The 121,896-nt window shown below is 50.3% G+C and overlaps 1 protein-coding gene across 1 annotated transcript; it reads right to left on the reverse strand.

Annotated features, from left to right (window-relative positions):
- Positions 1 to 78,519: 78,519 nt before the first annotated feature.
- Positions 78,520 to 102,713, reverse strand: RHCG (Rh family C glycoprotein). The gene is made up of 10 exons (XM_060095315.1): positions 102,527 to 102,713; positions 92,665 to 92,851; positions 89,510 to 89,660; positions 85,413 to 85,560; positions 84,517 to 84,683; positions 82,916 to 83,053; positions 82,581 to 82,717; positions 82,128 to 82,252; positions 81,865 to 81,938; positions 78,520 to 78,588 (listed from the first exon to the last, which is right to left on the reverse strand). Exons 1-10 carry the CDS (start codon positions 102,711 to 102,713, stop codon positions 78,520 to 78,522), a joined length of 1,383 nt encoding a protein of 460 aa, XP_059951298.1.
- Positions 102,714 to 121,896: the final 19,183 nt, after the last annotated feature.

A 121,896-nucleotide genomic window follows, 5' to 3' on the forward strand; every position in this document is an offset into this window, starting at 1 on the left:
TGCATTTGAGTGGTAAGGAACGTCTTAAATGCAATCAAATGATAAATTACCTCTGGGTGAATTCATATACAGTAGGTTTCTCCTCAGAAGAAATCCAACACTGTTGGGGGCCTCAAGGCCAGAATTCCCTCCTGGTTCTGCTCAGACTGGTTGGGAGGTGAGCCTGCATGTAAGTTAGCAACGGTGGGCGCCCAGATGCCTTCTCTCAACACATCTGGCATTTGAAAGAGTCATCCATTTAGCCGCTAGGTTGGAGCCCACCCTGTAAATGCATCCACCAGCTCTAAAGCCCAGACTATAGGATCTCATTCTCTCACTTGCCTCCCAGGAGGGGAAAGGCCAAACAGGTTTCATCTTATTGTTGTTATTACTGTTTTGGTGATTTTCTTGTTGAGGTCAATGCGTGTATGTGTTTAGAAAGATAAAACGCTAGGAGTTACATGGCATTTGTGGTCAAAGTACTTGTCAGAGATGTAGGAGGGACCATGCCACTTCCCACTGCATGGAAGGTGGTTCCAGATCTTTGAATGGAGTCCCAGGTCAGTTGGAGACTCTCAGGGAAGTATCCTCCCCCCAGCTTCTGTATGGACAGGCCAACTGTTGCTGGTGGGCAAGATGAGCATATGTGAGACAGGCTTTCCTCTGTGGACAAGTAAGAGGCAGGTAGTGGGATGCGGAGCAGTGCTGGACTCCACTTCTGAAACCTTCCATCTTCCCTTCCTTGAGAAACTCCAGAGAGGTTGGTGAGAGTGATTTCTCGGGAAGATGCAGTATGTTCTGCCTTCTGTGAGGGACAGGACAGTGGATGTCCAGCTGCTGACAAGGAGTGGGCCTTCCCCACACTGGGTGGCCTCTCGCCCTTCTAGCTTCCTGTGCATGGCTCTCTTAGAGGCAGTTTGAATGAGTCTCATATGCACAGAAACTGGCCTTGGGTTTAAATTTGGTAGCCAGTTGACAGCACACACTTTAGTCTCGAAGTCACATGGTTGATGTTTCCTCCAGGACAAAGTACATGCACAGACCCCCATGCTAGTCTCTGACGCCTCTCCAGAGAAGAAGCCAGGAGCACGGCTGTCCCATTTCCCATTCTCTTCTAGTCTCATGTTCCTTCTGTCCTCTCCAGGACGTGCTCCAAAGTCAGAAGACAGGGAAAGGAGAAGCAGGAGCCCTGGTGGAAGAGTCTGAAGGTGGGTCCTGGCCTGATACAAGCCACAGGCCATGTGTGTGTGTGTGTGTGTTCACAGGTCATTCCAGCGGCTACTTTGACCTGTCTACACAATGAGCTCTCCAGTTTGGAGAGGAAATTTAAAAAGGGAAAGTACATCCAATAGTTCTTGGAGCCAGTTGCCTATTAGGTTGGCTCATATGAAATTTCTTTTTTATAGATCAAAACCAGTCAAATATTGGTGATTTTGTATGGTTCAACCTAATACATTTCCACTGCTCTGGGCCAGCGGAGAGGGAGCCATTCATTCTCCTTTAGTCTCAGAAGCACATTTTAAAGAGTCTCTGAGATTTTTACCATTTGTATTCCTCTTCATCCTGCATACCCTTCTCAAAATTATTTTAACTGCAGGAAGAAATCACCCCAACCTGTGGATTCTACTGTAAGAGAAAACTACCCCAGCAAGGCTCCACTTTGCCCCAGCTTCAAGACATGTCTCAAAATGCAGGACAATCGAGATGACTTTCAAACACCTTTTCTTTCTGTATTAAAAAAATCCTTCAGGGCAGCTCAGATAACCCTGACTAAGGGCTAAGACCAGTTCCAAACCTTTCTGTCTCAGGAGGCATTTGCTTCCATCTGGACGCCTGGAATGGTGTTGTACTTCACCTCCCGCATAGCTGATAGCTGTCCTGGGAGAGAGCGGGGGAGGAGGTTGTTGGGGAGCTGGCGTGCAGCCTCTCCATAACCTTTCAGCCACCCTGGTGCTGGGCGACCAGCGGCGTGGGCTTTTGACTGAATGCACTCGCAGTCCTGCATTCATTATGCCATTGTCAGCGTGTGTGTCTGGGGCTGCCTCTGGGTGTGTGTGTTTCTTTTTGTGTCTGCGTGTCAGTGTCAGGCTGTGCGTGTCTGTTTACGTCGGCCTGTCTAGGCGGGCTCAGTGCGACAAGGAGCTGGGGGCTGTTGGTAGGAGGGAGGGCATTTCAAAGCCCCGTATCTCCCCCTCAGGAATCTCAAGGGATTTATATATTGTATATATATTTACATGTGTGTTATAGATAGATAGATAGATGATAGATAGATAGATATAGATGTCTATCTATCTATCTATCTATCTATATAGATAGGGTTTTTGTGTGCGTGCTGCTCATTGTGTAGGGCTACACGCGAGTGTCTGACCAGGTGTGGTGTAAGCAGCCAAGGGCCGGGTGAGCCCCATCTGCCAAGAGCTTACAGACTTGCCTTCCCACCTGCCCACCCGCCGTCCATGGGGAGCCTGTCCCTTCGAAGCTCACGGTCTCCTCTCTAATTTATTAGCTAGGAAGGAGGAGAAAATGAAATGTTGCCTGAAGACAATGGCCGAGACAGCAGGTCCCACCCTGCACAGCCGCCAGCACCTCTCCCCTCAGCCCTGTCTCCTCCTCTGCAGTCAGGATCTGTACACTACATTGCTCAGTCAGCAGTAAGAGGAGAAAGAACCCCCAAACCAAGCTATAAAAAACACATTGGCCGTGGACATGCAGGGGTAGCTATAGGCTGTTGAAGGTAGGAGAGGGCAATAAGGCAAAGATTTGAGCCAGACTTTGTATCTGCTGGCCCAGTGGATACAAGGCCCCTCATCCACTCTGGGGTCCCCCACCTCTGAGTCCCGGGACTTCTCCCCGCTGCCAGACAGTCAGGGGAGGGGAGAGGGGCCCAAGGCAGCTGCAGGGGCTGTGTTAGTAAACACTTTGCTGGGTTCCCATTTTCTTCATCACCCCACCCTTCTCCACTCCTGATGCCCCATTACACACACTGCCCCCCCCCCGCAGCATCCCTTTTTCTGTGGCCTGCACAATGAGCTCATTGTCCTGGGTGTGATTTGAATAAGGGATCGGCAGGCCTGTTCCCAGCATTGTCCGAGGGGCTGGGAAAAACCCCAGCGCAGGCAGGAGGACCAGACCAGACAGAGACAGATGCCTAAATTAGCAACAAAGCTTTGTGCACGTCCCCCGGACAAGGGCTCGCCTTGTTTGCGTGGACTCGAGGGTGTGGAGCTGGCCGGCTGCTCGCATGTCTCCCCATGTTAATTAGTTTTGCATGCATGTCTGAGAAGGTGCCAGGGGAGATGTGTTTGCCTTTCCCCGGGAGGGGGACCTGTTTGTGGCTGTGGAGCTGAGCTGGGCTGGGCCTACCTGGGGAGCCAGGCTCTGAGCCTGGGTGGGAATCTTGGCTCCCCCATCCTGCTCTTCTGTCTCTCTGTCTTTTTAGGGGGGCTTGGCTTTGCTCCCCATGCCTTCTCTACTGCTACCCCACCACGTCTGAAAGTTGGTTAGCTCTGACTACAGGGAACTCACTGGCTTCCACCCAGACCCGGGCCAGTGCCTGTCCATCTGGCAGTCTGTCTCCCACGACACAGGGCCCCCCGGGACCAGGCAGCAGAAGCGGCCAGTCTGGGCTCTCCTCCGTCCCCAAGCCAGATGGCCAGTCTGCTTATCGAATTACGGCCTCCCCTGGCCCCAGACCCCCGCCGCCCACAGTTGGGCCAGGATCTTGTCTGGGATATGACGGAGAAGCCCTCTTTTAGGCTCTCGAAGGGGCCTGGTCCTGAGCAGGAAAGAGGTCTGGTAGACAGGTCATGAGCATGTCCTTGTCACTGGCTTGCTGCCTGACCTCAGGGAGGCCAGTTCATCGAACACCTGAGTCTCAATGTTCTCACTGGCAAAACAAGTGAGTGGCACTTCAGGAATCTCCTGGTTCCTTCCAACTCGAAGAGTCTGTGATGGTCGTGGTCATTTTAAACCTGTGTTGGTTTAGCACTCACTGATTGAGCATAATGACGAGAATGGGACCAGTGAATTCTGGCCAGGGGTGGAGCAGGGGTTAGAGGAAGGATTTTATCGCTGTTGGCACTGGAGTGTGGGCCTCTGTTTTCGGAGCCGGTAGAGGATTAGGAGCTGGCAGAGCCCCTCTTCCCAGGTCCTCACAGAACCCAGCCCCAGCGGCCCAAGCCCTCCTCCTCCTGCCCCTACCCTGCAGTGGTGGGAGGCAGGCCCTGGCTCGGCAGAAGGGAGCTTGGCAGTGGCGGCAAGTGGGAAGCTGGAGTGAGAGCAGCTGCTGGACAAGGCCCTGGGTGTGTCCCGGTCGCCCCCTGCAGGCCCTGGCATGGGGGACAGGGCTGCGAAGGGGCTGGATGCCTGCCGAACTGGGCCTCCGGATAGCTTTCTGGGTCATGCCTTCAGAGTTTCCAGCTCTGTACAGCCCCTCACAGTAATGCGGGAAGGCCAGGGAGTAGGGGTATGGAGCATGGCCCCTCCTGTTCAGGTACAGGAGTCTTAGGATCCAGCGACCAGGGGGTCTGGCTTCATGGCCCTTCCCTAGCCTTTCCCCCACCCTGCCCCACTGGCCCTGCCCTCTCATCACAGCTTCTTAGTAACTGAAAGTCTAAGCCTGGGACACTCACAGTCCAAAAAGCCCTGTGCCAAAACCTCCAGTTCCTTCCCGTTGGGTCTTTATGGACCTATTCATATCATTGCTTACAGACCTGGTGAGTCTATGCAGACAGAAGGGAACTTCTTTTCCTGTGTTTGTGTTTTAAATATTTTGGGATGGCTTTGGTTCAGGAAGTGCTGGGGTTTTAGGGAAGAGCTTTGAGCACCCAAATTCCTTCTCTTATCCCTTCTTTGCCAGCCTCCCCCATCCCTGGTGCTCCCTTCTGCTCTCTCTTATGTTGTGTGGGATGCATCTTGCTCTGGAATTGGGCAGCTGATTAGAGGGACCCACAGAGAGCCTCTGGGATTACCCTCAGCAGGCGCTCAGTCCTGGCAGGGGAGGCCCTGGGCTCCAGCCCGTCCCCACCCCCAGTGCACTCACTCACTTCCTACCCCTCTCCCTGTCTCCTAGGCTGCTCCATCTGGGGATCTGGAGGGGAAGTCAGAAGCTAAATGAGGAAGAGTGTAGAGGTTAGAGCTCATGGTGGGAACAGAGAGTAGGGTCCACAGTACGGGTGGGGAGAGAGAAGCAAGGCAGGCAGGGCCTTGGGAGAGCTGCCCACTGCCCTCCCTGCCCCTCCCCATCCTCCCTCCTGGATTTTAGCTGCCTCAGCTGTAGCCCTGAGCTCCTTAATCTGGTGAGCAGTGTGGTGCTCCGGGGAGGGCTGGCAGAGGCTTTAGGAGGTGACAGGGGATCTTGGGAGTCGCACTCTGCTAACCAAGCATCGCACAAAGCCAGGGAATCACATTCCAAGCATGGCTCCCCATTCCAAGGCTGGACCAGCATGGGTGGTACCCAGTGGAGGGCTGGGGCATGGGCCCTGCGTGCAGCTGGAGTGACCTTGTTCTTTGTTCCTCAGGAGGAAAGCTCCCAAGATTTAGGCTCTCAAGCCCACTCTGCATGGTGAAGGTTTTATTGTTTGGTAGCTGTCCCCACCCTCACCCCAGCCCCCAAATCCTCTGGCTTCCTATCCCAGTTAGGAGAAGCCATGTATACATTGCAGGTATTCCTTCCCCTGGTTAGCCAGGAAAATGCTGTCAGGGCTGGTCAGGGGGTAGGGAATTTGTTCTAGAACTAATCAAATGTGCTGGGCAGTATGCCTCCCTGCTTACACTGAGCCCTGAGAGAACCCTGGGGAGGTAAGAAAATGAGGTGCGGATGCTAGGCACAAGCCCAGGTGCTTCAGAGCCTTCCAGCCCACCGGGATGGGGATGTCCCAGACCTGGGACCTCCGCTGGAGAGGAGGGACAAGGCAGAGGCCCAGATCGGAGTTCTGCTTCTGACATCACCATACAACAGACCCCTGAATGTCTGAGAGCCTTCTAACCCTCATCTGTAAAATGGGAACAATAATCCCTACCTCCCTATGGAGTTGCTAAACACTAAATAGGGTTCATTTTCCTTCTCCTTTTCCCTTAGGTATGGGGCAGGTATGAAGGAGTTGAGCTTCTCAAGGTCGGTTGACATAGCTGTGATTTGGAGGATGAGGACAGCAGTGACATGCAGAATATTTAACCATGGGCACCAGCCAGTCAAATGGCAGCTGGCCCAAATCAGCAGCCCAGGGAGGAGGGCACAGCTGGGCTGAAAGGAGTTCATTTGTCTTTGTGTCTTTCTGTTCCATCACGTGTCTGTTCATCAGCGAGCGCACAGACTTCCCTCGAGGGCAGTTCCTGACGAGATTGCAGGACGCAGGATCCCTGATCTCCTTTGCAGTTTGAGCAGGTCAGGTCTGCCTGGCATGGGGCACCCTGCTCCACCTGGCAGAGGACCCAGCAGCAAAGGGCAGTGAGCTGAAGTCCTTCCTCGCTCCAGGCCCTGCCCTGGCTACAGCTCTGCCATCAGGCTCTGTGGGGACAAGCTTCTCCTGGGGGCTTTCACCCTCCTTATACCCACACAAGCTGCTCCTCCTCCCTGGCCCTTCTTAAAAGCACTGGGGGTGAGGATTAGGGACCTGTCCATGTTCTGATCCATCTCCTCATGCCTCTGTTTCCTTATCAGCCAGGGGAGGTTCGTGGTCCCTACCGTCTGGCTGTGGAGGATTGGGAGTGTGGTGGTGGCGTTGGTGTGGAGCCCCGTTCTGTCATCAAGGAAGGCTTCTGGCCCCATGGCGGCGTCTACCCCAGCGCCAGGCTTCCCGAAGCCACTGCTTGACACATGGTGTGCTCTGCCAACAGTAGCTTCTTCTACCTGGTCCTTCTGTGTGCCTCGCTGGGTGAAATCCCTGCCTTTTGAGGGCTCAGAATAGCCCGGTAGAGTGACAAATTGCATAGGAAGACACAGCCCTACCTAGCTGGAAGTCAGAGACTTGGACTTCCTTCTGGTCTTGAGTGAACCCCCTCCCTTTCTGGACCTGGAAAAGGAGCATTGGCTAGGATGGCATCTAAGGTCCCTTTTAGCTGTGACATTTTGTCATCTGGAAGTTTTTCCTGCTTTTTCTCTTCTGCTACCTACCACTAACCCTCACCCCCAGCCCTCTGGCTCACAGGAAACCCAACCAGCATGGTCTCCTTCAAGTTGCCCTGGGATGCAGGGAGGCATTTCTGCACCCAGAGGCTACAGAAATGAAAACCCAGCTCACTGCTGGCAAGTGACGTGAGGCTGGGACGTGACCTGGCCTGGGGCGAGACTTTGGCCAGAGAGCACAAGTCTTAGCTGAGTTTGTTCCCGGCTTCTGATCTGGAGCCTTCTCTTCTGTGTCCATATGCTCTGGCTAGTCTTTGTCCTGTGGCTCGGTTTGCCACCAGGTGACCCTCACCATGGGTTTGCATTGTTCGCCTTGGGACTTGCCCTCTCCTCCTTCCCTTGGCCAGGCTCTTCGGACTCAGAAGATCCAGGCCCCGAGAAGCAATCCATAGGGGAAATGCTACTTCTCAGTGCCTAGCCCCCCTCGCCAGGACCCCCAGCCAGGTGGCTCTGCCACCAGTACAGCTGACACAAGTGCAGGCCACAGAATCAGGTGGACATGGGCTCAGGTCCTTATTAAACCAGAGCTAGCCCTTAACCTCTCCGAGCCTCTGTTTTCCCATTTCTAAAATGAGGATTCCTCATATGCATATATTTCTCATGAAGTTGCAGTGAGGCCTAGCAATGATATAGGTAAAGTTCCTTGCAAATGTAAGGTCGGTCTATGTTACCTTCTCATCCAAGCTGAGCCTTCAAAGGCCACAGACATAAACCATTGTCTTTCCTGACCTCTCGCTTTTGAGTTTCAGCCTGCTCTGCTGAGGAGGTTCGGAGACAACCTCAAGCAAGCTCCTCCCCTCTAGCCCCAGGGAGCAGAAATACCTACTTTTCCGCCCTAATAATACCTGAATGAGATTTATAGGACATCTTCCTCCCCAGAGTGTAAAACTCCCTCTCACATATTATTTCTCTTATCTTTAGATTGTCCTGTGATGGGACAGCCTCTTTTCACCTTCTCTGAAAATGGAGACAGGAGGAACTGTGGGTCTTGCCAAGGTCACAGGATTGGAATACAGAGCCATGCCGCTCCAGGACACTCAAGATCATCAAAAGGGGAAGAGCCAGGCAGAAAGGGAAGACGCAGTAGACACTGACCTGAGGCTGCAGCAGTCAGGGGCCAGGACGGAGGAAGAGGACTGGGGCAGAGGGCATGGTGCAGGCTCCGCTCCCATTCCTGCTCCCGTGGGGCTTGGCAGGGGACCTGGGGAAACACGCCCCCACCCATCCTGCGGAGGTCTTTGCCTTTGACCTGTTGGCCGCCATTTTGGGCCTTGTCACATCATGCGCCTGTTCTGTCCAAGCTGCTCTAACCTGGCCTCCAACAAACAGAAGCTCTTCGCCATCCAGTTCCCACCCCAGAGGACCGAGGGCTGCACGCTGGGAGGTTGCCAAAGCAAGGGGCTCCAGCCTTCCAGGAGTTAACGACTCGCTCTCCGAAGCTGTCCTCCCCTTGGTGCTCCTCCTTCTCCCTCCTCCTGCTCGCGGCAGGCAGGGCCCGGACCTGGGAGCCATGCCGCTGTGCTGTTGCCAGGGGAGCCGGGAGCCAGATCTGAGCTATGCAGGGAAAAGGCCCAGCCTGTCAAATTGTCTGAGATGAACCGCCGCCGTCCCCATGCAGCTGGGCTCAGACGTGTCTCAGCTCTTGTTCTGTGCCTGAGAATGGCGAAGCCCAGTGAGGTTCAAGGGCAAACTCACTATTCATTAGTCAGGGGTTCTTGACGTCCGTCTCTCCCGGGATGGGTCCCCCCACCCCGCCTCCCTTTTTCTCTCCCTCCTGTAATACATTCCTGGGTGCCTTTGGTGAGGACTGCACACCCTCCTGCTCCTGCCCCACTCTTCTCCAAAAGCCCCTGAATAAACTCCCCCCAAGGGGACCAGGCAGGGCAGAGACAACGGCCGCAGGAAACCATTCAGGCGGGACTCCAGCCATGCTGGCCCGCCCTCCACTCCCAGTGCCCCTGTGGGCCCTGCTCCCCTCTGACTCAGGGCACCCCTGGACTACTAGCCCACATAGGCCTGGATAGGACAGAGCCACTGGGCACTGCCCTCAGGACTACAGGTCAGTCCATTGCTACTCTGTGGGCCCCTTGGATGCCTCCATGGCCTGTATCTCACATAGCTGGCTATCTTGGTGCCTTTCTCTGCCATCATGTGTCTATTCTAAGACACTCTCAAACACGGTTGGGAAGTGTGGAGTGTAAAGGATACACATACTTGGTTACAAACAAATTGCACTGCTAGAAACTTACTATATGGTTAACATGCAAAAGTTCCCAAAGAAGAATGTACAAGAATGTTCATCAGAGCATTTCTTTTTTAAGAATGTAAAGAAATTGAAATGAACCTATGGTCCATTCATACTGTGAAATACCATGCAGCTCCAAAAATTCATGAGGTAGGTCTCTATATATTAGCTGATATGGAAGGCTGGCCAGTATATATTGTCGGGTAAATAGAATAAATCGTAGAACAGGCAATAGAATATGATCTTATTTGTGTGTATTTAAAAGTCTTAAGTATGCTTATATATGAAGAGATTCTGGAAGTATGTATTAAAAGGCTACCTCTGGGGAGTGGGAAGGGATGAATGCACTCTTCCATTTTCTTTCCACTTTTATTGAGAAATGTAAAGAGGCTATTTAATATAGTAAGCTTAACTTCTATTAACCAACTTGGAGTAGGAGCTCCAAGAGAATGGTGGTGAGGTTGTAAGAAAAAACATCCCAGAAACTATGCCATTGGCCATTTTCAGGCCAAACAATCACTTGTCATCATCATGGCTGTTATTGTTGTTAATTAAAAGCCTACCAAGTGCCAGGCTTAGTACTTTGGGGTCTGGCTTAGGTGGGTATCATTATTCCAGTTTCCCCATGCTGAAGAGTAGTTGACTGGCTTGTCCAAGTTCCTCAGCAGGGATTGGGTTGTTGGGGGGATCCCAGTTCCACTGAGAGTAGACACGTTGCCCCTTCGCCTTCAAGAGCTGCCTGTTTGAGGGGGGCCTTGGAAGCCCCAGTCATGCAGACCCCCGACATCCACCTGGTCATGCGGTGGAGAGGGGGCATTGCCCCCTTCTGCCACTGCCCAATAGAGGTCTCATTGTGTTGGGGGCCATTGGACTTGGGCCAGCAGGAGGAGTGGGCAGGGCTGTGAAAGGCCTTATTTGCATCAGCAGCATGTGTCCTGAGAGAGATATCACCACACGGAATGTAGAGCGCTTTGCCTTCCCTGTTTACTTCACCCCAGGAAAAGTAAATGGCCTAGCAAGTGTCTCTGAGGAACAAAACGAGGCTCTAGGGGTGGGAGGCATGGGTCTGGCTACACAGGAGGCAGGCCAGGACCTTGCCACTGCCACCAGTGGAGCTCTCCATTGGGCCCCTGATGGGCCTGGCTGGGGTGGGGGGAAAGGTGCCATGGATCTGGATCAAGCAGCCACCCAGAGGGCCCTGGGAAATCTGTGGGGTAGCAGGGTGGTCCCTGGGGCCTGAGCGGCACCTACAGTCAACCCAAATCAGCTGTGGAGCCTGCAGAGAGAGCAGGAAAGAAAAGTGGACCACATGCAGAGGGCTGCAGTGACTCCTCATAACTTTATAGGCTGTCGATATTATCGTTATACCCATTTTACAGATGACACTGAGGCCCAGAAAAGTTAAGTTATAGGTCCCAAGTCACACAGCTAGTAAGTGCCAGAACTGAGAACCACATCTCTTGGACCTCAAGTCTGTTACTCCAAACCCCAAAGAGCTCCTGTTTGGCTTGGCCACTTAGAGGAGGTCCCCAAAGCTGCAACCCCTTCTTGCCTACCCTCATACATAGAGTTATTAACCCCTCCTCTGCAAGGTCACCTCCTCAAATGGTTCCTTGCCTGGGGTCCTCCCCCAATTTTACCTAATGCCATCTATCTCCTGCAGTATGCCTGGCCCTGGACTGGGCAGTGGAGTGGTGGGGAGGAAGATTGTAGAGACTTTGGTTAGTATAGCCTCTCCTCGGAGTTGTCCAGGGTCAGTAGGGTGGTCCAGATGGACTTCCTGGGGGTGGTGGCCTTGAGGCAAAGATATAGCCCAGCTGGTCAAGACAAGTGTGAGTGAGCATTGGAGAGTGGGGGCTGGGGAAGGCCCAGGGCTTCCACCTGGTGGGAAATGGGAAGTGGGAGTGGGTGGGGTCAGAGGGTCTAAATGCTGCAGCTTCCCAGTCCCCTGGCTGCAGGTCACCTACAGTTCTGCAGATTCTGCTTCTCCCCCGACCTGAAGGGGCCTTACAGGAAGATGAGGAAACTCCTGGGCTTGCCCCAGTGCTTCCCAGAGTCTGGCCTGATGAGGACCTCAGGGAAGGCTGAAGCTGCAGAAGCAGAAGTGGGAGAGCAGAGATCTCACTCAGGCAGCTGGAATCATTGGGACTTTTCCAAGGCCAGTGGGTCCCCCTGGATGGTTCTGCGGCAGGACATGGGCAAGTTCTGAGAGAGAGGCCTCTTCCCATCCTGTTAGCCTCACCTCCCTGTTCCCAGCCCACAACAAATAAAGTTTCTTTGTAAAGCCTTCCATGTCTCTGGTCAGTTTTCTGGGGCGGGGGGGACAAAGGTGAGGAAAGTAAGATTTATCCACTAGCAAAGACAATTGATGGTGTGTCAGGTGTGGTGGATCCCTGGTATGGATGGGAAGAGTGGAACAAGAAGCCTCCCAAGGCCTTGGAAAGTCTGTCTCCCTGACCTGGGCTAGGGTCCTTTGGGATGAAGACCATTGGCTGGTCCAAGGCCTACCTCTAGCCTTGAGGATGGCAATCTTAGGTGTACTGCCCTGAGAAGAGGGCCTCTGGAGGTTCTGGATTTTGAGACAGCTCCCAAGCTCTTCCTAAACCTCCATCAGTGTCTTCTCATTTGATCCTCACAATGACACACACCGTGCCCCCACCATAAGACTTAATCCCATTTTACAGACTAGGAAACAGAGGTTTCAGAGAGGCTAAGAAATATACAAAGACACGCAGCTAGGAAGCAAGGGAGCTGAGCTCCAGATCTCATTTCTGTAACCAGAATGGGATGCAGGGGTTCGTAAATGTGAAAGCCCTTGACAAGGTTCTCCATGTATGTGCAAAATCACAGCATTCCTTTACACAAGGCCCTTGGACTTTCTTGTGCCAGGCACTGTTCTGAGTGCTTGTTCATGTCCTCAGTCATGGTTTAAGCCCCAGACATCCCTATGCAAAACTGGGCATTACCTTAATTCCTATTTAACCAACGGGGAGAGTGAGGCAGAGGTAGCTGGTGGGTGCGGGTGTGGGTGCAGCCAGGATGCCGGCACAACCACACCTGTCCAGATGCCAGGCATTCACCCACTGCCCACGCTGCCTCCCTAAAGGCCTGGTGCCCCACCAGCCTCGCCCGGCAGCACACCCCCAGTGAAACGTCTCTCATCCCCACACCACAGCGGCTGGGGCTGCGTACGGCCCCTGGCGGCGCGGCGGGGTCTGCATCGCCGTCCGGCAGGCGGCGCTGCCTGGGGCGCCCGGCTCCCCCCGCGGGCCGCGCTCCGCCGGGCAGCAGGCTCGGGCCCCAGGGCCCCGGGAGGAGCCAGGACCCCGGGCGGGAGGGAGAAGACTGAGGGGCGCGCGGCACAAAGAGCTTTTTATTTAAATTTGTTTAGAGTTTCGCGAATTTGCATGAAAAATGTGTGAGAAAAGCCAGCTCCGGTGACCTCATCCGCACCTGCCATTAACGTTCAATTAGCTGCTGAATAGCGGCCGCCGACGCGACGTGCAGAGAATCCGGTCGGCCCCGCGCAGCTACGGCTGCGGGCCGGGTCCAGGATGGGGTGGGAGTGGAGGGCGGGGGCGCCGGGCCCCGGCCTACTCCTGCGGGCGGGAGACCCACGGCCTGGTTCGCGCCCCTCCTCTCTGAGGGGACGCGGGGACCCCACAACCCTTGAGTCCGAGGCCGTTTGGGGAGCACCTGGGCCCAAGGGCACCTGCAGATGCCAGGCTCCCTCCCGGCGCCGAGGAGGGCGGGCTCGCCACCTCCCCAGAACGAGAGGTGGACGGATGAGCCCCCGTCCGAGCTCAGATGGGTTCCCTCGCCACCTTCCGGACAAAGTGTCAAGTACAAGTTCAAGTTCAGGGCCGGGCCCGGGGGGCGCCAAGTCTTCCCCGGTCGCCTTTGTTCTTCGAGATAATCGCTCCCAAGTCCCCTCCGGGCGGGACCCGGCAGACGCCCCCGCCCCGCCCCGCCCCACCGTGCCCCGCAGGAGCCGCCTCCTCCCGCCCGCGCGGCGCCTGTCCCCTGGTCCCGGCGCCCCCGCTCGGGGCCACCGAAGGGTCTGGGGGCTCGGGGAGGGGGGAGGCGCGATCCGAGTCCGTGGGAGCCTCCCCAGCCCCGCAGTCCCAGCAGCACACCGAGCTTGGTCGGACGGATGCTCGCGCTGAGGTAAGAAGCCTTGGCGGGGTTCGCCTGCATCCCTTGTGCCCCGCCCCCGCCCCGGACTCTGCGACCCACAGGAACAGGGCAGGGCAGCCTCGCCGGGCCTCGGGGGTGGGGGCGCTGCCCCTCCAGGGCTCTGAGGGGTGCCAGGCCTGGGGCGGGGGGCACAGAGGGCAAGGGCGCCCTGTGTCTGCCCGGTGAAGTCGCCGGCCTTTCCCAAGGGCGTCTAGCTTATCCATCTCTCATCGGGTTAGCCTCTTGGTCTCCACTTCTGCGCCGCTAGTTCTGGCTCTGGCTCTTCCTTGCTTTCTCTCAGATTCTGCTGGAGGGGCCCCCAGTTAGAATCTAGTTTCCCAGGCCCTGAAGCTCGGTCTGGAGAGCTGGAGGGGTGTGTGTGTGTAGCTCAGCTCTAGAGAGAATCAGCTGTGGACATTCCCTCCCCCATCTCCAGCACCTAAATTAAGGTCCTGGGCCAAATGGTGGTTGCTGGGGTGGGGTGGAGTGGGCTGTGATTTAGTGGCAGTGCAGGGGCCATCAGGTATCCTCCTTATTGCAGGTAGAACCTCTTGCTGTTCCTGCTGTGCCCGGTTCCTGGATTCTGTGTGGGGGCAGGTATTAGCTTGTACCTCACCCCACCAGCACACTGCCAGGCTGAAAGGGTACAGAAGGCTTCTTCTGAGTGGCCTAAACCTTGTCCCCCATTCCTGCCTTTCACTGTCAGATAGATGCTCATTCTGAGGTTGTTTACGTACTCGTGCTTTACACACAGTTCTAACGTCCATGATATTTGGTTTCTAAATTCACAGCATCTTAGAAGTAGCAAAACAAAAAGGGGGAGATGGGCTTTTTCCTGAAGCCACACTGCTCCCCTTTTGTGTTCCTTCCCTTCTTCTTCTGTGTACTCCCCAGAGTTCTTACTTCTGGAATTTTAGTCATGATGAAGTTTCTGCCTCTGAGTACACTGCTTCCCATCTTCACTTGGCCAAACTTTAGCAAGTGTTTCCTCCTCTAGGAGATCTGCCCAGATTTCCCCCCCATCTCTCCCTCTCTTAACATCTTCAGCTGCACTGCCAAGTGCTTAGTACATGATAAATGAAATAGTTTCTGGATGGATTAATAAAAAAATCAAATACACATAAATTTAGAAAGCATTGAGGATTGAGGGTCTTTTTTTGTTTTTTGTTTTCTTTTTAATAAACATTGGTTCAAACTGAGATATCTCCTAGGGACTCCTTCCCTCTGTTCTATTACATACAAGGTCTCATTCACAAGCAAGAATTAACAGGAAAAGGCTAGGTCCATGTACTCTGTTAAAAAGAAAGGAGAAAAATTCTACGCAAATTGCTTTAAAATTTTAAAAAGAAGAAATACCAGAAGGGAGCCCCTCAGCCTCTGTAAGCCTTTCCCTCTCCATCTGACTGGGTCCTCTGAGGGCCTGGAGGGGCTGAGGTTTCATGTGCTGCATCAAATCCCAGGCCTTCCTGCAAGGCCTCAGCGGGGCCACCAGGAAGTTGACTAAAAATGGAGACTGTGACCTACCTAGTGCATGTCTTTATGCTCCGGATGATTCATCACTGACATGCTGATGTCAGAGGAGCCTAGGAAGATGTTTACATCTTTTTAAAAAGGGAAATTGAAATGTTTTTCCTGCAAAACCATCTGCAAAGGCTGCTCTAGACCCTTCCTCTTCCTCATAAGAACTTCTGACCTGAGTCTAATCTGATTCTCCCTGGGTTATTGTGACATCTTGGATAAACCGTTTTTTTTTTTTTTTTTTTTTTTTTTTTGTCCCAGTAGCCAAGATTCCCGACTCATGGTTGGGTAGAATGAGGAACTTTAAGGCAGAAGTTTGCAAAGGGCAGGGTAAATACTACTCTGATACAGAGTGAGAAAATAAGAATTTATAATTTATGTATATGAACTCATTTAGTCCTCCCAACTAAAGGAGACGGGTCTTGTTATAAGCCCCCTTTTATATAAGAGGAAACTGAGATGCGAAGTAAACTGTCTTCAGTGTCGCATCTAGAAAGCAGTCCAGGTGGGCTTAGAACTTAGGCGGGCTGTTTTAGATCCACTGTGCTTGACTACCAACATTTGAGCTTTATTTCTGAGCTAGTCACTGAAAAGTCCTCCCAAATCACATTTCACATGGATTCTCTTGCTTTCCCTATCACACCGAGACAGAAAGTAGGTCTTAGAGGGTGGGGATGAACAGCTCAAACTTTGGAATCTTGTGTTCAAACCCTGGCTCTCTCTCTTACAAACTATTGATATGTGACTTTTGCCAATTCTCCATTTCCTCATCTGTAAAATGGGCTTGTAAATCGATCTCAAGGGCTTGTTGTAAGGATAAAATAAGACGTTGTGCTTAGTCCAGTGCCTGAGACGTTATAAATTTATCCAAGAGTGAAAGCCATGATTATTTTAACAGCAGTCATCTTTAATGACAATGTTACTGTCACTTTGCAGTTTCGAAAAACAACACTCCCGCCCCTCAGAAAACACTGTTAACAATTGGTCTCCACATGCTTTAACCAAGCATCTGAGGAGGTGCCCAGACTGTGGTAGGACAGCTGGTCCATTCTGTACAGATAACCCAGACCCCCAGATGGTCACATGGATCCCTGATGTCTTTGAAGGTGATGAAGTAAACACAGACCCTTAAAATCTTGTCCCTCCTGGAGCCTAACCCCGTACAGGTGTGTGTGTGTGTGTGTGTGTGTGTGTGTGTGTGTGTGTGTGTGTCGGGGGGTGTTGGAAGAAGGACCTTGTAGATAATTGAGAGAATTAAAGGCTAAGACAGAAGACTACTAAGGAGAGAAATCTGAGATGAACAGTTCTGTTTTCTCTTTCTTAACTTTAAAATCTGGCCATTGCCTCTCCATGAGGAAAATAAGACTAGACCCTGCTACAGAAGCGGATCTGATCAGTGGGACACTTCTTCCTCTTTTCATTGAGTTAATAGTTATTTATTGAGTGCTTGTTCTGCACCAGGCATTGTTTTTAGGCACTAGGGATACAGAACAAAACAGAATAACCCCTGCCCTTGGGGAGCTGACGTGTGTGTGTATGTGTATGTGTGTGTGCGTGTGTGTATGTAGAGAGAGAGAGAGAGAGGGAGGGAGAAAATGTCAATAGTTTTGTGCAGTACAGTCCTGATTGCCTCTGAGCAGGATCCCTCTTGGTGGGGATAGATCAACTGGGCCTCCCTCCCTCCCTCACCCTTTAAAGCCAAGGGTACATGTTTTCACACAGCTGTTTCTGCCTATGGGTGGAACTGAGGAGAGAGAAAGCGAGAGAGAGATGACTCAACTTCCATATCAGAAAATGAGTAACGGACTGAGGCAGAGATTCCTCGGGAAAAGTGCTCATCAAGCAGGCAATACACGGGTGTTCTGCCCTCCTCCATCCCATTCCTGGGCTTCTGGGACCCAGGGAATGCTAAGATCCTGACAGTGGTGCAGGGACAGAAATGGTGACAATCAGTGGAGGAAACCAAGAGGACTGGGAAGGTGTGAGGCTGCATCCAGGGTCTGGGCAGATCATATGAACAGCTTGCCCGCGCCAGCATGCTTCTAAATGCATTACATATATGAAGATTAGCTCAGTTACCCTTCACCAAGAGCCTCTGAGATAGGTATCATTATTAATCTCTGTTTCAGAGATGAGGATATTGAGGCACAGAGAGACTAAGTAAAGTAGCCCAAGGCCACATAGCTGATAAATAGCAGATCTGCATCAGATTTAAACCCAGGCAGCTTGGATCCACCAACGCCACTACCAAACTGGTGTGTTTTTTTTTTTTTTTTGGTAGGAATGTAAATTGGAATACTTTTTTCCCATTTTAATTAATTTATTTATTTATTTTAATTAATTTTTGTTGGAGTATAGTTGCTTTACAATGTTGTGTTAGTTTCTACTGTACAGCAAAATGAACCAGCTATACATATACATATATCCCCTCTTTTTTGGATTTCCTTCCCCTTTAGGCCCACAGTGCATTAAGTAGAGTTCCCTGTGCTATACAATATGTTCTCATTAGTTATCTATTTTTACCAAATTGTTTATCAAAGGACCATGTTTCAGAAAGAAATGTTCATTCCCTTAGGGTGAAAGCATGTGTCCTCAGAAGTCTGCAGGAATTTCTTTCTCACATTTCTTGGAGCCTCAGGTTAGAGATGTTAGGAGTCTTTTTTATAACCCTCCTCTCTTGGCAGATGAGGAAACTGAAGATGCGGAGGGACCTCCTCCCCCAAGATCATCGTCAAAGTGGACATCAGAACTGTAGTCTCTTTGTACAGCTCAGCCCACTCACTGCCTTGCTGGCGCTGCATGTCAAGGTCTTGGGGTGAAGAGCTGCTTCCCTCACTGCAGCCTCTTCAAGGTCAGAGAAACCTAAGTCCTTTCATCACAAGCCCAGAGAGAGGATGAGAGATGATCAGGAAGGGGTGGGATTCCCCCACAGCAGGCTCCATCTGGAGTGCTGCCTTGTCCTACTCCACAGTGAGCCTTGCCGCTGTTAGGAGGAAGCTGAGGTAGGGTGTGGGCCCTTGGAAGAGCCAACATACACCAAGGCCAGCAGGTAAAGGAGTCTGTCTTCTAGCCTGAAGCCTTCTGGTCAGAACTTGACATTCAGTAGCCTTCACTTTACATCAGTCACTGGGATGGTGATGAGGGGGATGCCAGGCTACTGAGATATTCCTAGCTTTTCCAGGAGGTAGAGATTCTATGAACAACCAACGAAAATATGTCATTTGTTTTTTGTGGTTATTTATTTATTTATTTATGGCTGTGTTGGGTCTTCGTTGCTGTGTGCGGTCTCCTCATTGTGGTGGCTTCTCTTGTTGTGGAGCATCAGCTTCAGTAGTTGTGGCACATGAGCTCAGTAGTTGTGGTTCACGGGCTCTAGAGCGCAGGCTCAGTAACTGTGGCTCACGGGCTTAGTTGCTCCGCGGCATGTGGGATCTTCCCGGACCAGGGCTCAAATCCGTGTCCCCTGCATTGGCAGGGGGATTCTTAACCACTGCGCCACCAGGGAAGCCCCAAGTCATTTGTGATATAATAGTCGGAGTAACAAAAATCCATAGGAGGTTCCTGCCCCAACTTACTCCACAACTTGATAAAGCTCTTCATGGGTGAAAGGGTTCCGGCGCTGGGGAGGGCTGAGGTCGGACTTAGGGGGCACCCTGTCAAGCAACTCTGCCCAGGGCTCCAGCTTAGCATGCCTCATGGCCTAACTCACTAGAGCGCCTGAGGGGTGGTCCCCCCAGTCAGTGGGGTTTTGCTAGGGTGAGAGGCGCCACGCCCACGTGAACACAGACTGCACTTGCCCAAATGGCTTCCTTAGAAAAATAAAACAAACTTTCAGCTGGGGGAAGCGGACCTGAGGAGGCCGGGGCCGACGATTACATACCGGCTTATCTACTTTTCCGGGAAGCGTATTCACTATATTTTTATGATTTATTCTAAATCTGTAATGCTAAGAAAGTCAATCGTGGGAGTTAGTATTGCTGGCCCTCCTCCCGGTCACACCTGCATCTTTTGGGTGCGCCTTAAAGGTCTTGAGAATAGAAAATATAAAAACTGCTTTGCGATGCGTCACCTTAAGTTTCCACCACCTCCCGGACCCGTTCCAATCTTTCACTTCTGCCTAAATTTGGGGCCCCATGCCGGGGCCGGCAGCCATTTTGCGGTGGGGACAGAGGAGGCCGCACCGCGCTGGGTCCGTCCCAGGCCCACGAGCGGTTCGCCTCCAGCGTCCTGCGGTCGCCGCTCCGCGCCTTTCGGGCGTAAGGAGTGGCGCGGCTATGCCCGGCGCTCCTCAACTGACCCGTACCTTTTACTCCAGGCCGTCGTGCAACGAGGCTATTTACATGGCCTTGGAAACGCTGCGACTCGCGGGAGGGGGCCGCATCTGGCGTCTCGGGCTCTCCGCGGCTAGCCGGCTGTCCCGCAATCCCCTCCTGTCTCCCTGGAGCAGGGAACGCAGGCTATAACCGGGAGAACGCTTCGCCCTCGAACCCTAACTCAGGTCCTGGCAGAAGACGCGAGGGGAAGCCTGGCTTCTCTAGTGATCCCTTTTAACTAACCGCGGCCGCCCGCGCCTCTGGCTCTGGGTCCGGCCCTGCTGGGGGCTGGCTGGTGGCACCGCGCTCCAGTCCCTGGCCAGTGGGCTGGTCTCCGCCCCCCTCCCTGCCTCGCCTGAGTTACCACTTCTGGTTTGCGCTCACACCCCGGATGTCGGATTTCCCTGGGAATCGGGATTATATCTGCAATTTATTCTAACTGCAAGGTTCCAAGAAAAATCTATAATGCACGTTAATATGTACAATCTCCTGGTCAGTCTGCATCGAGCTGGAGAGCCGTCGCGATCTTCGTGGTGGAAAATGAAAAACCTGTCTTGTGATGGGTCAGGTTAGTTTCCTGCCCGTTATTTATGGTCAAAAGAATTTTCTCCTCACGGGGAAGTCAACTTATTTGAAATAGATTTCTCCTCTCTGATCCTCCGGACTGGAGAGAAATTATCTGTTTTCGAAACAATTATTTTTTAGAAAGAGGCAACCGGACAAGCCCGAGGAATCAGTCCGAGAGTGCCCACCCTACGAGTGCCTCAGACCCCTGGACATGGCTTATACGAAGCACCCTAGCTGCCTGGGGTAGGGTGGGGTAAGCAGGGTGCAGGAGGATGAGAGACACTGGTTGCCCCGCTGGGCTCCAAAGGAAACACTCGGCCGCTCCACGTCCAAACACGCAGAGGACCGGGCTCTCGGTCCCCCAAGGCCCGCGCACCAGCTGCGCTCTCTCCCCGCGCACTAAGGCCGCCGATCGTGGGCAAAAGCTGGAGGTTCTTAGGGATTCCGGAGCCACTCTGAGGGCGAGATCGGGTCTGTCCCACCACCTTGGCGCCAGGAAGCTGTGGAAAGAGACAGACACCAATTTTCTCCCCCTGGAGTTGAAACAAAACCTGAAAAGCCCGAGGTTACTCGCACGGCCAGAGGTGGCGCCTCGGCGGCGGGGGCGGCTAGAGCCGCGTGTCCGTGCTGTTCCCAGGCCTGGGTTCTGTTGCTTTCCTAGCTGTTGAGTTATTTAGCTGGTTAGCTAATAGCCAGTTTACAGGCAGCATTTTCGCAAATGTCCCGCCTGGTCTCACGCTGAGTCCCCGCGTCCGCCAGACCGAGAGTTGCCCGGCTGGGCTCCGGGAGGAGGGACGAAGGGGGAATTCTTGGTAATTAGAGGGGAGGTTTTCCCGGGACGCCCCTCGGTGAAGTGTCCTTGGCTTCGGATGAGGAACAAAGGGCTAAGGTGCCTGCGCGCTGCGCGCCCTCGGGGCCCGGCGCGGCCCTCATTCACGCCCCTCCCCACGTCTCTGCGGCCGAAGGCTTTGTGCGCTCGGGCCGCGCGCAGCGCTGCACCTGCCCGGCTTTAAGTACCTTGGCTAAGCAGCGCGGGCGGCTGTTCTAATCGCCATCTCCAAAGTACCTGCTCATGAATAAACACCAGCCCCATTTATCAGGTACTTAGCGCTCATTGTGAAGGGGAAATTGGCCCTTTTCTGAAAGTGTCTATCCTCAACCCATCTGCACAGTCGTGGCTGCAGAACTTCCCCCACCCTTTAGTCACACACACACACACACTCGCAACACGAGGCTCCTCCAGGCTAAGATAAACTCGCTTTTCTTCCGGTAAGTACGTGATTGAGCTGCAACAATGGATGGAGAGGAGGAGGCCGCTAGGTCAAAAAACCTACGTCTCTCCCATTGATAGGAAAAGTCAGCCCGCGGAACGCACGGTCTTCGGAAAGGCTAGTCCTGTGTTCTGGCTACAGGGGCCTATGGACACACTTGAACAAAGCCCCCTGAGTCCCTAAACGTTGGGCAAAATATTGGAAACGGTGGCCCAAGGTGTCCGTGGTGCCTGTCAATCTTGGCTGGGTGGGCCCCAGCTGCACCCTCCTTCCCAGCCCTTCCTATCTTCAGCTCCCCTCTCTCTCCAGGAGGGCCCCACACCTGGGTCTGTTAAGGCGTGAGCACGAAAGGCAGGATGTAAGGATCTGCACAACCTCAATTTGCAAAACCTGCTGGCCAGGACAAGGAAAAGTGGCTTTTTCTGGACCGGCTGGGCCGAATGGTAGCTTCCGGCAGAGGCAACTAAGGTTTCTGCCTGCGCAAAGGTTGGTCGGCTAGGCCCGCACAACCGTGGCAGCCCCACGGAGGGTATAAAAACAGGGTAAACAGGCATAAAAATGTAGATGCCCACAAAGTCGCACCAGTGAGTTTATAAACGTGTTTCATCCTGGCGGCTCGCTTGTTACCCACTCATCCATTCCTTCCAGCATGTGTACACGGGCGTGTGTTCCCAGGGCTCTGTTCCCTGGGTGGAATTCACCAGGAAACACGATCGATTTTCTGGACCTGACTGCGGCCACAGGCAGCTCTGAAAATGAAAGTGTTTGCTAAGTGTGTAGATTTCGCCAATCGAACGTTTTAAAACGGCTTTGTCTTCATTCGGCTCTCTCGATTTCATTCTGTTTAACAAATAAAAGCCCGTAGCCACTGCCGACAGCGCGGCTTTGCCTCCCAGCCCCTGCATGGCTCCTGGCGGTGATCACGCCGGGGTTCAGGAATCCGGGATGTTTAGAAAATCGCTGCTTATTGGGGTCTCCTAGCCTGTCCCCTTTACACTGAACTCAGGCAGCCTCTGAAAACCCAAGCTCCAGTCTCTTGCCAAAGATTGGGTAGGACCCTTGGGGTCTTGCTGTCCTGCTGGTGGGTGTGACTGGCTCGGTTCAGGAGAGGCCTGCGGTGGGGACTGGGTTCTCCTCGAAAGGCGGCGGAGAACGCCGGGTCTGAGCACGAGAACCAGAGACTGCAGCGGTGCGAGCTGAAGGGACTCTGGCTTGCGCTTCTCAGCAGAAAGAAGCCAGTGGCCCCGAGTCCCTAGCCCCTCCTGGTGCTGGGCCCACGGAGATCCTTCCCGAGCCCTGGCAGCGCCATCACGCCGAAGAAAACAAGCTCGGCCCCGCTGGAATTCACCCAAATACAGCCGCTCATTTTTGGAATATTCTAGAAAAAAAAAAAAGATCCCGCATCTCTTTATGGTTAAAGGGGTTAAAGGGAGGTAATTGATGGGGTGAGCCATCTTCATGAGGGCAGACAGGGAACGATGAGGGTGACTTCGGGAGATATGCTTTAAACAAGGAATGGCTCGAAATTTCCTTGTCTCCAGTTTCTGGCTACACATTGGACTCTGGTGGCTCCTGTGTTGGGAGAACCCAGGCGTTTCTGTCTCGGCTTGTGGGCCGCCTCCAGCCCACTCAGGCCCCTTTTGTGGCCGCGGAGTCTGGCGGGCGCCTTCCTCGCCCTGAGAACCAGGGCACCAGGCCGCGGGCCGCGGGGCGCCTCCAGGAGAGCCAGGTGGAAGGGGTTCCCTCTCGCCCCACAGGGCATCAAACAAACCCCTTCTCCTCCTGCGAGAGACAACCGCACCTCACGTTCTAGAGGCTGAATGTTGCCTCCTGAAGTTTTATTTTATTTGGAGAAAATTCTGGAATTCGAATTCGTTGTTTCCGTAGGTTTGCATTGAATAAACTACACGGCGTGCTACATGGCGTGGCTGTGTGCGCTTCCACAGGGATCTATGGATTTCCGGGCAGCTGACTGTGGCGAAGGGCTTCGGGGACCGGGAGGAGAGGACGATATCGGGACTGATCACCAAGGCGCGGCTGAAGCATGGTTGGGGCAATAAGGGCTTCAATCCTCTCCTGTCGGCGCCCCCATTTTCAGCCTTCTCAGCCACGCCCTTGGTTCAATACCAGCTGTCCCTCTGGGCTCCGACCCGGCTTCCCCAAGACACCAGGGAGGAGCGGAGTCGAACCGGATCAGGGCCCGGCGGGTCTCAAGCTGGTTCGCTTACCCGCAGGCGCAGCCAGGCCCGAGGCCTGGGCAGCCGTTTGGGAAACGCTGGGGTCCCAAGAGAGGCCCTCCAGGTTAGACTCTGGCCTCGGTGAAGGTGGTGAGCCAGGTCCTCTCCAAACAGCTTGGTTTGTCCTCAAACAGCCTCTCCAACTCCCCCCACCCCCACCCCTCCACCCCACTGCATTTCATTTTGGCTCTTCCGGAGGAGTGGCCCCGCTGGAGTTCCTCTGTCCCTAATATAGGAGTGCGCGGGGCCACCTGGCCCGAAGCTGGGAAGCCTGGAGAAGGCTTGTGGGGTTCGGCCTAGATAAATCCCCAGAGCAGAGCTCTGGCGAACCATACTTGGGGAGGGAGCCGTGCAAATGCGTAGGGCCGAGAATAGAGTGCTGAGGTAGCCCGAAGCCTGTTATTTGACCTCACAACTAGGCTTAGCAGACCCTTGCGTTCTAACTTCACCTCGGAGGTACGTGTGGCCCCTGAAAATTTCACGCTGCAGATATCGTGGACCCCTTGGAGGGGATGGGGAGGGATCTGCGGTCCCTGTACCGTCTGGTTTTCTGAAACCCCTCGGTTCATTGAAACAATCCTGCCCGTATCTTAAACCCGCGCCTCTTTGGTCCCCCAGCCCTCTGCTCTACCCCATTGATGCCCGGCCACCACGTAGTGCGTCTGGGTGCCCAAGCCTGGAGGATCTCGTTTGCACTCCCTGCCCCCACTGCATCCAGGGGTCGTGCCCCTATTGTCATCCACTAGCCTTGGTGCCGCCCTCCAGGGAGGAGGGGCGACAGCGGCCCCGGCTGACGCCCAGAGGTGGGGGGCGAGGGTAGTCTTCTGAGGGTTCGGGATCCCCGCCTTCTCTTCGTGGGGTGGATGGGAGGGAAATTCTTTCCCTTTCTGGGGCTTCTTCCTGGCTTCTTTGGCTGCCCAGAGCCCTCCTTTGCCCACAGCTCAGATGGAAACGCTGAGGCCGATTGGTTCAGGTTGGCCAGCAGCCGGCGGCGGACCCTGGGTGTGCCCGCCCACCCTGGCCCCTGGGCCCTCCGCTCGCTCGTACCCGCGGGCTCATTGCGAGGCGCTGGAAGGAGAGGGGTGTTCCTAGAGACCGCGAGAGGAAAGGGGCGGCGAGGCCTTGCGGTTGCCACGCTCCCTCTGCGGAGTTTACTTTCGCAGTCTCCGTTCCAGTCTGGCCAGCGCTTCCCTGGCTTATCTCAGCTGAGCGGAGTACTCGGGGGAGTAGGTTTCAGGGCTCTGACTGTTCGGGTCAGCCCTGATGGTCACGTGCCTTCGTACGGCCTCCTCCGGGCGCGCCTGTTCCAGATCCGCCGGCAGAGGGCGTCCTGGGCCGGCGAGGAACGCGTTTGGATGCCTCTCCTGGGTTCCGGGCGCCACACTGTGGGGCTCTGTGGTTCAGATCCACACCTGACTCCCCCGCGTCCCAAACCGGCAAAGTCGCACGGACGGAGCCACAGACAGGCGCGGCTGATGGTAGGTAGGTAGGTAGGTGGGTGGGCGGGGCGGCAGCGCCACCTGCAGCGGGACTTGCGCGGACGCAGGCCACTGGACTCGCAGGCCTCCCTCTAGTCTGTAACCCTGGGAAACCGAGAAAATCGTTAGTATGTGCATTGTGGAGTGTGTGTGTTTGCACACATAAATGCAGAGGCAGGGAAGGGGCAGGAGGAGTAACCCCTAACACCTGGCCCCTCCTAGCCAATTTCTAGGCTGGGGTTTTCTAGAACATTTAGTCCAAACACCTCCTTTTAATAGTAGCAAACTGAGGCCCATGTAGGGAATAGACCAACCCAAGGTCCTGCAGCAGTTAGATAGGGTGACACAGTCCCTTGGCTGTGTTCTAAGCCTCAGTTTCTTCTGCTGTAAGCATTGAAATTATACTAAGTCTGTGGTTTGAGGGGCATATCTGGAGGGATATGTTCATGTCTAAGAAGCAGCATTTGGCCACCGAGGAGGAGTGTGTGTCCATGCATGGGTGCCTGTGAAAGTATGTTGGGGCCTGTGTGTATTCACCCATGAAGGGGTACATGTGTCTGCAAATTGTGTGGAGTTGTATTTGTGCCTACAGAAGTGTGTGTGTGAAGGGGTGTGTTTGGAGAATGAACGGGGTATTTGTGTCTGTGCATGGCATGTGGATGTGGAAAGGGATGATTGTGAATAATTGCACCCTCAAAAGGAGGGAGTGTGAGTGTGTGTGCACACTCATGCACATGCACACCGGCACTACCCCCCCCCCCACACACACACCATGCTCTGATCCACTGCCAGGCCCTGAGCCTGACCTACAGGAAAAAGGAGTGAGGGGTGAGAAGGCCGAGAGGCCCAGGTTCCAGGGTGTGGCCCTGCCCCAATGCCCAGCACCTCTAAGGGGCTGCAATTAGGCAACGCTTCTCCTGGGCTTGGGAGGAGGAGGAGGATTATGGCAATTTCATTTCTATTTTCCAGCCCACTAAGCCTGTAGTGTGTCCCTGGTGTTAGCATGAGAATGGGCCTGGGCTCTGTGAACCCCTCCCGACCTACTGACCCCTCCCCCCAAAGTGAATAGCAGGACTCGAAGCCTCCCCAGCCTCTCCAACCAGCTCCTGCAAAGCCGCAACTCCTGATCAGGGTAATTTAATATATTTTAAGCCCCCGGCGGCTTTATTTTCCCTCCTTTTCGAGTTTGTTTTAGGCATTCACAGCTCTCACCCTGTCATTAGACAGCCTTATTTGACGGATGGAAGGAGCTGCTATGAGACCACAGCCCTTTGTGTCCCCCACATAAGCTAGGCTTCCCTGTAATTAGAATGGTATTCCCAGCCATTGAGGCCTTTCATGAGACCGAACAAAAACCGCCCGAGATGAATATCCCCCAACTCTCAGCCTCCTGGCCTGGAAAGGGGCTGCAAGTTAAAGGGACTCCTTGGGGAAGGCAGTCTGGGAGCAAGGACAGCCTAGGTTCTGCCAGGGTGAGGAATTTAGAGGCCATGGGGAGTGGGCATCAGACAAAGGCTCGGCGAGGTTGCCCGTAAACACGTCACCCATACATACTCCTCTACATGCTCAGCCAGCCTGGGGATCTACCTGGGCTCAGCCTCTGTAGTCAGAGCACCCACATGTGTCCATGGGATTGGGCACTATGCATGCTGGGGTGTGCAGGAAAAACACACACACAGACAGAGTCATCCAGACTCTGACTCAGATTTGGCTTTGCATCTAAACACACAAACACACCTAGTCATTCATGTATAGTCTTGGGATTACATTGTAGACACACATATGCACATGCATACATGCATGCATACATGCTCAGCTACAAGATCACAGTGTCACAGAACCAGGTTAGAAATGCTTGTAAATATACACGCATACCACATGCACTGTCACCCAGATGTAGAACCGGTTTGTTTGTTTGTTTTTATAAATTTATTTATTTATTTATTTTTATTTTTGGCTGCGTTGGGTCTTTGTTGCTGCGCGCAGGCTTCCTCTAGTTGCAGCGAGTGGGAGCTACTCTTGGTTGCAGTGCGCGGGCTTCTCATTGCGGTGGCTTCTCTTGTTGTGGAGCATTGGCTCTAGGCATGCAGGCTTCAGTAGTTGTGACACGTGGGCTCAGTAGTTGTGGCTCATGGGCTCTAGAGCACAGGCTCAGTAGTTGTGGTGCATGGACTTAGTTGCTCCGCAACATGTGGGATCTTCCTGGACCAGGGCTCGAACCCATGTCTCCTGCATTGGCAGGCGGATTCTTAACCACTACACCAACAGGGAAGTCCAAAACCAGTTTGTTTTTGTTTTTGTGCCTACACACACACACAAACCACCCAGACTGGGGTTTGTAGTGAACACACACATACTCATATATACATACGTATACACCCCTAGGGTTATCCAGACCCCATTTCTTCTGTGGCTCTAGGACATTCACCAGCTTGTGCACAGTGTGGTGATGCCACACCCCTCTCCCTCCCCAGGATATAGGCTTGCTCTGGTCATGTTCTTCGATCCATGCCTAGTCTATGTTCAAATACAGAGACTGTCATGCACACTCATGCATGGACACATGCACATCTGATAACTAACATGTGAAAACTCAGGAAAATACTCTGGAACCGAAATGCCATTACAGTATTTTAGCATTTCCTGGCCAGCCTCTCCCAGACACTCATGGCCAGACATGCAAGGGAGTTTCCAGAGTAAACCTCCAACCAACTACACACTGTGTGTGAATTCAACCTCCAGATGGGCTGAATTCTCCATTGGGGCTCAGGTGGGTCTCCTCATGCCCTTTGGGAAGAGAAATCTCCCTTTCCCACTTTTCCCCTTCCAACTGGGCTCCAAAGACAGAAGGCTCTCTGGTACAATCTGTAGCTTTTCCTAGGTCTCAGGAAAGGCTCAGTGGGTGCTACTAGGTCTGGGAGGCTACAGAAGGAAGAACCCACCCAACCAACTGACTCACAGGGGAAGCCATCCAATGGAGAAGTAGTAAGTGCCCCATTTCTGGGAGGATTCAAATAGGAGCAAGATGATCACCAGTCAGGGATGCTTTGGGGGAATTTGTTTAGTTCAGCCCCTCCTGTGCTCCTGGTCAGATCCTGTGCTCAGAGCTTAGAATACAATGATGAATAACATATAAACCTGTCTTCAAAAAAAACTTAAGAGTCTTAAAAGGGGCAACCACGCACAATATACGGGTCTGGGACAGGGTACAGTGATGACGCTGGGACTGAGTGGAAAGTGATGAAATGAGTTTCTAGTTTCCACATTGGAATATTGGAATCAGGGACTGGAGTGGTCCATTTAATGTCCTGTGCCTGAGGTACAGTTGTGGCACCTTGGAAGTCCCCGTGTTGTATAAATGATAGGCTCGCTGGTATTCAAGGCCTCTTTCTACTCTAAGATTCTTGGACTCCCATCTGGGTCCATGGCTGTCTCACTGTGACACTCTTTCCAGGGTGAATGGTTGTTCCCTAACTCACTCTGCACAGTGTAATTTTATCACAGCACTTATCACCTCGCACCAAAGCTGTCCCCAGGCCCATGGTGAGGGCAGGGCTGGGGCCAACTCCAAGTCCCCAGGAGCAAAGGAGAGGCTCAGAAAGAGTGTGATGGATCCACTTTGAGGTGGTGATGGTTCCTGGGGTTCCTTCATGTTTCCTGGCTTCTTAGGCTTCTTTATTAAGCCTCATTCTCTTCCCTCCTGGAAGGAAAGGAGGTGGGGATCTCAAACTGCTAGTGATTTGCATGTTTTTAATTTTTTTAACCTTACCTCTCCTTTGAAATGTGGGGAAACCATCTTATTCTGGTGCCACAAGGAAATGCATACCCAGGAAGTGACCAGGAAAACCCTTACATCTCTCTCTAGATGAAACATTCATCTGTTTCTCTTTCTAGGAGAAATTCCCCAGGAAAATTAGAGAACAAGAGATCCTTTGAAGCCAATTCCTCTTTCTTTCTTTCTCTTTTTAACCACAGTGTTCCAGGGTATAATGTAGTGGTTGGTGGCCTGGGCACTGGGGACAGCCCAGGTTCAAAGCCACTTACCAGCTATGTGTGACCTTGGACACAACTCTTGGAGCCTGAGTGTCTTCAATTATAAAGTGGAGATAATAGCAGTACCACCCTGCTAGGGTTGTTGTGAGGGTTTAATGAACTAAATTCATGTAGAAGAGCCCAACAATGTCTTGCATGCAGTACTTGCTCAGTTAGTGTTAGCCAAGGTGATTTTTTAAAGGGTTTTTTAAATTTTTTTATTTATTTTAATTTATTTTTTTTTGGCTGTGTTGGGTCTTCATTGCTGTGTGCGGACTTTCTCTAGTTGTGGCGAGCGGGGGCTACTCTTCGTTGTGGTGCGTGGGGTTCTCATTGTGGTGGCTTCTCGTTGCGGAGCACGGGCTCTAGGCGCGTGGGCTTCATCAGTTGTGGCTCGCCGGCTCTAGAGCGCAGGCCCAGCAGTTGTGGTGCTCGGGCTTAGTTGCTCGGCGGCATGTGGGATCTTCCCGGACCAGGACTGGAACCCATGTCCCCTGTATTGGCAGGCAGATTCTTAACCACCGCACCACCAGGTAAGTCCCAGCAGAAGTGAATAATATTAGAGTGCCCCGAACATATTTGTTGGTAGATGAGTGCATTTTTCATTTTGTTTGCATTTAGAATAAAGTTATAGGAACATAAGATCTTCCCGGAATCTTCTCGCGTGTAACTTTGGCGGGAAGAGGGGTCGGGGTCGGGGTTGGCAGACAGTGATGGTTAGAGGGTCCCCTATAGCTTAAAAAAAATAAGCTTTCCAGTTTTCGCAGCTGGTCCGGGCTCAGGTCGTTACCGGGGAAGCCAGCAGGGGGAGCCCGAGTCGCCACAACGTGGCCGGCTCCTTCAAGCCGAGCTAGCGGAAATTACCCTCGACAGAGTACCCACTGTGTGCGGTGCACCCGCCAGTGCTTACCCGCAGGATAGCTGGAAAGTTGGGGGTTCGGGTGGAGCAGTGAGGTGCCCTGCCTGGAACGAACGCTGTCGAGGAGGCCGACTTCTTGAGCGCGAGGGGCCCCGGTTTGGGTCCTGCACGGGCCTGGGCTAGGGAAGCCCAGTTGGTGGTGACCTGCGCTGGTGGAGGGCCGCGGTGCGCTCTGCTTCTCTGCTGCGCCCTCAGCACCCAGCTCAGAGTAGGCATCCAGTACTTCTCGCTTAGAGTCGCTGGGAGACTTTGTGGCCTGGAGGCGTAGGCGCAAGGGCCTCCTTCACGGCAGTTTGGAAGTGAAAACCGTATCCTTCCCCCAGCCCTTCACGCCACCCCTGAGGAGACCCGGGAAGAGGTAAAACCTGAGCCCCTTTGGCACAAGGTGGGGGTGCCACGTGGGATCTGGCCTTGACCGTGACGTTCTTGATTCCACTTCCTGCCGCGCTGTTTTCTCCGCCACTACCCTGCGGTGGCGGGTCCTAAGCTGAGAGAAGAGCTAATTTGGGAGCCCTGGTATGTATATATGTATATGTATGTACGTAATAGTTGTTCACAGATATTTTAAAATATCAGAGCTGCTGACAATCCATCATCGTGGCTAATTAGAAAACAGTTTTAGTCTCGGCTTGAAAATGCAGGCATCAGAAAGACATTGAGAAACGGAATGACCTAAGATGGTTTTCTCCTCGCCCCACCGCAGGAGGGTTCCTCACCTCTAGCACTCCCCGCCCCGAGGGTGAGGATGAGGTCTGGCGGTGGGATGTGGAGAGTGGGGGGGGGGGAGTGAGGGGACCTGCCTGGGATGCGTCTGCTCAGCTCCCTGCCCGCCCAAGGGGCCCAAAGAACCGGTCGGAGCCAGCGACTCTAGCACAGCTGCGGGCAGCCTTGTTGGCCCTGCCAGTGCCTCACCCACACCTTTTGCCACAGCAGACTCGTCTGGAGCCTGGCTCCTGCTCTCTCAGGCGCTCCGAGAGAACTTGGGTTAGAGTCGTGGAGCTACACGTTTCCATTTGTGTGACCCTGGTCGGTCAGTTAACCCCTATGAACCATCTGGAGCCAAACTACTAGCCCCTTAGGGGGATATGGGCTCCTTTGGGGAGACTGTAAATCCCCCACTCAGGACTGAGTGCTGGATATACTGCTGAATTTTTATCTTATTTCATCCTCATGCTCATCTGAGGAGTCTTATTCTCCTCATTTAAAGATGGAGGAGCAGCCATTGTTCCCAAGGCCCCTTTAGAAGTTCCTGAAATGGGATGCTGAAGCCCCTGGGAGGGAGGAGAGACACTTAAGGTAACTCTGGCTGAGGGTAGATGTCCCCTTCACCTGGAGTCTTGGTCAGAGGAACCAAAGTTGGACCCTGGACATGGTAGGTCACCTCCAGGTCCTCACTTTTCCCATCTGTACAATGAGTGTGAACATGTCTGCCCAGTCCTCAGTGGAGGTCACAGAGTTCTAGAGAGTTACCAGGAAATGAACTAGTTGGGGTGGGGGAAGTCTCCCTTAATTCTGAGAATCTCCTCGGGCACTTCCCTTCCTGGAGGGCACCCACATTTTAATGCGTCATTGGGGTTGTAGTAAGAGGTTTACTTTTATCTCAGTGACTCCTGATAGCAGCCCCCTGGGAGGAACTATGTTCATCCCATTTCACAGGTGAAGAAACTGAGGCTGAGAGCAGTAAAATGAAAAGGGACTTGCCCAAGGTCACCCAGTGAGTGAGGAAAAAAAGAAGGAGCTGGGGTTTGAATGAGGTCTGGATCTGGCCACCTTTTCACACCAAGAAACCTACTTCTGGCCACCGCCCCACTTCTGTATCCACCTCATTATCCCTTGGGGGCAGGGTGGTTCTGAGGTTGGGGCACCTGAGCCCTAGTCCTTTTGGAGCCTGGCAGGCCTAAAGACTGAGCCCCGGGCTTCCCTGGTGGCGCAGTGGTTAAGAATCCACCTGCTAGTGCTGGAGACAAGGGTTCAAGCCCTGGTCCGGGAAGTTCCCACATGCCGCGGAGCAACAAAGCCCATGCGCCACAACTACTGAGCCTGCGCTCTAGAGCCCGTGAGCCACAACTACTGAAGCCCACGCACCTAGAGCCCGTGCTCCGCAACAAGAGAAGCCAACGCAATGAGAAACCCACGCACCGCAACGAAGAGTAGCCCCCACTCGCCGCAACTAGAGAAAGCATGCACACAACAAGGAAGACCCAATGCAGCCAAAAATAAATAAATAAATAAAATTTTAAAAATAAATAAATAAAAGGCCGAGCCCCCTCACAGTGTGGGAAGGCTCCCAGAGGACTCCTGGGCCTCCACTCTGGAGGGAAGGGAAGGAGAGAGGGCCAAATGGCTAGCCGGATGACTGTGTGGACTTGGGCAGTTGCACAGAGTGCTGGAAAGCCAGACTGATGCAGGATTTAGCAGTGGGGCCATTCCGGATGCCCAGGTTGGCTCCCGCTGTGGTTTGCCAGTATCCCTAAGGCCAGAGTCTGACTCTCCACTCCCTTTCCCTCAGGGAAGCTGAGAGGAAGCTCCTCTCTGGGGACCCAAAACCCAGAAGTCATTTCAGACAGAGAAATCTCCTGGTCCCTCCTGGCTTCCCTGACCTAGCAAGACTGCATCTTTGAGAGCCTGAGTTGGCACAGCAAGGTCCTTCAGTCTGCTGTTCCCAAGTGGTGCTCCCCAACTCCGAGAAAAGGAATCCTGCCAATCTCCAAACAAGAAAATCAAACCAGTTCAAACACATCAGGAGGAGCTAGATTTGGTTAGGGCCCAGCGACGGGAAGGGCAGGAATGGAGTCCTGGCTCTCGCCATTCCATCCTGGAGAAACTCTGCTGTTGGAGGGAGAAAATCTGCACTGTCTGGAACAGTTCAGACTGATTGTCCAACTCTCGGAGAAGTAGCTTAGTTCTCCAGAGCTTTGTCAACAGCAACTCCATGCACAGTGGTGCAGGAGACCAGGAAGGGCTGCGGGGGAGGCACCCCAGATTAGGTTTCAAACAGCTCCTTCCCCAAACCCGCTGAAGACTTGGCTTCATTTTAAATTCTCCAAAGTCGGGGAAATGAACTCCGGGGTCTGTAGGGAAACTCTTTTTTTTTTTTTGCCCGCACCCCACGGCATATGGCACCTTAGTTCCCCGACCAGGGATCGAACCAGCATCCCCTGCATTGGAAGCGCAGAGTCTTAACCACTGGACCAGAAGTCCAGGAAACTCTTTTAAGAGGTCTTGCTCTCAGGCAGCCCCATCCACTGGTGTCCCCAAAGTCCTTGGGTAGCTGGCTCGTCGGCGCTTGCAGCGGCCTTGTGAGGCAGAGCGACGGCGTTATTAACTCCATTTTAGAGTGTGGCAGACGGAGGTTTCCAAAGGAAGGGTGTTCGCCTAAGCCCAGGGCAGGGCCGCTTCCCCTGGACGCCAGCTTCCAGCGAGGGCACTGGGCGCGGGCTGAACGCCGAGGCTCCCAATTCTGAAAAGGGGCGGGAGCTGTCCACCCAGTGGTGCTGAAACACGGACCGCCTCTGCTGGTGTTACCGACAGAGCGAGCTGATTCAGCCACACCCCGGGCCCGCCTTCCAGCCTCTGAGACGGGCTCCTCCGATGGAACTGAGGTGGGGGATTCTTCATGGAAGGAAAGTAATGCACATCATCATCATGCTGCCTCCAAACCTCAGTAGCTACCTAACAGGCCTCACTACTTCCAGCCTTGCCCCCTCAATTCATTCCCCACTCAGCACCCAGGGTAGTTTTTTCAAGAGAGGAATCTCATCATATTTAAAGTTTTCCAATGGTCTCCCATATAATTCAGAGTAAAACTTAAATGTTTTCGCCACAGCCAAGACACCTTCTCTCCCCTTCAATGATCTAGGCCCTGCCTACTTCTCCCACCTTAAACACCTATCAGGATAGTAGTGATAGGGTGAGAACTGGCTTATTTCTCATATATTTTGAAGGCAAAACTGCTATGATTTGCTGAGGGGTTGGAGGTAGGGTGTGAGAGAAATAGTGGAATCAAGGATGATAACAGGGGTTTGATTTGAGCTTCTGGAAGGATGAAGCTTCTATTTCCTGAACTGACAAGATAGAAGTAAGAGCAGAATTTTGGGATTGAGGATATCAGCTTGGGAATTCGCTGGTGGTCCAGTGGTTAGGACTCTGCGCTTTCACTGCCGAGGGCCTGGGTTCGATCTCTGGTCAGGGAACTAAGATCCCACAACCCACAAGTGGCGTGGCCAAAAAAAAAGATAGCTTGGTTCTGGACATGTTAAGTTTGAGAGGCCTATCAGAAAGCTGGGTGGGGGGGAGGTCCCATAGGCAACTGGACTTATAGGCCTGGCATTCAGGGGAGAGGTCCAGGTTGGAGTTTTAAACCTAGGAGTTGTTACATTATAGGTCTTATTTAAAACCATGAGGCAAGTGAGATTACTAGGGAGTAAGTGTAGAAAGAAAAAAAATGTTCTAAGGGCTGAACACTGGGGTACTTTGATTTTGAGGGGAGGAAGATGAGAATCAGTAAAGGAGGCCAAGAGAGAGAGTCTTTGAGTAGGAGAACAAAGAAAGTGGTATCCTTGAGGCCAGGGGGAAAATGTCTTAAGAAGGAAGGAGAGATCAAAAGTGTCCAATATACTGGGCTTCCCTGGTGGCTCAGTGGTTGAGAGTCCGCCTGCCGATGCAGGGGACGCTGGTTCATGCCCTAGTACGGGAAGATCCCACGTGTGCGGAGCAGCTGGGCTCATGAGCCATGGCCGCTGAGCCTGCGCGTCCGGAGCCTGTGCTCCGCAACGGGAGAGGCCACAACAGTGAGAGGCCCGCGTACCGCCAAAAAAAAAAAAAAAGTGTCCGATATACTGACAGGCCAAGTAAGATGAGGACTGAGAACTGACCCTTGGATATATCCTCAAAGAGGTCCTTTTTGAGAAATGGGAGTCTGGGTTGGGTTGATTAGAGGGAAGACCAAGAGAGAGTAAGAGGAAATGGTAGCTGGCATTGACATAGCCTGGCAGGCTAAGAAAGAGAAAAATGGACTGGGAGCTGGCAGGGAGGCCAAAGGGAAGGAACCCCATGAGTTGGTAAAGCCCTGGGCTAAACATTTTCAGCCAGGTAAGTGCCCCATTGGCAGACCATGCCCTCAACCTTCCACACGCTTCTAAAATCAGAACAGAACCTTAATAAGACATTCAGGGCACACATGTTTAGCGGAGTTTTCATTTTCCTCTTCTTTTTCATTTGAACTCAAGATCCCAGCTGATGAAATGGTTTGACATTCACCCTTGTGAGATCAGAGCTTTGCAGTCCCTTAACCTCATAGGCACCAGATTGCCATGGGCACTGGGAGCATCAGGACACATTCTTGCTTCCCACCAACCAGTGAATCTGGGTGGCCTTGGGCCACATACCCTTTGGCAGGCCCCATGCCCAGGCTTGAGGCTCTCCAGAGCCACCTCCCTTGCTCAGCCTCCCTTCAGGAGTACAGTAGATAATCTCTTTTTGCCTTATTTTTCAAGCTGGGAAAGATTCAATGCCCCCAAATATAGTCTGACTCTACTTGGCCTGTCATTTAGGCAGATGGTAGCAGGTTTTTCTCCCAGGGACCCTGGGCTCAGTGAGAGTCCCCAGACCTTAGGATCACAGTGATCCCCGAGCAGCCTTGATGACCAGCCCTGAGAAGCAGAGGTGGGTTCTCTCACTCAGTGCCCACCTGTGAAACAGTGGCTGTGAGTTCACTGTCTAGTGGGGGAGCACGAAGTGCCCAGTCTCAATTACCAAGGGTGGAGACAAGGACCAACATTGTGCTCTCAGGTGCCAAGGCTGCAGAAGTGGAGCAGATGGATTCAAGTGCGTTCCCTTGGATGCTCCTTGACCTCTGTCACCTCTCTTTAGCTGCTCTGCGTCCCCTCCTGAAGTCATGGGAGAACTGCAGAGCCAGGCCACGTGCAGCTCCCAGGACCCATGGGTATGTGTGTGCTTTCCTGGAGCTGCAAAGGTTGCTGCTGAGAGACTAGGCCTCTGGGTACCCCCTGCCCATCCTGCCCCTTCATGAACCGCACCTCCTGGCATGATGCCTCCAGGACTGCCCCTTGTCCCATAAAATATCCGTATACAGGCTAAACCTAGTAATGCAAGTGTGGTGTGAGCACCAGTGGGGGACCAAGAGTCCCTACTCTGCCTCTGTGTGACCTTGGGCAAGTTACTGCCTGTCTCCAGGTCTCAGTTTTCTCATCTGTCAAATGCGGCTTGAGGAACAAATTGGAACCCATCATCTTTTCCCATCTCAAAGACTCAAGAGTAGCCCCAGCTTGCCTCCTGCTGGCACATGTAAGGCTGCTGCATCTCCAGCTCAGGCCTCTCTTTAGCCCTGGACAGCAGAACGCCTCCTCCTTCCCCAGCCCAAGTCTGAATGCATACCCTTTCCTGGTCACCTCTTTCTCTCTGACCCTGGGAAGACTCTAGGGAGGAGATAATATTTTAACTAAATGGAGAAGAGAGGAAAATGGCATTCCAAGCATGGGCAAAGACATAGAGTCATGGAAGCATGGCTGATTTAGAGAAGGCCAGTGGCCCAGAGTGGCTAGAATGAAGGGTAAGTGGCAAGCAATGGGGACAGATCCTTCAGGGCTTTATAATCCATGCTCATACATTTGGAGCTCATGCTGAAGGCAGTGGGGAGACATTGAAGGATTTAGACATGGTCAGAAGTTTCAGTTTAGAAATATTACTCAGGGGTAGTGTGGAGAAGAACTTGAAGGTTTGTGGCAAAGCCTGGATTGTCTCCCTTTCCCCATGCATGCCCAAAAGGAAGACTGCATTTCCAGCCTCTCTTGGAGTTAGGTATGGACCTGTGACTAAGTTCTGGCCAACTGGATGTAAGCAGAAGTATCTTGTGCACCTTCCAGGGAGTGTCCCTTGTGGGAGGGAAAGTGCCTATGCCTTCTGGCTGGAGTGTGCCTTGATGGCTGTCGCCTGGACCTCCTGATCTGATCTGGTTAGGCTGATGGAAGCATGTTCAATGGGCAAGGCCAGGGTGAGATGGTGGCTACCATCTTTGGTCCACAGCTATACTCTGCTCTTCCAGTGTATTCTCCCACAGCTGCCTGAGCCTTTTGCTCACCTATCCTAAAACTGGTGGCAACTGGGCCATCTCCACTGCTTCCTTTTCCCCATGTTCCCAACTGTTAGCCCCATTCTGGAGGAGGTCTTTCTCAGGGCCATCTCCACATTTGGACAGCTGAGACAATTTAATCCACTTAGTGAAAATAATAACAGCTAATATTCACTGAACACTTACTATGGGCAGGCACTGTGCTCAGGGCTTTGCATGGATGATCACATTTATTATCTCTTAACCTTCATGCCGTCTTGCTTCTGAAACCACACCAGGGTGAAGACAACAGGAAGGTTCTGATGGAGTCAGGAGTCATTATTGAATAGAATTGATGAGGCTGTTCAGGCCCCAACCCCTGACCCACTTTAATCACCCTTCCTGCTCTAGATGAGGAACCAGGCTCAGAGATGTGAACCAAGTGGCCAAAGGTCACACAGCTGGAAAGTAGTAGACAAGAAACTCCAGGTATTTATTGTGCTCAAGAGAAGCAGGTGACCCTGTGAACTTCACCTCCAGTGGAGGGATTACAAGGGTGGCTCTGGAGCCTATGTTTAAATACCAGCTCTGCCACTTACTGGCTTAGTCTCTCTGTGCCTCAGTTTCCTCATCTGAAAAAGGGTGGGTAGCAGTAGTGCAACCCTCATAGGATTACTGTGAAGATTACAAGAGATTAACGCAAATAAAGCGTTTCGCATAGTAGCTATTTTATTTCTATTATTATTAGTATTATCATGGGTCTGAACCCCTGCCCTGACCTGCCAGGGAGAATCAGGAGATAGAAAGGAAGGCTGGGGCTGAGAATTTTCTGCCCCATCACCTGTGCCGGAGGCCAAAGGACAGAGGAGGAGCCGCGTGACTGCCTGAGCTGGCGGGCAATTTACTGGAGGAGTTCATTTGGTGACTCTGACTCCGAGTTAATTAAGGATGGCCGCTAGGGGTCATTGCCATGGCGACAATTAGGCTGGGAAGGAGCCTCATTAAGGTGAGGTTTTAACAAGGCCTGTTGTTTTTAACTGGAGATCCCATGAAAGAGGTGTTCTTCAGGCTGCTTCCCTTTCTCCCTTCCTGTGTTTTGGATCCATTTCCAGAGTCTCTGAGGAAGAACAAGACAGAATTCTTGGGATCAGTCCCTCGAGAAAATCAACAGGTTTCTCTCCGTGGTGCTGCTGTGCATCTGAAAGGAGGTCTGGGTGGCAGAGGTTTAAGGAGGGAGGGGAGGGTAGAGGCAATGAGGGCAGAGCAGAAGGTGAGGAAGGAGGATTTTATTTAAAATGGAACCGGAAGCCTTTCCTGGAACTTAGAAAAGTTGGTGGTGGGGGGATGGTGTCGATGGAAATGGTGGTGGAGGAGCACCAAGCCTGTTTCTTCAGAGTTGAGGGAAGAAAGGAAGGAAGGAAGGAAGGAAGGGAGGAAGAAAGGCTTCTCTTAATTCCAAGCACTTTTAAAAAGCATGTATTTTTTTTCTTATTTCCATAGTAATATATATCTTATTGAGAAAAATTAGAAATTTCAGAAAAGTACAGAAAAGAAAATATCCCTGCAGTCCTCCACTCCGACTTAATGACTATTAATGTTTTTGGTAAGATAAGCTGGGCAGAGGCTACAGGAAGCTGAACTGAGGGAAGCAATAGGAGAATGTATATTTTTATGTTTATACCCTTTTCTACTGTTTGAATTTTCATCAGGAGAATGTCAAAACTAAGTTAAAATAGTAGGGACTTCCCTGGTGGCGCGGTGGTTAAGAATCCGCCTGCCAATGGAGGGGACACGGGTTCGATCCCTGGCCTGGGAAAATCCCACATGCAGCGAAGCAACTAAGCCCGTGCACCACAACTACTGAGCCTGCGCTCTAGAGCCCACGAGGCACAACTACTGAGCTCATGTGCCACAACTACTGACACCCATGTGACTAGAGCCCATGCTCCACAACAAGGGAAGCCACTGCAATGAAAAGACCGCACACCACAACGAAGAGTAGCCCCCACTCACTGCAACTAGAGAAAGCCTGCACACAGCAACGAAGGCCAATGCAGCCAAAAATAAATAAATTTATTAAAATAGCACACAATGCAACACTTCTATACACTGAGATGCAGTGTACATTTTTCTCTAGAAAAATAGTGGTCATATTGTATCTACGATTTTAAAATCTAAATTTATCACTTCAAGATAACAAGATATCTTGAATGCTTTACCAGGATGTTACGTTTTCTTCCTGACTTTTTTGTTTTTTAAAGCACATTGTAAAATATGCCATCTGTACAAAGGGTAGACAGAAAAGGTAAGTTTCCTACCTGGTTACCCACTCCAGAGGCAACCACTGATACCAGTTTCTTTTGTATCTGTCCAGAGACATTCTATGTACATTTTTTCCATGTATCTGTTTTGTTTAACAATGTAAGCACACTATTCACTCTGCTTTGCACCTTACTTTTTTCCCTTTCAAGTGTGTCTTGGAGATAGTCCCATAGCAGCATGCATAGAACAGTCTCATTCTTTTTTAACAGCTGCATTCGATACAATTCTGGACTCCAGTGCCTCTCACCAGTACCCTGTTGGTGGACGCTCAGGTTATTGCCACAGATAAGGCTGCCCCGCTATATCTGAGGTTGGAGTTCTAAAGGAGACTTACTATTTCAGAGTATTACCCCATTATTTTTAATGGTTTTGTAATATTCCAGAACATAAATGGCCATGACACATTTAACAGTTCCTTATGGTTGAACATTTAAATTGTTGCCATTTTTCACAATGGGCTACCCATCCTAGTCCTTGAGGAGCCCACAGTCTGCTGGGGGAGATAGACAAGTGAACAAGCCCGTGTAATAACAATACACTGCATAGCTGCTGTGATGGTGGAGTGTCCAGGAATGGCACAGCACAGCTTGCAGAAGTCAGGGAGGAACCAGGCTGCAAGTGAGAGGAGGGAGGATGTCAGGGCTTTAGGCAGAGGTCCTGAGCTATGAAGCACTTGGCTGGCTGCTGGAGCTGGGAGTCATTAGGTATGAACAAGAGGTAGTCCTGCCCCTTAAGGGACTCATAGAGGGGTCTTGGATACACTTTCATACCCAGCATTTGGCATAGTGGTCAGTACTTGGTGAATGTTTATGGACAAATGAATAAGTAGAGGATAAAAGGAGAGGAGCTGGCGAAGTGGGCAGAGGCCATGGCCTTGATGGCCAGGCTGAAGGTTTAAACTTCGTCTGGTCAGGGATGGGGTCCCCCTGAAAGCCCTCCTATGGGAATGGGAAGAGTCAGATCTGCTCTCATAGAAAGGTTCCTCTGGGAGCCCAGGTGGGATCAGGGTGGCCACACAGACTGCAAACCAGGTGTGGGAGACAGTAGTACTGTTCCCCCATATCAGTGTCCCTCCCTTCACCGACCCTCCCTGCAGGAGGATTATACGTCCCAACCCTGGTGAACACAGGCATGGCCATGTGACTTGTTCTGGCCAGTGAAACATGAATGGAAGAGATTTTTCAGGAGCAGCTTTAAGGGATGGTTAGTTTGGGGTCTGCCATATTCTCATTTCTCTCCCTTGGCAACTGTGGAAGTACTGGCTGATATGGAGCTCCCTTCAGCCTGCATACCTGAGTGACTATAATGAGCACCTGCAATAGGTATTTAAACATGAGTGAGAAATAAGTGATGTGGCTTCAAGCTACTAAGATTTGGGGGTTGTTTGTTACTGTAGCATAACAAGGCTTATTCTGACTGATACACAAGGGAACTGGATGGGGTAATTCCCAAGTCCCTTCCAGATGTGCATCACAGGCTGTGATTCTGCTGTGCTGGCTTCTCTGTGGCTTAGGCCTGTGAGTCTACTTTTGGCTTACCCAGTGATACTCAACCTCAAGTTCTTTTAAATACCTAGACTCATGGCCTTTCTGCTAGACCCACTTTGAACCCCACAAACATTTCTCAGGTGGAGAGAAACTTATGGCAGAAGTTTGCAGCGGCTGCTGTCCCTTCTGAGATATGGCTCCTGGGGGCCTTTAAGGGTCAGAAATATCAACATCCATGTTGGGATCAATAGTAAGAGGAGGGTGTATCCTTGCTCACTAGGATTCTCTCTTTCTGAAGGGGAAACTGAGGCCGTAGTGCTACCTTAACCCAAATCCCTCATGCCATTGTACCCAGAAGCTGCCTTCCCAATAGGGACACATCTCACAGAGCTGAAGGTCCAGAAGAAGGATGTCCGTGGACATTGTAGCATCAGGGCTCAGTGAGCTCCCCAAGGATTCAGGTCTTCCATCTCCATCCTTCACGTTGGCTTTATCCTCAGGAACATTCCCTCTTCACGATTACAAGGTGGCTGCTGGTAGTCATCAGGGACATGGGATTGCTTTCTTGCAAGTGAGAAGATGAGGGAAAACGCTCTACCCAATCCATGGACCTGTACTCCTCACCAGGGCAGATGGCGCTGACTGGCTCAGACCAGCTGTTCCCAATCCCATCAGGTCTAGTGCCCCCTTTCCGTAACAAATATTACTATCCTAATGAAATCTGTAGAAAATAGAACACACTAACACATATAATTGCAAAAATATCAATGCAATGCCCTAACTGTAAAGGAAAAACAAAAGGAAATGTATAATCAAATAATAGGTATTTCAAGATATATCCTCAGTATTTATCAGGTATTCTTTTTTCTTTTAATTAATTAATTTATTTATTTTTGGCTGCGTTGGGTCTTCGTTTCTGTGTGAGGGCTTTCTCTAGTTGCGGCGAGCGGGAGCCACTCTTCATCCCGGTGCACGGGCCTCTCACTGTCACGGCCTCTCTGGTTGCGGAGCACAAACTCCAGACGCACAGGCTCAGTAGTTGTGGCTCACGGGCCTAGTTGCTCCGCGGCATGTGGGATCTTCCCAGACCAGGGCTCGAACCCGTGTCCCCTGCATTGGCAGGCAGATTCTCAACCACTGCGCCACCAGGGAATCCCCAGGTATTCTTGATTCTAGAGTATTCTAGAAGACATGATGAAACAATCAGGTGCCTTCACCTGCATAGAAGACCTCCATGAGTATGGCAGTGATGGATGCAGACAGATACAGATGGATTGTTTTGGTGACTAAAATGGCACTGCTATGTGACTGTGTTGAAATGGTAACTCTTGGAAAATTCTAAACAACACAGAACATAAGCTTCCTCAATGTACAACAGTGGTGGTTGTGCTATGGTGTATATTTGATATATATATTAAAGCTGTGCCAAAAAAACTTGCTCTTAACATGTAAAGTGAGATTAGATCCTAGGCTCAGATTTTTCACCTATGTCTCTGTCCCATGGGACATTTGAAAGTCATGTGGGATTCAGGCCAAAGCTTTGTTCTGTGGAACTTTCAGGGATTCTAGCCCCCACCCCTGCTCACCAAATATTCACAGTGCCCCCATCATCATGACAACCAAAAATGTCTCACAGAAATGTAAATGCCCCTAGGGATACTGCTGCCCTTCTGGAAAACCTCTGGTTGGTCCAATCAGGAATGCTTTGTTGGGGGAAGTCCCTGGTGGTCCAGTGGTTAGGACTTGTTGCTCTCACTGCCAGGGGCCCGGGTTTGATCCCTGGTCGGGGAACTAAGATGCCACATGCCTCACAATTAGGCCGAACAAACAGAACAGAACAAAATAAAACAAAAACAGGAGGCAGAAAGACAGGGTAGGCTGGTCCTGCACCCACTGAGACAGAATGAGTCCTCTGTCCCTGACTTTTTCCAGGACACTCAGATTTGTCCAACTCTTCCTACCATACAGAACCCCTTTCCTGCTACTATCTCAATGGACCTTGCCTCCTGTGGGTTACTCGGCTTTTTAAAAACTAATTTGTAGGGGCTTCCTTGGTGGCGCAGTGGTTGAGAGTCCACCTGCTGACGCAGAGGACACGGGTTCGTGCCCCGGTCCGGGAAGATCCCACATGCTGCGGAGCGGCTGGGCCCATGAGCCATGGCCGCTGAGCCTGTGCGTCCGGAGCCTGTGCTCCGCAACGGGAGAGGCCACGGCAGTGAGAGGCCCACATACCGCAAAAAACAACAACAACAACAAAAAACAAAACTAATTTGTAGGTAATCTTTATATATTATAGATACTATTCCTCTTTTTATTTACATTGTTGACACGTTTTCCAATTGTCACTTTGCTTTTAACTTCATATGAGTTATCTTTTGCTTCATGTAAGTGTTTAACTTTTATGTAATCAAATCTGGAAATCCATTTCCTTGTGTACATCAGGACGGTGAGGCTGGATGAACTGGTGGTTTTCATGAGCTGACAGGAAGGAGGCCTGCTGGGATGAGGTAACCGTACTACAGAAAGGCCAGCTCACCAGCCTGTGACACAGGCAAATGTCCAGAGGCCTAGACCAAACCTCCCCTCCACTCCTCTCCCCAGGAGGTGCAGCCATTTTCACGGCCTGGGATGTGGAGCTCTTCCTGAATCCTACCAGTAATACTTCTGGCGCGATGAATGCCTGACAGTTCTGTCTGGGGAAGGCTGAGGGGTCCCTGAAGGTCATCTCCTGGCTTTGGGAGTGGGCGTGCAGGGCAACAGTGGAGCCAAGTGGAGGCCACCGAGGGCTGGGAGGCAGAGGAGGTGGGGTGAGTTTCAGTGCTGCAGCTAACTGGCTGTGTGGCCTTGGGGCAGCCCCTGCCCCTCTCTGGGCTCAGCTTCCTCTTCTGCCCAAGAAGGGGGTTGACCACCGTGGTCTCAAGGTTTCCTTTCACTGCAGATATTCCACCACTGTTTCTCCATGTACCCCTCCCTTGAAAGAGCCTCACTGTGGGAGCTGCCTCATCCTGCCCCTGCTCAGACTCCTCATCTTGGGCAGGAGGGGGCCTTTGTGTGAGGATGTGTAGGAGTATCCATAGCCCTAGAAATTTGCTCCTGGCCCAAGATGTGACTTCCCTGGTGCCTGGCTTCAGCCCTGGAGGTACAGAATGGAGGCAGGTCCCACAGGGCTCCCATTGGGCATCCCTTCCCCCCCACATATCAAACCTATTAACACGAACGCACACTGAATATAATTTACTCTATGAGGTACGTGGCAATTGGCTTATAGGCACCAGTTCCGTTCTGTAGATATCTAATTAAACATTTGTTCATTTGGATGTTGCAGTTTTCTTTTAAAAAGCAACACTTTTGTTTTCATGCCCTGTATATTTTTGTAGCCACAGAAAAGCTGATAAGCTGAACCCTGTACCTGTTGCCAGGCTGGAGATCCCTAGCCCTGTGCTTGCTCCCAACCCCCAGCCCCCCAGCCCCCCAGCCTGGCCCAGGCCCCCTCCATCACTCTTCAGGACCTCCTCAGTCTTCTGCAGTTCTCCCTGCTTCCAGTCTCTGTCTCTCCAACTTGCCCTACTCAACACAGCCAAAGTGATCTTAATTTCTTTTCTTTTTGAAAAATAATTATTTATTTGGCTGCACCGGGTCTTAGTTGTGGCACGCGGGCTCTTTTAGTTGCAGTACGTGGGATCTAGTTCCCTGACCAGGGGTCACACCCGGGCCCTCTGCATTGCTAGCGCAAGTCTTAACCACTGGGCCACCAGGGAAATCCCTCTTTTTCTTTTTTTAATTATAAATACAATTTTCAATTTAATAATTTTTGTTTAGTTTATTTTTCAGAAAGGTGATTCATTCACATGGCTCAAAATTCAATACGAACAAAATATACACAGTGAAGTTTTCCCTCCCACCCCTGTGCCCAGCCACCAGTCCTACCCCCAGAGGAAACTACTGTCTATCACTGTTGTATATCTTCTGGATAAATTCTGTGAATACTCAGGAGTGTATGTATACATATTCTTTATTTTTGCAGCACCCCCCCTTTTTTTTAACACAAATGACAGCAGGATACTTTTCTAAGTGCACCTCCAACCGGACCTTTGTGTGGCTTCCTAGTGTCCCCACATCGCAAAGCCCAAACTCTTTAGGCTGGGACTAAAGGCACTCTGCAACCAGCCCCTCTTCTGACCGCTCCCCAACATCCTTGCTCACCTCCAGGCCTGTGCGCACCTCTGCCTCCGCTCGGAGCACCCTTACCCTGCTCCCGGCTCCTCGTGTTGTTCTTCAGGCCTCAGCTTCCCTGGCTCTGCACGCTGCTCTGGAAGTGTCCCTCCTGCCTATGTGCGCATTCAGCACCCGCCACGGGCCACTGCCACTCTCTGCTTCCTTGTGAGTCTCCCCCGCCAGGCTGTGCGATGTTCCGGGACAAGAGCCTGTACCTTACTCATCTGGAATCCCCAGATCCGGGGCCGGTGCCTGGCACAGAGAGGGAGCTCCCTCCGCAGACGTCGCCCAGTGAGTTCGGAACGGGCTGACAGGCGGGGATCGCTTTGCTACAACGGCACCTCGTGGTAGGCCTCGGCAGTGCAGCAAGAAGGGGACACTATGGCTAGGGGCGGGGGTTCCATGGCTCCAGATGTCCCCTGGGGTCCGAGTCGGAGATAGTCTCCCGCCCATCCACTCTAGACCCCACCTTGCCCAACGGCGCCCAACCTAGGCAGAGCCCAGTGGGCGGGTGACACGCCCGCCTTTCCATCACTTGGACTGCCGTCGGCTAAGGAGATTTGCCTACCCCATGATCATTGGCTTTGGGCACTTAGCAGAGAGAGAGAGAGAGAGAGGGAGGGAGGGAGGGAAGGAGAGAGGGAGGAGTGTGTGTGTGTGTGTGTGTGTGTGTGTGTGTGATGCACTTGTGCGTTTCAGGGCGTAGTTAGCATGTACCCTGAGCCGATATTTAACACCACTCCTCTTCTATAAGACCAAATTTTAGCAGTAACAATCATGAAATGAATAACAATAAATAAACGGCAGGCAGCCAAAATTTTCTTTTACTGAATTTTGCATATAAACTTATGCCATTTCAAAAACAAATAAAATTAAAAATACAGTAATCATTATAGTACAAGAAGGGGAAAAATGGATACATACTTTTAAATTACCTTATTTTTAAAAAGGGAATATATATCTACATATTGGTCTATCTCAGTAATGAATGCAATTACATTAGAATTAAATCAGAATAAAAGACTAACTAGTTAAAAAAGAAGAAACTTGTTTAAAAAAAAGAAATTTCTAAACAAACTTGTTCAAATTCAGTACAATTCCTGTGTAATCTAAAATGTACACTTTCCTAACAAAACTATTATGGCCTCACAACTCACACTCTAATTCGCTGTTTTAAATGTTAAATACAAATAAAACTAAGCAATCCAAGTCCTGTTTCTAGAATTTTACCATCACAGAGCTAGGGCTAGGCGACACAAACTGCACCTGAAAACACTCAGTTGATTCCAAACACCAGAACTGGATAAGGGGCCAGTTGCATGCAGCTGGGAGTAATTGGGATTAACTTCCATGTAGAACACAGGGTTAATTAAAGGATAAGTAATAAAAAATGTGCTGACTTGAAGCCTACATATTTATTATTAAAGCCACAGGTTAAGACACAAAAGGACACATGTTATATGATTCCACTTATATGAGAAACCTAGAATAGGTAATTCATAGAAACGGACAGTAGAAAGAGGTTGCCAGGGGCTGGGGAAGGGGGATTGTAAGTTATTGTTTAATGGGTACAAGGTTTCTGATTGGGATGATGAAAAAGTTCTGGAAATAGTGGTGATGGTTATACAACATTGTGAATGCACTCAACGCCATTGAACTGTATGCTTAAAAACGGTTAAAATGGGCCTCCCTGGTGGCGCAAGTGGTTGAGAGTCCGCCTGCCGATGCAGGGGATACGGGTTCGTACCCCGGTCTGGGAGGATCCTATATGCCGCGGAGCGGCTGGGCCCGTGAGCCATGGCCGCTGAGCCTGCGCGTCCGGAGCCTGTGGTCCGCAACGGGGGAGGCCACAACAGTGAGAGGCCCACATACCGCAAAAAAAAAAAAAAAAAAAAAAAAAAAAACGGTTAAAATAGTCACAATAAAAAATAGAAAAAATGATTAATTTTGTTATGTATATTTTACCACAATAAAAGTCATCTGAGGGCTTCCCTGGTGGCGCAGTGGTTGAGAGTCTGCCTGCAGATGCAGGGGACACGGGTTCGTGCCCCGGTCCGGGAGGATCCCACATGCCGCGGAGCGGCTAGGCCCGTGAGCCATGGCCGCTGAACCTGTGCGTCCGGAGCCTGCGCTCCACAAGGGGAGAGGCCACAACAGTGAGAGGGCCGCGTAACGCAAAAAAAAAAAAAAAAAAAAAAAAAAAAAAATCATCTGAAAAAACCCCAACAGGTTAGAATTAACAAAATAATTTGGGGAGCGGGGGAGGAATATCTTATCACTGACGTGGTTAAAGAATTGCCAGTGCAAGGCGGGGAAAAAGCAGACTGAAGGTGTGTTTTACTATGGTTTTCAAGTTCTCTACAGACAAGGTACTTGCCTGCCCCCAGGCTGGATCCCTTGGGACAACTTTGTTGTGTTAATCTTCATGGGTCCAAGGTGTGTTTCTCCCTCTTTTGTGTCTGAGTCTGTGAAGTGTTTGTCTTTGGGTTTCTAATGTGTGTGTGTGTCTCTCTCTTTATGTCTTTTTGTGTGTATATTTGTGTGTCTGTCTACAGTGAGATGATCAGGCACCCATCACGGTGCCTATGATGAGTATCCAACAACTGTTATCTGCTCTGTGCTTGTTTGTGGGTTCTCGTCTTTGTGTCTCCATGGTTCTGATGGTGGTGGGGTTTTGGTGTCTCTGTGTACCAGTTTCTATGTGTGTGTATGGTGTGTGGGGTAGGTACATGGTGACTGTCTCCATCTCTGCTCCTCCTCTCTGGCCTGTGTGTGGGGTGCCACAGTGGATGGGCTCATAGGGAGGGCTGCGGCTGCCCCCAAATTTCTGGCTTAGGGTTCCCCCAGAGCTGCACTGGTGGGAGAGGGCACCCCATAGCCTGGCTTTCCCAAAAGCCACACCAAAAAGTCTCTGACATTTTGCCTGAGACTGTCTTCCTAGTGACTCCCAGTCCTTCCAAAATCCCAGTTAGCCCTACACTTGCTTATCCACGGACCCCCAAATTGGGCAGTAAGGAGTGGACAGCAAACAACCCCGGCAGTGGGCAAACCCTCTTGAGGTCACCTCGGCCCACCCCTTTCACAGAGCTAGGGGCATGAGTCCTTAGGGCAAGTGGCCCAGGAGCCACATGGGACTCCAATCCTGGGTCTGGAGACCCGATGCATGCCCCTCCCCTGGGCCCATCGGTCACCCCTCTGGGCCTGAGTTCCACTACCTTCAAAGTAGGCACAGTAACTCCAGTTGGAATCTCTCCCTCCTTCCAAACACAGCCCTAAGCAGGCTTCAGTGCAAGCCCCTTTCAAGGCTAACAGGATGAGCCTTGTGAAAGGTCTTCAGAGCAGTTGATGAATAGGTAGGGGGTGGATGGGGGCCGGAGGCAGTGAGCCAAGCAGGCTGGGAATCCTGTAGCTTCAGAGTCAGGAGGGAGCGGACCCGACTCACAAAGCATGGGGGGCACACTTCCCTTTCCAACTCTGAGGTTCCCAAGCGGGGGGTAGTGGGAAGCCTCAGCTTCCTGAACAAAGGTCAGCCCCCCTTGCCGCTGATGCTCTTTTGGGAGCCTTGGCTTTGGCCAGCAGGGAAGAAAGGCTCCTTCTCTCTGGGTCGTGGCAGGCCTGGCACAGGGCTGCCTGGGAAACAGAGTCCAGTGTCTGGCTCCAATGGGCATTCAGAAGCTCAGGGCCTGGCAGGCTCTGCCAGCTACCAGAAAAAAGGGGCATTGTCCCTTCCTCACCGGAGCCAACGGGTCTTTCCTCCCCTGCTCTTGGGGGCCCAGTGGACTCCCTGCTCCCAGGGTATGCTGGAACCCAGGGGTGCCCACCGTCAGGCACCAAGACCCAGTTCTGAGGGAAGAGGGCTTGGGGGATGGTCTGGGACTCCTTCTGGTTCTCATTCAAGTGCTCAAGTGTGGGGAGAAAGAGTTCTGGATTCAGAACCACCCTCTGAGCTACAAGATGGCCTGACTTGGGGCTGAGGGTGTGTGTGGGCACCAAGCAGCCGGCACACAGGGCCTCTCAGATGCTCCTGGGGTCACAGTTCCCATCTGTGTGGTCTGGCACAGCTCTGAAATTCTCCCTACAGACTCCCAAGCTAGCAAGAAGCTACCGAAATCCTTCACGAATCCAGAGCTTTGAGAAGGGCAGCTCTACCTGCACTCCTGAGTTTAGGAAACCTGCTTGCAGATCAGGGAGATGCTGAAGCATCAACCGGACAGCTTGTGTGGATCCCGTGCCCACGGTGGAGACAGCTTTACTGGAAGCTCTGCCTTCAGGGAGTAAGCAAAGCTGATGAAGAATGACACTTCTGTCCTTTCATCCACTAAAAAGCAGGCGGCGGGACTTCCCTGGCGGTCCACTGGTTAAGACTCCATGCTTCCAATGCAGGGGGTGCAGGTTTGATCCCTGGTCGGGGAACTAAGATCCCACAAGCCACGCAGCGCGGCAAAACCAACCAACCAACCAACAAACAAGAGTAGGTGGCTAAAGGCAATGTGGACTGGACCCTGGAACAAAGGACATTAGTGGAAAAACTGGTGAAATCCAAATAAGTCTGGAGTTTATATCATCGTATTGTAGAAATGTTAACTTCCTAGTTTTGACAAATGTACTGTGGTTGTATAAGACGTTAATGTTTGGGGAATCTGGATGAAGGGTATATGGAACTCTGTACTACCTGCAATTTTTCTGTAAGTCTAAAGTTATTCCAAAATAAAAAAGTTACTTTAAAAAAGGCCAGATGGATACTATAGAAGGAGCCCTTATTGCGCACCACTTTTGCCCCAACATACAATGGTTGTTACTAAGAACGCTGGAAGCCTTAGTCTGAGTGCTACTTTTGGATACAACTTATTTAGAATTAATGATCATTCCGCATTCAAACAAGGCCTAAGAAATATAGTTGCCATTTATAGAGCATATCCTACGTGTCAGGGCCTGATACCCATCACCTCATATAATGCACACGCCATCCTACAAGCGTAATTTCTGTACAATCACTGTTTAGAGATGGAGAAACTGTGGTTCAGTGGGTTATAAAGCCCGTTGAGATCACAGAGCCAGAGCTGCAGAGCCCAGGCATGCTGACTCCTGTATCCGGACACTTCTGGAGTGCTTCCCATAGTCCCAGGTCCCCAGGGTGAGATTCCTATCTGATAGATAGCCCAGTTGGCTAAGAACATGGCTCTTGTGATGTGATTGGCCAGTTGCGGGGGGATGGCTCAGAAGAGGAGCTGCTTCTAAGCTTCCTGGAGCTTCCCCTGGTTTGCAAACCAGCAACCTCTCAGGGGGTCCATCTCTCATCAGAGGCTGAAGGCCTTTCTGAAGCCCACTCTCATCAGTCACGAGTTCCCGTTGCTGTCCTGGAAGGCAGCATTTTAGCTCCCCCCCTTGCTCCTGGTGGTGACTCTTATACTTTCCGGGCCCCTTGGCCAGTGTGTGTGTGTGTGTAGGCAGGGGTTCCCTCAGCTTTCATTAAGTCTCAGCACAGCTGCCCAGGCTGTGGGTAACTGGGACCTAGCAGGCCCCCGTCATGGGGCGGTGGAGTGGGGGGAGGACGCCTGGGTGGGCAGCAAGTGAGAGCTGGCTTCCTGGGGCCTCCCCGGGTGTTGAGCAGTGTGGCCACTTCCGAAGGCCCCTTTGTTCGCCCCTTTATCCAGAAGAGTGGCTGCGATTGTATGGGTACAAAGAGCCTGCAGGCCCTGACTTCCCACCCCTGCCTGTGGCCCAGCAGAGAGAGGGTTTCCCAGGCTCCCGTGAGTAAGCCGGAGACTCAGACCTTCTACTTCTGGGTCCCAGACCTGTTCATTCATCTAGCCTGCACTGGCTCCTCTGCCTCCAGGGCCGGCTATTCACATGGCCACCATCTCCCTGTCCCTCCTGTGCTCACATCGGGACACACACAGCAAGCAGTTCCCGCGCTAAACGCTGGGGGAGACTCCAGGAAGATGCGGCTTGCTCCATTCACCTGCTGCAAAGTGTTTTTGGAAGGTTTGCTGACTTGCAGGCAGCCAAGGATGCACTGGGTGTGGGCCTCCCCAAGAGGCCGCTGGAAAGTGGGGTAGGGTGGGGAAGCGGGCCGGAGGCCTGTCTGTGGGGACTTGCACCCACTATGAGCACATGCATGGCTGCCCTGTGCCAGAGGAAGAACAGAGTAAAGAAAGGAAGAGGGGGCTTCCCTTGTGGCGCAGTGGTTGAGAGTCCGCCTGCCGATGCAGGGGACACGGGTTCGTGCCCCGGTCCAGGAGGATCCCACATGCTGCGGAGCGGCTGGGCCCATGAGCCATGGCCGCTGAGCCTGCACGTCCGGAGCCTGTGCTCCGCAACGGGAGAGGCCACAACAGCGAGAGGCCAGCATACCGCAAAAAAAAAAAAAAAAAAAAAAAGTAAGAGGAATCTTGACCTCTGCCTCCCCTCCTCCTTTAAGCACTGGTATGCCGAGCCCTGGCCTCACATAATGGTGCTCAGTGCCCCCAGTAGTACCCCTTCCTATAGACAACTAAGCCTGAGAGAAGGAAGTGACTTTCTCAAGGACTCACAGCTCAAAAGTGAAATTTAAGGCCATGGGTCTCTGATCCTTAAGGCCATGCTTTTTACCAAAATTCAGGAGAGAGAGCAGGAATGCCAACCAGGGGGCAAACTGCATGGCCATGGCCAAAGAGCCTGCTCTGGGGCTGGCTGCTTTGGCCCCATCTGTCCAGACTACCCAGCCTCAGCGATCCCCTGGGAGTGGCCACCTTTACCTAGTGGGAAGGTTCTGGTCCTTCCAGGAAAGAGCCAGAAAAGCCTTTTACCCTGGTTTGATCTCCTGCCTCTCTGTGTGCCCCTCGTCTCCAAAGAAGAGCAGGGGTACTGCCCCCGGGCGCATGAGCACACCCTGGGCGTCCTCGTGGGGAAATAATGGCTCAGCTATAGGCCAATGGCTCTCACCCGACCTGTTTTCCTCTAGGTCAGGGGAGGCAGTGACTCAAGGTCTAATGGTCTGTCCCTGGAATCCCGAAGGGCAGCCCCAGGGGCCAGACTCTGGACATCAGCCCTCTAGGAAGAGGCCACCATGCCCCACCTCCCACAAGCCAGAAGTCCTTCAGGCATCCCGGTAGCTAACTCATTCCTGGTCTCCTCCACACAGATGGGAGCAGCCCAGCTGAAACTTTATTCTCATTCCTCCTCTTCTTCTTCTCTTCCCTCCCTCCCTCTCTCCTCCCCTCCCCCCTCCTTCCCCTGCCCTCCCTTCTCCTCTCCCATCTTTCTTTCTTTCTTCCTGCTTCTCATCTCTTTCTTCCTCTCCCTTTCCTTTCCCTCTTCCTCACCCCCTCTCTCCTACACTTTTCTTCTCCTCCTTCTCTCCCTCCTCCACTCTCTCCTACCTCCAAACGTCTCCAGGGGCCCAGGATTTGAAGCTCATAAATGATATAGTCAGCACAGCCTTCCCCTCATCAACCCAGAGTGCCCACAAACCATATAGCTCACACCAGAAGGAGGCCTTGGGTTTCTTCTCCTCCAAGCTCCTCATTTCACAGATGGCCCAGAGACGGGATGCAATTTGCCCAAGGTCACAAAGCCCAGGGCACTAAAGTACTATGTGGCCACTTGTCCATGGAAATAAAAAGAATCATAGCACCATTTATTGAGCACCTACAAAACTTTAGGTCTTGTACCTATTGCATGATAGCAACCCTTTAGAATAGGTATCACTATTTCCTTTTATTTTGCACCAGGGAGCTGAAACACTGAAAAGTCCAATTACTTGTCCAAGGTCACACAGCAAGGAAGTGGAAGAGCAGAGATTCAAGCCACGTCTGCTCAGACTCTGACCGTTCATGAGGTCTGCTAGGATCACCTGCTCCAGCTCTCTACTGCTTAGGACCCATTGGTCACTGACTCTCGCAGAGATTGCTTGAGGCCAAGCAGAGGCCTCTGTGTTATGCTAGGCTGTCCTCTGCCAGCCCAGTCCTGCAGCCCCATCACACACCTTGCTCCTGCAGGATGTGTTGTCATCAGTTCCACCCAGGGACTCTGTCCTGCTTGCTCAGAGCCTGCAAATGAGGGCAGAGGAGCATCCTGGCAGAATGGGGGTAGGAGGCTCAGAGCATCTCCCCTTCCATCTGTCTGCCCACCCAGGAGCCCTCCCTCGGAGATGTCATATGAATTTGGCATTGGCAGAAGCCCAGGGCAGAGGAGGGAGTGCAGCCACAGCTGTGGGAAAGAGGCGAGAAGGAGGGAGGCAGGCAGCCAGAGACATCCCCAACCTCTGGCTGCCCCTTGGAGCAGAAGGGGGCCTGTCAGATGTGGGAGAACAAGCACCTAACCCCTGCCGAGGGAAGGCACTAAGCTCGGGCCTCTTGCCAGCCCTAGAGGGCCTGACCCCAGCTGAGCCAGTCTGGGGCAAAGCAGCAGGTTTGCAGGGGAAGCAGGGGTTGCTTGGTCCAGCAACCAGGTTCTTGCCCTTCACATGGTGTCCCCTGCATTCATAGGTCACAGGACGCCTGGGGGTGGGGAATTAAGGGATCCAGGCAGCAGGGAGCCCCTGTTGCTGGCCTGCTGAGCATCCCAGACTAAATGGGTACAAACCTCAGGGCCTGAGATGAGGAAGAAAACGGGTCCATTTGACAGATGAGGCAACTGAGGCCCAGATAAGGGAAGGGACTTTTGTGGGTTCAAACATTAGACTATAGGCAGTCAGGGCTCTTGACTGTTGGTGGAAAGGATTCAGGGAGGGCCACCAGGGGATCCCTTCCTTGTCCCATACAGGGTCTCCAGCCCAAGAGAGCTCAGAGTCTAGAGGATGTTATCGGGAGACTGGGGGCAACTTCTTCCTGGGACAAGGGCTTGGGTCCAGAATGCTCATGGGGGTTCCCTGCAGCACCAGAGCTAACCTACATGGTATCTCCATTTGAATTAGAAAAGAAGACCCATTTCCCTAACACACCCAGACTTTCTGCACCCCAGAGCTGGTTGCCCCTGGTAACCTGGCCCCTCTCCACCCCCTGTCTTCTCTTCTAACCGTCACCTCTCTCCACCGCATTTCCTCTCTCTCCTTCTACCCTCCCATTCTCTGAGCTCAGCTGTGCCCCTATCCCCATCGCCCCCAGAAGTCCAAACTCCCCAGCAGGGTTCACAGGCCTTTTAGGAGCTGGCCTCTCCATCCTTCCACACGTCCCCTGCTCTAGATGCTCTGAGCTGCTGCAGTGCCCTGAGCAGACCTGCCTCGGCATCTGCTGTTTCTTCTGGCCAGAACTTGGTTCTTCCTTCTTTGCCTGGACTGCTCCTGGGCATGCACCAAGGCTTAGAGGCCCCAGCGGCTGAGTTAGCTGCCCTTCCATCGGGCTTCCCCTTACACGGGCCTTGCCTCACTGCACCCTCACATGATGTGCTGTCTCTCCCCCAGGGGACACAAGGCTTCGGGGGTGGGGGCGGAGCCCATGTGTCCCCTCCCAGCTGCATCCCGGGGTCTAGGCCCATAATACAAATTGCTACTATCTAAAGAGTGTAATGAGTGTATCCTGTGTGCAAGATATAGTGGAAAATGCATTATACATAACACTTCAGCGACTCTTCACCATGACCCTTTGGGTTCTATTACTAATAATTAATAATAAATGCTATTATTAAGCCCATTCCACAGGTGAAGAAACCGAGACCCAGGGAGGTTAAGCACTTTCCTGCCAAGTCTTCTATCACACGCTCCACCTCTGAAAAAATGTGAGGTAAATGAACTGGGTCTGCGTGGAGAGGGAGGGGGGATCTGGGATGCTTCTCTCACCAGAGTGTGGCACCAGGTCCCCGATTCCATCAGGGACTAAGTCCCAGCCCAACGGGCTCCATGACCTTCTCAAACTAGCGCTGGGTCCTAGCCTGAGCCTTGTCAAGAGACGTGTGAGGCTCATTCCCTGAGCTTCTGGGCTGCTCCTGTAAAATGGACATTGTGGTCCTGCTCTGGCTCCCCAGCATGCTGGTTTGAGGGCCTCAGACAAGATCCTGGATGTGAACGTGCTTTGAAAATGGGAAAGCTTCACACAAACAGAAAGCAGTGTTTGGTATTAAGAAAAGCTACTGCCCTCTCTTTGGCTCCTGCTGCCCCCTTGTCCAGGGTCTGGAGCTCCCCAGACTGCTGGGGACAGGGGTGCTTGGGCTGTCTGGGGGTCATCAGTTCCCTCTCCTTGCTGGATCCGGATGCTCCTCTACGACTTTGTGGGAGTGGGTTGGCAGCCTACCAGGAGATGTAGGACAATGGGTTCTAGGCCCTGGGAGGCCCCTTGCAGCTGTGTGCCCTAGAGCAGGGAGCATCAGTTTCCCCGGGTGTAAGATAAACTGTTTTAGGGCTTGTCATGAAGACCAAGTGGGGAAGTGGGTTGAAAATCCAGCCTGCACTCAATCCCCAAGCTGTATGCCCTGCAAGTGCTGCCCAGAGGGGGCGCCTTTTCCTAATTTTCACACAAGACTTGTCTGGGCTGGCAGCTGAGCTGGGGTGCAGGCCCTATCAGGAGAGAGGCAGCCTGGTGTCTGAAACCCTCCAGGACTCCCTGGGGTTAGAGCACTTTTCCAGGCATGGATATTCAGCAGGTCTCTGAGGCAGGCATGAATCTGCATCCCCAGTTGCCCATGAGGAACCTGGGTAGGTGATGTATGTGGAGGTGCTGCTGGTAGGCCCCGGGCCCTGGGCTAAGATTCACCATCCATCTGCCCCATGGTCTGAGCATCACCTGCAGACATGGCTTCCGGATGCTAGGCCCTCCTCTTCATCCTCCAACCCTCCTCTCTTGGAAAGAATGAAACAGATAATAAAGTTCTATTTCCATCACATTTGCCATTTCCTGGTCTAAGTAAAGTGTGTCAGGAGAGTGACAAGCTAAAAGCTGCTGATTACTGTGGCTTCAAGGCAGTGACCAGTGAAAAGATCCAACATCAGAAATAATGTGGCCCAGCCGGTTTTGGGTGTCCAACCCTGAAATTAATCAGCATTGGAGTAGAGGGATGGTTGGAGAAGATGGGTGAGGGTCTATGTGCCTACCCCCCAGGAGGTGGGGAACCTGACAGTTAAAGGGACAGACACTCTCCCTCTCCTGGGTGGTGGTGGGGTCTGAGGATGGAGGAGGCAGGGACCAGGGTAGAGTCACCATGAAACCAGTTCGGGTATTTTGAATTCAAACCCATATTGTGAGTCTGTGCCCCAACCTTCCCCCAGAAATCCCTGGGATTATCATTCAATCCGATTTAGCGGCCTGCCCTCTGGGGGCCTAAATGTTAGAACAGTGAGGCTGATGGACACACACACACACTCACACACACACACTCTCACACACACACACCCAGAGGCACTTAATCAGTCTGGCAGGAGGCACAGTTTATAGAAGTGATTTCATTTATTTTACTCTCAATATCAAGGAGGCTTTGCAGGGAATAAACCTTTCCTCTAGGTAGGCTGGTAAACTCTGTGACTTGTTTACAAGCTTATTTTAAACCTATGGTATCATAGGAATAAGGCTAGTTTGGGGCCTGATTCCAGCTCACACTTATTCTTTTTTTTTTTTTTTTTTCCTGCCGTACGCAGGCCTCTCACTGTTGTGGCCTCTCCCGTTGCGGAGCACAGGCTCCGGACGTGCAGACTCAGCGACCATGGCTCACGGGCCTAGCCGCTCCGCGGCATGTGGGATCTTCCCGGACCGGGGCACGAACCCCTGTCCCCTGCATCGGCAGGAGGACTCTCAACCACTGCGCCACCAGGGAAGCCCTCACACCTATTCTTGACTCATCTGAGTTATTAATTTTGATGGCACTTGTACCATCATGCTCACGATCATCTTGATTTGGGTTTCTTGCATTCCTGTGACTGGTCCTGCACTGGTGGAGCCCCTTTGTTTCTGGGGCTGTTTTCTGGGATTCAGGAGCTGCCAGTCACGGCTCAAAAGGAGGCTTGGCTGCAGATCCAGAACTCAGGGTCAGGCAGCATTGCCCTCCTTAGAGGTGGGATAGTGCCCTGGCTTCAAGGTGACCAGGGCGGGGAAGATGTCCACATCCCTTGCCACGAGAGCCTCTGGGGCCACAGGGCAGGGGTGGGGAGTAGGGGTGGAGGCTTGGTCTCTTGATCTTTTAGCCCCCTGAGGCTCAGTAAATTAATCCGCTAAAGAGGTTGGGTTGTGTTTTATCTCACTCCCAACACCCACACCCACCCCCCAGTCTCCTTTATACACCCTGGGGGCTGAGAGAACAGACAGGACTAAAACCCACAGAGGGGTCAGAGGGGAAGGCCTGGCAATTAACCTCACATCCTGAGCAGGGTGGGGTCAGGGGTCATTGAGGTGGGGGGAGGGGCTGACCACCAGCTGCCATGCCCAAGAGGAGGCCTCCAGGGGCCCCCACAGGCGGGATTCCAGCCAGGCCCGAGCTGGAGAGAGGACAGGAGGTTCCAGCTCTCAACCACCCCCTGCACCCTCCACCAGGCCTCCAGGAAGCGTCTTTCTCACTTCGCTCCCACACCACACAGGGCCCATCCTGCTGCCCGCCAGGCCTCTTCCTGGGCTGGGACCCTGCCCCCAACCCCATCTTGGAGAGGCAGCTGATTCTCCCCCGCCGCCCCTCCCCCCTCTCTACTTTCGGAGGCGAATAACCTGTGATAATTTTTTCTTCTTCTTTCTGGCAACTAATGGACTCCTTAAATAGCAAAAATTGCGGCCTGTAATTAAGATCTTGCTTTTTAAATGATTAATCATTGTAACCCCTTTGAGCAGCATCCTACTTTCCACTCTTCTCACATTGAAATGCAGATCGTTGGCAAGGGAGGGAGGTGCTCCCAAGCCACTGAGGAGCAATTAAACCTTCCCAGCTGTCACTCGTCCCGTCTGCCTCCCGGCCTGTCCAGACGCCTTGGAGAGCGCAAGGGGCCCTGCTCTGAGTGCCGCACTTGCCAGTGGCCTGGCTGGGTCCTCCGGGAGGGTCTGCCTCCAAGCCTGACCCTGGGTGGCAGCGCAAGCACTCTTGGAAACTCCCGGGAAAGCAGATAACGTTTGCTGAGCACTTTTTTAAAAATTTATTTCTTTCTTTATTTATTTGGCTGTGCCGGGTCTTAGTTGTGGCACGCGGGATCTTCATTGCCACGTGCGAGATCTTTTTTTTTTTTTTTTTTTTTAGTTGTGGCATGCAGAATCTTTAGTTGCGGCATATGGGGTCTTTAGTTGCGGCATGCGAACTCTTAGTTGTGGCACACGGGGTCTATTTCCCTGACCAGGGATCGAACCTAGGCCCCCTGCATTGGGAGCACGGAGTCTTAGCCACAGGACCACCAGGGAAGTCCCTGTTGAGCACTTCTCATGTGTCCAGCTCTTTAGTAACAAGATCTCATTCAATGTTCACAATAGCCACCTAAGAGAGATGTGAAGGTGGCCCAGAAAATGCTTTGCATTTCTACAAAGCACCACCATTTATCAACCCAAGAAGTGTTTTCCAAGCCTTTCCTCCCTTTGATACATACATGGACTGACCACATGATTTGGGGATGGTACCTCATTAGCGCTAGAAGACTTGGAAGCCCCACCTCCATACCTGTCATCTTACTCAAGAGATTGCTGGGGCCCAGAGGTTAAGGGAAGTGGCCAAGATCACATATCACACATACAGCACTTAGGAGGATGCCAGGCCCACGGTAGATGCTCACGGATTTGTTCAATGAGTAAACATGGGCAGATGTACTTCTTCCTGTAGGGCTCTGCTGCTGCGTTTTCCAGAACCGACTTGTGTATGTGTGTGGTGTTGGTGGTTGGCGGGGGCGTCCCCTCCTTTGTAATGGTTTCAGAGGAAGAGGCAGGGGAGAAAAACAGCAGATACAAGCGTGAGCAGGGCTGCCCTGTGTGGTCACTCAGTATCCCTGCACGAGAGCACCGGCTGGGAAGGCTGACAGGCCAGTGCCCTGCTGGCCAAGCCACGATGGGTGCGTCTAACTACTCAGTGATCCATCCTCACTAAGATCCTATCAGCCACATACTGTGGATAGGGGGTGGCACCCACCCCATGAAGGACAAGATATAGCAAAATGACAAAGGCATATAAGCTTTGGCCCAGCCGTCTCCCTTCTGGGAATTTGTCCTATAGATACACTCACACTTGTGAGAAATGACTTATGAGCAAGGTTATTTGCTGCAGTGACATTTGTAAAAGCAAAAGGTTGAAACAAGGCAAATGAGCCTCAAGAGAGGACTGATTAATGTCATCCTATGAAGCTGTGTAAAATGAGGGAAAAATCAGAATACAAGTTTGTATGGGCTTGTTTATGTATAAAGAAACTCTGGAAGGATACAAAAAAAATGAATAACAGTTATTACCTTTTTAGGGAGTCATGAGAACAGGGCAGATGGGAGACAGGGCACGAAGGAGACTTCTCACAGCAAATCTTTTTAGTTTTACACTAGGTGAAAATATCAGCTTTTGCAAAAAATTAAATACGAATGATCTGAAATGCTCTTGGTGGTGTGGTACAGGCTCATACAAATGTCACCACCCCTGTGGGTTCTCTTAGGTGCCCGCTCTTGTGGGAGGTGTAGGTCAGGTGACACCACCTGTGGCCTGTCTGCAGGGGCATCCAGGGGTGGAGGTGGTGCAGACCTGCAGCTCCCTTTCCTTCCTCAGGGATACCCCCAGCTTTCTTGGCCTCTTACTCAGCTGGTCTCATGTTGGGACTCACCCCATAATCCAGGTATGGGCCCACCTTTGTCTTGCACTTAGGAACATCAAGGTGGTTCAAGGCCTCTGCTCCAGCCGTACATGACCATGGCACAGGCACACGTACAACCACATACACACAGCCAAACAACATGTGCTTGCATGCACACAGGCACACCTGGGCACATAGGCCTTGCTTGGGCCAATATGCAGGTCAGGGATGTCCCCTCAGCCACAGTCAGGACCAAGGCGCTGAGGAGTGGTGAGTGGGAACTCAGAGGGAGGGCTGGAAGAACCGAGAGAACTGGGCTCATCCATCCCGGGCCATCACCTCCCACGGCCTAGACCCAAGTGGGGAATGAGGCTCCATATTCCTTGGGGCTGTGAGAAGTAGTGAGCCTCTAAGCTCAGGGGTCAGACCACACTGATACAAACCCCAGCCCTGCTGCTTGCTCCTGGTGTGCCAAGTGCTCTTCTAGGATGTGTCATCAACATTGGCAGGTCTGCAAACTGAGGCACAGAGAAGTCGACTGGCTTGCTAAGGTCCCACAGCTGGTAAGTGGCAGAGCCAGGATCATACCTGTCAGGGTGGCCCAGCAGCTGTGCTCGTCCCCACAGCGCCCAGGGGGCCACCTCTCAGCTTTGAGGGGCTTTTTGAGGTGTTTGTGCATGAAAAACACAAGAGGTGCTCAAGAGATGCTCAGTAAGTAGGAGAGTCATTATTATGGCCATTTCTGCTCTGTACTCCTATAAGAGGCAGCTCCCCGGCTTTCACTCAGGACATGACACATGGTGGCCAAAGGGTCAGTTGTCTTGTCCTGCTGGGCAAGTGTCAGGACAGGTGTCCCAGGAAGCATGGGGGTCCTCAGGAAATGCCTTTGCTGCCCAAGACCCCCAGAGATGAGGTCTCCTTGGGCGAGGGCACTTCACGGGCCACCACCATCAGGGAAGGGACAGCCCGGCGCACTATGTCCAGAATCATTGCTCTGTCCCAGGTCTTCACACCCCACCATGGCTATGTCACCTCCCTTCGAGGAAATTCTGAGTGGCACAACCCCTTCAGTCACTCTGAAAGTGCAAGACCAGGAATATGAGCCCTGGGCTGTCCGACTGTGTCAGGTAGGATTGTTTCTGCTGCAAGTAACTGACAGCCTGATGGACAGGACAGGGGCTTAAACAAATGAAGGCCTATTCATCTCACACAGTAAGAGGGTGGTGATCCCCGGGTTGGCCCGGTGGCTCAGCGACATCAGGGTTCAGCATCTCTGGTCACCCTGGCACTTGAACCTTAGGCTCTCCTAATCCTGTCCCCTCAACAGTGCTTCACACTAGCCCATCAGGAGAAAGGATCAGTGAACACTAATCCCACCCAGTAGCTGCTAGAGGCACTGGGCCACCTTGGCATCGACAAAGACCTGGGAAGGGGGCCTGGCTGATACAGGGGGACTGTGTAGTTCCCAGATTGCCCCCCTCCCTGGCCTGCCCTGGGGAGAAAGGAAGGGAGGTGAGTTGTTCCTTTCTCTTCCCACCCCTACTCCACCCTGCATTCCAGGACACTTCCCAGAGCTGGGTCAGGCCAGCGCAGCCTGTTCCCATCCTCCCTGGGCATGATGAATGCCAGGGCCGCTTATAGAGTCACAGTCGCCAAATTAGGTTGCCAAAGCATCCCAGGCCTGGCCTGGAAACACCTCCCCAGCTGAAAGGAGGCATGTCTGGACCTAGCAGACGTCTTTATTCAGCTGTAATTGACGTTTCACAGACGTCTGTAACTCCGTCTGGAGAGACACAAAGCGCCCCCATGCTCAGCCCAGGCAGCCTTTTTATGTCGCCCCCTTTCATCTGGCAGTCAAAAGTGTATGAGCCGCCTGGGCCGTCCTAACCTGGTCCTGGGGCCAGGACAAAGGCAGGCGCTGCACACAGAGGCCGCCTGGTGGGCCTTTACCTCCTGGAGTGCGTTATGCTAATCCAGCGCCAGCCCGGACCCCTCCTGCATATCTATGGGCGGCTGTCAGCCTGGCTGGGACAGCCACTGGGGATCCAGAGAGTCCCCACTCACCCAGAGGAGGGGTGGCCCTGGCCAGTCAGGTCTGAGAGAGTGGGTCTGCTTGGACCCAGACTCAGGCAGCTGAGGCAAAGGGGGAAGGGACGTTGGTGCTCAGCAGGGGTTCTTAGCCTGGCAACCCTGCCCCCCAGGGGGAGGGGCATGTGAACCTCTCAAATGGTAGGCAAATCTATGCACAGGTCCTTTTCTCTAGGGAGAGGGTTCATAGCTTTCATTAGATGCTCCAAAAGGTGAGTCTTACTGCTGGGCTCATCCAATCTCCCATTTTACAGATGGAAAAGCTAAGACCCAGAGCTGTCATGCTTTGCCCAATGTCACACGATAAGTTGGTGGTAGCACTTGGGCCCCTACTCTTGCCCAGAGAGCTCTCTGCTGTCACAGGCAACACATTCCTGAGCTTACAGAGGCAGGCAGGTAACTGAGGAGGTATGCAGGTTCAAGGAGAAGGGGCCAGCAGGACAGAGGAGTGTGCAATGGTCTGCCAGGGACACTGCTGCTCAGCCATAGCCCAGTGTTGCCAGGTCCTCAAGAGGAAACTTAGATTTTGGGACTTCCCTGGCGGCACAGTGGTTAAGAATCCACCTGCCAATGCAGGGGTCACGGGTTCGAGCCCTGGTCCTGGAAGATCCCACATGCTGCGGAGCAACTAAGCCTGTGCGCCACAACTACTGAGCCTGCACTCTAGAGCCCGTGAGTCACAACTACTGAAGCCCGCACGCACTAGGGTCCACCCGCCGCAACTACTGAGCCCGCATGCTGCAACTACTGAAGCCCGCGCGCCTAGAGCCCATGCTCTGCAACAAGAGAAGCCACCGCAATGAGAAGCCCGCGCACCGCAACGAAGACTAGACCCCACTTACTGCAACTAGAGAAAGCCTGCACACAGCAGCAAAGGCCCAATGCAGATTTAAAAAAAAAAAGAAAAGAAACTTAGATTTTTTTTAAAAAGTGTTACCATTTTATGTAGCTACCAAAAAATGTGCTACCAAAATAGATAGCTAGTGGGAAGCAGTCGCATAGCACAGGGAGATCAGCTTGGTGTTTTGTGACCACCTAGAGGGGTGAGATAGGGAGGGTGGGAGGAAGACACAAGAAGGAGGAGATATGGGGATGTATGTATATGTATAGCTGATTCACTTTGTTATACAGCAGAAACTAACATACCATTGTAAAACAATTATACTCCAATAAAGATGTTAAAAATGTGAAATTTGCCAATTAAAAAATGTAGATTCATATTTTAGAGCCACTTGGAGGCAGGGTGATGATGGGATACATGGCCCTCAGGCTGCTGAGTTTGAGACCTTTGCTTCTGACCTCACTGAGATCCCCCATCCTCAGTTCCCAAGACTGCAGGCAAGGGAGGCTTGAATGTGGCCACCAGTGCAGATTCTCCCTATGCACAGCTCCCCCCGGCCCAGAAGTCAAAAGCAGTCTGTAATGTGGGCTGGTGTCCAGAAACCCACTCTACTTGTCCTCGGTGCCCTGGTGCACGTCTGCAGCCCTCTGACTGGGTGGCTTCTGCTTTCAGTTGTCAGCCCCAGCTGAGACGTCCCATCTCCAATGACTGCAATTCCTCGCCTTTCCTGAGCCCTGCTGTTTTCCCCACTGGAGGCAGAAGTGACAGGTTAATGACAGTCTGTGCTGGTCTCTGTGGGGTGCCCTGACCTTCCCTTTGGGCTTGGCATGATCCCACAACACAGATCATCCTCCAGAGGGGGCAGTGGGGAGGGGGAGGAGACCGAGAGGGAGAGAGACAGAGAGAGAGAGACAGCCACAGAGAGGGAAGAGCAGGGAGGCGAGGGAGCAGAGAGGGAAAGAGAGAGAGAGGAGAAGAGAAAGAGAGGGAGAATCAGGCAGATACACAGAGAGAAACGGCAAGGAAGTCAGAGAGAGATACAAGAGAGATAGGGGATGGTGGTGGAGACAGAGGAGAGAGATGGGGAGAGACACCGGGGATAAGCCTGACACAGGTGGAGAGAGTCAGAGAGAGACCTACAGACAGACATGGAAAGAGACTGCGGAAGAGAGCAGGAGACAAGGGCAGGAGAGGAGAGAAGGTAAGGGACCCCCCCCAGGTGCCCCCAGGTCCCCTTCCCCAGGCTTCCCTTGTCAGGACTGTCTCCGCAGTTCCCAGAGGCTCTGAGGGGCAAGAATCAGAGCCCTCCAAGACTATTCCCTCTTTGCTCTGAACCCTGGGTCCGTGCGCACCTGCATTTGAAGCTCAGGGGAAGCCGGCACTACCTCTACGCTGGTCAGTGACAGACTCCAGTCCGGGGCTGACATGTTCCGAGGGCTCTGAAAGGCAGAAGGGCAGCTCTCACTGGACTCCAGGGGGTGCTGCAGATGGGGAGCCCCACCCACCTATCAAAGGAGTTTACATTTATTTGGGAAGGATGAGACCAAAAATTGCAAATTCTTAAAAAAAAATCCTTTTAAAAATGTTATTAAGCTTTTAAGATGATAAAGAAAAAACGCTTGCCGTGACAACATAGGAGGAGATCAAGTGAAGAGTAACAATTCTCCTCCCTTGCAACATCCCCAAGCACATTCTAGGGGACAGGATTCAAATCCGGAGCCCTCTAAGCCAGATTCACAAGTGGTTCCCTTAGCCTTCCCTCCCTTTGGCCCGTGGGACTGGGGCTACTGGGGTTGGCATTCATGCCAGCTCTGCCTACAGGACCCCTTGGTGGCATCTTTTAGGAACATACAGAAGGGCCAGGTCTTTAGTGAAGCAGCTTTTCACAAGTACCCATGTATGTAAGTGCACAAGCATGCGCAAGCACACATGTGCACGCGCAAGCACACACGTATGTGTGTATGTGCACATACAACCCATCTTCCAGGTGTGGCTCCTGGTGTGTCCGAGTGGTCAGCTAGGTGACCTTTCATTACAATCCTTGGTAATAGTCAACCAGAAAGATTAGAACACTTATCGGGTACTGGTGTGCTGCTCATAACCGTGGTCTTTGGGACACTTGACCTGTGTGCCTTGGTGTTCAGTGACTCAAGTGGGGAAATTTCAGGCGCAAGAGAAAGAAAAACAGTGCTGGGCCGACAGGGGAGAGGTTTGAGGGGAAAGATGAGCAGATGGGCCAGACCCATCCCTTTGTGTCTTTAATGACTGATATCTTCTTCTATCAAGCATTTACAGTGATGTTTATCTCATGTGCATTTAATTATGTGTATAGACACTCAAAATATTTTTAATTAAAAATACTGAATACATTTGACAATGTACTCTTTCTTGTATCCTACATATTAGAACATCCATTTATACATGTATATTACTGTTCAGAGTTGTATATACAAAACCATGTATACTGACTTGCTGGGCAAATTTTAAAGGCTCACTAGGGGTAATATTTTTTTTCAAATATTTTATTTATTTATTTATTTATGGCTGCTTCAGGTCTTAGTTGCAGCATGTGGGCTTCTCTGTAGCTGTGGTGTGTGGGCTCAGTGGCTGCGGTTCATGGGCTCTCTAGTTGTGGCGCACGGGCTTAGTTGCAGAACGTGGGCTTAGTTGTCCCGGCTTAGTTGCCCTGAAGCATGTAGGATCTTAGTTCCTTGACCAGGGATAGGACTCGTGTCCCCTGCATTGGAGGGTGAACTCTTTTTTAAAAAAACTAATTTATTTTTTTGGCTGCGTTGGGTCTTCATTGCTTCATGTGGGCTTTCTCTAGTTGCGGCGAGTGAGGGCTACTCTTAGTTGCAGTGTGTGGGCTTCTCATTGCAGTGGCTTCTCTTGCTGCAGAGCACGGGATCTAGGTGAGTGGGCTCAGTAGTTGTGGCGCACGAGCTTAGTTGCTCCACGGCATGTGGGATCTTCTCGGACCGGGGCTCGAACCCGTGTCCCCTGCATTGGCAAGCGGATTCTTAACCTCTGTGCCACCAGGGAAGTCCCAACAATCATTTCTTTTGCTCAATACATCTGTGATTGGGGCAGGAATCAGTGGGATGGCTCATCTAGGTTTCATGTGGTATCAACTGGGCAGTTTGAGTGGAGTTTGAGGATCAGTCACATGGCTGGAAGTTGGGGCTGGCTGTGGGCCGGTCACTCAGCCTAGCCTGTGGGCCAAGGGCCTCCATTCCTCCTTGCTTGGACTTCTTTAGACATGGACGCTGGGTTCCCAGAACAAGGGTCCCAAGACGCAGGAAAGAGAAGCTGTCATTTCTTAAGGTCTGGGCCTGGAAGCTGGCACAGTGTCATTTTGTCCTGTTCTATTGGGCAAGGAGTCACCAAGCTCAGATTCAAGGGAAGGGCACAGACCACACCTCTTGATGAGAAGAATATGGAAGAATTGGGGGGGGCATGTTTTAAAATTGCTGTAGCCAGTGAAACATGGGGAGAAGTCTGTTGGGGGGTGATTTCTAAGAAAGGTTTCTTTGCTCCCCAAAAGAGACATAGGCTTAACTGAATCACAACTGAGAGGCCAACATAAGAAATGAGACTATCCCAAGAAGAATAGGATGATCATACGCTTGACCCTTTATGATTATATTCTTAGGTTCATAAAATTCAGGGAAAGGAGACCATTATAATAATATCTCCTGCAGTTGTTATATTTGGGATCATAACAAAGCATGCCTAAATTACATATAATTATGTGAATTATACTTAAAATCCTGTAGAATTTCAATATTTGATGGGAAAACTCAATTCTGTCAAGATGTCAATCCTTCCTAAATTAAAGTATAAATACAATGCAATACCACTGAGATTGGAATTTAGTAACATTCTAAAGTTCATCTGGAAGAGCGAATGTGAAGAATTAACCAAGAAAATTTTGAGAGAGAAGAAGTGTTCTCACAGGACACAAAAACACATATAAAGGGATGTATCATAGCATGAGTTTTAATAACAAGAAATTGGAAACAACTTGAATGTCCACCCCGAGGGGAATAGTTAAATAAATTAGAGAGTATGTCTCAAACTTAAGCATGCATCAGGATCACCTGAAGACTGTCAGGCTCTGCTCTCAGAGTTTCTGTAGGCTGGGGGAGGGAAGGCTCAAGAATTTTGCGTTTCAAACAGGTTCCCAGGTGATGGTGATGCTGCTGGTCCAGACCACACTTTGAGAACCCCTGAATTAGGGACTCTCTCTACCAGAGAATACACTGAAATTGATCAAAGGACAAGGTGTGTGTGAGCTGCAAAAGATGAAGAATAACATCAATTTTCCCTCCCCAAACACAAAAAGTAAACTTAATCAAATTATGTGTGTGTGTATAATTTCACTTAAAAAGATGACTGGAGCTTCCCCGGTGGCGCAGTGGTTGAGGGGCCGCCTGCCGATGCAGGGGACGCGGGTTCGTGCCCCGATCCGGGAGGATCCCCCATGCCGCGAGCGGCTGGGCCCGTGAGCCATGGCCGCTGGGCCTGCGCGTCCAGAGCCTGTGCTCCGCAGCGGGAGAGGCCGCAATGGTGAGAGGCCCGCGTACAGCAAAAAAAAAAAAAAAAAAAAAAGATGACTGAAGGGAAAAAAGACAGGTAAGGAAAAGGTAGATGGTTGCTCTTCTTGCCCTGGACATTGCTGCGTCTGCATGCGATGCTGCAGCCACCTTTATACTGGCCTGATGTTGGAGCCAATAGCAAGGAGGCAGGAGCCATGAGAATCACAGGAAAGCATGCCCGCAGCCTGGTGTATCCCTGGAACTCTTGTTATGTGAATTAATAAGTCCTCATATGGCTTAAGCCATTTTTTGTTGGGGTCTTCTTTTACTCACAGCCCAAACTGCATAACTGATACAGTAATGATTGAATAAGATCATATAAGTGAGTGCTTTCCTGGGCACTTGACACATAGCCCTCTTCCATCCAGCCACCTTTTACTGCACTTATTTTGGAAAAGCTTTCTGGGCTGGGCCATAATAGGAAATATTGTGAGGAAGCTGGCAGATTCCCTGACCTCCAGGAGCTCAGAGTGGATAAGGGGAGCCAAGAGAAGCAAAAGAAGGAATTTAATGGTTCATGCAGCTGGGAAATCTAGGAATGGGTTGGCTTCAGGTGTGGCAGAGTCCTGTTACTCAAATGATGTCAATTGGTCTCTTTTTAAAAAATTTATTATTTTATTTATATATTTTTGGCTGCATTGGGTCTTCGTTGCTGCTCGCGGTCTTTCTCTAGTTGTGGAGAGCAAGGGCTACTCTCCGTTGAGGTGCGCAGGCTTCTCCTTGTGGTGGCTTCTCTTGTTGTGGACCAAGGGCTCTAGGCATGTGGGCTTCAGTAGTTGTGGCTCAGAGGCTCTAGAGCGCAGGCTCAGTAGTTGTGACGCACGGGCTTAGTTGCTCTGCAGCAGGTGGGATCTTCCCGGACCAGGGCTCCAACCCGTGTCCCCTGCATTGGCAGGCAGATTCCCAACCACTGTGCCACCAGGGAAGCCCAATTGGTCTCTTTTTCAATGTGGTTCAGGTCTCCTCTTTGTGAGCTAGCTGCATTCTGTCCTGCTGTGGAGCACTTGCTCTATGCAGTGGGAGGAGAGCACGGATTTTGTCAACCATAAGGCTTACATCCCACCATCTGAGCAAGCCTAGAGGAAAGAGAAGGCTCCTCTTTTCCCTGCCTCCATATATAAAATCCCAGGGAAGGAGTCTGACTGGCTTAGCCTGTGCCATGTGCCCTTATCTGGCCAAAAATTGTGGTCGGGGGATGGCATACCATGCTTGGCCTAACATGTGTATTGTGTGGGTGTTTACGTATATAATTTATGTGATATATGTGTATATATTGTGTATATATATATTTTTTAATCTATTATGTTTTTTTAAGATTTAATTTTATTTTTGGCTGCTTTGGGTCTTTTTTATAAAATAAATAAATTTATTTATTTATTTATTTTTGGCTGTGTTGGGTCTTTGTTGCTGTGCGTGGGCTTTCTCTAGCTGCGGAAAGCAGGGGCTACTCTTCGTTGCGTTGCACTAGCTTCTCATTGCAGTGGCTTCTCTTGTTGCAGAGCATGGGCTCTAGGCGCACGGGCTTCAGTAGTTGTGGCTCGTGGGCTCTAAAGCGCAGGCTCAGTAGTTGTGGCCCACTGGCTTCATTGCTCCGCAGCATGTGGGATCTTCCCGGACCAGGGCTCAAACCCATGTCCCCTGCATTGTCAGGTGGAGTCTTATCCACTGAGCCACCACGGAAGTTCCTAATCTATTGTTGCATAACAGTATTACCACAAATGCAGCAGTGTGAGACAACACATATTATCTCACAGTTTTTGTGGGTCAGGAATCCTGGCATGGCTTAGCTGGGTCCTCTGCAAGCCTGCAATCAAGGTGCAGGCCAGGACTGAGGCCTCATCTGGAGGCTCAGCTGGAGAAGGGTCCACTTCCAAGTTCATGCAGCACTTGGCCAAATTCAGTTCCTTGCACGTACAGGACTGAGGGCTCATTTTCTTGCTGGCTGTCACCTGTCCTCAGTTTCTAGAGGCCATTTTCAGGTGGGCTGCAACATGGCCACCTGCTTTATCAAAACCAACAAGGGAGTGAGAGAATCTAGTAAGATGGGTGCTACAATCTTTTTTTTTTTTTTTTTTTTTGGTCACGCCATGCGGCACATGGGATCTTAGTTCCCTGACCAAGTATCGGACTGGTACCCCCTGCAGTGGAAGCTCAGAGTCTTAACCACTGGACCGCCAGGGAAGTTCCCAGGTGCTACAGTCTTATGTGATGTAATCACATCATCATATACATGTAATCACATACATCCCATCACCTTCGCTGTATCCTGTTGTTTAGATGTAAGTCACAGGTCCTGCCCAGTCTCAAGGAGATGGGATTCTGCATGGGCATGAATACCAAGAAGTGGATGTCATGGGGGCCACCTCAAGAGTTTGTCTCCATATAGTATATACACATACATGTATATGTTTACTGAATAGTTTATTACATATATAGTTGTTCTCTGCTTGCTATTCTCCACCTCATTCTCCCACTGTAGCCAAAATTCATTCATTCACTTATTCATTCACTTAACAAGTACTGATCAATCCCCTGCAATGTGCCAGGCTCAGCCCTAGGAAGATGGATTCCTGTTCTCATAGGACTTATATCTACTGGGGGAACTGACAGTTAACTAATCACACAACGAAACACATCATCCCAGACTCCGTAAATGCTATGAAGAAAAGTTCAGGGTACAGTAAAGGCATATAACAAGGGGTCCTGTCCTGGTCTAGGGCTCAGGAAAAGTTCCTCTGAGAAATATTTCCTGAAATTTAAGGATGCATAGAAAATGCAGTGCACAGGGAGTCAATGCAATGGGGCAGGGTGTGTAGAACACTCTAGGCAAAGGGCATGGCCTATGCAAAGGTCCTGAGGCAGAACTGTATGACTAATTCCTAAAACTCAAGTAATTCCCTGAGGCTGGCATCCCGAACAGCAAGGCGGAGTAGAGAATGCTGTTCCTGATCCTGTCACTCCTGGTGCTTAAAACTCTTCGATGACTTGTTCTCAGTACCCTTAGTATAATATCCAAACTTGCCGCTGGGTAGACCCCTGCCTTCCCCTCTGGCTGCATGCCTGGCCACTCCTGAGCCAGATGTTCTGTCACCTCCCAGAAGCTGGTTTCTCCACCCCCGACCCTTTGCTTGAATATTCCTATTTGTCCTTCAGGACACAGATTAGACATCATGGCCTCTGGAAAGCTGGGTTAAATATTTTCCTGTTTGTCTCTGCAAACCCATGGGTTCCATGCAGGTTTTGTCAGGAGGGAGGGGAGTGAGGATGGGTCATTGTTCCATGGTCTCCTCTCCTCCCTCCCTCACAGGGTCACTTGGAGCTGGCTATGGCCGTTGACAGATATCACTGGTCTGCTTGAGGCAGCCCTCTCCACATAACCCTCCCCCACCCAGGATCCTCAAACCCTCCCTTCCTTTGTCTCTTCCAGTGACCTAAGAGTGGTAATAGCCTAGCTGTGACTAAAAGTGTGTGATTAAAAGCTGGACCTCTGGGGCCATAGTTTGAATGCCAGCTTTGCTACATACTTAGCTGTGTGACTTTGGGCAAGTTACTCAACCTCTCTGTGCTTCAGTTTCTTCATGAGTTAAAATGAGGATAATAACCGTACTCCCTTCATAGAATTGTTATGAAGATTAAATTAATTGGGACTTCTCTGGTGGTCCAGTGGTAAAGAATCCGCCTTCCAATGCAGGGGACGCAGGTTTGATCCCTGGTCAGGGAACTAAGATCCCAAATGCCGCAGGGCAATTAAGCCCATGAGCCACAACTACTGAGCTCGTGCGCCTCAACAAGAGAGACTGCATGCTGCAAACTATAGAGCCCACACGCTCTGGAGCCTGCGGGCCACAACAAAAGATCCCGCATGCTGCAGCTAAGACCTAACGCAGCCAAAAATAAAAATAAAAATAATAAATCTTTTAAAAAAAAGATTAAATGAATTAATATATGTAAAGTACCTAGAACTGTGCCTGGCACAGAGTAGGTGCTTTGTGTTGTTGTTATTGGTCTTTAGTCCTCTCCTGGCCTGACCAGTTACTGTATCATTGCTTTTAGACTTGCCTCCTGAATAGGGCTGTGGAACCTGAAGTCGGAGTGCCCGGGGCTTCCCTGCACCCCTGTCTTCCAGCACCTGGCCTAGTAGAGGTCAAATGGCAACTGCCCAGTGAATTGGATTTGATCTAAGATTTCTGGCCATCATCTCATTCAGGGATAAACATGGGCTCTGGCCTTTCCTCCCAGTTGGGGAGTGAGGGGTGCCGAGCTGTACCTGCAGACCCTCCCTTGGATCTCTCTCCCTGCCCCAACCCCCAGTGCCACCCTGCACCCCAGCCTCCTGACAGCTCCGGGTAGGGCAGATCCTAACAGCCCTGAATGGAACAGTACCTGGTGGGTAGGGTGTGGGGGGTAGGGGTAGGCAGCAGCCCTGTGAGCATCTGTGGGGGGAGGGGGCTCCTCACTTTCAGAGGGACACCAACAAGCCAGGCGGGTCCAGCAGGGAGTGGCCAGAGTGGGCATGGGCCCATCATCTGAGATGCAGAGGTGTTAGGTTGCCACACCCAAGGGAGATGGGAGGGGTCCTCACATGCTGAAGGGGGGCCTAAGGAAGGGAGGGTAGCCCAGAGGGCAGGGGAATGCAGCCAGTGCAGGCCCCAGACAGGGAAATTACCTGTATCTGGACTGTTGACAGTCACTATTCTTCATGTCCACCATGGCTCCCAAGCAATGCATCCAGTGTCTGACCATCTTTGTGGCTGTAGCTCTGTGCTGACTGTAGAGAGTGACCGCAGCTCACACCAGTGTGCCCGTGCTAAGGGCCCCATGACCATGCCCTTCTGAAACAGGAGGGAAGGAGGCAGGGCACAACATTTGAAGGAATGACATAGCCCAAGGACATGACATAAACTGATTAGAACCAAGTGGGTCCAAGATGGCGGACAAGTCGACTTCCAGTAGACCTTGAGCCTCAGTGTACACTCACTGAAACACATCAGCAAGCTAAATGACACACCCACAGGTGCCATGACATTTCCAAGACTGACCATAAGTATCAAAAAGTGGGTGGTGGCCCAATTCTTGGGAATCCACCCCCTTCGTGAAATAGCTGGAATCCTCCTCCCACTCATTAGCCTATGAAATTACCCACCCCTATAAAAACTGACAACCCCAAACCCTGGTGCCTTTCTCACCTTCTGAGATGGCCCACGCTCTGTCTGTTGAGTGTGTTTCTCTCTAAATAAATCCACTTCTTACCTATCACTTTGTCTCTCACTGAATTCTCTCTGTGATGAGACATCAAGAACCTGAGCTTCATTAAGTCCTGAAACCAGGTGTGTGATCTCAGTTGGAAGACTGTGGGTTTTGGCCGGATTCGAGGGGCAGCCGCATGGGTTCAAGTCCCAGTCTGAGGTGCATGGTTTCACTTCCTGGGTCATCTTAGTTCTCTGCATCCTCCACGCCTCAAACAGAACCCGGCTGACTGTCAGTTCTTGTTTGCTGCTTAGGAAGGAATGAACGCCTGTGGTGGGGCCGGGGCAGAAGGGACAAAGGGATCAGATAGACCTGGGTTCAGATTTCTGCTCTTGGGGCTTCCCTGGTGGTGCAGTGGTTAAGAATCTGCCTGCCAATGCAGGGGACATGGGTTCAAGCCCTGATCCGGGAAGATCCCACATGCCGCGGAGCAACTAAGCCCATGCGCCACAACTACTGAGCCTGCACTCTACAGCCCGCACACCACAACTACTGAGCCCACGTGCCACAACTACTGAAGCCCGCGTGCCTAGAGCCCGTGCTCCACAACAAGAGAAGCCAGTGCAATGAGAAACCCATGCACCATGACGAAGAGTAGCCCCTGCTCGCCGCCACTAGAGAAAGCCCACGCACATGAACGAAGACCCAACGCAGCCAGAAATAAATTAAAAAATTAATTAATTAAAAAAATTTTTCTGCTCTTCACCTACTGGCTGCGTGACCTTGGGCAAGTCATTTAGCTTATCTGAGCCTCAGTTTCTTTGTGAAATGGGAAGCCCAGGGCCTACCTCCCTGGATTGCTCTCAGGCTCAATGAGCTGCTGTGTACAAAGTAGTGACACAGTGGCTGGCGCCTGCATAAAGGCTCAGTAAACTGATAAGAACCTTTTCTGAGTCTCTGCACATCCCAACGTGTCTGCTTGCTGCGACTCGACTTACCCTTTCAGGATTCCATCTCTCCAGCACCTCCCAGATCCTATCCAGCTCCCAAACCACTCGAGTCTCAGCCTGGCCCTCAAAGGATCAGGCATAAAGACAGAAAGCTGCCCATCTTCACCCTGAAGGAAACTGGAGACCAATTCTTCTGTCCTCTATGGGGTCCTTGCCTCCTTCCCCATCCTTCACCTTGACTGGCCAAAAAGGACATCCCAGAGCACACCCCAAGCTGGAAGTTTCTGAAATTCATGGGAAAAAGCCCCACACTAGTTAGGGGAGAGTTCCCAAGGCCTGGGTGCCCCACACTCCCAGCCTGTCTGCTCCCTCGAAAAGGGTCCTGGTACCTCCTATTTTCCCAGCCAGGAGGCCTGCCAGTTCCCACATTACCACATGAATGGGCCACAAGGCGCCCTGTCCACTTGAGCAAACAATTTGGCTAGCAAATTGACATAATTAGGAGAGACAGAGAGGGAAGAAAGCCGCCCAGCTCCCACAGCAGCCTGCGGGCAGCTCCTGCCGAGCTCCTCCTGGGCTTTGTGGGCCTGGTGCTCAGGGCTGATTAGAAACCTTGTGGCCTTTTCAAGAGCCCTAAGTGATTGGCCCCCTTAATCTGATTACAACTTGCAGAGCCCCTCCAGCCGCCTCTGAAGGGCCGTTCTCAAGCATCCTGCTCGATGGTGCACACACGAGCACACACACACACACACACACACACACACTCTTAGCACCCACTCAGGCCTGCTGGTGGAAGCGCTGCCTCTTTCCTCACCATGTCTCACCTCTTTAGTCAGGGACCTCTGAGGACCTCTGAGCTGGCCTAGTCGCTGCCTTCAGGCCCCATTCTCCTCAAGACAGGCCCTAAACCTGACACACAAGGGGACTGACACTGCCCCTAACACACTGGGTCACCTATCTTTTTATTTTTTAAATTTCTTAATACAATTTTAAAAGTTACTTTCCATTTACAGTTATTACAAAACATTGGCTATACTCCCCACGTCGTACAATACATCCTTGAGTTTATCTTACACCCAACAGTTTTTACTTCCCTCTCGCCCCCCCCCAAATTGCCCTCCCCCCACCCCAACTGGTAACCACTAGCTTGTTCTTTATATCTTGGGTCACCTATCTTTAGAGTGTCCCACTCGGATACACTGCCCAGGCCAGGGGTACACGCGTACACTCACACCCCACAGGCATGCCTCCCCACCACCCATCTCTCCTCAGAGCGGCCACTCCGAGCATCCAGGACAAGATACCCGACCCCACCAAGGGCAGCCCTCTCTCCACAGCAGCTGTATTTCTGGGGCTTCTCGGGCTGCAGCTCCCAGGGGATTAGGCCCAGCAGGCAGCCTGGACACAGCTCAGGCACAGGCTGCTTGGGCCGCCCCCCCTGGGAACTCAGCTCGCAGGGCTACCGTCAACGGCCTCAGCTCTCCACATCCACTTTCTAGCTCTTAATCCCCAGAGCTAAGCCACAATGGCCCCTTTTCCCATACTTGCTCCTGGCCCTCACAGGCCCCAGCCTGGCCTCCCACCCCAATTGGAGCCCTCCTGGACCGCAGCGCAGGATGATGGTGGGGCGGGGGACAAAGCTGGCCCAAGGCGGAAGGGGACAGAAGAGGAGCCTCTGGCCTCGTTAACTAACCACCCCTACCCCAAGAGATGCAAGACAGGCATGTACGTATGGGTGGGTGACATGCGTAGGGCCCTCAGGGATGAGCCCCAGGCTGCTGCACCCCATCTTTCAGGCCATTCAACCTGGAGGCCCTGAGAAAGGGTTCTCCACTTAGGAACCCCACTCTTTTCTCACACTGTCCTGAAGACCCTCATCTCCTGGCTGGGCCAGGAACCAGAGAGTGGGAAACATGGGGTCCAGGTTGGGACATTGAAATCAGAGGGACCTGGGCTCCAGTGTCACTTTAGCACCACCCTTAATAACACTGTGACCATGGACGGGTTACTTATCCTCTCTGGACCTCAGTATCCCCACCTGTGAGATGCTGGGAGCTGCTGGGAGGTTAAATAACAGGGCCTGTAAGGTCAGCACAGTGCCCAGCACATAGTCAGCACTCAATACATGGCTGCTGTCATCATTTGTGAGTCAAAACAGGAGGGGACTTGGGGTACAGCCACCAAACAACAGATGTGGGGACAGTCTCTGGGTGTGCCCCTGCAGCCCTGCTGGAATCTGGGCTGTGCAGGGTCCTGCGAAAACCGTCCTCACAGCTGTGCCCTCCAGGATAAGCCTCCCAGTATAAGCCTCCCAGTTGCCAACATTTTAAAGACCTCATCCCCAATCACGTGACCCAGAGCTAGTTTGGGCAACAGGAGACCAGACCCAGGTCTCTCCCTGCTGAGGCCTGGGCTTGGGCTCCCAGGGCAACCTCGACATTACCCTGAGGCGATTGCCGGACCCTTGCCTTCGGTGCCCTCCCTGCACAGCCCCCAGAACCCGGGTCGTGTCCTCAGGGGAAGGGGCCCCCCAGGGCCCCCAAAGCCTGGTCCTTGTCTGGGCCTACTACTGGGCGGGACTGTCAGCGGGACCTCTGGGCCGTCAGGCTTCGGGATCTCCTCCACCCGTACCTCTCCCGCGCCGCCGCCCCTCCCAGGCCCTCCCTGGGCGTGCCGGGCTGGGCTGGGCGGGGCCGGGCTGGGCCAGCTCTGCAGGGGGAGGGAGGCTGGGGTGAGGATCAGCTGAAATCAAAGCCGCCGCTCCCCTCCCCGCCACGCCGCACCCCTGCCGAGCCGCCGCGCACCTCCTTCTTTGTCACAATGTTTTTCAATCCGGTGAAGCAAACTGTCCAATTAGAGCCGGGGCCTCCGGCTTCCATCTTTGCCGACGTTTAATTAACACGCTCCTCTTGGCAGCTGCTGACAAGTTCCAGAAACAGGTTGTAAAGGGTTTTTGTCTTTACCCAGCATGGAAAATGAGGGGTGTTACATCGCGGGAACATGAATAGGTTGCATTTCAGCTCCTCCTCCCCTCCGCCTCCTTCCCGCTCCTCTGGCAAGGGGAATGAAGGCCTGAGTGTGTATGTACGTGTGAATTGCGAGGGGGATGGGGAGGGTGGATTTGGAGGCAGGAGACACCTTCTCCTCCTTCTCCCCTCACCCCTTCTTCCTGGAGTCTTTGCACCACAAGGGATCTGGATTCTGCTTCTTATTCTCCAGCTGGCACACTTTTGCCTCACCTCCTTTTTAGCCATACCAAACCTTGCCATGCTGATTCCCATCCCTGGGTCTCTGCCCATGTTGTCCCTTTGCCATCCTTCTGGTAAACTCCTATTCAGCCTCCAAAACCCTGCACAGGTGGCCCACTCTGGTAAGCCACCTGGGCATTGAATGCCTGCCAGAGTTCAGGGTGGATTCTGGATGTCAGTTTAATCCCCCAGCTACACTGTGAGCCCCCTGAGGGCAGGAACCCTGTGTGGTGGCAGGCCTTAATAAGTGATGGAAGATCTGAATTACTGCAACATTCTCCCAATGTGGAGGGAAAGCAGGACTGGCATGGCAGGGAGGAAGGCAGGAAGGGTTGGGGGAGGGGGATTGGCCACAAAAGCCCTATCTCCCTACTCTCTCACCTGCCTGAGTGCCCTTGAAAGGGAGCCGGGTCACATGGAGGGCACAGTGGGCATGGTAGTTTCACAAAATGGGTGTTTCTGGGGTGGCTGATGTGAAATAAGGAGGGGCCTTGGGGAAAGATCCCAGTCCAAAAGCTGAGCCCTGCTGGGGGAGGGGTGGGGCGGGCTCCAGGCTGGGCAGACTCCAGCACCCTGAATTCTTCCTCTTCAGCCTGGGATGATTTTCCTTGCAGTGTGAGTGGTAGCTTGGGGTGGGAGGTCAGGACTGAGGCAGGAGGTTTCTTGGGTCTTTTTCTCCCTCAAACTGGCCCTGTTGGAGCATTAATACCCATTCTACAAAGAACACCAAGAACGTTTTATTCACGGAGGCTACCATCTGCATGGCACAGAGAGGTCTGGAGGACTCAGGGGGCATGGGAGATACTGGCTGAGGGGCAGGAAGGGAGTGAAAGAGCCCAGCAGTCGGTGGTTGGCAGCTACGTTGTCTCCTAGGAGGGCTCGGGTCCATCTCCAGCCCCCAGCCCCACTCCTGCCTGCTCTTCTCAGGATGTGGCCACCAAGACCCCTGGTGGCAGGCTTCCTGCAGCCAGAACCTGGCTTGGATGCCCACTTTGTCTATAGCTCCCCCTCCATTCTCAGGCAGGTCCCCTGGGATGAAGGCGGAGGGGGAGCTGGAGGCACCCTGGACCAGGCCAGCAGGTGGAGTGCCGCTCGCCTTGCTCTTTTGTTCCCAGCTTGGTCAGCACTGGCTCCTTGGGGAATGCTGGAACAGTCTGTGGAGCCTGCAGGGAGAGAGCCAACAGCAGCGGGCCACTGTCATGTTCTGCAGTAGCCCCTCCGGCACCTTTTCCCTTTCTGAACGAGATGGGCAGCATTAGAAGCAACTGGTGACAGCCTATCTTTTCTCTTTCCTTAAACCCCAGCATCCTCTCCTGCCACATCGCTCAGCCTGTGTCCCAGACACAGCTCTTTCCAAACTCTGGTCTTCGAAGAGGTCAGATAACTACGATAAGAGCAATGATAGTGACCTAGAGACACCCCAGTTCCTCCACTTGCGCTGTGTGGCTTTGAAGATCCTGAACCTCTCTGAGCCTTAATTTCCTCATCTATTAAAAAGAGGGAAGTAACTGCACCTGTCTGTAGAGATCTCTGAAGGGTCAGATGCAAAAGGCATGAGAAAGGGCTTGGTGCATTCCACAGAGGGAGCAAGGAAATGTTAGTTGATGGGAAAAAAATGAAGGAGAGAGAGATAAGGAAGGAAGGAAGGGTCTCGCCTGAGTTGATCTACTGAATAGAGCCAGACCTGTCATCTCCACTTTTACAAATGAGGAAAGTGAGGCTCAGTCTCTGGGGTGAAGAGTTCCTCAAAGTCACTCTTCCAGTCCAGGGTGCTTTCCACAAATTACCGTGTCTGTCCAGTAGGCACATAGTCTGACTCTGAGTGCCTCTCCCACCAACCAGCATGCCGCTGTGGGTGGGTGGGTGGGTGGGTGGGTAGGGGGGTGTGGGAGCTCACATCCTCATTTCTCGATGCTTTCTTTTTACCCCTTTGCTGGTGGCATCTGATTCCCAGAGTTGGGCCCCCCCTGAGAAGCCAAGCCCATGCTCACCTGCTTCTCACTTGCCCTGGGAGTTTAAGGTTCTGAGGGCTTGAGAGCGGGGTCCTCAGAACGGAAGCCAATACTCTTCTGGTCCTTGGGCATCTGCAGAGAGAGGAGGCAGCTCCGAGGGCCCTGCCCCAGGCCGGGCAGGTGTACCTGGTGGAACTAGAACAGCCTGGGCAAGTCAGGAGCAGCAAATGGTGTGTGGCGGGCGCCACCTTGTGATCACCGTGCAGTTTGCATGCCGCAAAGCAGGGCAGTCTTTCGCACAGGTATCCGGCTCCTAGTTCACTTAGCCACTGTCCAGGGTGCTAGGGCACTGCAAGGCCAAGGCACAGTCCTTGACCCACTAGAGCAATGGGAAGGCATTCAAGTGAAGTGCACAGTGACGGTATGAGTTGTAAATGCACGCAAGAGACTGATAACCCAGCCTGGGGGGATTCCAATTGTGCTGTACACACTTTTTGAAAGAGGAGTAGTAGCGTGCCAGGTGAGAGGCAGCATGGCAAGCTCCCTGAAGCGCAGGCAGGTCCAAAAGTGAGGTAGGGGGAGATGCAGGGGAAGCCAGAAGTGGATTGGTAGGTGCAGTAGGGGTGGGGCAGATCAGCCCAACCTTGGCCTCAAGGCTCAGATTTGATCCTAAAGACTCCCTCGTCTGTTGTCCTGGGGAATATCTGTCTCACTTCTGTCCTCTAGGAAGCCATCTTATCTCCCAGGTAGACTACCCAGAGGCCAGGGGCCATGGGAATGGCTTGATGGTGGCTTACTTCCATCGACATGGAATTATATTACTTGAAACTGAGCACTGCTGAAGAGTATATAGCACGGAGAAGGTGTGAACTTAGAATAAATTATAAAGATCAAAACAGAACCAAGAGGGAATTCCCTGGTGGTCCAGTGGTTAGGACTTGGGGCTTCCACTACTGCGGCCACCCCAGTTCAATCCCTGGTTGGGAAACTAGGATCCCACAAGCTGTGCCATGGCAAAAAAAAAGAAAAGAAAAGAAAAGAAATAAGAGAGAACTTCTACATATGGGAATTGATAATGTTTTTTAGTTAATTTCATCAGTATTAAATCTGTGTGGTTTCTAATTGTGGTGTCTGAAATAGTTTAAGTTCTGACTTCAAATATAGAATGAAAATAATTACACTGCTAAAAAAATAAAGTTTATTCAGAATGTAATAACACAAAACACTTCTTACGATAAAGAGATAAAGAAGAAGAGCAGGATACCAAATCAAGTATAATATCATCTCAGCTATGTATGAAAAATCAATGCCGATTTTACAAAAAGGGCTGGAAGGAAATATATCGAGACTATTAATAGTGCTTGAATGAGGGTGATGGGATTTCTTTCATTTTTCTCTATTTCCAGATTTTCTTTAATGAGCTTCTATTCATGTTATAATTTTAAAAGTAATTTAAAGAGAGTGAATTTAAAGCCTTATTAGTTATGTACATAAAATTGGATTACCCTGAAAACTTCTGGTATGATTTTAAAAATACAGAGCCAACTAATCATAAGAGATGCAAATCAAAACCACAATGAGCTACCACCTCACACCTGTCAGAATGGCTATCATCAAAAAGTCTACAAATAACAAATGTTGGTGAGGATGTGAGAAAAGGGAACCCTTGGAGACTGTTGGTGGGAATGAAAATTGGTGCAGCCACTATGGAGAACAGTATGGAAGTTCCTCAAAAAACTAAAAATAGAACTGCTATATGATCCAGCAATTCCACTCCTGGATATATACCTGAAGAAAATGGAAACACTAATTTGAAAAGATATATGCACCCCAATGTGCATAGCAGCATTATTTACAATAGCCAAGATATGGAAGCAACCTAAGTGTTCAACAACAGATAAGCAGATAAAGAAGACGTGGTATATAGAGAGAATGGAATATTACTCAGCCATAAAAAAGAATGAAATTCTGCCATTTGTAACAACATAGATGGACCTGGAGGGTGTTATGGTTAGTGAAATAAATCAGAGAAAGACAAATACTGTACGTTATCACTTATATGTGGAATCTAAAAAATAAAATGAACGAATTAATATAACAGAACAGAAACAGACTCACAGATATTGAGAACAAACTAGTGGTTATCAGTGGGGAGAGGGAAGGGAGGAGGGGCCAGATGGGGTAGGGGATTAAGAGGTACAAACCACCATGTGTAAAATAAGCTATAAGGATATAGGATACAGCACAGGGAAATATAGCTATTATTTTATAATAATTTTAAATAGAGTATAATCTATTAGAATATTGGATCATTATGCTGTACACCTGAAACTAATATAATATTGTAATTCAACCATACTTCAGTAATGAAATAATACAAAGCCAAATGAAGGACAATGATGGGCAGACCCTTGTCTCAGGGGCCACAGACACAGGCTAGGTCCTTGCCCTTGTCAGGAGGGGGAAGCGCAGGAGGCAAGAAGGGCCCTCTGTGTCATCCTCCATCACCTAATGCAGGTAAATACCTCTAATAATGATTCGTGGGGAGGGAGGCCATCCTGAAGTCACAGAAAGCCCAAACTGTGGCATGTTTTTAAAGAAACTGAGTTCTGTGACATTCTACTACTTTTAGCTTCTAGAACAATGTTTCTCAAGTTGGATTTTTGTACTGACACTTCTCTGGATGCTGGGAGAAGTGTTAGTATAAGACCACCTGGGAGCTTGTTCCCATGCAGAGTCCCAGGCCCTACTGAAATGGAATTTCTGGGCTAGCCTCTGGGAAACTGAGTTTTTACAAGGTCTCCAGGTGGTTCTTATGGATACAGAAGCTAAGCACTGCACTGTGATTCTGAACACAGGCTGTATATTAGATTCACCTGGGAGGTTTTAAGTACTAAAAAATTTTAATGCCCAGGCCCTTCACAAGACCAATTAACTCCAAGTCTCTGGAGGCTGAGACCTGAGCTTGGAAAGCTTTTAAAGCTCTCCAGGTGATTCCAATGTGCATGTAAGGACCCAAACCCACTGGTCTTGGGCAGTGGTTCACAGATGAGTTTTTCTTCAGAATCACGTGGAGGGCTTGTAAACAGTGCTGGGCCCCACCTCTTGAGTTGTGAAATCAGGAGCTCTGGGTGGGACTTGAGAATTTATATTTCTCACAAGTTCCCAGGTGGTGCTTCTGCTCTGGGGAGCACAGGGGACTATGCTTTGGGAATTACTCTAGAATGCTCTAGAATGAAGCCTTCAACCCCCAGGAGACACAGCCTCCTGGATAAAGGAGCAGGATGACACAGGCTCTGTCCCCCAACCCTCAGCTTCCTGCATCCCAGGCCCCAGCCCAGCTGATGTGGTCCAGGGAGAGGGGAATGCAGCCACCCTTGTGTGGGGGGACAAGTCAGTAAAACTCACCTCCCAGTAGATTGCATCCTCAAAGCAGTTCTCATCAGCGGCTTGTCCCCAGAATGGCAATTTCAAAATGACCCCTAAAGGAAGTTGGAGGTCAGGGATAACTTCTTCTCTACCTACCCAGCCCTTTCCCTTGACTGGAAAACTCCCCTCAGTCTTAGTGCAGAGACAAAGGGTTTCTGGGAGCCCCAGCTGACCTCTGGCACACATTCTTAGGTCCCCCAACCACAGGCCCCACCTTCTCTGGCCCAGCCAGTCCCACTCACCTACGATGATGCCGCCCACCAGGGCCATGGCCAGTGACACAAAGAGACCAGCAGCCTGGAACTTGCCCTGTGTGCTTGCGTTCCAGCTCAGCGTGGAACTTCCAAAGCCAAAGGCAAAGGCAAGCCTGGGGTGGAAACAGGGGGCAGGTCAGGGCCCCACAGAGAGGCCAAGTCACCGCCTGCTGCCACCCCACACACAAGTGGACACCAAGGCTCAATAACCCCTGGGCCTCCGCCTTCCCGTCTGCAAAATGGGGGCACTGGAAAGATCAGATGGTCTCTAAGATTCTTATGGAAGGACAGAGGTTGAGGAGAGAAGGCCCATGAAATACTGGTCCAGACTGGGCAAGAAGGGGGATAGAGACACAGTCTTGGACCCGAAAGGAACAGTAGGAAGGAGGAATGGAGAAGGAAGGAGGGAGCTCAACCTCCCTCTACCTCCTCCATTCTTACCCTTCCTGCCCATACAGCTCAGTGTTGGCGGAGGCTGCCGTCACAGCACCCACAATGCCACCTATGATACCGGGAATGCCATGCAGGTTGTGAATGCCACACGTGTCCTGGATCCGCAGCCGGGACTCCAGGAATGGCTGGAAAGGGGAGATAGGTGCTGCTCAGGCAGGGGGCTGTGGCACAATGTGGGGAGGCCAGGATTCTGGAGGCTCCAAATACAGAGAGACCCCGGATTCCCCAGCCCCCCACCCCCTCCCTAGGGACCGCCCCCCACTGTCAGGAACGCAGAGACCCCAGCATTCTCCAGCCCCCAGCCCCTGGCCTGGGACCCTCACCGTCAGGTACACAAAACCCAGGGTGGAGATGATGCCGCAGATGAAGCCGACGATGAGGGAGCCGTAAGGCATGAGCATCATCTCGGCGGCGGTGCCCACGGCCACCCCTCCCGCGAGCGTGGCGTTCTGGATATGCACCTGAGCAGGGCAGGCAGAGCGGGCAGGAACTCAGTCCTCTCCCAGAGTAGCGTCCTGGAGGAGCTGACCCATAGCCCAAGTTGACCTCCTATGCGTGGGTGCCACCTGGGAGCCAGGGATGGCTCAGAGTGCATCTCAGCAAGCCAGGAGACTGCGGAGGGCTCCAGCCTGGGCCCAGGCTTCGGACAGCCACCCCTGCGTTCTCTGCACATGTGCCACCCACACCAGCGCTCTGGGCTTTTTCCGTGTGCACAAATGAGTGTTCTTGTGTCCATGCCAATGAGTTCCATCAGCACATCTGCATGTTCCCTTGTATCTGGCTGCCACACATCCCTGTGTGCCCAGGTTTGCATGTCTGATGTTCTCTACGTGCCCGTGTGCCAACGTCAGGCACCTCTGGGGCCTATTCATTCACACGCACCCATGTCAGACTCTGCAAGCCTACACCAGCACCGGCTGACTCTCTGAGCGCCTACCTGCGCCATGGACTGTGTCGCTGGCTTGCAGGGATGTTGTTTCCTCCCCACAACAAGCCCAGGAGGTAAGTACAGTTATCTTTTGACGTTTGCAGATGAGGAAATTGAGGCACAGGGAGGTTAATGGACTTGCTGAAGACCACACAGCTAGCAAGGGGCAGAAAGGTGTCTTGATCCAGGTCTTCGTGGAGCCAGAGCCCCTGACCTTGACCCTATTCCGTGTCCCTCCCTGCATGTGCCCACATCAGCGTGTCTGATTCTCTTCCCCCTGCTTCCTGAGTCCCCACCTTTCTGTGCAGTGATCGGCCAGTGCATCCAGGGGCTCGAGGCTGTGTCCCAGAATAACGGGCACTCCTGGCAGTGTCTCGACACACATGTGCCCATGTCTAGAAGCTAGGGTCAGAATAGCAAATAGAGAGGTGGTTGTCTTTTTACAGAAAAATCTACCAACACCCATGGGGTTTGGCCACTCCCACTAATGACAGAAACACATGTCCCAGTGGCGTGATATGAAGGACACTGGGCAACACCACATTCCCACAAACCTCCCAAATGCATCGAAGGGATTCTCCCTTTGAGTGTGTGGGATAGGGCAGGGGAAAGCAGTGCTAGGAAGGCTGAGGATCAGTGTCTGGAGGATCAGAAGTTGGCAGAGGGGAGGTGCTCAGTCCAGAAGAGCTGTTAGCTCCCAGTCTGTGGGGAGGAGAACGAGAGGAGCCAGATCATCCAGGGCAGCTGGCATAATAGAACCTCCAAGAATGTGGTTCTGGGCTCTGCCTAAAGCCAGCTATGTCATCTGGACAAATCATTTCTCCCGGAGCCTCCGTTTCTTCATCTGCAAGATGGGTGCGATAAACCTTATGCTGCCTGCTTCACAGCGCTGTCGGCAGGGCATGGGGATCAGTGCCCACTGGGCACAGGCAGTCGTGGCTGCAGCTCCCCGCCAAGGCTCCCCACTGCTCCCCCCCACCCCGGCCCCCCACTCACCATATCCAGCTTGCCCTTCTTATGCAGGATGCTGGACAGTGCCACCGCAGTGAGCACACAGGCTGCCAAGGAGCAGTAGGTGTTGATAACAGCTCGGTGCTGGGCGTCTCCGTGATTGGACACAGCTGAGTTGAAGCTGGGCCAGTACATCCACAGGAAGAGGGTGCCTGGCCAGACCAGACAGGGCCGGTGGGCCCGGGAGAAGAGGTGTTAGATGGGCCCAACGGAGCTCAGGCAGACATCCTGTCCTTTAGCTACAGAGATGTCAAATGACTCACACGCCCCAGCTATTGCCCACCCCTGCAGCTTTATTCATGCTGGGATCTTCTTAGAAGGCCCTCCCTGCCTTACTTACTACCTAACTCCCACTGAGCCTTCCACTCTGCTCCAGGAAGTCTACCTTGACCCCATAACTGGGCAAAATGCCTCCCACCCGGCTTCCACAGCACCTCGAGGGAGAATCTTTTTCTCCACTGTAGGGAGATTATCTGGTGGCATGGCCATCTCTCTACTACACTGTGAGGCGCTCCTTGGAGGCAGGGCTGGGTTTTAAGAGACCAGAGAAGGTGGCTGATACGTATTCTCTGGAATGAATGGACACAGGAAATAGGAATGTACACCTTGCCTAGCCTAGGGATGGAGTGAACAGTTCCTGGTTACCACCATGTCTGCCCTGGGACATCCTAGGGAACACACAGGATGACTGACCAACTTCTTCCAGCCCTGTGGGGGAAAGGGACAAGTATCTGGGATCCTGGAAGTATCTATAGGCGACCTCTCTTTGCTCTTCCTCCAAAGGGAGCTGGCAGCCACTTCACAGGCCACATGGGGATCAGCTGTGAACATGGCAGCCCTCAGTCATCACGCTGGCCCTCAGTCATTATGGAAGCTCTCACCGATCATGGCAAAGAGGTCCGAGTGGTACACGGAACTTGGCCTGTCCTTGCTCTGATATAGGTTGGGTCGGTAGAGGATCCAGGTCACTGTGAGCCCAAAGTAGGCACCGAATGTGTGGATCGTCATGGAGCCCCCTGCATCCTTCACCTGGGGTACAAGGAGCCTGTAAGACTCTGACACCTCCTCTCTCTCCCTCCTCAGAGCACTCTCCCACCTCCCCCTACCCACAGGCAGAAGTTCAGCTGTGTTTTGACTCCACAGGCTACAGGAGGGAGCCCAGGGCCCCTTATAGACCAAACAACTGGGAAGGGGAGAAAGTGGGGATCCCCTGTACAATTATACTTCCATAAAAAAATAAACAGGGGGATCCATGAACCCAGGCTGTAAGCCTGTCAGCAAAATGTCAGGGCATCCTCACCCAACAGATGAGGTTTATGGCCAGATGGGGAACCCAGGCCTGGAGAGGGACTTGCTCAGTCACACAGCTGGCAGAGGTAAAGCCAAGCTAGGACCCAGGGCAGCGCCCTATCTAGTCTGTCACCCACTAGTTTCCAGCTTATCTTAATTCCTGGGACCTCACCGCTGCCCTCTGGGGTCTCCCCTCTCCACATTTCCTCCTATACACCACTCCTGGTCCAACACCACCCCATCCGGACTGCCATTACCTGTCTCCCCTGCATCCTGTCATGATCCTTGCCCGCCAACCTCCCACCATCCGCCCCATCCCCTCTCCTCTCCCCAGTCCCCCAGAGTCAGAGGAGGCAGATTTGGTTCCCTCCCCATCTGTCCATTCCTGGGCCTCCTGCCCTACCCGACTCAGCCCACTGCACCTCTGGACATTAAGTCTCAAGTTCCTCCTTTACAAAGTGGGGCAGGTCCTAGTGACTTAGCAGGGCTGTCTTGAGGATGAAACTAGACAACTTGTGTAAAGCACTTGGCAAGCATGTGGCACTCCACAGGGGTGGATGATTGACTGATTTAGTCTTCCTCCCTGCCCCCAACCTCCCCTCTCTTCATCTTCCTCTTCCTCCCCACTCAGGAAATCCCCATCAGAATCACAGACTCGCTTCTTCGCTTTAGATGGGAAACCCAACCTTGTGTCCAAGGTCACAGAGCTAGCTGTTGAATAGTTGACAGAGCTGAGTTTCCTGACTCCCAGCCTGGTGGGTGCCTCTACTAGCTATGTGACCTTGGGGGAGCCCCTTACCCTCTCTGAGTCTCAGTCTTCTCATCTGTAACATGGGGGTAATAATTGTGTCTGTCTCAGAGATGAGAATTAAATGAGATAACCCATGTGAAGCATTCAGAGCAGGGCCCAGGCAAGGGCAAGTACTCCTTAACTGTCAGCAGTCATTATTGTGTTTAAACTTGGCTCAAAGAGAGGCCAGAAGACTGTCATGCATTGAAAGAATTTCTGCAGCAGATCAGGGAGGGGTTTTGAGGGCCAAAGGAGCCTTCTCTGCCTCTAAATTCACAGCCAAGATACTACTTCTCAGCCAATTTCAGATCTCATCTGTTGACCCCACTGTGTACCCCCTTACCTAGCCTCACTTCTTTCTCTCTACCCACCCCAGCCAGTCTCCAAGGTCTATTTGTTCACCTTCCTTATAACTCTTGTATCATCCACTTTCTTCTCCTTGTACTAACCCAGTCCCAGTCCCATTATCTCTCACCAGGGTGACTAAAACAGCCTCTTAACTGGACCCTTTGCCTCCAACTGTTCTCTTCACCACAGCCAAAGTGACATTTCCATTACATGTGTCTGACCATACCACTCTCCTGCCTGAAACCTTCCATAGCTCCCGACTGCCCTCATGATAAAGTGGAGACTCTTTGGGACTTCCCTGGTGGTCCAGTGGTTAAGACTCTGCGCTTCCAATGCAGGGGACTTGGGTTCAATCCCTGATCAGGGAACTAAGATCCCACATGCCGCATGGTGCAGGCAAAAACAAACAACAAAAAAAATAAAGTTGAGACTCTTTAACACAGCCTCTGAAAGTCTGAAGATCCATGTTCCTCTCCCTACCCCGTTTCCTTTGCCTCAAATGCCCTTGCTCATTCCTTTGCCTGGTTATCTCCTACTTGACTTCTAGCTTTGATATCTCTTCCTCCAGGAAGCCTCCCTGACCTGCCAGGTGCTGGTTCAGGCCTTCCTCCCCTCCCTCCAGGCCACCTAGCCCAGGAGCTCAATCCTTGTCTCACTGCATGGTCACTGTCTATTTGCTTCCTGGCCCCCTCACTAGACTGTGATCTCCTTGGGATCGAAACAAGAGTCCTGCTCACCTCTGTATCTCAGTGCCTGGAGCATTGCCTGACATGCAGTTAGACCCCAAAATTCATTCCCTTGACAAATATTTCTTGAGAACTTATTAGGTATTGGGCCAGGTGCCAGGAATAGAGATGGTCCAGATAAGATAAGGTTTCCCATGCTTATCAGATAAGGATACATGCTATGAAGAAGATAAATTAAGGCAATGAGAGAGAGTGACTGGGAAGAGGTAAGGTAGAAGGCAACACTGGGTAGGAGAATCTGGGAGGGCCTCTCTGAATAGGTGAGATTCCAGTTTAGACCACAAAAAAAAGACTGGGGGGGATGAGCATTCCAGGTAAAGGGAACAGCAAGTACAAAGGCCCTGAGGTGGGACCAAGCTTGGTGTGTTTGAAGAGCAGACAGCAGGGTATGGCCAGAGCACAGAAAGATGAGGAGAGAGCAGATGATAAGCTTGGAGAAAAGGCTGGGACCAGAACATGTAGGGCCTTATAATAAGTTTGGATTTTATTTGAAGTGAAATTTTTAAAACCAGGGTTTTAATCCAGGGAATTGTCTTATATGCATTATTAACAGGTCCCCATGGCTGCTAGTGGAGATTAGCCTGAGGTGGTGGGTGGGGCAAGGATGAAGCCAGGGAGGGACTTACTTCTCTGGCCGTCCAGTGGTTAAAACTCTGCGCCTCCACTGCAGGGGGTGCAGGTTCAATCCCTGGTAGGGGAACTAAGGTCCCACATGCCGCCTGGTGTGGCCAAAATTTAAAAAAAAAGGATGAAGACAGGGAGATGAGTCAGGAGGAAGGGATATGGTGGCTCGGACTAGTCTGGTGACTGAAAAAAAATGACAAAATGAATGATTGAATGTAGGGTGGCCTGAAAACAAAAACCCTGGTGGTGGGACTTCCCTGGTGTTCCAGTGGTTAAGACTCTGTGCTTCCACTGCAGGGGGCATGGGTTCGATCCCTGGTTGGGGAACTAAAGTCCTGCGTGCACAGCATGGCCGAAAAAAAAAAAAAAAGAAAAAGAATGGAAATCATGTGCTCACAATAGTGGAACAAAAAAGATTAGGGTCCTGGATCCCAGATGATACTGAGGAACCACTATACAAGCCCTGATCTCCCTGCTTCTGAGAAATAAACTTTTGTGTTAAAAAAAAAAAACAAACCCAAAAATCCTGGGGGTTTTCAGGCAGAGTCCAAATATAGGGGAGCTGGGGGCTAAGAAATGGATGGGGTCCCTGAATAATCCCTACACCTGCAAATATACCAAAGAGGTATCTGAGCAAGAGTCAGCAGCCTAAGGTGTCCCTTACCTGGGCCAGTGAATTGGCCAACCTCAGGGGGCATCATTCCTGCCATAGAGGTCCATGTGAAGGACACCTCTGGAGTTGTGCAACCTGTGAAGCTATACATATCCACCTTGGCCACTCCCCTGGGAACTTTTCTTACTGATGTATCCCTTCAATATGCTGTGCCTTTTTCTTGGCAGAGCAATCTGGGAATATGTGTGTGGAAGAGGATGTGCAGGAACATCCCATTCTTTCCATCTGATATACAGGAAAGAGAAAGAAGAGAGAAAATCAACATGTGAGGAACCACTGCTCTGCCTAGCTGGTGGACTGATGTACCAGGCAGACTATCATTCCTGCCCAATAAATGTCATTACTCCAGCTTTACAGATGAGGAAACTGAGATTCAGAAGGTTAAGTGACCTGCCAAGCTTGAATTGAATTCAGCTGGCATGTCTCCCCAGCCCTCTCTTTCTCTGTCCCCCTCCTGCCCCCCCAAGTATCCCTTCCACCCCCATCCCTGTTCTGACCCCTGCTCACCTCTAGCAGGCTGAGGAGAATGAACTCATTCACTGAGAAGAGGGTCACTTGGAAGAGAGTCATGATGAGGAGCTGGACAGGGCTGACTTTGCCCAGAACTGCCCCAAAGGCGACACAGACAGAGCCCACGCAGAAGTCCGCATTGATGAGGCTGTGGGGAGACAGGTCAGGGGAGGGGCTGAGGCCACAGCAAGAAGTGGCACTCCAAGCCCTGGGGTTGAACCTAGACTTTGGTCACTTGTGGGTTTGGGCTTGCGGTCTAAACTTTCTGAGCCTCAGTTTCATCATCTGTGGTAATGGGCACATAGCATCTTAGAGCTACTCTAAGAATTGAAAGAAATAGCATGTGAAGTATCCAGCACAGCAGTGGCACATACTAGATGCCACACCCTTCCTTTGCGGCCTCATCTGAGGCCCCCAGCCCTCCTTGCAGGCAGCTTGTGCTTAAGGCATCCAAGTGGTCTGGCTGCTGTTGTTGAATGTGGCCCATATTTGGGGCCTTGCCCTGCCCTCCATCTTCTACCTGCCCTTCTAGAACCTCTTCTCACTTGCCTCCTCTTCAGGAAGCCTTCCCCAATTCCTCTAACCAGATGTGGTCTCTGCCTCCAAATCCTTATCTCTCACTCTGCACACACCTCTCCTGCTGGCTACCAGGGCCTTGCTTGGGTTTGAGTTATCGTGACCTCCTCACCTTACTTGGGAGAGAGGATATGTGTCTAGGGAAGAGAGAGGGGCCTTTCTACAGGCAGTAGGGAGCCGGAGGCTGGGTGGAGGGAGGGGGCAGAAAGGCCAACAGAGAGAATGGAGGCAGAGGGGCACATAGGCGCTCCTTAAGTGTGGACCCTGAAAGCCCAGCCAGCCAGCAGAGGCGGACATCATGTGGTCAGAGGAGTCCCTGTTTCCATCCGTGTGTCCGCTTTGCCTAACCCAGGCCTCTGTGGGCCCTGCCAGCAGCAACGCTGTCCTGGATTACAAGGCAGACTCTCAGCGTGGCTCTCTGAGTCATGAGCATTGTTAATTGGGGTTCGTGTAAGGACAGCAGGGGCTACTACTTCCTTAAGGCAGTCATATCCAGGGGAGTGCCCCTCCCCCACGTTCAGGTGTGTTTGTGTGTGTGTGTGTGTGTGTGTGTGTGTGTGAATCAGGAGGTGAGAAGTAAGAAGCCAGCTGATTGTAGGGTCAGTGCGTGGAGTGGGGGCAGGGCACTGTTCCCTCAGGGTCCCTCCCCAGACAAAGGATGTTCACTGGAATGTATGTTTCACTATGAGCCTTGTTCACTGCTGAGTCCCCAGGGCCTGGCTGCATGAACGATGACAGTTGCTAAGTGCCAGGCACCTAAATGCCTGCTCAATACTGCTCAGGCCCTCCTGTACCACACCCGAACCAATGATGGGAAATGGAGGCTTAGAGAAGCCGAGTTATTTGCTCCAATTCCCATAACTGCAGCCAGAAGACCATCTGACACAGGTGACCACTAGGAAGGAGTGAGAGGGAGAGTACCAAAGCCCACACCTGGGCCATCAGCTCCCGGGAGATGGAGATCTGGATTTCACCTCTCAGGCAGGGCCTGCAGAGGGGAACTACCCTGGAGCGACAGGTAAGATCTGGAAGACTGCAGCAGGGACAGGACAGAAGCCAGGAGAAGGGTCCACAGGTCAGGTCTGGGGGCAACATGCTCATCTCAGCCCTGGGCACCAGAGATCAGCTCTGGCTCAGTTGGTGAAAATCATTTCCCTGAAAACCAATTTGCCAAAACTCAAGTTGTCAAGTGATTAACTTGTTAAATAACTGGTTCAAAAAACTTAACTCACAAAAGTTTACAATAATTCCCTTTGAACATTTTAAAAAGCTGTATAATTTTGTTTTGCATTTAGCCATAGCTATTTTGCTGTGGTGGCCAATTAAATATATTACAGATACTTTTATGCTTTGGGTCGATGGCTTTGGGAATGAGAATTTCTTGTGTATCTTAAACAGTAGAGTGATATGCATGTCACGGATTTTATATACAAAAAGACTGACTTCTTGGTTCTGAAACATTTCCTATCTAATCGACTATTTTTCCTGTTTCTCTTAATTCATGGAGTCACTAACTGGCTTAAGTGAATTAATATTTTGCAAATATTTGGCATATGTTTAAAATTTCAGGCACCTGGCTTATGATACCTGGTTGGTGCCCTATATGTGATAGCAGGGATTTGCACTTTAAACGTGGTTTATACCAATTTGCCTCTAAACCCTTTCTGTGGACTTGGTTTTCTGATTTTGTCCCATGCAACACAAATTGCTATAGGTTTCATAAGTTGCCATGGCCTAGAGAGTTTGATAAATGAGTCATTCAGTGAGGTGACTGCTTGGCAACTTGGTTTTTGGCAAGTTGGCAAATTTATTGTATAACCTGGTGGTGGTGTTGTGGGGAGGGACACACTGAGGCTCCTAGGAGGTCTCCTCAGACGGGGGTGGTGGTGGTGGTGCTGAGTTACCTGATGGGAGGGGGGGTGGTATTCACCAGACCAAGAGATTATCACAGAGAAAAGTGATGAGGATAGAGGTGAGAAGAGATGGGGATAAGGTGCCCCCTGGAGGCTGAGGCAGGGAGGGGCTTCAGTCCTAGGTCTCCACACCTGCCTTACAGATCTTTCCTATGCCTGTTCCGTGGGTGGGGATACGGGCAAGTCAGGGAGAGGGCAAGGCAGGGAGAAGCACTCCATTCCATCCACAATGAACCTTAGGAGGCTGGTTCAGGCAGCCCCACACTCCTTCCCCTCCTCTGCCACCCGCAACACCGCCCCCTCCATGGGTTCCATCGGCTGAGGTCTCTCAGGGCAATTTTGATGTTTGATGTGTCAAAGGGGAGGGTCTGGCTCTGGCCCCTGGAGAGAAGAAGCCTGGCCTTGTGTCCCTGCAGCCTGCGTCTTAGGAGGAGGGAAAGCCTCCAACAGCACTTGGACACCATTAGAACTCCCACCTTGGGGACTCGTTGATCAGGAGGTGAGTGAGAGAGTGTGTGTGGTGTATGTCGCAGGCCCCCGGGTACCCTGGTTGGACGATGAGGACCCAGCTCACAGCCCCAAGCCCCGGGCTCCGCCCCTGGACCCTCCCCTCACCCGGGGCCCCGCCCACTGTGCCCGCCCCACCGCCGGCGCCGGGCTTACTTCTCCACGCCCAAGAGAATGTAGCGTCCGTCAAAGGAGTGGAACCAGCCCTGCATGAGCAGCGCCCACTGGATGCCGAAGGCCGCCAGCAGGAAGTTGAAGCCCACGGCGCTGTAGCCGTAGCGCTGCAGGAAGGTCATGAGGAAGCCGAAGCCCACGAAGATCATCACGTGCACGTCCTGGAAGCCTGCGGGGAAAGCGCAGCCGAGGGTCTTGGCGGCCTGGCGAAGACCCGCCATAGCCCTGGGTCTGGGCCAGCTCCGCCCGACACAGAGCCTGTGTCTTCCCTGCCACTGGCCGGGCCGGGCCGCCCCCGAAGCCAGTCCCGCCATGCCCGCATCTGGATCCTGAGGCTAGGCGCAGTAATGAATGGCTCTACTGCAAGTAGAGGGGCCACTACTACCCCCATCAAGTCATAAGATACAAACTACTATGTATAAAACAGATAAACAAGGTCCTACTGTATAGCAAAGGGAACTATATTCAATAGCCTGTAATAAACCGTAAAGGAAAGAATATGAAAAAGAATGGACTTCCCTGGTGGTGCAGTGGTTAAGAATCCGCCTGCCAATGCCGGGGACATGGGTTCAGTCCCTGATCCAGGAAGATCCCACATGCTTGTGGCAACTAAGCCTGTGAGCCACAAGTACTGAGCCTGCACACCATGACTATTGAGCCCACGTGGTGCAACTATTGAAGCCCACGTGCCTAGAGCCCGTGCTCTGCACCACCACAGTGAGAAGCCCAAGCACCGCAATGAAGAGTAGCCCCTGCTCTACACAACTAGAGAAAGACTGAGCGGAGCAACGAAGACCCAACGCAGCCATAAATAAATAAATTAATTTTAAAAAAAGAAAAAATATATTTATATATATGTATAACTGAACCACCTTGCTGTACACCAGAAACTAACCTAGCATTGTAAATCGACTATACTTCAATTTAAAAAAAAAGACCTTCTGGAGTGGACTGGTCTAGGGGAACGGAGGGGGGCCCGCCTACTTTAGACCACTTAGACCACTGGGTTTTAAGGCCAAGAAATGCCTGAACCCCATCTCGGGAGATGACAGCTCCCCCTCACCACTCTCACCAAGGGTGGGCGTGGGCAGCTAGGCATTTGAAACTGGGGCCAGGCTGTGGATTACACCCAGGGTCTAGGGCCTAGCCCCCTCAACTCCATTCTTTTACTATGGAGAAGTTTGTCTTATCTAGCCTAGGAGTCCCTTGACTGGCCATGCACATCGGTTGATCACCCCCAGAAACATCGCCACATCCCACCCCCACTCCCAGCAAGCACACCTTCCAGCATCACTGAGACCTGAATTAGATGTCTCTGGAAAGTCACTTAACATACTTGGTTCTCAGCACCTTCTGCAATGCTTACTCACAGATGTTGCCGAGATTAAATGCAGACATGTATGTAAAGCACCTAGCACAGTGTCTATCCCATAATAGATGCTCCAAATGGGCATGTCATTATTTATTGCTACTTGATTATCATTTATTGTTACTTAGGTATAGTCTAATTCTCAGTTCTGACCCAACCCTTCTACCAATTCACAGTGTGGCCTCGACAAGCTACTTCCAGGACTTCCCCGGCGGTCCAGTGGTTAAGACTTTGCGTTTCCACTGCAAGGGGCATGGGTTCGATCCCTGGTCAGGGAACTAAGATCCCGCATGGTGCGGCAAAAAAGAAAGAAAGGAAGGAAGGAAGGGAGAAAGGAAGGGAGAAAGAAAGAAAGGGAGAAAGAAAGGAAGGGAGAAAGAAAGAAAAGACAAGGCATTTCCCCTCTCAGAGCCTCAGTTTTCTCAATGATAAAGCTAAAGGGATGGATTAGAATGATCTCAAGTGTCCTCCTAGGGCTAACATTGCATGGTTCTAGATTCCCAGAAAATAACAGAAGGCGAAGAGCTTTGAGAAGCAAAGACAGCTACAAAAGTATAAGGCACTCAAAGGAACTACCACAGGTGCTACAGGACACAGGGGCCAGATGGAAGGGCTCTCATTGGCCAATACTGGGACAATTTGAGCACCAAAATAATTAGGTTACCATAACAAATTAAAACCATAAAAAAAAAATAGGAACTCAGAATAGGTAAATAAATAAATGAGATAGCAGGGAGGGCTCTTGCTTACAACAGAATGCTGACAGCCTGACAGTTAAATGTGGAATGAGTGCTGAGGTTGGAAAATCATGATTTTCACAGCAAAGATTCTATCAGTGGATGCTGAAATCCAGGGACAAATTTTTATGAAGAGCAGGACATTTGCCTTGTCTTAAAAGAGTCTCCCTATAGACTGCTTATGAATTGCAAGGGAGGGAAAAAAGCACCCAGTAATTATACGGCAGAGAAATTGGGCAACATCTTGACTGGGTGATCAAAATGAACACCACCAGTGAGGGACAGATGGACAATGTGCCCCTTCAGGAAGATACTCTGAAAAGGACATATCACCTCTGTGGTGCTCTGGCTGAGAATGCATAATCCCACTCTAACCATGAGGAAACATCAGACAAAAAATGAGCAACATGCTATTAGAAAGGGGTGAGGCTGTATTCTTAAAAAAAATCAATATCGTAAAAGATAAAGAAAGGCTGCCCATTTTGAGCATCTATTATGGGACAGACCCTGTGCTAGGTGATTTACATACACAGGAATGGTCCAGATTAAAGAGGCTAAAGAGGGAGAGGGAAGGGTAAGCTGGGACGAAGTGAGAGAGTAGCATTGCCATATATACACTACCAAATGTATAACAGATAGCTAGTGGGAAGCAGTGCATAGCACAGGGAGATCAGCTCAGTGTTTTGAGACCACCTAGAGGGGTGGGATAGGAAGGGTGGGAGGGAGGCGCAAGAGGGAGGGGATAGGAGGATATATGTATACATATAGCTGATTCACTTTGTTACACAGCAGCAACTAACACACCATTGTAAAGCAATTATACTCCAATAAAGATGTTAAAAAAAAAAAAGAGGCTAAAGAGACAGGTCAAATAAATTCAACACCTAACACTAGACTGGATCCCGGACTTGGCTGGGGCGGGGGGTGGGTGCGGGTGCAGGGGAGTGCTACAAAGGTTGTTACTGTGCCAACTGACAAAATTATATAGGGACAGTATACTAAAGTACTGTGCAATGTAAATTTATGAAATTGATTACTGTGGTTATGGAAGAGAATACCTCTATTCTTAGGAAACATTGTGGAGTAATTAAGGCTACAAGACCATGATGTGTACAACTGACTCTCAAGTAGTTCAGGGGAAAAGTAAGTGTGTGTATGTGCTTGTGTTTATATGTACACAGTGTTCTTTGTACTATTTTTGTCTCAGCAACTTTTTGTAAATTTGGAATGATTTCCAAATTAAAACATTTTTTGAAGAAAAGTGAACTGCAGGGCCCACCAAACCTGGCCTACCCGCCTGCCTCCTCATTCTTCCTTTCCTCAGTCCTCCCCTCCCTCCTGTGCCCCGGCGTCACTGGCCTCCCTTGTGCTCGGTGCCACTCCGGGTCTTTGCCCGTGGTGGTCCCTCCACCTGGGATGCTGCTCCCACAGAATGGCCTCCTGACCCCTGAGTTTAAACTTGGTTCTTTCCCTCACAGCACCCTCTTCTTTCTTTTCTAGTTCTTATTACAATTTGTAGTTAGGTTTGTTTGTCTAGCCCACCAGACTATAAAGCTCCAAGAAGGCAAGGCCAAGCCTGTTTTGTTCACTCTGGTATTCTCCATTGTCTATGAGAGTGCCCAGGTAGATGCCCCATAAATATACAGGAATGAATGAATGAATGAATGAATGGTTACTGTCATGATCTCAGCAGCACCCAGATATGCCAGCCTAGGGCCCAGGTGGGATTTCACCATCAGGGAAGGCTGCAGGCCTTCTACCGTCCAAAGTCTCCTACCCACTGGGCGAATAGGCCCTGGTGCCCACAGCAGCCTGGCAATGCTTATGCTTGCCAGCCCCCATCTGCCCTCATCTGTCTCCCCTGCAGGCTTCCCTGAGGCCCAGGCCACAGCCATAGACCCCCTGGCTAGCAGCCACCTGGACGAGGCTGAGAGAGGAGGCCCTGGCACATTGCTGGGTAAGGGTGGAGGGCATAGCAGATGATGCAAGAGAGCTGTGGGTGTCGCCCCAGTATGGTGCTCTGAGCTTTGCACTTCTTGCACAGACCTACACACACAAACAGCAGCTCAGCTTAGGTTCACAATGTGTGCAGCTGATTTCATGTATTATCATGTTTCATGGTTTATCACGTTTCTAACTGTTGTGGAGGAAGCTGAGCTAATGTATGTGAAGCACCATACACGGTATTATGGTTATTCTTGGCAAGAACTGATGGGTGACAGACTGGAAAGAGAGGGAGACACATTCAGACCACAATTACAAAAGCAGGGAGGGGACATGGCAGGAGGGCAGAGCTGTGGGTAAACACAGGGAAGGAGGAGGAGGTTGCCGGGGGTGGGAGGGAGGTGCTGGGACTAGTGCTGGTTGTGGGAGTCTGAGATGACCCCTGGGGGTGGCGGGTGGCGGTGAGTGTCGGGCAGGGTAGTGTGGGAGGAATGGATCCTGGCCTTGGGGCTTGGAGCTGGGGTCTGAGATCAGGCAGACCTGGAGACAGAGCTGGCAGCTGGAATGTGGGAATGGTGAGTGGGAGCCAGAAGCCGAGGATCTGCTAGCTTGCCTTGAAGCTAGCAGACCAGACAGGGAAGCTGCTGGCAAGGAGGTGGGGGGAACCCCTGGAAAAAGGTAGCATCACAGAAGGTGGGGGCCATTCAAGGAGTGGGGTGTCAGCTGTTTGGTGGCAGAGGAAGCATGCGGGCAGGGGCAGGGCTGAAGAGCACTGGAGGTGGCCTTCCTGGCGGGTGATGGGCAGTTTCAGGGCTGCCTTCGTTCTCCCTGTGGAGCAGAAGAGAGGCCTCAGCTTCCCAGGGCTTCTCCCTAACTGTCCCCACCTGGCCAGTTCTCTGTCCTTCTCTGTGACTCCCTGGCTGTCCTGACCTCTGTCTCTGACCCTCTCTGCAGGTGTCTCTTTCTCCTTCCCCCACCTCAGGCACACAGATGCCAGCTTCTCTCTCTTTGGGCACCTTCCCTATTCATTCTCTTGCTCATCTCTCTTTATTTCCCAAAGTCCTCATTAGAAGTACCACTTTATTAACTTATATTCCATAAAGTTTGGTGCTACTGAAAATGCTTTTAATAATAATGGTCTGGGGACTTCCCAGGAGGTCCAGTGGTTAAGATTTTGCCTTCCAATGCAGGGGGTGTGGGTTCGATCCCTGGTTGGGGAGCTAAGATCCCACATGCCTTGTGGGTAAAAAACAAAAACATAAAATGGAAGCAATATTGTAACAATTTCAATAAAAACTTTAAAAATGGGCCACATCAAAAAAATCTTTAAAAAAATAATAATAGTGTGAAGGTCTGGAGTGCATGAACTTCAGCAGGGACATACCTCTGATCTGCAGTTTCTTTTTCTGTAAAATGGGGGATAGTAACAGAGCTCAGAGGTGTGTGGTGCACATTTAATTGGTCATCCAACCAAAGCCCTGGGCATAGGCGTGGCCCTCTAGTCGTTGTGCAATCATATTAGCTACTGTAATACTTCTCTTTTTCTCTTTCAAGACTGACTAGGTGCTTTGCATTGGGTTGGCGACTTGCTGGAGGACAGTGTAAGTTGTTAAGACACCTCCCCTCTTCCCCCTCCTTCCCCAGCCTGGAACGACTCAAGCAGCCCAGCCCAGAACCTGCTATCCACTGGGAGGTCCCTGATAGGGCGAGCCTGGCACCTGGCGTCCAGCTCCGAGAGCTGCCACAAGGGGGCACCAGTACACAGCTGTTCTGCACCCGCTTCCTTGCTCACTCTTCCCTCCCAGGATGGGTCCCTACTGAAGCTGGCCTGAAGCTGGCCAAGTCTCAAAAATCTCTGAAGCCTGAGGACGAAGCTTCCCACGCTGACGGGCTATGGCAGCTCTCCCTCCTCTGCTGCCTCAGCACAGCAGGAGTGGTGCCCTGCAGCAGCCTGGGTACCAGCCCTTCCCAGGCTCTATAGGCCAGCCCAGCCTAACCTGTTGCCTTTGAAGCCTACCAGCCAGCCCCTCAATTCCCCAAGGCTCTGTGCCCACCTCTCCCACGCCTCAGAGCCGACCACAGAACCACCCCATCACTGCAAAATCTCCTGGGGAGGTGGCCAGGGAGTAGCCATGCGGCAGAGACTGGGGGAAGCTGGTTGGCTGTGCAGTGGGAGGTCTTGGCCTTGCCCCTGCCTGTGCCACTGACCAGCTGGGCAAGTCTCTAACCTCCATCACTGGCACCATAAAATAGAAACAAATACACTCCCTGCCTGACAGAGCATGCAAAAAGCACTTGTAAGTGGGGAGAGCACAAAGGAATTTAAATGCTATAATAGTTCAAACTAATATTGGAAGAGACATTCCTCGGCCACATCTCTAAAGGGATGCTGAGCCTGCACTTAAACACTGTCAGCAACAGAGCACTCACTCCCTTCTGAGTAAGCTCGACACCAGCATTTACTGTCCTCTGGTTTCATGCCATGAGACGTGCCCTCCCAGCCACCCGCCATCTTCAACCTTCCAGGAGAGCCTGTGCATTAAAGAACATTCCCACTTCACAGATGAGCATATTGAGGCTCAGCATGGTTAAGGAGGTGGCTTACTCCATTTAGTGATGGACCCAGATCTGTTTAATTCCAAAGTCAACCACCAGGTTACACTGCCCTCTGCTTGTGGGAACATTGGTCTTCTATTAAATGGAGTTGAATCTGAGGTTCAGGTTCCCAGGAGCACAGGTCAAGCCTTGTTGCCTCGGTTTCATGAAACAGTCCTTCAGGTTTGAAACTGTGGCATCCTCTACCTTGGGTGATCTCCCTTTTCCCTTAGTTTTCCCAGGACCCTTCAAGAGCCGAGGCTCTGATGGCTCCTCCTCAGGCCAACCTCCCCCAGACACTGCCTGGAGACCCTCACGCCCCAGAGCACCAGCCCAGGAGGAACTTCGTGTTCAGCAGCCGGTGCCTGCAGCACGGCCTTTGAGGCCACCGCCAGGGCAGGTCCCCAGCTGGTTCTGTGCCTGCCGCCAAGGGGCCCACGCTTGGGAAGTTGTCCTTAGGCACTCCCCGGCCCCAGCCTGAGCCAGCTGGAGCAGTACTCCTCTGGAAACCGAGATGCCCAGTGGACTCCACTAATCCCTTGGGCAGGAATGAGGCCCACACAGGTGTTGACAGCCTGGAGCCAAGAATCCTGAAAGTACCACAAGGGCTGCCCTCCCTCCCCGCCCCTGGGAATTGCCTTGAGGCCCAGGCTCAATTGAGCAATCCAGGCACAGGGTCCCACCTGGGCTCCAACTCCTAACCATGGCCACCGGCCACTGGGAGCAAGTGGGGCAGGAAAAGAGGGGAAAGGTGAGACTAGGGGGAGGAGGGCAGTCCAGCAGGGTGGGCTCAGGTCCCCGGAGCTCCTAATCTGGCTCACTAGTTTCCTAGTTGAGTGACTTTTGCAAGATACTTCCCCTCTCTGGCCTTAGTCTCCTCACCTGTAAAATGAGAGTCATAACATTGCCTTCCTCATGCAGTGGCGGTGATGACTTGTGGAGAGATTGCATGTTCGGTTTGAGTTTCTGCCACTACTTCCTGCCCTTGCCAAGGAATCCTGAGGCTGAGATTCTCTCCCTACACTCCTCTCCTCTCTGTCACTTCCTGCTCAGATGACAAAGAGTGCCCCGGCCCTCACAGAGGCCTGGGCAGGAGAAACTCAAGGCCCTCATTGATGGCTGGGACTACCTCATCCCGCTTAGCGACCTCCCTCCCAGTCTTTTCACAAACTTGAGCCGCTCAGCCCACGTCCCTGCATGCTCTTTCCATGGACCCCTTAACTGCCCTGCTTTCCCCTCCTCACCATCCCACTGCTCTCCAGGAAGCTGTCACAGATCTCTTCTGCACAGAGCACTTGACCCCCTCACTGAGGCCTGCGGTGTCGGGGTGTACCTCTCTGACCAGAGTGGCCAGAAGCCCTGGTTTGCTGAGACAATCATGGTTTATGCCTGTGTCCTGGTAAATTACTACTAGCACAAATTTCCTACCTCTTCACTCTCCAAAGTGTCATTTGGTTGATAAATTATACGGCCACCCTATAGATAAGTGATCACTAAGTGAATAAAGGTAGAGCATGCAAGGAAGTGGGTGGGTGTGGAGGGGGGATAGGAGTTGGTGAGATGTGAGGATTGTACCCCCGACTGGCGTGGTTCTGTAGCTCCTATTAGAGGGTCTTCAGACCTTCCACTGCACAGACACATGGAGGAGCTATAAACGCCCATGGGAGGCCTTGGCCCTGATGCTTTACCAAGGGGCTGGCTCTGTGGCCAACAGAGAAGAAAGAACTGGAGGGAAGGAGTGAAACAGGCAAAGGAGGGTCTCAAGCTTGCCTGCCTCACCATTTGCTGGGTCAGTCCCCCACCAAGAAGCATAAAAGTGGGCAATGTGAAAGGCGGATTTGGAGTCTAAATTCCAAGGCTACAGCTGTCAAGATCTCTTAAAACATGGCCCTGAGTGGAGCCCAGTAGAGGCTGTGGTGTCACCAACGCTGGGCACCCTCTTCTTTCACCTCCCTTCTTTTAGGCACCATATTTCTGTTAAAGAAGCCTGTTATTTTGCTGGCTTTTTGGGAGGCACTTAATGTGGCTGGCTCCCACAGGGCCTACAGTCTCCTCCACCTCTACTTCTTTTCATGCAGGCTGCCATCCTGAATGTGTGTACTTATTTAACTGGATCTGAGTACAATGGGTAGAATCCCATTACTGAGGGTGTACAAGCCATGCAGGGAAGACCAGTTTGTATAGGTGACTGTTCCAAAACCAACAGTCCATGACTATGTGAGCACCAACAGTTAGAAAGATTGTCTTTGGCTGCTGGTAGATGGTGTGGAAAACTAGAAAGCACAAGGGCATGAAAAGAGTCCTGGGCTGGGAGTCTGGAGGTTGGGCCGACCCGAGTGACCCTGGGCCAGTTCTTCTAACTCCTGAATCCTAGGGCCTCTGTGTTTAGTGCTCTTCTAGTAATTGCTCCATTATGAAGTGAGGATTCCATGCCCAGCACCACGCCAGAACTTTATGTGCAAGGTCTCAACCCACTCCTGGGAGGTAAGATCTATTATTATCCTCACTGGACAGATGAGGAAATTGAGTTTCTGCATTGTTGACATTTGCCTAAGGCCACCCACCTGGTTAATGGCAGAGCCATGATAGAGGTGAGGTCTGGTGATTCCAAGGCCATGCTCTTAACCACAGCACCACAGATGCGAGAGAATTCAGGGGTGCTCTTTCTCCCTCTCCAAGCCAAAAGATGGTAGGTGCCGCGGTCCCCCACACCTCTTCCAGCAGCAGGGCTGGTAGGCCAATGAGCCACCCCTGCAGCCCTCGACATTGGAACTGCCCCCTTAATGTGGAGAGCATGGGCACAGTTGGACAAGGGAACCAGAGTCACCCACTGGTTGGTGACCAAGATGAGACTCAGGTCTTTGGAAGACATCAAGAAGGGCTCTCTGACAGGGAGGTTGGAGGTCTCTGGCGGCACCTGGAAGGAGTGAGCTCTCCCCGGTGAGTTTTCAGCGGGTGAAAGGAATTTGTGCACATCGGGCCTCTTCCCAATCTTGATCTCCAGACATTGGGAAGTCCCCCTGGTGAGGAGCCTAAGAGGGGCGGGGCAGGGGGCCTGTGGGCAGTATTTCCTCCTCCGCTCCCGCCTGTCCAATGTTCCTGAGCAGCAGGCTGCGGAGGTGAGGCCAGGCAGGGCCCTCAGCCCGGTGGGGACAGCTCGGATATGCCGCAGCTGGGCCTGCAAGGTGGTGGGACTTACTCGGGTAGCGATAGTAGAATTCGTTGTCCAGGTCGCTGGAAATGTTCCTGGACATCCTCTCCTCGATCCAGTGGGCGTCGGCATCCAGGTCGTAGCGCACGAACACGCCGAAGAGGACCACCAGGGCCACCTGCAGGAGCAGGCAGATGACCGGCAGCCGCCAGCGGAGATTGGTGTTCCAGGCCATGCTGCAGGGGGCGCCTGGCCGGGACGGGCAGCAGGCAGTTTGGACGCTCGGAGGCGGGAGAGGCTTATAAGACTTGGGCAGGGGCGGGGCGGCCGCGTCCGGTTGCGGAACAGTTGAGCCGGGGGCAGTCCGCGCGCTCGCCCAACCGGCGAGGGGACCCGCGGCCCGCGGCTCGCCCTCCGCCCAAGGGCCCCCGCGCTGGGGTGGCGGTGACGGTGGCGGGAGTAGGGACCGAGAGGACAGCGGGCAGGGATTAAGGCGCCCAGCCTCTGTGGATCCCATAGATACCGGGCAGCACTGCCTTTCCTCTTCTGTTCTGGTGAACAGAGAGAAAAAGCTGATCATTTGCCTCCCACCGAGATAAAAACGAAGGCATTCCCGGGCATAAATCATCATCATCATCATCATCATCATCATCATCATCATCATCATCATCTTCATCTTCTTCATCGTCGTGCCTTACAAAATTCACACAGGGTACATGAAAAACCAGGAAAGTTCAAGAAATTGTCACAGACCAGGGAAGTTTGAAGCGACATGACAAATCAATGTGATGTGGTACCCAGGATTGTATCCTGGAACAGAAAGAGGATGTTAATGGGAAAACTGGAGAAACCCAAATAAAGCCTGAAGTTTAGTTACTAGTGTTGTACCCACGTTGGTTTCTTAGTTGCGACAAGCGTACCCTGGTTATGCAAGTTAGGAGGGACTGGGTGAGGGGTACAGGGGAACTCTCTGTACTATCTTTGCAAATTTCCTGTAAATTAACATTATTCCCAAAGAAAAGGGCATTAAGAAAATATATATATATATATAAAAGATTGTAGGAACAGTTTAAGAGCTTTTCACAAGTTCATTTAACTATGATCAGGAATTATCTATTGGTTACTATAGGTGATCTTGATATGAGTCAAGATAGAATTTAACCTTGGAATTTAAGTTAAATCTTTGCTTAGTCCGTATTTTGTCAAAATAAATTTGATTTTCTAATTTTTCTTTTTTTAAATATTGCTTTCCCTTTATTTTTTTTCACACACACATACACTGTATTCTATTTTTACAAGAGATAATAAACTGACACCAAGCATTGTAAATGGATGACCACAACAAAAGCAACAATGATTGCAATTACCAAGCACGAAACACACTCATACTATGTCATAATATTGACATTCAGTCCAGGAATCCTCCACTGTAACAGCGCCTTTACTTTGCAGTGAAAATTGATTTGCATATTTTTTGCCTCTGAGTCCTTGTGGGATTTTTTTTTTTATTCAAACAGAAAGTCACAAAAATTATAATCATCCTCATCAGTTCACTCAGTCCCATGTAATTAAAACTTTTTTAATCTTGATCTTTTGTTAGCACTTTTATGAATTCATCAGTTAAAAAGAAAGAAAGAAAGGAAGGGAGGGAGGGAGGCAGGGGGAGGGAGGAAGGAAGGAAGAAGATTCTTCTGCTGCCTTTAGTCCCAGCTCGCCCCTGAACTTGGGGAACATGACCTCCTCAGTAGCATTTTGATGCTATTGCACTTTACTGAATGTCCCAGGGCAGCTGTCCTCTTCACTGGCTGCCCTTGGTCTTAGTGGTGAACTGAGCTCTGTTTTTCCCTTGAGTGGCTAGCAGTTTCATTTCTGGTGCCCCTGGGGGGAAATGGCCACTGCTCCAAAAGCCTAGGGAAAATATCTCCTCCCAGAATACCTTCTCTCCAGCTAACATAAGGCCAGGCCAGCAGGCTGCCCCATCTCTGCAGAGCTCCTGTCCTCCCAGGGTGATGGCAGGAGGATGGGAGCTCCCTCCCCAGGCCATTCATCCACTTTCTCCTCTCCTCGATCTACAATTCATTCATTCATTCAGTCAGTCAGTGAGTCATTCACTCACTCTTTCTTTGTAGCGCTGGCCTCACATCATCTGCTTATTTATCTGTCTGTGGTCTGTCCCCCTACATTCAGTCCCCAAGGACAAGGGCCCCTAGAAGACATTCTAGCTCAAGGTAGTTGCTTGTTAATGATTTTTCGAGTGAATGAATGCATGAATAGATGAACTCTCATTTTATTTAGCTAATCAAACATGTACTGAGCACCTACTGCATACACAATGCAGGATTAGGACCAAATAGCTGCACAAAGATGCACCCCCCCGCCCCCCCCAGGTTTAGTACTATACAAGAGGAGGCACAAGTAATTTGCCTCAGTGGTTAAAACAGAATTCAGCACTTTCCTATGCAGTTGAGAAGAGCTTGGTGGGCACCAAGGTGATCAAGGTGGGCTTCATGGAAGAGGTGAACTGATCTGGGATTTGTAGAGCAGTTAAGAGGTAGACCTTTCCCCTCTGCCCTCTGGCTTCCCTTGACTCACCCACATCCCACCAGTTGATTCCAGGCCACCTCCCTGTCCTGGCCCAGTATTTCCTCTTGCCACCAGCAGGCTGGGATTCTAGGCTTCTCCTCTGAGACCAGGGTTCAAGAAACCGGCTGCTCAGGTCTGTTGGGCCAGGCAGGGGTTTACCACAAAAGCCAGCCACTTTCTCCTAAAACGTGAGTGCCTTGACAAGTAGGGAGGATGAGTGGGGATTGCCGGGACAGGATGGTTTCCTCCCAGCCAAAGAGAGGCAGGGCATGGCAGCCACGTGGGCAGGCATGAGGGGGGTTGTGGTTTAGGGGCAAAGGTGATTCTGAACTGCCCTGGGAAGCAGTTCTGGCCACACCCCATTCCCTTCATCTCCTCAGAGCCACAGAGAATGCCACCTCCCCACGCTCACGAGGCGGTCTCCAATGTGGCTGGCCTGCGGGGCAAGGGGAGAGGATGCAGGCTTCTGCAGAATTCTCTCCCCTGTGACAATCTGTGGGATCAAAAATGAGGTCACAGATAGTGGGACACGGGACATCTTGTGCTCCCTGGTGGGCTGCTCTGAGAGGGTCACAACGTTCTATCTGTGCTATTCCTACCAAAAACATACACGCTGAAGTTAATCATGTGCAAGCAGCAGACAATCCCAAATTGAGAGACATTCTGCAAAACAACTGGCCTGCATTCCTTAAAAAAAATGTAGGTGTCTCGGATGACCAACAAAAAAAAAGAGAACTAGGTTAAAAAGACATGACAGCTGCATGTGGTGCTTTGATTGATCGTTGATTGGCTCCTGGATCAAAACAAACAAACAAAAAGAACCCTGTAAAAAACCACTATTGGGACAACTGGGGAAATCTAAACAAGAACCACGGTTAGATAAGGGATTTATCAGCGTCAAGTGTTTTGAGTATGATCATTGTAGTGTGGTTGTATAGGACAGTGTCCTTGTTCTGAGAGTATGCCTGGTGAAGCATTTTGAGGTGAAATGTCATGATGTCAACTCTCAAATGGTTCTGAAAAAAATGTGTGTGTGTGTGTGTGTGTGTGTGTGTGTGTGTGATGAAGCAAAAGTGGTGAATACAGGTGAGGGGTACATGTATGTTCATTGCACCATTCTTGCAACTCTTCTGTAGGTTTGAAAATTCGTAAACAAAAAGTTTGGAGAAAATCCCTTGTGGAGCTGTCACTGGGAGCCTCCGATATCTGCTAGGAAAAATCAGCTTCCCCAAGGCCTGGGGCAGAAACCACAGAGTTATAGGCTCAAGGAGAGTTCCACCGACACACTCTGCCCAATTACAGTTCAAACCTTGCATGACCCACTGGGCTCCCTGTGTTCCGTACAGCACAGGGGCCAGCATGTACCAGGGACTCAGCACTTACTCAGGACCTACCCCATGCCAGGCCCTGTACTAGGCACCAAGACATCAAGCCCCTGCTTCTTTCAGTGTACACAGTTCATGGAGGGGTCAGCTCATGCCACTGCAGAGTATGTTCTGGGTACAGGAGTCCAAAAACACACAAACCAAAATGCAGGGGTCTCAGGGAAGGCAGAAGCAGAGATTAGCAACAGCAGCAGCCTCTGTGAACCGGGCGTTCCTAGGAGCCACGCACAGAGCTGGGCCTTCTCTGGACAACACTGTGTCTCCTCTTCACAATGGCTGACCATGCAGGAGGGATTTTTTTTTTTTAACAAGGTGGAGACTCTGGCTCAGAGAGGTCACATCACTTGTCTAAAGTCACACAGCTAGAGGATGGCAGACCTGGAAAAGGAGGTGACGTGATCTCAGTCATGAAGAGGTTTGACAAACTGACTTATTTTTGGTTTTGGTTTTGTTTTTGGCTGCACCGTGCAGCATGTAGGATCTTAGTTCCCCGACCAGGGATCGAACCCATGCCCCCTGCAGTAGAAGTACGGAGTCTTAACCACTGGACCACCAGGGAAGTCCCCCCAAACTTAGTTTGTTGCTTGCCAGGCATGAAGGGACTGTTTGAGTGAAGATGTGGAGGGAGGAAAGTGTGGGCAGGGTTTCTCAGCTTTAGCACTAGTGACATTTGGGGCCAAATAAATCTCTGTTGTGCGTCTGTCCTGTGCGCTGCAGGATGTGTAGCAGCATCCCTGGCCTCTACCCACTGTATGCCAGTTGCCAGTAGCACCCTCCACCCCTCGTTGAAACAACTAAAAGTGTCTCCAGACATTGGCAGACGTTTGTCTGGGGGCAAGATCCCTGCCGCTGAGAGCCACTGGGGTAAAGCAACTGCATCCTGCCCTAAGCTGAAGGGCAACTCTTGGCCTAGCTCTGCTCCTGGCTGGAGGGCTGTGCCTGCTCTCTCCTGAGGTGGGCAGGCGGACAAACCCTGGCATGAACTCTGCACTATCTCTGCGGCTGCACCCGGCTTCTCCTCCCACACTGTCCTCGCCTCCATTTCTGCCTTGACAGCTCTTCTTGGAGAGCCCAGTGAGCGGCAGCCCCCTGGGCCAGCTGAGAGTGGCCAGAGACAGGCCAGGCCCTGATCATCACTTGCAGGGCCTAGGAAGGTCACCCCTTCCAGTGCCTCAGTGTCCCCACTTGTAACGCAGAGACAAACACAACTGCTTTGAGGAATCCCAGTGGATCACTGCTGTGGCCTCAGGGTTCCTGGCCAGGCCTGAATTCCAGACAAAGGGGGGCTCTTGTGCAGGGATCGTCCCCTCCACACCCACACAGGGCAGAGTTCTCTCTGCAGCCCAGATGGAAATGTTGTCCTTCAGACTTAAAAAGTCCCTGAGACCTTGGACAGTCAGGTCTCTAGGAATTCACCGTTAACAAATAAAGTACAGTCAGTAAGCAGTGGTATGGCCAAACTAGAGCGCCCCTCCACTGCAGCTGACCTGGACGCCCTGGCTTCCCCCAAGCCAGCCACTGTGTACTGTGTGTTATTTTGCCAGCTGCTGCATTAGCCTTTAAAAGTATTTGGAGACTTAAGATGAACTACATTTCTTGCAAAGTATATTCCTTTCTGTATCACAGAAATTATTTTATGGAAATGTTAGCACTTCTGTACCAATGTTGAGTAAAATTAAAAATTAAAAAAAAAAAAAAAAAAAGGTTAACACTCTCCTAATGAAGAACCTCCAGGAACCTCCTCCCCACCTCCCATCTGCCACCCCCCTCTGCTATACTGGCCATTAGATATTCTGGCTATTTCCTCTTCACTCCCTCCACCATTCAACATTTATTGCAAACCTACTATGAGCCAGGTCCTATGCTAGGTGCTGCCCTCAATGTGTTCCTGGGTCTGTAGGAACTAAAGAGACAACCAAACATCAAAGATTCACGTAGCACAGCAGTTGTAAAGGTAGAGGCCTGTACAGAGTCCCCTGGGGGCACTATGGAGGTAGGAAAGGTCTACCTGTGGAGGAGTCTCAGAGGACTGGGTCTTGAAGGATAAGTAGAAGATCGTAGTGAAGGACAAAGGGGGAAGGGAATTCCCGGAAGAAGGACCAGCATGTGCAAAATCAGAGCTCATCCATAGGATGTGGAGAGAAAATGTTAGAACTTGTATTTATATTAAGTTCTAGTCTCATGCTTTTTTATTTTCTATTTTATAGACATATTAACATAGTGATACATATATGGTTTTTGTTGTTGTTGTTGTTGTTTTTGGCTGTGCTGTAAGGCTTGTGAGATCTCAGTTCCCCAAACCAGGGACTGAACCTGGGCCACAGCAGTGAAAGCCAGGAATCTTAACCACTAAGCCACCAGGGAACCCTCCTGGTTTATTTTTTAATATATGTATTTTGAGGCCCACCCCTCTCACAATTTCTACTGATGCATGATCAAAACTGTTGCCAAGGCTGGCTTTAGACATGTTGTGTTTGAAGGGCCTGTGAATGTCCAAGAGGTAATGTCTAGGCTTGGAGCTAGATAAGGGTGTGGGTTAGGGAGATAGCCTTGGGTGCTGGGGGCGAGGAAGGCAGAGGGGTTTAGATTGTGTGTTTACAGAGACAAGGCAGGGTGGAGGAAGGAGCAAGTGGTTCTTAGCCTGGCTGAATCTGGGGAGCTTTTAAAAAGCACTCACTCCCAGCTCCTTTGATTTAATGGGCCTGGAGTGAAGCTCAGTCATCATCTTCTTTTAAACTCCGCAAGTGATTCCAATTGCAACCAGAGTTGAGAACCACTGCCCTAGATCAGTGTTCTTTAAATTTTCATGCTGTGTATCCCCTAAAAGAATTTTGGAAAACTACATACTTTCATATTTTTACGTTGACATCTAAATTTTTTATCATAATTTTAATAGCTGTAAAAATATAATTTCCTGCATGTTGTATATATTTTCTCCAGAACCTCAGGGTTGCAGATTTGGTTTATTTAATTTATGGGAAATGTCTGCCATATAAGCTAATTGGCAAAGCCAGAATTCATCGTCAAGTCGGTCAGCCCAATCAGACTTACTGTCAAAAGAAAATCTGGATTCATTTTTCAATTCAAATAAATGTGTTAATACATAGCCTCGTGACAACCATCTCACTTTCATATTCTAGTTCTAAGCTAAATAGTGCACAGAGCCTTGTCACCTAGAATTTGTCCCTTAGATGGAATAAGATGCTGCCCCTTCCATATTTATAGCCAATGCTCTCTGTGCTTTGTTGAGGGGGATCACTCCCTCAGAAGTGTGCACTCTCTAATTGCTCCTTTGTTTGGGTCTGTAGTGGTCTGCACTTGTCTAAATGATGGACCATGGTCCAACTGAGATTGAGTGAAAAGTAAGCCTTACTTGGAAAGGTAAGTGAAGTAGAAAAGGACAACTGGCTTGATGTTTGACTGCAGAAGCAAATAGATTCATTTTAGAAAAAGAGGATAGAGAGAAGTTGAGGATCTGGAAGTTAATACCTCTGAAGTTGTTCGTGATACATCCATACATATGGTAACTTGACTTACAATAAAGACACCTATGCAATTCTGGGGAGGAACCAATGCTTTTTTCTCTGCATACTCATAAGGGAAAAAAATCAGCTCCGACCCCTACCCCCACCATACACATTAACTCAACATGGATCATAACCTAAATGTGAAACTAAACTAATAAAACCCTTGGAAGAAAACATGGGAGGAGATCTTCATGATAAGGCAAAGATCTTTTAAGTAGGACATAAAAGGCACTTACTAGAATTTTTTCTAATTGGTAAATTGAACTTCATTAAAATAAAAACCTCTGCTTATGAAAAGATGTCATTAAGAGAGTGAGAGGGCAAGAGAAGATTTTCACAGTACATATCTCTGACAAAGGACTCATGTCCTGAATATATAAAGATCTCTTCAAATCAATAAGAAAAGAACAGCCAAACCAACAAAACTTTGGGCAAAAGACTTGAAAAAGAGGCTATTGAAAGCGCCAGTAAGCATATGAAAAGACACTCAACACCATTAGTCATTAGGGAAATGCAAAATAAAACCTCAATTAGATTCTGTGATACTCTCATCAGAATGGTTAAAATTAAAAAGACCAGCAGCACAAAGAGTTGTCAAGGATACGGAGCAGCTGGAGCTCTCATACATTGCTAGTGGGAGAATAAATTGGTAAAAACCATATATACCCCTACCCTATGTCCCAGAAATTCCACTCCTAGCCATATATCCAAGGTGAGATAGTAGCTGCAGTTCAATCAGTGTGCAGGCAATAAGGGGATATGATGTTGTAGAAAATTTAGGACAGTGATAAAAATGACTAAAAGTCAATCTGCTTTATTGTCACCATGTACCAGGACCAGAAATTCTAAACAGTGTCAGTTATAAAATATCCTTCCCCCTAGAACATCTTTTCTTGGTCTAAGTTCTAAACAATTGCTGCAACTACCATTGAGTTAAATATATTTATAGTACCTACCCTTTCTTCTTTTTGGCTGTGTTGGGTCTTCGTTGCTGCGCCCAGGCTTTCTCTATTTGCTGTGAGCGGGGGCTACTCTTCGTTGTGGTGCATGGGCTTCTCATTGTGGTGGATTCTCTTGTTGCAGAGCATGGGCTCTAGGTGTGCGGGCTTCAGTAGCTGTGGCTTGCGGGCTCTAGAGTGCAGGCTCAGTAGTTGTGGCGCATGAGCTTAGTTGCTCTGTGGCACGTGGGATCTTCCCGGACCAGGGATTGAACCCGTGTCCCCTGCAGTGGCAGGTGGATTCTTAACAACTGCGCCAACAGGGAAGTCCCTATAGTACTTATCCTTTAATAAGCATTGCATTGTACGTGGAAGTTAATTTGGAGAATGTCCAGATACACACTTGGCCCTCAACACACATGAATTCTCTGTGTTTATTTATTTAGTGAGGTTTTTATTGTGGTAAAATATAAATACTCTAAAATTTATCATTTTAAAAAAATTATTTATTTATTTGGTTGCCCTGGGTCTTAGTTGTGGCAGGCAGGCTCCTTAGTTGTGGCTTGCCGGCTCCTTAATTGCAGCACATGGGCTCCTAAGTTGTGGCATGTGAACTCCTAGATGCAGCATGCATGTGGGATCTAGTTCCCTGATCAGGGATCGAACCCAGGCCCCCTGCATTGGGAGTGTGGAGTCTTAACCACTGCACCACCAGGGAAGTCCCTAAAATTTGCCATTTTAACCATGTTTAAATGTACAATCCAGTGACATTAATTACATACACGATTTTGTGCAACCATCACCACCACCCATCTGCAGAACTTTTTCATCTTCCCAAACTGAAACTCTATTAAACATTAATTTTCCATTACAACCTTCCCCTATCTCTTGGTAACCTCTAATATACTTTCTGTCTCTATGGATTTGCCTATTCTAGGTACCTTATGTAAGTGGAATCATATAGTATTTGTCCTTTTATGTCTGACTTATTTCACTTAGCATAATGTTTTCAAGGTTCATCCATGTTGTCACATTTATGAGAACTTCATTCCTTTTTATGGCTGTATAATGTTCCATTGTACCTGTATTTATTTTGAGAGTAATTTCCTAAAGATTCAGAATCATTCAAGCTTTTTCAAGTCACAGTTCCTCTCTCCATTCCCTGTGGTATTACATATTCCTGCACCTAACCATATATTTGAAATAAATAATGGTAGCACAATGATTTTAAAGACAAAGAAGCAGAACTTAAGTTAATTTAATTCTATCACTTTATGTGATTATTGGCTTTCTTTTTTTCTTTTAGCTGGGCCGAGCAGCTTGTGGGATCTTAGTTCCCCGACCAGGGATCGAACCCAGGCCTTGTGAATGAAAGTGCCAAGTCTTAACCACTGGACTGCCAGGGAATCCCCTATTGGCATTTCTGGGTTTAAAATTTAATACAGTAAAACAGTATAAACTGGTATATGTTTTTTGTCTCCTTTAAAAAAAAGTTAACATACTTAAAAAATATTAATCCTTTGTGGGGGGTTATGGTAATATTTATTTTATTCTTAATTTTTTTACTGGTGTGATGACATATACATGAAGTGCAATAAAATTAAAATGTCATTTTCTGTGTTGTTTGTCTTGTCATCATTATTATTATTATCGATTTCATTATTATTGCTAAAAATAATTTTGTTGTATAGAGAACTGGAAGCATTAAAAATATCCATTCCAAGTGTCCAATATTCTAGGTATGCCACTGGACATACTAAAGAAAAATGAATGAGTATGTCCACCAAAAAATATGTATTATACAGAATGTTCATAGCAGCTTTGCTCATAAAAACCTCGAACTGTAAATAACTCAAATGTCCATCACTTAGATAATGGATAAATAAATTGTGGATTATTCGCACAATGGAATACTACATAGAAATTTTAAAAGAACTAACTACATATACATGCAACCATACAGATGTCTCTCACAAACATAAACGAAAGAAGCCAGGCACAAAAGACTCCATTTCTATAAAGTTCAAGGACAGGCAAAATTAACTGATGGTGAAAGAAGTCAGGAATATGGTTACCTTGGGGAGGGGGTGGCAGTTATTGACTGGGGATGGCAGATACCTAGACGTATATACTTATAAAAATTTATCAAGCTTTACACCTGTGATCAATGCATTTCACTATATGTAAATTATTCTTCAATACAAAAGAAAAAAATGTTAGCTCCAAAAGTTCAGGGATTTTTGTCTGTTTTGCTCAACTCTATCCTCAGAGATTAGAACAGAGCCTGACACATGGCAGCACACAGTAAGCACTGAATGAACTTAAGATTGGTCTTATTACACCATCATGTAAGTCTTGCAAGGTTACATTTACTTGTCTATCTCCCCCAGTGGATTTCTGGCCTTGGGGATCAGGGACCTGGTGGAGTGAGGCTGTGCCTGGGATTAGGGTGGTTTGACGATCTGGGTACCTTTTTTTCCTCCAGTTCCCTTTACGGGAAGGTAGGTTGGGCTCTGAAACTGGAGAGCATTCAGGATGTGCTCTAAGGACTTTGAGATGGACCATCAGTGATAATAGAATAAAGGAAAGAGAGAAATAGAGACATCTGTAGCTACACTGACCCCAACATCCTTCGTATCCCCCTACCTTAGACCACACTCCGTAGGCCCTGCTCCTTCAGCCCATGGTCCCTCTTTCCCTGCTGGCCCTGGTGGAAGGTCTCCGCAGGCAGCAGCTGTAGATTCTGCTCCATCCTGCCCCATCTGATGAAAGCCCCTTCCAACCTTATTCCATCTTTTCTGAATTAGCCTCCATGGTGGACGCTCCTTTCTCACTGACTCCAGCAATTTCTCTCCAATCCGTCTCTCTCTCTCTCTTTTTTTGAATATAATTTATTGGCAAAAAAATTTAAATCATACAGCCATGCATGTTTACTTTTTCTCCTTTCTTTAAACAGTTTCAGTGGGTCTCTCTCTTTGCCCTTGTTCCAAACCTCTCATCCTGGTCTCCAGCTCCCATGACTGAGCTTCCACGGTGACTCATACTGACCCTGATCTCTTCAAGGTCTATGTTTGCTTGGAACACCTTTTAAAACTAGGAAAATTTGGAGAGGGTAGTGGCTTTATCCACATGGACTAATCACCCCTGAATGGGTCTTTTATCAAATTATGGTCCAAACATGGCAAGTGGATCAGGACACCCAAGAGGGGTCCTTGGCAGAGGTGAAAGTAGTGAGAAAGATCCCCAAACACATTCCTGCTCTCCCACACTTTTGCTTAAAGTGGTTCCAAGTGCTTAACAATGATGGAGAGACAAACCTAATCACATCTTTCTAGAAGGTCTGCATCTAGAGCTGAGAGACCACTTTTTAAATCTTTGCTTATAATTAAAAAGAACACTGGATTAAATGCAGCAGAAAGGATCTGGGCTTAAAATAAGAAAAGTACTGCCAAACTGATGGTGAGAACTTCAGAACCTGGGCATGACCCAACAGGAGCAGTTGGGCCAGCTCCTTCCAGGAAGTCCTGACCACAAAGACAAGTGCTGATTCAGTTGCATTTATGGAGTGAAACTAAGCCAAGCTCTGTAGTCAGGGCTGCTGCCATTGTAGGGCCAGGTAGGCTGGGTTGCCGGGTAGGCAGTGGCATGAGATGGCCAAGGAGACTGCCCTGGCCAAAGAGGGTTTCTGGGCAGGGCTGGTTCTGTGGAGCAGGAGGGCCACTCAGGAACCTGAAGCTACAACAGACTTGCCCATGAGGGTTGAGTTCTTGCCCATTTTCTTTCCGGATCAACTCTTCCTCATTTATCAGGATCCACCACAGGTATCACCTCCTTCAGGAAGCCCTCTCCTAGGACTCTGAGTTCACAGCAGTGAACTCTGGGACTTGGCTACTTCCTTCTACAGACTGTAGGTCTCTTGAGGGGGGACAGAGGGTGATTCATCATTGTGTCCCTTGTGCTTGGCAGGTGCTTGGAGATGTAGAGAAATGAGAGAAGGAAGGAGGAAGGAATGGAGGGAAAGAGAAAAGGAAGGAGGATGAGGGGAAGGGAAGGATAAAGGAACTGAAGAGGGAGGGAAGAAGGAAGAGAGAGGGAGGGAAGAAGGAAGGGAGGAGGGCTGGAGGGAGGGACTCCTGCACCCAGAGCTTACACAGATGCCCAAGGCTCACCCCTGCTTGACGGTCAGTGGTTTATCAACAGCAACACTACTCCAGGCTTTGCAGCAGCTGGAACTTGGGCTGCTACCTATTTCCTGCCCCATGCAGGCCCAGCCCAGGGAGAGGGGTCAGGCAGGCTGGTGGTTGCTGAGCATCAGAGCTTGGGACTATGGGGGGTTGGGATGGGCACAGCCTGACAAGTGAGCGTGGACAGCTCTGGGGGCCAAGGGACAGCTTGGGAACAGACAGGACCGGCAAATTCTTATTAGGTCTAGTTCTTGCTCATTTCTATTTGATTCACGTAATTTCAGAGCTGTGTTCTTAGAGGGAAATGTGCTTTCGCTTAATTTTAATGTTTTCCACAAAATGACAATAGTATTATTGTTCTCCCTGAATATAAAGGAAAGAAAGCTCATGATTACCAATACAAAGGAAAGAATACAAAAATGACCTAAAATCCCAGAGATAACTATTGTCAACGTTTTGCTGCATATCATTCTAGAATTTATATATATATTTATATTTATATATTTGTATGTTAAAATATATAAAAGATTTTTTAAAACAAACAAAAATGGAATCACACTGTACATAGTGTTTTGAAACTTCCTTTTTTCCATCCAATAATGCCTATGAACACTTTTCTGTATTAATAAATAAAATTTCACATCATCATAGTGGCTGCAAATATTTTAGTAAATGAAGGTACATAATTTATTTATTTAACCTCTTTGAACATTTAGAGTTTTCCCCCCATTTTTTTTCACTGTTAAAAGCAAGTTTTGGGAAAACTTAGTTTTAGCCCTTGTCATTTGAAAAAAAAAACCAAACACACAAGTATACTATAAAAGACAGCTGATTTTGAACTACAAGTTTTAGAAATAACTTCTTTGATAATTAGCAGCAGTATCATTCAAATCCGACCTTGTGGGGAAAACAAAGAATTGGGCAATAACTGAGATTGAGATAATTGACAGTGAGCTGTGGAAAGGGAGACGTTTCATCCTGAAACAGAACTTTTTTTTTTTTTTTGCATCAGTAGACCTCTCCAAATATCGTTGTTTTGAGCAAGCTGTTGCCTGTAATCATTCCATCTACCAATCTCTTTTTGTAATTGTACCCTTTCAGGGCACCCCTGGTAAGTGTTAGTTTGTCAACAAACACTAGGGATCCCTCCCTGTTCCAAGCACTGTGCTAGGCTCTGGGGATGGAGCAGTGAGCAAGACCCACCCACATCTCACTCCCTGTCAGGCTTAGTGGCAAGGCCTTCAGTAAAGACAGGCTGGGTCTCTAAGAGTCAGCCTTCTCCCCTCCTTCTGTGGCCCGGAGCAGCAGCTGGGATCAAGGAGTTCCTGGGTGCTGACTCCCTGCTACCCCCTCCCTGGGAATGAGAAAATGCTTCTCCTAAACAGATGAGGATGTTGGAGTCCCCTGCCTCCTCCTCAAAGCTGCTCCAGATAACCTGCCCCTCCCCGGATGCCACTGCCCAGTACATACACCTTCAGGCACAGGGTGTTGGTATTGTTATTGAGATCAGGCAAGTTTCGGATTTGTTTCCAGTAGGCTAGAAGAGAGCTTAAAGGTCACCTTGTTCAACTGACCTGGCCCACTGAAGATTGAATTTTCTCTCTGATCTCTACCTTAGGTGGCAAGAAGCACTTTACCTCTCAAGGTGGCCCAATTACTCACTAGATACTGCTGTTTAGTAATCTATTCACTCAAATGGTGCATATTGAGTGCTAGGTACTGAGTGCTTACTATGCGCTTAGAAATAAATCAGTGAATAAACAGACAAAAATCTCTGCTCCTATGAATCTTACCTTCTAATGGCATGGAGTGGGGAGGACAGACATTAAACAAAATAGGTAAATTACAGAAAGCTAGAAGGTAATAAATGCTCTAGCAAAAAAAGTGGGAGGAAGAGTGTGCTAAAATGGATCAGGATGGCAAGGATTGGATTGCAATTTTAAATAATATTAAAACATTAATGTGTTATTAGTTAATAATAACTAATAAATGTTAACTAATGAGTGAGCTTATTAGCAAGGTCACAGGATACAAGGTCCATATAGAAAAATTAAAATTATTTCTATACATTATCAATAAACAATTGAAAATTGAAAAAAAAAACATTTTAAAGCATTATTTACAGGAGTACCAGAAAACAGGAAATACTTAGGTAGAAATCTAACAAAATATGTGCAAGATCTGTATGCTAAAAATTACAAAACACTGATGGAAGAAATCAAAGAAAACCTGAAATATAGAGAGGTACATCATGTTCATGGGTTGGAAGACTCAATAAAATTATCCCCACACTGATCTGTAGATTCAATGTAATTCTAATAAAAATTCCATCAGAATTTCTTGTAGAAATTGACAAGCAGATTTTAAAGTTTATTTGGAAAGGCAATGGAACTAGAATATCAGAACAATTTCAAAAAATAACAACAAAGTTGGAGAATTCACATTAATTTCATGACTTACTCTGAAGCTATAATAATTAAAACAGTGTAGTACTGGTGAAAAGATAATATAGATCAATTGAACAAAATAGAGTCCAGAAATAGACCAAGACATATATGGTCAATTGAATTTTGACAAAGCCGCAAATGCATTTCAATGAGGAAGGGATAAACTTTTCAGGATTGGTACTAGAACAATTGGATATCCATATAAAAATAAAAAACCTCAATCCATACCTCATGTTACTTACAATATTTAACTCAAAATGGATTATAGACTTAAATGTAAAACCTAAGACTATAAACTTTCTCAAAGAAAATAGGAGGAAATCTTTGTGACTTTGCGTTAGGCAAAGATTTCTTAAATATGATGCTAAAAGCATTACCTGTAAATTTTTTTTTCTTTTTTGCTAAATTGTGCTTCATCAAAATGAAGAACTGATTTTTGAAAGATGTTCTTAAGAGAATGAATAGATAAATGACAGACTTGAAGAAAATATTTGCAAGTTACCTATCTGAAAAGGGACTTGTATCTGAATATAGAAAGAACTCTCAAAACCCAAAATACAATTCCTCAAAAATATTAAAAGTAGAATTACCATATCAACCAGTAATTCCACTTCTGGGTATATACCCCATAGAAATGACAGCAGGGTCTTGAAAAGGTATTTGTACACCTGTGTACATAGCAGCATTATTCACAATAGCCAAAAGGTGGAAGCAACCCAAATGTCTGTTGATGGATGAATGGATAAACAAAATGCGTATGCATACGATGGAATACTACTCAGACTTAAAAAGAAAGGAAATTCTGACACATGCCACAACATGGATGAACCTTGAGGACATTTTGCTCACTGAAATAAGCCAGTCACAAAAAGACAAATACTGTACTGTTCCACTTACACGAGGTACATAGAGTAGTCAAATTCATAGAGACAGCAAGTAGAATGGTGGTTGCCAGAGGCTGGGGAAGAGGGAAATGAGGAGTTCTTGTTTAATGGGTATAGAGTTTCAGTTTTGCAAGATGAAAAAGTTCTGGAGATGGCACAACAATGTGAATGTACTTAACACTACTGAACTATACACTTAAAATGGTTAAGATGGTAAAAAAAAAAATTATTTCTTAAAGCAAAATATAGCAACAGATAAATCTATAAAATGTGCATATTCAGCCCCTAGACACTGAGCAGCCTTAGTAAAGCCCTGGTTTATACAAAAGCCACAAACCAGCTGCCCTTGGAGCAAATCCAGACAATTGATATACTCTGTCTTCCACAGTGCCAACATTTAAAAACAGGAGATTTCTCATACATTTCTTTTTTTTTTTTTAGATTTCTAGCTTCTCTTGAAATATTGGAAGAAGTGGCCCTGCTGACCTCTTATTCTGTGTGGCAATAAATTTACACAAGTGCCCACTCAGAGCTCTTCACCCAGTACATTACCTGCCTGGTCACTCACTGTAGGCATCTGAATTTGCCATCCCTGTTTTGATCTTTATCCCTGATGGGCTTGTGATCTGTAGCAGGTATTTGTCATTCTTTTTGGCTGACCAGCATTTGAATCTCCTTCCAATGTTTGAGGAAAGTCCTTTCTGATGAGGCATTATAGAAGTGGAAAATTCCAGGTACATTCCCAGTTTTCCTGGAAGTTTGGGAGCTGACCTAGTACCACTCATCAGGAGCATCAGCCTCAGACTCGGAATTGGAAGCAAAGTAGCAGGGATAGTGCACAGCTCATTTTGATGATGGGTGGTAGCTGCAGCAGTGACATATACAGTCTCTAGGGTTGTCATGGCCACAGTTCTTGTGGTATGTCCAGTGGTGGTGGTCCAGGGGGTGTCTAGGGCCTGTGATGGTCTTCCCTGGATTAGTCCCATAATGTGATTTTGGTCATTGATCCCGTGAAGTCTCTAAGCCTGATTCTCTAATCCCACATGAATTTAAGGAAGGATTTCTTCCTTCTTTCCTTCCTTCCATCCAATTCTGAGATCTACCCACAAATATGTAAATAAATTCCTTTCTTGCCTAACTCAGTTGGAGTCAAGGGCACTGGTTGATGTAGTAGCTGGGACTTATTAAAAGAGAAGTCCCTGGGAATTCTCTGGCAGTCCAGTGGTTAGGGCTCAGTGCTTTCACTGCCGTGGACTGGGTTCGATCCCTGGTCAGGGAAGGACGAAGTTTCCGCAAGCTGCACAGCGTGGCAAAAAAAAGAGGGAGAGAGAGAGAGAAGTCCCTGAGAGAAGACCCCATGGACTAGCTCTGTTAAACAACCTTCCTCCCTACAGCCTGGTTGTTTACCTTTTCTTGGATCCCCTCGCATACAAAATCTGTGGAATAACTATTATTTTCCCCCAGTTCCTTGACATAATTTGAATGGATCTCATTTTCCTAAAAGGAAAAGCATCCTATGAGAACAGAGTCCTTCTAAGGAACAATTCAAATGAAGAAAAAGCCAAACAAGGCTGTCCACTGCAGTGTTACTTCTAATAGTGGAAAACTGGGAGGCAACTAAGTGTCCAACAATGAGTGACTGATTAAATAAATCCATATGTGTTCTCCAGGTAAAATATTACAAAGGCCATGAAAATGGTCTCTGGCAGCAAGGAAATGTTTATGAAACAATATGAAATGAAACTTACATAACATTTGTTTACAAAATAGAACTATATATTCCTATGCTGAAGACTGGAAACTATAGAAAAATAAAAACAGCCTTGTCAGAGTGGTGGAATTTTTTCTTTTAAAATTTCCTTTTAAAGTTGTTTCTGACAATAAATTCTTAAAAGGAAAAAAAGTTTCTTACTACTAGATCTGCCCTGCAGGAAATGCTAAAGGAAAAGTGCTTCAGATGGAAATGAAAGGTCATTAGACACTAACTTGAAATCGTGTGAAGAAATAAGATCTCTCCTAAAGATAAATACATGGACAATTATAAAAGCTAGAATTATTATAATTTTGGTTTGTAACTCCAGTTTTTTTTTCTATATGATTTAAGAAACTAGTACATTAAAAAAATTGTAAGTCTATGGTTTTAGACACATAATGTATAAAGATGTACTTTTCTAACATCAATAACTGAAATACAAGAGAAGACAGTAATACAAGAAATGAGGGCCAAAAGAGTCAAAAGGCATACAGAAAACAAATAGCAAAATAACAAAAGTATGTCCCTCCTTAGCAGTAATTTCTTTAAATGTAAATGGATTAAACTCTTGAATCAAAGGACAGATATTGGTAGGATGGCTTAAAAAAAATGATCCAATTATATGTTGTCTTCTAGAGACTCACTTTAGATCCAAAAACACAAATAAGTTGAAAGTGAAAGGATGGAAAAAGACATTCCATGCAAATAGTAACCAAAAAAGAGCAGGAGTGGTTATACTAATATCAGACAAAATAGGCTTTAAATCAAAAAAGTTTATAAAAGGCAAAGAAGGAATTATCTATCAGTAAAAGCTTTAATATAGCAAGAAGATATAATAATTATACACATATATGCATCTAATAACAGACCATCAAAATATATGAAGCAATGGAATATTATTTAAGCTTACAAAGAAGGAAATTCTGACATATGATACAACATGGGTGAATCTTGAAGATATTATGCTAAGTGAAATAAGCCAGACACAAAAGAACAAATACTGTATCATTTCACTTGTATGAGGTACCTAAAATAGGCAAATTCATAGAAACAGAAAGTAGAACCACAGTTGCCAACGGCTTGGAGAAGGGAGGAATGAGGGGTTATTGTTTAATGGGTACAGGTTTTTAGTTTGGGAGGATGAAATACATTCTGGAGATGGATGGTGATGATGGTTGCACAACAATGTGAATGTGCTTAATACCACTGAGTTGTACACTTAAAAATGGTTAAAATGGTAAATTTTATGTTATGTATATTTTAATAACAGCTAAAAATAAAATTTAAAAATCTAAAAGGAAATTTAAAACCTATGGGACCATATACAAGGCACTATTAAGATGAGTATCTGGAGTGGAGGTGGGGAATAAAGTGAGAAGTAGGTGGATAGGGAAAAGTAGTGGGAGGGAGACTTTCACTGCGTTCCTTTTAATACTCTTTCAATGAATGTATTGCCTATTCAAAACACTGAAAATAGAATAAAAAAATTTTTAAGAGAAAGTTCTTTCTGATGTTGAGCAAAAGTATGTCCGGGCTTCCCTGGTGGCACAGTGGTTGAGAGTCCGCCTGCCGATGCAGGGGACACGGGTTCGTGCCCTGGTCCGGGAGGATCCCACATGCCGCGGAGCGGCTGGGCCCGTGAGCCATGGCCGCTGGGCCTGCACGTCCGGAGTCTGTGCTCCGCAGCAGGAGAAGCCACAACAGTGAGAGACCCGTG

Source organism: Mesoplodon densirostris, chromosome 4 (assembly GCF_025265405.1).
Source record: "Mesoplodon densirostris isolate mMesDen1 chromosome 4, mMesDen1 primary haplotype, whole genome shotgun sequence".
Lineage (NCBI taxonomy): Eukaryota > Metazoa > Chordata > Mammalia > Artiodactyla > Ziphiidae > Mesoplodon > Mesoplodon densirostris.

What these genes read in the sequence shown, in the direction of transcription:
- RHCG (XM_060095315.1), bottom strand. Translation starts at nt 102,713, where the DNA reads ATGGCCTGGAACACCAATCTCCGCTGGCGGCTGCCGGTCATCTGCCTG. An exon ending in ATTCTCTTGGGCGTGGAGAA is followed by an intron (nt 89,661 to 92,664) that starts GTAAGCCCGGCG and finishes GTCTCCCCACAG; the next exon opens with CCTCATCAATGCGGACTTCT. An exon ending in TGGGTTTTGTGTACCTGACG is followed by an intron (nt 82,718 to 82,915) that starts GTGAGGGTCCCA and finishes TCCCCTTTCCAG; the next exon opens with CCATTCCTGGAGTCCCGGCT.